The sequence below is a fragment of the Euprymna scolopes genome, chromosome 27 (assembly GCF_053919585.1).
Source record: "Euprymna scolopes isolate OS-2025 chromosome 27, ASM5391958v1, whole genome shotgun sequence".
Taxonomy (NCBI): Eukaryota; Metazoa; Mollusca; class Cephalopoda; order Sepiida; family Sepiolidae; genus Euprymna; species Euprymna scolopes.
The window spans coordinates 23,636,256-23,780,434 of record NC_136508.1 but is presented as its reverse complement, the minus strand read 5'-3'; the positions used below and the strand labels follow the sequence as shown (position 1 = coordinate 23,780,434).

The 144,179-nt window shown below is 39.5% G+C and overlaps 1 long non-coding RNA gene and 1 pseudogene across 1 annotated transcript; one reads left to right on the top strand and one right to left on the bottom strand.

Annotated features, from left to right (window-relative positions):
* Positions 1 to 23,020: 23,020 nt before the first annotated feature.
* LOC145249310 (5S ribosomal RNA) lies at positions 23,021 to 23,139 on the bottom strand (annotated as a pseudogene).
* Positions 23,140 to 27,692: 4,553 nt separating this feature from the next.
* LOC145248792 (uncharacterized) lies at positions 27,693 to 86,874 on the top strand. Its single transcript, XR_013863400.1, has 4 exons — positions 27,693 to 27,834; positions 55,018 to 55,246; positions 81,963 to 82,188; positions 86,082 to 86,874. It is a non-coding gene; the product is annotated as an uncharacterized LOC145248792 (long non-coding RNA).
* Positions 86,875 to 144,179: the final 57,305 nt, after the last annotated feature.

Here is a 144,179-nt window from a genome sequence, read left to right as displayed (position 1 = left end):
AAAAACAACTTCATTTGTTATCTTCGTTAGTAGCGTGTACACAAGAGAAACAGGTTAGGAGAGTTCTGTGTTCGGGCGCGCTTGTATTTATATAGTCCTGAAAAGATTTCCTGATGTGGAGATGAAGATTAGACATAAGTCAGGCCTGTTGTTGGAGGCGCCCCTCCATGGGATTAATGGGCTATCTCATGACGTCACCTCCGCTGGTGACGTCACTTCAGGTAACCTGCATTTGACTCTTCGCCGCCATCTTTGTTCAACATAATGTTTCAATAGTTAACAGCATCGTTAACCCTACCATGCGGGGTTTTTTTTAAATCTTTTTTTTTCCCCACTGTCTGCAGCTCACCCAATGGCACATGGTTGTCCGACCATTTTTTTTATTCAAAGTTTGGATTGCATCTTGCTCTAAAGGTTCCTCTCACACTGACTCGTGCTTCCAAATCCTCTGGTCGCCCACGCAGTTCCTTGATGTCACAAGACACTTTTCCGTCGCTTGCCGCCCATGTGTCCTTTTTTTCTTTCTGCTTTTTTTTTTTGCCTTCTCTTCCTCTGCTGTTACGTCAGCTCGCACACCGGCTTGGTCATTTGCATATGTGCCATGCTGCTGCTGCTGCTGCTGCTGCTAAATACACGTTAGTGGCTCTGTTACATTTGTAGATTGGCAGATTTTCTGTGTGAAATATACAAGTACATGGCTTGATGACCAGGATTGTATCTATGGTGAAGGAATTGAAGTTGAAATCGACAAAAACGTTAATTGCCGATCGGAAGTACAACAAAAACTGGGTACTAAAACAATTTTTCGTTGGCATTGAAAGGACAATCAAATGTTATGCCGATAAAAGAAACAGAGAGACACTTCTTCCTCGCGTGACAAAATATGGTGCTTCTGCACTTACTGACGTGTAATGTCTACAAAGTTGGCTCAAGCTCGCTTGATAGTTGACAGTGTTAACATATTACCCGAGTTATGTGCCCTTGATAGGAACTCAGCTACCTTGGTATTGGGGGCAACTCCCCGGGCAGTGGTAATGAAAACTGTCATGGCGACCTGAATAAAGGCACGTCCTCCCATGTTAAGTTCTTACTGAATGAAATGTCCTGTTATTATTCCCCCGCATAAAATATCCCATATTTTATTTATACAGACAGAAATAACTGGAAAAGGTCGGCTGAACGGTCCTCACTTTGTACCAAACGTGCTGTCTGTTTTTAGCTAATATAAATCTTTGAAGGCTACATGTTTATAATTTGGAAAAAAATTTTTTAATTATTTTAATCGCGTAGGTCTGGGATACGGTTTTTTTCTTTTACATAGACATCACCACATTATCAAAGCCAAGAGGCCACTCAAGGATAAGGGTTAAAGAGTGTACAGTAGAAATTGGACAATATAGTAATCATTAGTAATGAAAATTCGGTAAATTTGATAACTTATATGGAACGGCTCATCAAGAACTTATTTACGTTAGACTTGAAGACAACCATATTGTAGTCAGCCAGAAAGCAGGAAAACGGAAGACAATTCCACAGGCGTGCAGTTCTAAGAAAGAAGCTTTGTTCATGGAATCTACGTTTAGGTTTAGGCACAGATAAAGAGTGGGAGGAATTATTGATAGTGTTTTCAGCTAGACGGGTGTTTCTTGTGAAAGTTAGGCGGGGGGGGGGACCATAGACTGAAGCTCAGTCGAACACTTTCCATGAAAATAACGATACATCAGAGACAAACTCGCAACATCTCTTCTGTGAGATAGAGGTTGCAGAGAAGAGAAAAGGACATCTCCTACGAGGCTACGAAGTCTATTTTGAACTCTATCAAGGCAGGACAAGTCCTTTAAGGTAAGGGTTAGGGTTTAAGGTTAAGATATAAGGTTATGGTTTAAGTTTACGGTTTAAGATTAAGGTTTTAGGTTAGGGCTGAGTTGGATACATGTTTGTAATTTTACTTGTTGTATTTCCATGTTTTTCCTATTCATTATTATAATATTATAATTTTCTCGTAGCAATTTAATGTTTTGCAAATGGCTGCTTCTGGTTATTCCGGTCAGTGGCGAAGCACATCCAAGAAACTTTGTGAAAGCCACGAGTCGGTAAATGTAGAAATACCCCAAATATATTAAGTTGGGATCAATGATAAAAAAGTGATGCTTGACTGGTTTACAAGCGTACTAATATTTTAGTATGAATATTTTAGTATGAATATTTTAGTATGAATATGTTAGTTTAATATGTTAGGCTTACGTTACAAGCATTTTGCAGTTAACCACTCCAAAAATTTTGTGAATGCTGAAATTCACACACAGACTATCAAAAGATATTGGCACGATCCGAAAGAATGGATTAAGCAACCTGGTACAAAGTCAGAAGGTATGCACCTGGAGTACCTGGCGAGATATTCATTAATTTCATTTGTGCCAGATAACACTACACTGGTGCATCATTTTTTTCTTCAGCGGCCAAACCGTATCCTCTTTTGTTCGACTACCTGCATAACATAATCCCACAACCAGTGGAAACTGATGATTCCGACGATGAGGAAGCCCATCCTGTACCTATAACATTTCAATCCAATGAACTCAAAAGTGGAACTTCCTACATTTGAAGAATCCCAGCCTGGACCTGAATTTTCATAAGCAAGAAGCCCAAAGAACCCTGGCTTGTAACAGAATTTTCTGAATCTCTAATGAACAAACATCTTACTTATAAGAGTTCTTTCTAATTTGCTTTTCGTCATTTTATTAGGTTGACAAGAAATTTCTTATAGTTTTTAACTTTTAAATTCAGATGAACATATTTCGGCTCGAACAAAGATTGAAATAAGCACCATTAAAATCAACACACATTTACCAACGCAAAACCAAAAACGTAAAAATCTTGTATTTTGGTGGCGATGAAGTCGCTGAAGGTGTTTTTGAAATTGTTTAGGGTTTTGAAGCATTTCTCACACAGAAAATTGTTGAGATGCTTGAAAAAGTGGTAGTCATTTGGTGAGACGTCTAAAGAGTATGGCGTATAAGACAGAGTTCCAGAGCCCAATTCGTGCAATTTTTGCAGGGCTGGTTTAGCAACGTGCATTCAGGCATTGTCGATGAGGAGAATTGGGCTTTTTCTGTTAACTAATGCTGGGTATTGTTGTTGAAGCTTGTGCTGTATTTCATGACAGTACTTATCCGCCGTAATGGTTTTGCCCGCATTCAAAAAACTGTAATCGATGAGACCGGTCACAGACCACCAAATACATGGCCTTCTTTTAGTGCAACTCTGGCTTCAGGAAGTCTTGTCGAGCTTCGTCAGCATCTAATCATCCAGTTGTCATAAAGAACCCACTTTTCATCGCAAGACACAACCCAGTCGAGCTTGTTGCATAAAAAAAGGGAAGACGACACTTCATAACAGCATTTCTTTTATTTGTTGTTCAATTCGTGAGGTACCCATTCATCAAGTTTTTTTTGTCTTTCTAATCTCTCTCAAGTGGTTGGAAATAATTTTATATGTTACGTCTCTTTCAGAAGCAAGTTCTTGAACAGTTGTGCGTAGATTTGCTTCAACTAAGGCTTTAATTGATCGTTGTCAACATCCAATGGCCGACCACTGCGCTCATCATCTTCAAAACTCTCATCATTGCCACAAAATTTCTTAAGCCACCATTGTGCTATGCGTTCAGTTGTTGATATCGTGAGCTGTTTCAACAGCTGTTTGGCCTAGCTTGAATTGAAATAAGAAAATTGTGCAAATTTGCTTTTTTTCCATCTTGTATTCAACATTCTGAAAAGAAGACAATTCTTTTAAAACGATTGTAATTTAAAAACAATTACATAGAACGAAAAACACTCTTTAAGCTGATATATAAAGTAAAGGTATTATAACAAAAACTTATTTGAAAATAAATCATTTGAAATCAAAATTAAAAATTCTGTAAGAATTTTCTTAGCAACCTAATATTTGAAATTTCTTAAAAATAGAGTTTTAAACATTACCGTAACAAAACAATTATAGCTTACATATATTTACTTAATGTGTAAAAACATGAATTCAATCATCTTCTGAGCTTGACCTTTACTCCTAGTCTTAAATGGAATACGTACATCAAATCTGTTGCCAAGGCCGCTGGAAAAATGGTGGGATCTTTCTATCGATCCAGTAGATTTCTCACTGCTGATGCAATTCTCTATCTATATAAGAGCCAGGTAGGTCCAAGGATGGAGTACTGTTGCCACATTTGGGATGGAGCTGCTAGAGAGGACTTATCCTGCCTTGATAGAGTTCAAAATAAACTTTGTAGCCTTGTGGGAGATGTCCTTTTCTCTTCCCTGCAACATCTTTCTTACAGAAGAGATGTTGCGAGTTTGTCTCTGCTTCATCATTATTTTCATGGCAAGTGCTCGGCTGAGCTCCAATCTATGGTCCCCTCTCGCCTAACTTTCACAAGAAACACCCGTCTAGCAGAAAACACTATCACTAATTTCCCTCACTCTTTATCTGTGCCTAAATCTAAACATAGATTCCATGAACAAAGTTTCTTTCTTAGAACTGCACGCCTGTGGAATTGTCTTCCTTGTCTTGTCTTCTTGTTTTCCTGCTTTCCAGCTGACTACAATATGGTCGTCTTCAAGTTTAACGTAAACAAGTTTTTGATGAGCCGTTCCATATAAGTTAACAAATTTACCGAATTTCTATTACTAACAATTACTATATTGTCCAATTTCTACTGAACACTTTAACCCTTATCCTCGAGTGGCCTATTGGCCTTGATAAGTGGCGATGCCTATGTAAAAAAAAAACAGCAGGAACCTGGAGGAGAATTCCAAAGTGTAGCAGTTCTAGGGAAGAAGCTATTAGAGTAGAAGGCTTTCTTACATCTGGGGATCTCTACTGTGTAGGGGTGGGATTTCGCTGCTTGTCAGGTTTGTTGGGGGTATTTTCATCGAGGGGGGTACAAGAGCTTGTAGTTCGTCAGAGCATCCACCATTAAAATACTTGTAAAACAAGCAGAGGGATGCAACATTTCGTCGATAGGACAGGGGCTGAAGCTTAGATAACAGTTCAGGATCTATCAGGTTAGTGACTTTCTTTTGAACACTGTCCAGGAGCGTGAGACTAATAGCAGATGCACCAACGGATGGTGGCTTTGTAGAGGTACAGGATACTTTCAAGCGTAAGTAACTTTCTAGCCCGGTAGAGAGAGCCCACCTTCTTTGCAGCAGCCTTAACAATGTTCTCAATGTATTTATTCCAACTCATGTTCCCTAAGAACGTTAAGCCGAGGAGTTTTAATGAAGTACTTTCAGGTAATGTACCTTTAGCCATAGCTATTGGTGGTTGATAAAGGTTTCATGTAATTATTAAAGGAAACTAGCTTTGTCTTGGCAACTGTGAACGTTACCATCCATTTCTGACCCCATTACACTACAGACTGAAGATCTTCCTCTAGGGTTTCTGCCATTGCCTTAGATACGTGCTCATTAGTTTTCACACGTGCCTGCTATAGAGCGTGATGTCATCGGCAAATATACCCATGTCAGAGACAATTTATCAGGTAACGATCGATCCCTGAGGTTCACCTGCATTTATATTATATTGTTTGGATGTACGTCCATCGAGGACAACCTGAATTCTTCTCTCATTTAAGAAGGATTTAATTACGTTAAGTATTCGTCCAGTAATACCATAGATTTTATTGTCATGAAAAGACCATCATGCCATACCCTTACATAGGTATATTCGTTCAGAGATTACAGTTAGAATATCTGCAGTAGAACTGGCTTGCCTAAATCCATATTGATGGTCAAACAGAAGTTTAGCAGCTGTAAGGTGATGGACTAGAGCTTGATTAATTAAAGGCTCAAATATTTTGGCGAAAAACGGGAGGAGATTAATTAGGCAATAATTTAATGGGTCAGTTCGTTTGCCAGAGATTTTGTAAACTCGTGCCACAGAAGTAGTATTCCAGCTGTCAGGAATACAAGATTCGTTAAGACATTTCTTAAAGAGTTTAGAGAGAACTGGAGCAACCTCAGCGGAGCATTTTTTTAATAGCACAGCCGGGATGAGATCAAGTTCACATGCTTTTGAGGTGTCTAGTACCACTTCGATGAAAATACCCCCGACAAACATGACAAGCAGTGAAGTCCCACCCCTACACAGTAGAGATCCCCAGATGTAAGAAAGACTTCTACTCTAATAGATTATTCCCCAGGACTGCTAGACTTTAGAATTCTTTTCCAGTTTCCTGCTTCCCAAAATGTACTGACATGCAGTAGTTTAAGTGTAATGTAAACCGACATCTTGCTGCTAAACTCCCTACATAGAACCCCTGAAACTTAGATCCCTGATAGCAGCATCCTACATCATTCGTCCAGTAATACCATAGGTTTTATTTTCATGAGAAGACCATCATGCCATACCCTGTCAAAAGCCTTAGATATATATAGGGTTGCTACCCTCCTCTCCTCTGCCTTATCTAGTGCTGGGTATATACGTTCAGAGATTAGAGTTAGAATATCTGCAGTAGAACTGGCTTGCCTAAATCCATATTGATGGTCAAACAGAAGTTTAGCAGCTGTAAGGTGATGGACTAGAGCTTGATTAATTAAAGGCTCAAATATTTTGGCGAAAAGTGGGAGGAGGCTAATTTATTGGGTTAGTTCTTTTGCCAGAGATTTTGTAAACTGGTACCATAGAAGCAATATTCCAGCTGTCAGGAAAGCAAGTTTTGTTAAGACATTTCTTAAAGAGTTTAGAGAAAACTAGAAACAACCTCAGTGGAGCATTTTTTTAATAACACAGTCGAGAAGAGATCAGGTCCACATGCTTTTGAGGTATCTAGGGTTTTTATGATATCATGTACTTGAGAAGGGGGTGATTTTCAGATCATCTAGTGTGGTTTCTGCCAACGAAGGAAATTCAGGGAGGAAATGGTTTGCTGGATCCAAGGTAAGTTTGAGGGAAAATAATGAGCAAACATGTTAGTTTTCTCAGTTGCTGTGCAAACAACCTCATGATTGTTGGATAGTGAGGGAATTATTGATTGCCCATTATTTACTACACTGTTGTAGATTTTCCAGAAATCATGAGTTCCTAATTTCTGCGCTTCAATGCATTTCCTGGTGGTTTCAGTATATTCACACTTAGCTGTTGCTACTTCTTTCTTACAATTACTTCTAGCTTCTATATACTTTATCTGTTTGTACAGGATTTATGCTGGATAAATCTACGGTATGTATGTTACCTCTGGGCAATGGTAGCTGTACAAGTAGAATAAAGCATTAGGGAGGGTGGGGTTTGCGATAGAACTTCCGTGTAGGAACATGTGTTTCAACTGCTGCTTTGAACCATTCAGTAGTCTCATTTGCACACCATTCTGCAGGAAGAAAAAAGATACTTCCCCATGGGGCGTCTCTGATTTGATCTCTAATGGCATCCCAGTCAGCCTTATTTTAGTACGTTGTCATTTTGAGCAATGGCTCTTCAACTTGGGGTCGAGAGTTTAGAGTGATTCTATCATTATCACAGCATGATCAGCATTCCTAAGTGGGCAATCAGCATTTGTTACACGATCCTCAGGATCTCTTGTCAGAAATAGATCCACAAATGAAGCTTGCTGGTCCTGGCCATCTGGGAAATGGGTCGGGAATGTTTTGTCTGTCTCAAGTAATGGGATATAGCAAAGTTATGGATTATGCTACTAGTTGTGTTAGTGTAGTTAGAGAAGCCAAGAAAATTTCTGTGTTGGGCGTTAGAGTCACTAAATACATGTATTTGGGCGCTAGTGTCAAGGGAGAGTGCTAGATCTATGCTGTCAGAGACATGATTGATTATAGTTAAGTCCTGGGTTGATGGAGAGCAATAAAGAAAATACAGGTAGCTAACGCTATGTTGTAAAGTTAGTTTAAAGCATATGAAGACCTGGTCACCTGATTCTAATTTGGATTCCCTAGACATGGGAAGGGTGTTACAAATATAAACTCCAAGTCCGTTCCTGTTAAAGTCCTTACGACAAAGTGGAAGATAACCAGACATATTAAAGATGTTAGAGGGGATGGAGGCGTGCAAATTAGTTTCACTTAGTGCTAGGATATCTGGGGAGTTTGCTAGAAGAAATGATTCTACATCATCTAAGTTAGTTCTAAGTCCTCGGATATGTGTAAATGCAAGCCTCAAGGGAGAAGGCGAGAGTGTGTGTCTAGTTTGAACATTTTTTGGGATTGAGCTGTCATGTCATTCTATTTCGTAGTTTCAGATCTAGATTGAGGTGCTAGGCAAAACGGATGTGCATAGCCACCATCATGCAACACGAGTAGACCATCAGCTCCTCATCCACAGGAATGTGGCCTTGGGAATGCCCACCAGAGATGAGTACAGGGTGCCTTTCTATGCACGACATGGCACTACAAATATCCTGATATTACACAACTGATGACAGAACAGCCGCTCTAAGCACTATCAAAGAGTTAGGGTTCCTATACTGTCAGTTGGAAACAGCAACCAGCAACTGTCAAACCGGTACCCTCAAACCTGTCCGACAGGAGTGGCTCAGTCCAATCATGTTAGCATATATGGTAAATTAGCACCCCCCCCCCCAAGATGCCCAGTTATAGTAGAAGGGAATAAGGCAAATGTGGGGGGCGGCATTCATTGCCCTAGTCAGGAAACAAGGCTAAGCACTGGGCATCTCTAATGAGTCCTTCTCGCTGCACTTCTGCTCCTGGCTATGGAGTATGGAGTATAGATAGGCAGAGCCTAGCTACTCCTCAAGCAGTTTAGGTTTGCAAACCGGTGATTTCTTCAAGTCACCAGCTCCAGGGAGGTTGTCGTCCAGGAATGAGGGGGCTCCTTTCCCTGTTTGGTGCCAAGACGTATGAGGTCAGTGGCACAGGTTTACAAATCGGAGGTGTCCTTATCCTAGATGGATGACCTAACCAGATCTACTGGTCCATCAGCACTGAGAGGGTTTTCCCTGCACCTGGTTTCAAATCAAGGTATTTCTATGCTCCCGTGTGAATAGTTAGGATTGATAGAGTTAGTATCAAAGAATTAGTATCTGCTTTGAAGTTACACTCCTCAGAATAGGATTAAGATTGGTTACGTTTTTAAAGGGGGTATGTATGAGTATGAGGTGTAGATCAAAGGTGAATATCTACTAGGGTTAAGAAAAGATCAAATATGGTTTGTGGATTAGTGACTAATCGGAAAATTATAGTATAAGGGTTAGGATTTCATAATTTGCTTTAGGTGTTAGTTTTCAAGTAAAGATAATCACCAGTACTTTATTCCATCTAATGAAAGAAAGATATAGTTGCTAGTTAATATAGATCACTTATAATCTGGGCACAACTGTGGCTATTATCTATTTTATATATATTCTATAAAGCATAAATATAGGTTAAGCTAATGCATCCTTTAGCAATAGAAATGTATAGATGTTTAGTATTTATTGATTTTGAAAAGGTCAGCCTACGAAAGTTTAGGACCAGAAGCTAAACCCCCCTCCCAAGGTACGTGCAAAGTATGTGATTTTATATCAGCTTGGGGAGAAGAGCAATTGGTTTTTTGTCCAGTTGAAACAGGAGAGATGATATAACTTATAAGAATACAGCATTAATATACAATATAGATATACAGGGATTTGGGGAGGATTTAAGAGTATAAGGATTTTTAATGTTCATCATGCAAAACAGAAAGAGTCTTGGAGGCAAAGTATTATCACTTTAAAGCAGACATTTAGAAATAACATTTGTGCCGGTTATTTTAGTAACATACATCAGTAACAATATGCATGTGACCTGGATAGGCCTCATATTTAAACATTACACTTAGGCTCATTAAGAATTTGTTTATGTTGGACTTGAATATGATCAAATTGTAGTCAGCTGGAAAGCAGGCAATTCTACAGGCGTGCAGTTCTAAGAACTGAAAGTTTGGCGAGGGGGGGACCAGAGACTGGAGCTCAGACAGGCACCTGCCATGAAAATAGTGATAGAGTAAAGACAGGCCCATAACGTCTTTTCTTTGGGAAAGAGGTTGCAGGGAAGAGAAAAGGGCATCCCCACCAGGCTACGAAGTCTATTTTGAACTTTGTCGAAGCATGATAAGAGTTTTCCAGCAGCTCCTGCCCAGATGTGGCAAGAGTACTCCTTCTGTGGATTAACCTGACTCTTACTTAGGTAGAGAATTGCATCAGCAGTGAGATATCTACATAATTTTGCCAGCCCAGAAGCTTGTCAAGACGAGAGCCATTCATTTCAACTGATGCCAGATAGGAGATCAGAGAGTTGATGATATAAAGATAGAAGCTTGGTTTTAGATGCATTATAATTAACTTGCCACTTCTTTCCCCTATTGCACAGTGTGCTCCAGATCAGAGGAGAGAGAATCAGAGAGGACTTGGTCATTTATGACCTTTGATGTGTTGCCATAGATGGTAATGTCATCAGCATAAATGTCTTCAAATGATCTTAGGATGTGATTTGGAAGATCATTGATGTAGATCAGTAAGAGAGTTGGGCCCAAGATGGACCCCTGAGGGACTCCGGCATTAATGCTGTGAGCTTCTGATTTCTGCCCATAAACCACTACTCTTATGAACCTATCAGATAGAAATGATTTAATAATTGAGAAAAGATTTCCAGCTATATTGTAGCTGGAGATCTTGTGAAGTAGGCCGTTATGCCATACTCTATCAAAGGTCTTTGATATGTCAAGAGCAATTGCCCTAGAAAGGAAGCCTCTGTTAAGAGATTCGCTAATCCTATGAAATATAACCATTACCACATCTGCTGTAGATCTAGTAGAACGAAAACCATATTGTATGTCACTAAGAAGGTTATTTTTGATGAGATGGTTAACTACTTCTCCATTTAACATGGATTTCAGCAACTTACTCATGACGGACAAGAAATTTATTGGTCTGTCCTGAGAGGAAGATGACCGATCGCCTGAATTCTTGAATACAGGGCATACTGGTGAGGTTTTCCAGGGTGTTGGCAAGCAATTCTCTTTAAGACAACGCTTAAACAGCTTTGTAAGTATGGGAACTAGTTCTGGTTGAAGCTTTTTAGCACTATAACTGAAATGCCATCAGGATCAGTTGCTTTATTGAAATCAAGGTTTTTGATTAGCTTGGCAACATCACGCACAGATATTTGAATATCACATAGTGTGTTTTCTGATAAAAGAGGAAATATGAGGGGTTGACGGCCTTAGTCGCATGGGGTATAATTAGTTGCTAATTTCTTGGCAAAGAGTTTGGCTTTGTCTGATGCTTACGAGATTACCTCATTGATGATGGTTGGGATAGAGCACATGATTCTGTTCAGGATCCTGTTAGCTATTTGCCAAAACTGGTGGGAACCAAGCTGCTGCTTAGCTACTTTGAACTTAACCGATTGACCATAAACCTGTCTCTCATTCTTTATTACTCTTTTACAGTGACTGCTGGCAGTCCTAGAATCGGCTTTAGTCTCAGTACAGCTTCATGTTTTTCCTTTGATCCTCTTTCCAGAAAGGCAATATTATCTTTTTAAAAATTTCTTCTCTGTATAATATATGTCTTTACTCCCCTCTTCTGAAGAGAAGAGTTTGGCTTCGAAATGCCATGGCCTAAAGAGGTTTCCCTATCCTGAAATATTGTAGTCCCTTTTGAACTGAAAGTATAATAAAATTTAATTGTAATTTTTTTATCCCTTTCTTATTTTAACTTATTCTATAAATTTCATGTTTTTAAATGTATTCAATAGTGTATTTTAAACCACATTTCCAAACTCCCATTCTTATCTGAATTCACTTTAACTGTCGAGTCTACTCCCCATGTTATACAATAAAATACGATAATGAAATTTTTTAAGATGGACTTGCATTTAAAAAAAGCTTTAAATCTATTTAAAATTTTAACCATCCCTTAATCTGCCTTTAAAATAGATATTACTAAAAAATTAATTTATTTTATTGTATTATTTTATTCCATTTCATTTGGTGTGATTTACCCTCTCGGTGTGATGGACCTGTAGATCTTGTCAAATCATCCATCTAAGAGAAAGAAAACTCTGATAACAAAACTGAGAGAGGGAGGCCTCCTCAGTTATGGTTGACAATCTGGTGACTCGAACAAATTCCCGGCTTGCAAACATAACTTGCTTAAGGAATAGATAAGCTCTTCCTATCGCCAGCTTTCACACTTCTTTGCCTATTAGCCAGGCCAGAGATACAATACACCTTCACCGAGGTGAACGATTTATATGACCTTCACCGAGGTGCGCGACTTGACACACAAAAATAAACCGCCTCTTAATCACCTGCTAACGCATGCGTCACTGTAACGTCCAATGACAACAACAACAACAACAACCTTCTCACTCGACCTGCCTTTATACCACTATCTCAACCCCTTCTCTTGCGCATGCGCCTGTAGATTCCTGACAATCTCGAGACTTCCGCTTATAAAAACCCAAGTTTTGTTGTCGCGCATGCCTATACAAGGCACAAACACGAGGGCGTTTGTTGTGTTGGTAAGTACTACACTCCCCCCTGATATGATGATCACATAGAGTGCACTCCGGGGGTGGCCTCTTAGTTCGTTGGCTTCTGCGAAGGGAGGTATTTACACTCTCGGATTCAGGTTCGGGTTCTGGTTCTGTGTGAGGTTCTGGTTCTGGTTCTGGTTCTGGTTCTGATTCTGTCTGATCAGACGAACTAAAACTACCACTCTCTTGCTCGGTGACCTCACTCATCAGCAGCTCATCATCTGATGATTCGTCGCTCTCTGTAGTTATAGGATGTACTTCACTAGCCGGGCGAAGATCGTGCACATGGCGTGGGGTTCCATCAACAAGGACCGACTGCTGGCTGACCACTCCAGATATTCGTCCTCGCTTGAACTTGGTGGTACACCGGTTTCCAGGGGGTCTAACCCAAACTGGATCACCTACCTTGTATTTGTTATGACTCTCCTCGTCGATTGGTTGGACAGTGTCAATGCCCTTTATCCTAACACGGTATTTGTGTATGGCATTGGCCGGTGCTGTTGTTAGTGTCTTGCCATCCTTTGGTGTGACGTGGCCTCCGTAATGGTGCATTGTTTTCTGGCAGCAATTCTCTTGATGCTGCGATGGCTCCTCTCAGCAATGCCATTCCCTGATGGCACATGGGCACATCGCAGTCGTAGTCGGACACCCCACTCATTCAACAACTGCCGAACTTGGTGGCTACAAAAAGCAGCATCGTTGTCCGTCAATATCTCTTCCGGCGCACCTCGCTCAGAAAAGATAGATGACAGTTGGCGGACAACATTCACTGAGTCCTGCCTGGTCATTTGCCGCCACACCGCAAAACGAGTGGGTCCACAGTCGATAAGGGTTAGAAAGGGCTTACCACTGTAATGGGTAATATCCATCGCTAATCGTTGCCACACATGCTCAACTTCCAATCGCCCCTTCTTCCATTGCTCAGGTGCAGGATCGATAGACTGGCATGCCTCACAGTGCCTGATGATCTGCCTGACATCCGCCCTTGTCACTGCCGGGTCTACACGCCTCGCAAAATACAAAGTTCTTTTGATACCTGGATGTCCACTCTGCACATGAATTCTTTGTATTTGGCATGAGCTAATCGCGCCAACTGCGCAAGATCGAGCAGTGAACTCCACGCCTGTCTTCACAGCTTCATACCATTTGTGAGGCACACGGGTTAGTTGGTCTGCACGATTACAGTGTGATGCCATGAGCGTTACACTCACCGACAGGTCATATTCTGATACCAGACTCTTCAGGGTGTTTAGCCTCCACCGGATTAACATCTCACTGGCTGCCTTAGTACGGACTCTTGTTCGTCCCGAGAGAGTGTCGGACACCCAGTGGTAGACGCAGAGAGAATCCGTGTACAAGTGTAACTTCTTCGACTGCCATTGCAGTGCCAGATTTAAACCCTTCACAACAGCATCCAGTTCCGCCAGGTTGATGTGTTGAGCATCATTCACGGGTCGCAGCCAGCATGCGTCTTCAATTACATTTCCACGTTGCTCCAATAACACTCCCAATGCCAAAGAACTAGCATCAACCCACACATTCACAGTGTCCCCATCGCACACCATTCTCCACGGGCAGGATCCTCCTTGGTAACTCTCTCTAGGGTTTCTGTCGTCATCAGAGTTAGAAGAGCATCATCAGATACATCATCCCAACCTGTAGTTACTAAACTTGCCCTGCGTTTGATGACGCCCACAGCTGCTCGGAGTCAGCCACACGCTGGTAAGTGACCAATAAGTTTCCCACACAAGGAAAAAATAGTCTGCCGCGTAATAACATCAGGGACGGTTGGAATCTCACTGCCACGCCTCCATCGTAAGGTACCGTCTTTCCCGCAAACATCTAATCCTAATACCCGTGCTCCATCCCTCAGACGTTCGGGATCCTTGCACTCCAACCCGAATTGAGCTAACTTTTCTCTGACATGTGACGCAGATTGTACGTCTTCATTGACATACACATCATCAATATAGGCCGATGTTGCGTCCTCAGTAGTCTTTTCCTGGGACAACACTGCATTTACGATGGTCTTCATGATTTGCGGTGCCACATTCAGCCCAAAGCCAAGCCGAGTAAGGCAGTATCTCTGACCCCAGAACCACACTGTCTGGAATGGCCACAATGTCTCATCCACTCGCACCTGCAAATAAGCCTTCCGCAAGTCTACTATAGACACATTGGAGCCCTTCTGGCGCCATTCTCTCAGCTTGCTGGCGCACATGTCAGCATCGGCAGTGTACGTCTCAATGTATCTATTGAGTTCATGATAGTCCAGCACCGGACGAACTTTTGATTTGTTATGCTGGACTACAGCCATTAAGGGAATCAGACCCTTGGGTGGTCCCAGCTTGTTGGGGTAGGGGATCAGCCATCCATCCTGGATCCATGCCTCAAGTTCCTTCTCGTAATCATTACGGGCCTCGTCGGTTATCGAGTACTCTGCAATGCTATTCTTGAGTTCGGTTGGCGCCCTTCCTTCTGTACACTTCCACGATGCAGTCCATGCTTTTTGGTGAGGGTCGTAGTCCACCTTAAAATCAGGCCGATCAATGTGAACTGCAGCACACACTGGGGTTTCCAAAAATCGCACAGTCCCATCTCTTCCGATAACCACTCCCCCCAGTGCCTTAATAGCATCATATCCCAATAGTACATTGAATCCCAGCAAATCCCCTCGCATCACCAGCACATTAATGTTTGCGGCCACACCAGAGTTTGTGTGGACTTTGACAGTTCCAGCTCCACAGCAAGCTTGCGTATTGCCACCTATTGTGGTTACTTTGATGTTCTGCTTTGTCTAGTTTCGACACAGTTTGGCACTCATGATGGTGTGTGAGCACCCGGAGTCGAGAAGAGCTGAACAAAGCACTTGGTCCATGTACACATTTATTGTCGGTTGCGCCTCAATTAAATCTTGTCCGGGGAACAGGGCGGTGCTGACGTCCTGCCCCCTGATGCATTTCCCGCACAATTTTGGGATAAATGTCCATAGCTACCACATTGTCCCCGCCCTTTGTTAGTACAATTTCTTGCGATATGGCCTCGCTGGCCACAGCATAAACATCTCCCATTGGTCGTGGGTCTCAAACTGGGACTCTTTTCAGCATTAGTCTTGGCTGCCTGCGCCATCATTACAACCGGTTCCCTCAGGTCCTCCTCATCTCTGATAATGGCTTGAGCGCGTTCTAACAAATGTTCCATGGGCGTTACAGATATGCTGGTGGAAGCCCTCAACAGTTGCTTAACATGGGTGGGAAGGCCGGCCACAAACGCATACGCCAGTGTTTGCTCTGACACTCCATTGCCAAATAGAACTGCAAGTTTCTTCAGCTCCGCGAAGAAGACGTCCACGGTTTCTCCTGGCATGAGCTTCCTAGTGGCAAATGTTTCGTAGGCCGTACAGGGATCCATAGCAAATGCCTTGTATAAAGCATTTTTTATTCAGGTAATATCAGCCTTCTCCACAGCACTCAGTTGCTGATATACACTTAGGGCGCCTCCAGCCAATCTTAGGGGAATCACGGTATGCACCCCCTTTACTTCACAGAGGTTGCAGGTCAGCTCAACCCTTTCGACCCAGTCGACAATAGAAGTGGATCCGTCGAATTCGGGTATCAGTTTTAAATCAAACTTTACCCCAGCCATAGTTGTCCAGGAAAAGAGACAAAATGAAATAGCCGAAATAGCTTATGACCTTCACCTTCACCGAGGTGAACGATTTATATGACCTTCACCGAGGTGCGCGACTTGACACACAAAAATAAACCGCCTCTTAATCACCTGCTAACGCATGCGTCACTGTAACGTACAATGACAACAACAACAACAACCTTCTCACTCGACCTGCCTTTATACCACTATCTCAATCCCTTCTCTTGTGCATGCGCCTGTAGATTCCTGACAATCTCGAGACTTCCGCTTATAAAAACCCAAGTTTTGTTGTCACGCATGCCTATACAAGGCACAAACACGAGGGCGTTTGTTGTGTTGGTAAGTACTACAAGGGACTCACTAGAGCCACCCTGTGCTTGGCCTTATTTCCTGACTAGGACATTGAACTCCGTTCCCCTATTCCCTATTTTAAATTTCTCTCTTTCTTTCAGAAACTGAGAAAATTTGTTTGGATGCCACTTGTGCTCGCTAGATTTGTTTGGACCGGTCTTGTCTGTGAGGTTGACGGTAACTGATTGACAGTTTGTCTTGCTGCTGTTTCCAACTGACAGTAAAGAAGCCCTAACTCTTTGGTAACGCTTAGACTGGCTGCTCTATCATCAGATGTATAATATCAGGATAGTTGTAGTGGCATGTCGCGCATGGAAAGGGACCCTGCTGCTATATCTGGTTGGCTTTCATGAGACCACACATTCTAGACTAGACTCGACTAATGGACCACTGCATGTGTATAGTTGGCACCAAAACAGGCCCACATTGCTCAACACTCTTCCCCTAACAAAACATTAAACAAAAACATAATTAAATGACAACCCAAGCAAATATCATGATAAAACCAGACAACCACCCAGGTTCGCTTTCACAAACATCCATGGGCTTAGAGGTAATATAGGTGATGTAGAGTCTTACCTTTTAGTAAACTCCCCGGATATCTTAGCATTAAGTGAAACAAACTGACACTCTTCAGCTTCAGCCTCTGTCCCATCAACGAAATGTAGCATCCCTCTGCCTGTTCTACAAGTATTTTAACGATGAATGCTCTGACGAACTGCAAGAATTCATACCCCCTCGACGTAAATACCCCCACACAAACCCGACAAGCAGTGAAATCACACCCCTTCATAGTAGAGATCCCTAGATGTAAGAGAGACTTCTACTCCAGTAGTTTCTTCCTCAAAACCGCTAGACTTTGGAATTTCCTTCCGGGTTCCTGCTTCCTCAACTGTACTGACATGCAGAAGTTCAAGTGTAACGTGAACCGACATTTTGTTGCCCAACTTTCCACAGTACCCCTGTAGATTAAGTGGCAATGTGCATTGTTTGGGGATTTCCCCCCAATTAGAAATTAATTTAAAAAACAAATACTTTAACATTAAAGTATACCTCCCTTAGAGTCTATATTCGTAGCAGCCTCTCTTAAACTAGAGAGAAAAATCTTGAATTGGATGACCAGGCTTTTCTGTGCTTTCGACTAACATTTCATCACTGCGTTAGTTTCTTATATTTTCTCTGCTGTTTTTCTTCGAGTCAGGATGTTACCTTAATCGGTCATGTCTCTGATAGTATATATTCAGCATCTCCTTAGATAGTAATGCCCAAATACATACATCTATAGCCCATTCCCTCACACAGACAGTCATGTTTCCAACTACCCTACCAGATCGTGAACCTCAGCAGGTTTCACTTCTAGACCTATTCCTCACCACACCACCTGAGGATTGTGTGACTAATGCCCACAGTCCACTTGGAAATGCAGACCACCTAGTGGTATCAGTTGACATCACATTTAAATCCCAACCTCAAGGTGAAGAATAAAAACCACAAGCTACTACAACAGGACTTACTGGGAAACCATTAGACAACACATCCGAGATGCCCCATGGACCGATATCTTCTCTATTCCTGCTGAATGAGAAAACTGAATGGTGCAAAGCGGGAATTGAAGCACATGTTCCCACACGGAAGTATTATAGCAAGCCCCACTCACCCCCATGGTTCACTACAGATTGTGCAGCTGCCATGGGAAAAGACAGCATGCATTCCGCCGGTTTGTACGTCATAAGTTTGTACATCATAAGTTTGTACGTCATAAGTTTGTATGTTATAAGTTTGTACGTCATAAGTCAAATACAAATAAGCAAAAATTTGTACGTCATAAGTCAAATATAAATAAGCAAAAATTCATAGATGCTAAAAATCATTGTAAAAGAGAAATAGTGACAGCCAAAAGAAAGCATGCTGAAATAATTAGGGAACGCATTGAATCACAAAAGATAGGAACTCGTGATTTCTGAAAAATCTATACTAGTGTAGTGAATAAAAGACAATCAGTAATTCCTCCACTGAGCAACAACCAGAAGGTTGCATGCACGATAACAGAGAAGACGGAACTGCTGTCCTGGCGATTGCCTCTAACTCCATATCATAAAAAACTTGGACACCTCAAAAGCGTGTGGGCCTGATCTCATCTCTGCTATACTAATTAAGAAATTAGCTAGCCCCCATACTTTCAGAGCTCTACAATAAATGCCTTGCTTTCCTAATAGCTGGAAGATGGCCTCTGTGGTACCAATATACAGGAATCCTGATGAAAGAATAGACCCTCTCAATTATCACCTCATTAATCTCTTCTCCCTCTTCACTAAAATCTTTGAGACCTTATTTAATTAAGCACTAGTTCACCACCTCACAAAAGCAAATCTTCTCTTTGACAAACAGTATGGATTCAGGCAATGTTGTTCTACTGCATATATATTTTAGCATTTATTTGTGAATGCATTTACCATGTACTGGATAAAGCGGGTGGAGCCACAGCTGTAGGCTTGAATACATCCAAAGCATTTGGGCTTGTGCATCTACCACTAGCCTCTCCATCTTGGATAGGTTCAAAAAAGAAAGTTGTCAATCTAATTGGTCCCACTTTATCAACTAAGCTCCAGCTCTTGTCCCATCGTCACAATGTTGCATCTCTGTGAATGTTTTAATGGAATGAGTTCTGATGAACTCGTTGCACTTGTACCCTGTACATATCCCGACAAACCCGTTTAGTAATAAGATCTTACCCCTTCACTGTTGAGTTCTCTAGATGTCAAAAAACTTTCTATTGTAATATTCTCTTCCCTTGAACAACTAGACTTTGGAATTCCCTTCCTGCTACCTGCTTTCCTGGTCGTACTGATATGCAGAAGTTTAAATGTAACATAAACCGACATCTTGCTAATCTTTCCTAGACTTGGTCCCAAAAAGTAGCCTTTTTCGTCCATGTGGTTATATGCCTTGTTAGGACTTAACATTAAATAAATACACCTGCAAACACCCGGCCAACGCCCGGCAGAAATGCCAGTAAATAAATAAATAATTAAAGCTGGTCGAGTGTATATGTGAGTATATTTGTCATACAAGTGAATTTTAAACAGAAAAAATGATATGCATAAAAAGTAATTATAAATGCTGAATAGGTGTGGGAGGCTGGTATATGGATCTGCAGAATTGATTTTCACATAGGGGTCAAGGAGTCGGGAGTCAAAGTTGGAGTCGGAGTCTAAGATATCAAAGGAGTCGGAGTCGGAGTCAGAATTCTAGGTATTCAAGGAGTCAGAGTCGGAATAGGAGTCGGACTTTTGTGATCCGACTCCGTAACCCTGAAATACACACCTCCAAAAATCCGGGCACCCAGACTAGTTTGAAATCAAAATGAAAAATCCCGCAAGAACATTCCTCTCAAACTAATATTTTCTACAAGTATTGGAAATATCACATTAATTCATAAAAATCCTCTGAAAATTGTGCTGATAAGAAAAGTAAAGAATATCGTTTCAAAATGTTTAAATGTTGTTTGGACTTTTTTTATTTTTCAGAAATTCAAGTTCTAAGTATAACTGCCGGCAGCTACTGCTCAGGGGCGAGACACATTCACAAAAATATAATGTGAACGGTAATTCAAACTTTAAGGGGGGGGGGTCCCTTCCTTGAAAAAATATCACTTATTATTTTAGTTGAAACATAGATTAAAGATAAGTTGAACAAACCGTGTTTTAAATTGAATGGCCACGTGACCAACCTGCTTTCTGCGGGATCGGTCTGGGAGGAGAAGGTGCAATTAGTGTTGCCACTAGATCAGGAGATTTCGTTGGCAATCTAGCGAGGAAAATTTTGATCTCGCAGCTAGCGGATTTTTCTAGAAAATCTAGAGATATTTGACACCCACACACCTGCAATTTTAGATTAAAAAATAAAGAAGAGCGTTTGAAAATACTTTAAAACATAAAGTAAACTCATTCATGTAGGTAAAAAAAGTAACATTTATTGCCTTTGGTAACAATTATTTATTGATTATTTGTTTTGTTCTTCACCTATTTTTTTTTTTCGGCTAATCATTCTTAAAACTCGCTATAAAATCCATTTTTCCAAGTACATTTTAAGGCGGAGAGGGCATTCCAACTTCTGTGGTTTAAAATACGATTTAAGCACTCCCTTTAATTTAGAAGCATTTATTCACTTAGTTAAAGTGCAAAAAAGGTTAACCGTCGAAAATTATAAAAAGCAAGAAACAACAGCAAAAAAAAAACAAAAAAAACTTATACCAAACACAGTAGTGTAGGGGACTAGTATATATAAATACCCCAATCCCGTTACAAAAGAATAATGAAACGAATGGGAATTGAAGGAAACAAAGACTCAATTAATGGATAAGATAAACATTGTTTATTTGCTGTTGAAAGAAATGAACGTTTTAGTTATAACATGTCCGCGCGTATGTAACCAATGTTCGTTGCAGGACTGGTGTTGTAGCAAGAAAAGGAAATGTGTTTTCATCTCAAGTTCGGGTCACTATTGTTTGTTCGTGCGTGGGAAGAGAAATAAATGTTGTAGGAAAATTGAGAATGGTAGTCCAGCGTGTAGACAAAGAAGAGGATATTAGAGTTGTCATCAGTTAGTAGTCAGCTACGCGAAGGTGTTCTTAGTGACCAGTAGTAGATGGAGAGAGAAAGAGTGAGAATGTATACATACAGTCATTAGCTCGTGCCCCATACATAGTAGGAAGTGGGTGTGAGGCACGCGTGCGCGCGCGCCGAAACGGCGGCGGCTTGTTAGCCCAACCTCTCTCGTTGAGAGTTGGTCCTAAAGAGGGTTGGAAACAGTTTGTCTCCTTGTTTTATACTCGCTTCCGGAGTGTCTTTTGCGCATGTGTATTTCCTTAGAAAGCGGAAGTGACGTTGTCCATGTGTGTGTTCGTGTTCGCGTGTGTGAGTACATGTGTATACATAAGCGTGTGTGTATATATACATGAATGTGAGTGTATGTATGCGAACGTGAATATGTGTACATGTGTGGACGTGGGCGTGTATGTTTGTGTGCGCGTATGTATATGACAGCTTGAAATATGAATGTGTGCTTTGTGTGAGACTTGAAAAAGGCTCGTACAGTAGAATTTAATTATCTACCAACCTATATACTTTTAACGTGCTAACACAAAGTTATTTTTTCTGTTTTTTTTTTCTTCTAATTTAAAATGTTGTTCAAAGAAGTTTTTACACACTGAATAAAAAAAATAAACAAATAGCTCCTTAGGGGTAAGGAGGCTTAATTTCTCAAAAGTTGTAAACAAATGACTTATCTTCCACTAACCCTAAGTTCGAGTTGCACTCCCAAATTTACAGTTAGTGATAGTCATAGATTTTGTGGTTAGAAGCTAAGAAAAAACAAGTCTTACCGTGGGTGCTCAGTGAGTGAGTACAGGCCGTGAAAAGGAAAAACAAAGATGGCGGCCAGCATTTTATTACATGCATTCTTGCATAATCTTGTGTGCGCGTGAAGCTGGAAACTACACAATGAGCTTCATTTCTCAGTGCTGAGCGATTCCAGATCGGGTAGGAGAGTAGGTGCAACGGGAGTGCTGATACTTTCTGAAATTATAATCCTTTTTTGTGTGTTTGAGGTGCCACCCCCCATTACGGAGGTTCAGATTTTTTATACAATTTTCCAAGAGTGAGGTCCCCAATGGTTAAACGACATGCAACCAGTTAATTGTTGTACAGACAACTAAAATAAAATAAAAATTAAACACAGTTTCAGCACATATAAAAGATACTTGAATTTTACTGCCTTTGGTATCAGATATTTGTTGATTTTTGTTATTGTTCACAATTTCTCGACTGTTAATTATTCTACACTTTAATAAACGACTGTGTTGTTCTTACTTACCCCCCCCCGCCAAGTCATCATTCATGATTTTACTTATTTTTATTAATTTTTTTCAACGTTTATCATTCTATGTAATTGTAAGTGTGAACCAACTTTTTTAAGATGCAGCATATGCTAACACTTCAGCGAAGTTTACTATATTTATTTTTGAGAAAACATTAATGACAGAAACTTTTCGACCTGTGAAAAAAAAAAAAGAAGAAATTCCTACGATGACAAAGGTCGGTTTTTAATGTAGTGAAAACCCTGCTACCCACAAAAAGGAGGCACTTTGGATTGGGGCAAGATCATTTTTTCAATCTTCAATCTTAAAGAATTTCTGCTTCATTGGCCAAGGACAGAAAAGATAAAGTATCGTATCAAAAGAGATATGCTTTAACATTAATTTTATTTGGAAAAGTGTAAAAATAATACAAATAAATTGAAAATCAAAGGATATTGTAAAATTGTGTGTGCAGTCAGCACCAACCCTACTCAGGGTTTAACCAGCTTCCTTTGAAGGAGGAAGTTTCATGGGGGTATGAAATTCACAAGCGGTCCTCAGTCGCATGTATATCCCCGTTAGGGGAGATGACGACGTTAGGTTTTCGCAACTTTTTTGCAGGGAGGTGTCGACGTCCTCCTACATACAGCACCTGGACTTCCCAAATTGGTCACCCAATTTAATATTGACCAGGCTCAACGTTGCTTAACTTCAGTGATCTAACGGGAACCAGTGTGTCAACGTGATTATGCCGTATAATATTTCATTGTAAAATTGGCAAATATTTAAATCATATTTCTTTTTCATTTTTAAAATATTCAGAGGGCAGAGCAGATAAAAATATACTCGATTGTGACTGATGGGCATGAAAAGTGCTGTTCAATTTAATATAAAGTAACATCTTATTTCTAAGGCTTTGTAACGGTTTAGGACTCAAGACTGTTAAGCATTTTTTTATGGGAGATAAATTCTGCATGTTTTACTATTTAAGGATTTTGTGTGATTTTACTACATTACGAGTCAGACTTAGGGTTAGACATATATATATATATATATATATATATTAGTTACCTGTCCCAAAATATAAATTAGTTACCTGTTCCAAAAATATAAATTAGTTACCTGTCCCAAAAAGTTAGAATGTCCTAGAAATGAAGGATCATTTTAATAAACTTATATGAAAAAATGATCCTCACTTTAAATTCTAAAATATTTTTTCGAAATATTCACACATAATCGCCTAAAAAAGCAGAATCTCATTTTTGGGAGTGGGATTGCTAATGGTTCTCAACTGCTTTTAAATATAGATATAATTTATTTTTTAGATTGACAAAGCGGCTTAGTTCCCACCAGTTTTGGCAAATAAACAACAGGATCCTGAGCAGAAGCATGAGTTCTATCCCAACCATCATTAATGAACCTGAGTTCATCTCGTCAGCATCAAACAAGGCCAAACTATTTGCCAAGAACTTTGCAACTAATTCTACTCTATGCGACCAAGGCCATCAACTCCGCATATTTCCTCCTATAACAGACAACACGCTATGCAATATACAAATATCTGTGAATGAGATTGCTAAGCTAATCGAGAACCTTGATTCCAGTAAAGCAACTGGCCCTGACGGCATTCAAATTATAGTGTTGAAAAAGCTTCAACCAGAACTTGCCCCCATACTTACAAAACTGTTTAAGCGTTGCCTTAAGGAGAAGTGCTTCCCAACACCCTGGAAAACTTCATCAGTATGCCCTGTATTTAAGAATTCAGGTGAAAAGTCAGCTCCTTCTCAGTACAGATCAATAAGTTTCCTGTGTGTCATGAGTAAGCTGCTGGAATCCATATTAAATAAAGAAGTAGTCAACCACCTCAGCAGAAATAACCTTCTTAGTGACACGCAATATGGTTTCCGCTCTGCAAGATCTAAAGCAGATGTGCTAACAGTTATCTATATAATTATAAAACTCAAATGATCTTGTAACAATGTATGTAACCCACTTTCTGGTTTACAACATCGGATTGCGCATGTGCGCATGACCTGCGCACTGAAATATTAACATTATTATTTCGAAATTATTATTTAACATGGGAAGAGTGGGGTTTAAAATAACAAACGCAATACAGAAATGAACGATGTAAAAAAAAAAAGCAGATATATCAAAATTTGAATTTTACTATAATAAGTATTATGGTATCTGTTCAGTGCACATTTACCTATAAGTATGGCAAACCACTTATAATTCAGTAATTGTAAAAAATTTTTCAAAAATAATCAATTATAATAAACAGAACACTTCATAGAAATCTATCTATATTCTTTTTTCATTTTAATATACTTTCATAGAAATGTTTCTGTTATGTCAAAAAAAAACTATTTTCTTTACGTTACAGGTGTCACGCTCATACATGAATTCCATAGCTAATATAAGTAGTCTAGTATCTTATAGGATTAGTGAATCTCTCGACAAAGGCTTCCTTTCTAGGGCAATTCCTCTTGACTTATCAAAACCCTTCGATAAGGTATGGCATAAAGGCCTACTTCACAAGATTTCCAGCTACGGTATAACTAGAAATGTTTTCTCAATCATTAAATCATTTCTCTCTGATAGGCTCATAAGAGTAGTGGTTGATGGGCAGAAATAAGAGGCCCACAGTATTAATGGTGGAGTCCCTCAGGGTTCCATCCTGGGCCCAACTCTCTTCCTGGTCTACATCAATGATCTCCCCAAACACATAGTTAAATCATTCGTTGACATCTATGCTGATGACACGATCACACATCAAAGGCCGTAAATGACAAAGTTCACTCTGATTCTCTCTCCTCTTATCTTGAGTGTGTGGTACAGTGGGGGAAGAGGTGGCTGGTTACTTTTGCTGCATCTAAAACCAAGCTCCTATCTTTACATCATCAACACTCTGATCCCCATTTGGCATCAATTGAAATGGATGGCTCTCGTCTAGGAGAGGCTCCATGTTTTGATAATCTTCTGGGCTTGACCTTTACTCCTGACCTGAAATGGAACACGTACATCAAGTCAGTTGTCAAGGTATCTGGAAAAATGGTAAGATGCTTCTACCGCACCAGAAGCTATCTCACTGCTGATGCAGTTCTCTATCTATATAAAAGCCAAGTACGTCCAAGGATGGAGTACTGCTGCCACATCTGGCCAGGAGCTGCTAAAAACAGCATATCCAGCCTTGACTTAAGGGGGCGGTTTGTCAGGAATTTGTTTATGTTGGATTTGAAGACATCCAAGTTGTAGTCAGGTGGGAAACAGGCAAACGGAAGAGAGTTCCACAGTCGTGAACTTCTGAGAAAGAAGCTCTGTTCATGGAATCTACGTTTTGATTTAGGCACAGATAAAGAGTGAGGAAAATTATTTACAGTAGTTTCAGCCAGATGGGTGTTTCTTGTGAAAAATTGGCGAGGGGGAACGAGGGATTAGAGCTCAGATGAGCATTTGCCATGGAAATAACGATAAGACAAAGACAGGCTCACAACGTCTCTTCTGTGGGAGAGAAGCTGAAGGGAAGAGAAAAGGGCATCCCCCACTAAACCACGAAGTCTATTTTGTACTCTGTCAAGGCAGGATATGCTGTTTTTAGCAGCTCCTGGCCAGATGTGGCAGCAGTATTCCATCCTGGGATGTACTTGGCTTTTATATTTTGAGTACAAAATAGACTTCATGGCCTTTTCTCTTCCCTACAACCTCTCTCCCACAGAAGAGATGTTGCGAGCCTGGTTTTGTTTTATCGTTACGTCCATGGAAGGTGCTCGTCTGAGCTCCAATCTCTAGTCCCCCCTCACCAATATTTCATGAAAAACACCCGTCTAGCTGAAACCACTGTCAATAATTTCCCCCATTCTTTATCTGTGCCTAAATCAAAACATAGATTCCATGAAGAAAGCTTCTTTCTTAGAAGTGCACGCCTGTGGAAATCTCTTCCGTTTGCCTGTTTCCCACCTGAATACAACCTGAATGTCTTCAAGTCCAACATAAACAAATTCCTGATGAACCGTCCCCTTAAGTAATACACTTTATCAAATGTCCAATACTAACGATTACTATGACACTGTCCCATTGATTACTGTACACGCCATAATCCTTATCCCCGAGTGGCTCCGGGCCTTGATAAGTGGTGACTACCACGTAAAAAACAAAAAAACTTAATGGCATCCCTTTATATATATTCCCAAAGATTTTCATCTTGTGCTATTTTCCCCTTCATACATTGTCCCATTTTTACATATCCTCCTCAATCTTCCCTTATGAATGGTTAAAAACTCTATCAATTAATTCACATATAAAGTACGCCCAAGAATGGAATACTGCTGCCACATCTGGCCAGGAGCTGCTAAAAACAGCCTATCATGCCTTGACAGAGTACAAAATAGACTTCGTGGCTTAGTGGGAGATGCTCTTTTCTCTTCCCTGCAACCTCTCTCCCATAAAAGAGACGTTGCGAGCCTATCTTTGTTTTATTGTTACGTCCATGGCAAGTGCTCGTCTGAGCTCCAATCTCTAGTCCTCCCTCACAAATCTTTTATGAAAAACACCCGTCTAGCTGAAACCACTGTCAAAAATTTTCCTCACTCTTTATCTGTGCCTAAATCAAAACGTAGATTCCATGAACAAAACTTCTTTCTTAGAAATGCACGCCTGTGGAACTCTCTTCCGTTTGTCTGTTTCCCACCTGACTACAACCTGGATGTCTTCAAGTCCAACGTAAAACAATTCCTGACGAACCGCGCCCTTAAGTAGACATTTTTATTAAAACCCCACACTAACGTACTGTACATGCAATAACCCTTATCCCTGAGTTGCTTCCGGGCCTTGATAAGTAGTGATCACCTTGTAAAAAAAAAAAAAAAAATTGGTGCCTATGTTTTCCCGGATTTTTAAAAAATTTATTTACAAATATTAATTCATTCGATATTTATGGAGAATTTATTCGGCAATATTCAATATTTGGGTGCACCATTATTGTGATGTTTAATTTGCAGTATATTTCAATTTAATTTTTAGTTTAATTTTATGATTTGTTTCTTGCAAAAATATATATACCCTCTCTGAAAAAACAGGTCAAACTAGCTGATAAAATGTGTAAGCCTTCTGGGGAGCTAACCGCTTCAATATAATTGCAGAAATATATAGTGAGAAAACACGGAACATTTTGTATATTGAATATACTATATTCATAATTTTTTAATGGTAGGAAGTAAAATATGTTTTTCTTTTTTGGAGATTTTTTTGTTTTGAATTAGCGGTTTTTGAAAATTTCAGACGCCAAAAGTTAAAAATGTAGCGATTTTCTGGAGATTTCTTTCCTCTGATCTCGCGAGTTTTTAAAATCTCAGTTGGCAACATTGGGTGCAATCCTTAATGGCGGACGGCGACTGGTTGAATGGGAGAAGACCGCGAAGTTTAAATTGTACACGGCCAGGCAGACGAACTAAGGTGAATACCCCCTTTATAATTATTATCAATGAACGATGAAAGAATCGGTTTCTCTCTTAATTTTCCTTGTGTATTGTTCGAGTATCGTTACTTCCTTTCGATCGTTGTCTGATTGTCTCTGCTCTCTTTTGTTACAGTTTTCACGGTGAATTAAGGAAGTTAATTGCGAAATAAAATTCCTTAGCACATCTGTATGAAAGCCTTAAGCCTTGTCCTTTCTTTTACCCACGGCCGGGTACAGTTAGATTAAGATATCATTTGTTTATTTAATTGTTCGATGAAAGTACAGAATAGTTAACAAAACCCCCCTTTCACCACATGGGAAGAGTTATTTATTTTTTTCTGTAAGAGACGTCTCCCCAAACTGCTTTCGCATTTTCTTGCTCACAAACCCCTATTCCGAAGCGGGCCAATATCAGTGCGCCCCCCTTTTTTTTTCTTGTTTAATGTTTAACAAATTTCAAACTGATATAAATTTATGCACAATAAAAATAAATAAATTAAAACAAAAATCATTTTCCTTATTTCGAAGTATTTAATCAAGCAAAAAATTCAATTTTTAATTTGATTACTAAATTTAAAAAGCTATTCTAGTAAATTACCTAATAATTTAATGAGCAAAATTTTAGTAAAAACTGAATTAAACTTGAACATAGTATTAAAAAAAATAGCTTGGTTGAAAAAATGTCCAGATATTCGGAATGTGAGCGAGAAGGAAACAAATGTAGTTCAGGGGAACGTCTCCTACAGGAGAACCATTTTTTTTTTATTTTTTTTTTTTTTTTAACATGTGGCTTCTAATTTCACGTGTTCAAATATCCGCCTTCTCCCATCTGTATTTAAAACCAAAAAAAAAAAAAAAATGTAAAATAAATTGAAATAAACAATTTTTGTTTTGAATGACCTCACCTCCTCCTCAAATGTTTGCAGTGTTTCTATGTGTTGTTAAATGTTTAGTACTCCTGCAGTTTATTGGCCGTTCTATTTTTCAGAAATTCAATTACATTGAATAAATTTTATGCTCTTTCCAAAAAACGAATATAATATCTTAGACAAACTTTCTTTTTTAATTCACGCCCCCCCATTTTGAAATGTCTATTAAAAAGTAAATAATTAATTTACACACCAAAGTTTTATATATCACAAATTGAAGATCAATAAATAATATATTCAAATTTAAAACAAAATACGAAGTGTTTTTTAGAAATTAACCTGTGAAGTCCGAAGTTTAAAACTTTTTTTTTTTAATGAAACCTTGGTCCTTGCTCGTTTAAGGGGGGGGGTGAATTAGGAGCTGAATTACATTTTTCGAGTTGTTATAAGCTTGGAAAGACAGGGGGTGGAATTATTCAATATTTTTTTACGCATTCGTAAGGTCAGTTTCTGACACACCTACTAATTTACATAATTTGATATTCTCTAACAGACTAAATATATTTTTGAAACACATTACTTAATCAAATTAATTAGTCTGAAATATTTTAATAAACTGAATTAATTCAGAAATTATAAAATCATAAAACAATGGCAGTACACAGACATTTTGTGAGTCTTTCTAATGGAGTACTTAATAAAATTCTATTTTTATTATAAAATCTGTGAAATTGTTTAATTTATTCATGATGTAAATTTTGGGTGAAGTCAAACTCTTTGAAGGGACGAAATTTCTCTCGTTTCGGTAAAGTTATCTCCCTTGAGTCGATCGGCAAGAGCGTTTTGAATTATTGGAAACGGCGTGAATTAATGTTTCAACACTAACATAAATATTACCCGCGATTAAAAGAACCCGATTATTAAAATTGTATTAATGAGTTAAATCAGAGTTTAAGTCTGAAAATCTAAAAAAAAAAAAAAAAATATCGATCATTTCAAGAAATCCTTAATAATTTTAATCACATTTCATTTTTTTTTTTTTAAATTGTTCCCCGAATATTTTACAAAAAATAATTTGAAATATTTTAATGCCATTATCGCGACCAAATCTTAACAGTCTTATAAATGTTGTGAAAAATAAAATTATGATTAAAAATCATCTGCTTTTCAGGGGTGTCTGGGAAGCAGCTACACTATAACATTTGGATATGAATTTAACAGCAAAAAAAAAAAAAAAAATCTTTTAGATTTCACTAAGAAATAATCGCCATTTTGATTTGAATAAATATATTTTCATTAAAAAAACACACACACAACAGATTTGTATTTATGTTCAATAAATTATAAAATTAAAACGATTTTTTTAAAATGAAAATCTAATTTTATAAATAATTTTGTTTTTAATTTACGTGATTTTAAGCCATTGTTGAACCAAACATTCTGTTCATAGAAATATCCCAAAAGAAATGTTTTTAAAAAATCACGTTGTCTATGTATTTTATTATTGAATAATTCCAAGGATGGAGTGCTGGGGCCACATCTGGGCTGGAGCTGCTAAAAACAGCCTATCCTGCCTTGACAGAGTGCAAAATAGACTTCGTGGCTTAGTGGGAGGTTCCCTTTTCTCTTCCCTGCAATGACGTTTGTTTTTTAATAAGTTATTTTGTGAAATATTGCAGTTTATGTTAATGGTAAACAAAAACTTTGGTTATGAATTGGTGGCCCTGAAAAGGGCCGTTTGTCATTTATGCAACTAAACTTTTACGAGCTGTCGTCTGTTTCCATCATGAATCAGACGAAGTGACTTTTTCTTTATCTTTCTTCATTTCTTCGTGTTGACTTTTGCTTCTTCGCTTCGACGAGTAAGACATTTTTCTTTATATTCGGCAATTTCTTACAGGCCTCTTTTGCGTTGGAGGACGATTTTTATTCTGTAAGCTTCCATTTGTGGATTCCTTATTAATTTTCTCTTCTGTTTTGGCCCTTTTAAAGGATTTGGGTAGCTTCCAGTTCAAATAGATTCAGAAAGTTTTCTGATTGGCCCAAAATTATTACTTTTTTTTTTTTTTTTTTTTTTTTAGGATAGTGATGCGCAGACGATATGCGCACAAATGCATTTTTTTTCACTTCCATTTTGTACGTCGATGTCTACACATCGACGTACAAATCTCACATCAACAAAATAAAATATTTTATTCGTGAAATTTTGAAATAATAAAATTATGCAAATGGTGTTTTATTTGACGAAAATGCAATATTTCACTAAACAACGTATCTAAAAATTAAAAGCGTTTCTTGTATGTATTATTTATATTATTGAAACTACTACTCCCATCTTGGATGTTATAAAAAATGTTTTAGCATCCGATGGGAACATATAGCCTGAATAATCTATACACTACAAATTATTGATCTACATGGAAACTGATTTAAATTCTTAAAATTTCTCTACACTTTGTAGGGTGAGCTGTTATGTCGATATATTGTGGAAGCGTATTGCAATATTTTATATATAATTTGTCTCGGCTTAAACGTCCTCCATTTTGAATATCTCTTTCCTCAGTATGCTTACCATCCTACGTTTTCAATTAAATTATTTCCACTTATTTCTCGCTCTCCTCCTGTCCCCCCTCTCCTCTCTCTCTCTCTCTCTCCTCTCCTCTCTCTCTCCTCTCCTCTCTCTCTCTCTCCTCTCCTCTCCTCTCTCTCTCTCTGTTTCTAGATAGATAGATTAAGTAGAAATAATTTAATTGAAAAATGTAGATGACTTTTTCAAATTTGAATGCCTACACGTCCAAGTTTGTAGAGGTTGACAAAAGCTCCATTTTTAGATGTGGTAAAAATCCAGCTACTAATGAATGGACCCCTTTAATTTGGAGCAATAAAGAAAATTGTCTCAGTCTAGAAGGATATCACTGTCACTGACATAAAAAAGATAATATGAAGGATGGTATCAGAACAGATTTGCTTATAGGTTAATAATTTCTCTCTGTTACGAAATGCATACGAGATCTCATGCGAATACATCGTTAAACGTTTCAGTGGCGCGTACAGTTGCTACTGTACACCCACGCAATTTTCGCGATCGTAAAAGCTAGAACTCGTCTTGTTTTCGCTGATGTGGTTGGAAGCAAAGGGATGTTGTCTTTTCAGGCAATCACATTGGAAGGAAAGAGAATATAAAAACATTTTCCCTAACTGCTATCGCTGAAGCGAAACGTTGTAAGACAAACATTGAAAATGATGACAGAAATCCTAATATTCTAAATAAGAAATTCGTACATAGTTAATCAAGGGAGATAATTCTGAGGTAAGAAAAAATATAAATTAAGTCCCTTTGTAGGTGTGATTTCACACAAACTTCACGTAATAAATCTATAAACAATCTCACAATTCTTGGCTTTTTGGCCAAGATGAAAGTGTAGTATCTGTTCCGGCAGATGCTGCACTTAAGATAATTTGTACCAGTCAATGGAGGGGAAACCCTCTATACTGGGACAATTATTATTTTTGGTAACCAGAGTGCCCCCTTTTTGCCTACTTTTAGGGGAGCTGGTTTTTACCTCACATTAAAAACGGCCTTGTGCCTAATTTGCTCAGTGGGGGAGCAAATAAATACCATCTCACAAATTATGTTATGAAAATATTTTTAAATGATGATGATGATCATCATCATCATCATCTTGTATGAATCTAAAGATTTTATTGTTGGCATTGGTTTCTCTGATATTTTTTTAATGAGATTTTTTTCTGGAAAAACATCGAGTAGTTATGGGAGAGACCCCGCAAAAAGTTGACAACATCCTAAGTAAAAGTGATATTTGTGCAACGTACTGGATTCGAACTAGGAACACGCAGATCATCAGTCAATAACCACTAAATCCCCATTAACTCCCATGACATCAAATGACCTTATTATTTTCAAGATCTAAAGACAGAGAATCAGTAAAATTTTGATCACCAATGTTTTTTGATGTGTTGCCATAGACGGTTGTGTCGTCTGTATCTTATTAATATAATGGCTGTGTTATACAACAAATTTGGGAGTAATGTAAATTATATGTAATTAAATTTAATTACAGGAGATGAAACCAGACATTTTTCCTAAGCGAAACTGACATGGGCCGACCACTTCCCTAGACGAGTTCATAATTAAAGGATACTCTGACTAAACATCTAAATCTGACCCCCAAAATCGCCATGGGAATGGAATATGTGCCTACATTAAAGATGGCTTTCCGTATGGTAAGGATATCTCCAGTGAAGACCCTAATTTACTTTATATGTGCTTCCGGGTTGCACTTGCTTACACCACCGCATTTATATTTGCCCTCTATCGCCCTCCACAACAGTGGAGTTACTATCTTTAAGAGCATAGCTGAGAAAATTGATCACATCTTGTCTGCTCATCCTTCGGCTAACATCCACATTTGTGGTGACTTCAATGTCCACAATGTGGAATTGCTGACCCACTCAAACAAGACAGATGATGAGGGATGTTCTGTCATGATTTCGCCATTGCCTATGACCTCACCCAGGTTGTTCACGAACCCACCCATGTGTCCGATACTTCCGGTCAGTACGCTTGCCTTCTAGACCTTTTTCACTCAACTTCCCCTGAGCTATGTTCATGTTCCGTTCTGTCTCCTCTGGGATCTTCTGACCACTCGGTTGTATCAGTTAAGATAAAAACGAAATGTAATAAGTCTTCAGATGTACGTCTCCACCGTACTGTATATCAATACTCTATGGCTGACTGGGGTAGCTTCTGTACATTTATATCTGATCTACCCCAGCATCCCGTTTAAAAAGGATGTGTCCTCTATAGTATCAGACCTAACCGAATGGTTAATTGTAGGCATAGATCGATTCATACCATGAAAAAAATTCCAACAAAAACTTAACAGCCAGCCATGGGTTCTCTCCAGAATGTGCTGCTGCCATCGTGCACAAAAATCACTTTTTCCATAGTTACCAACATAATAAATGTACTTAGATTAAAGCTGCTTTCAGGACTGCCAGCAACCACTCTAAAAGAGTAATAAAAATGCAAGAGAGCTATATGCTCAGTCCGTTTAATCCAAAGTAGCTGAGCAGCGGCTTGGTTCCCACCAGTTTTGGCTAATAGCAAACAGGATCCTGAACGGAAACATGCGTTCTATCCCAACCATCATCAATGGACCTGAGCTCATCTCATTAGCGTCAGACAAGGACAAACTATTTTCAAAGAACTTTGCAGCTAATTCTACCCTATGCGACAATGGGTATCAACTCCCCATATTTCCTCCTATAACAGACAACACACTATGCAACTACAAATATCTGTGCATGAGGTCACCAAGCTACTCAAGAACCTTGATTCCAGTAAAGCAACTGCCCTATCTGGCATTCCAATTATAGTGTTGAAAAAACTTCAACCAGAACTTACTTAAAAAACTGTTTAAGCGTTGCCTCAAGGAGAAGTGCTTTCCAACACCCTGGAAAACCTCATCAGTATGCCCTGCATTTAAGAATTTAGCTGATAAGTCCTCTCCCTCTCAATACAGACCAATAAGTTTCCTGTGTGTCATGAGTAAGTTGCTGGAATCCATATAAAATAAAGAAGTCAACCACCTCAGCAGAAATAAATTTCTTAGTGACGTGCAATATGGTTTCCGTTCTGCTAGATTTACAGCAGATGTACTAACGGTTACATCTAATAGGATTAATGAATCTCTCGACAGAGGCTTTGTTTCTAGGGCAATTGCTTTTGACATATCAAAGGCCTCCGACAAGGTATGGCATAAGGGCCTACTTCACAAGATTTCCAGCTACGGTACAACTGAAAATATTTTCTCAATCATTAAATCATTTCTCTCTGATAGGCTCATAAGAGTAGTGGTTGATGGGAAGAAATCAGAGGCCCACAGTATTAATGCTGGAGTCCCTCAACTCTCTTGCTGATATACCAAAATGATCTCCTCAAACACATACTTAAATCATTCGTTGGCATCTATGCTGGTGACACGACCATCTATGGCAACACATCAAAGGCCGTAGATGAAAAAGTTCTCTGATTCTTTCTCCTCTGATCTTGAGCGCGTGATACAGTGGGGGAAGAGGTGGCTGGTTACTTTTAATGCATTTAAAACCAAGCTCCTATCTTTGCATCATCAATGCTCTGACCCCCATCTGGCATCAATTAAAATGGATGGCTAACGGAAGCTCCATGTTTTGATAAACTTCTGGGCTTGACCTTTACTCCTGACCTGAAATGGAACACGTACATCAAGTCAGTTGCTAAGGTCGCTGGAAAAATGGTAGGATCCTTCTACTGCTCCAGGAGATATCTCACTGCTAATGCAATTCTCTATCTATATAAAAGCCAAGTATGTCGTACTGCTGCCATATCTGGTCAGGATCTGCTAAAATAGCCTATCCTGCCATGACAGAGTACAAAATAGGCTTCGTGGCTAAGTGGGTATGCCCTTTTCTCTTCCCTGCAACCTCTCTCCTACAGGAGAGATGTTGCGAGCCTGTCTTTGTTTTATCGTTACTTCCATGGCAAGTGCTCGTCTGAGCTCCAATCTCTGGTCCCTCCTCGCCAATCTTCCATGATAAATACCCGTCTAGCTGAGAGCACTGTCAAAAATTTTCCCCAATCTTTATCTGTGCCTAAATCAAAACGTAGATTCCATGAACAAAGCTTCTTTCTTAGAAGTGCATGCCTGTGGAACTCTCTTCCATTTGTCTGTTTCCCACCTGAATACAACCTGGATGTCTTCAAGTCCAACATAAACAAGTTCCTGATGAACCGCCCCCTTAAGTAAGACACTTTATCAAATCTCCAATACTAACGATTACTACGATACTACTCCATTGATTACTGTACATGCAATAATCCATATCCCCGAGTGGCTCCGGGCCTTGATAAGTGGTGACTACTCTGTAAAAAAAAAACAAATAACTGTTAACTGCCTAAAAAGAATTTTTTTTTTCCAGTTTTTTTATATACTAAAGTAAAGTAAAGTAAGATCTATTCTCACAGTAAACCGGAAAAACAAAATTGGGGGGAAAAAAGATGACAAAAAAAATGTGGGAGAGGGTCTTGCTCGTGCACGTCTATCTTTCATTAAAAACGTATTTTCCAAATGACGCCTAGAAGTCAGACTGTAGACGAATTTCTACATTTCAATGTGTTTTCTGAGTAGTATATGTTGCAATATGTTTGGCTCATAATGTGGCTAAAAATTTATTTTCATAAAATTTTACAATCAAATTTTATAAAAATTTGACACAAGGCCGAAAATGGGGGAATGGAAGGGGTTGGTCTTCACAAACACATCCATCAGCGTATATGTCCCTCATCGGTTACTATAGAAACAACATACGATGAGATCCTACTTAAAACCCATATAGAAAGGAAGGTGGGTAAGGGGAATAAAAATTTTATACACAAAAATAAAAATGGAAAGATATTTACAGTGTTAGTAACAAAAGACCCCCCCCCACAACATAACTGTGGCAGATTTGCCAGTCAAAAAGGTGATGCTGGCCCGAATGCTTTATTAACAACACATCTTAGGAAAATTTCGAAAGGGAACCCACATCTATGGCAAATCACGCAATCAGTCACCTAATTGGGGGAGAGAACTGGGGTTAAAAAAATAAACTGGACAAACTGAAAACGAGGCCTCATGATCACTATCAAACTGGTCCTTACTCTGATTTTAACAGTGATTAAAAAGGTGTCAAAGCTGACGTTCGTTTTTGTTACCCATTATTCTTTAGCCTGGGGCATGTCCAAATATCAATCAATCCTTGCTGTATTCACTCGACAAACACGTGCAACAGACATCCACCTTTCAACAAAGTCAGACGAAGAGAGTCTAACCCTCTCGGCCTTAATACGAACCTTCAAATGATAACGGAAGATTTGTATAAGTCCTCAGATCTGTAGACCACTTTTATACGTGTTTCAAATCACACCTCTCGAGGTGCAGCTAGCAAGGTCAAAAACGTGATAGGAAAATAAATGAAGGCATGACATAAAGTCTCGACCTTGTCGCAGCACCATTTACAAATAGGCAAAATTTCCAAGCAGCTGAGTGAAGTCTTATGCAAATACAGAAGAGTATCTGACAGGATAGGAAGAACTGATAGACAGTAAATGAAGATGGGATCGATGTGTGAATTGCACACCTCCGCTTTCCCCTTTAATGAAAGGTTTCTGCTGATCCATAGACTAGCTGCAGACAGGACCACTTTCAGATCCTCTGACCAATTTTTCTCCAGCTCCAGAACAGAACCAAATGCCAACTATCTTCCAAGGCCAATTGCTCCAGCTAAACAGCTCCTGAAGGGGGCACCCCTCCAGGCACCGATGTGCAAACCTGAAGACTTGTCACAGTTAATTTTGGCCCCTATTACCGTTATATACAATCTGATTTCTAGGCCGACGACACTAATCTCAGCATTGCTTATTACAAACATTGTTACATCGTCAGCATAGTACTTTACCAGGGAAGAGGCACCTGGCAAAGTAATTCTGTGTAGGACTGGATTCACCCTTTGTCTGTGCAGGAAAGGTTCCCTGATGATCGTGATAAGCTGAAGGGCCGTCTGCTGTCAAAACAGCCCCCAAGTAACGATGGATTTGGACTGATCTAAATTAATCACCGCAATCTTAGTGGCAACTTTTTCTATCATCAAACGTATTGTATGCAAGTTATGCTGGATTGCCCTGCTTTTCATGGTACCCTACCATCTTTGCTTTTGTATAACAACTTCACGACACCCATAGTAAAGTATTGAAGATTGAGCCATTCTTAAACCATTAGTTAAATAAAACTGTCGGCAAGGGAACAAAGATGTGTGACAACCTCAAATACACTTCCTAGCATTCTTTTTAACGTAGCCCTAATCACAAAAGCTTGGTGCTCCTTTTTAGGAAGGGAGGTAAGCTGAGCCTTGATTATATTAAAGCTAGCACTATCCCCCTCCTCCACTACCCGATCTAATATAGATTCTTGTGTCACGTTATCTGCCCTAGATTCTAGATTGAGTTATTTGCTAACACTGGCAGAAAAGGACCTAATGGTTTCCTAAATTTTGATTCACAACTTATTCCCCATTATAGCCCCCATCAATTCCTGCTGTAGGGTTAGTAATAGCCCGTCATGGTAGCCCTCTGCATCGAACAATGATATGTTGAGCTTTGAATAACCAACTAATCTAGGCTTAGGTCTATCTAAGTTTATCTGTACATGAAGAACTCTGTGATCTGAATACGCTATATTGTGAAAACTTGGACAATTCAATGCTCCTAGGTCGACTCACTTAACTAGGAACTCAAGAGTTGTACCGCACTGGAGTCGTGCCTACATATACAAGTCCACACTAAGTCATGAGGCTTTTCATTTTGGAATTTGTCAAAAGATCGAACTTATCCATTAACTCACAAAATAAAATTGCATCGCGATCTCTGTTAGTTCCCCTAGAAGGTAACCCAAATCGATTTAAATCGGCATCCAGTGCAGCCAAATGGTCATCTTGAATAAGGTGGGTTTTTTGAACGCAACAAATATCCACTCCAAGATGGTGCAAGTCCAGGCTCAAGCGAAATTTTTGCAAGTTGGCCTTTAGCCTTCGGACATTCAAACTAGCAAGCTTGATATCCATGATGGTGTCTTAGGGTTGGAAACCAAAAACAAACATCGTGGTCATTAGTATGTTGACGGCTCTCGTGATTCAATAGGTGGAGCTGGTGATGATTGTTTTCTGGAGTACCTATGGCTGGGCTTTTCTTTGTAAAGTGGGTGATTGCACTTTTAGTTTTTTCTTCAGATCTTTTAGTTCCAGGAATTATTTGCCTCCAGGGCCTTTTTTTTTTTTTTTTTTTTTTTTTTTTTTTTTTTTTTTTTTTGTGACATTTTTTCACATGCTCCTTCTTTTTAATTTTATCTAGAGCTAGTCTTCCTTTTACAAGTTTATCTAGTCTTCCTGAAGTTTTTTTCCTGGCAATTATTACCCATACACTAAGTCATGAGGCTTTTCATTTTGGAATTTGTCGATAAGATTGAACTTATCCATTAACTCACAAAATAAAATTGCATCGCGATCGCTGTTAGTTCCCCTAGAAGGTAACCCAAATCGATTTTACCCGGCAACTATTACCCACTCATTGTCTTTTCTAGTTGAATTAGCTTGGTTAAGGTTGGGGAATTCTGTTAGGTTGTCTTTTTAGGGGGTCGAAGCTGATGATGATAGTGCTGGTTTTATGGGTATCCCGACCTTAGTGGACCCTTCCATTGTTTTGGGGGTTCACAGTTGGATCTGCAGTCTTTTTTTTTTTATTTCTGTGGGCATTCGTTATTTCCAGGTAATAGGGGATTTCATTAAACGATTGTTTGTCCAGAATGAGTTCAAATGTCCATGTAAAGAGGTGCTCGTCACAGGCTATTTTCGTTATTTCTCCATATTTCATAAGAAAAACAGCAATGTGTTCCCCTTCCAAGTGAAAGGGAAATACAGAGATGGAGATCCTTCATCTCTCCAAATACTCTATTTAGAAGAATGTAATCCGGCATGATAATTTCTTGTAAAGAGAGCTCAATACAGTTCTCTGCTGTCATGAAAATGGTGTTCCATGTGTGGAAGTCTTTACATTTAACAATTCTGGTCAGCCGTATCCCTGTTGTTTCGAGTAATTTTACGATTAATTCACTTGTAGAATTAATGACCTTTTTGGTTTTTTTGTCTAAGACACAAACTTGTAGAGTTTGTTTGGAGATCTTTTCTAATTTAAGTAAGTAAATAAGAAAACCCTTTTGGGTAACAAGATGTTTAAAAGACCTTAATACGAACCTTCAAATGATAACGGAAGATTTGTATAAGGTCGAGATAAGCTGAAGCCTCAGATCTTTTTTTTTTTTTTTACATAGGCATCACCGCTTATCAAGGCCAAGAGGCCACACGAGGATAAGGGTTACAGAGTTTACAATAGAAATTGGACAATATAGTAATCGTTAGTAATGGAAATTCTGTATATTTGTTAACAAGTGGGACGTCTCATCCAGAACTTGTTTACGTTAAACTTGAAGACAACCATATTGTAGTCAGCTGGAAAGCAGGAAAATGGAAGCCAATTCCACAGGCGTGCAGTTCTAAGAAAGAAGCTTTGTTCATGGAATCTACGTTTAGGTTTAGGCACAGATAAAGAGTGGTGGTGGGGTAATTATTGATAGTGTTTTCAGTTAGACGAGTGTTTGTTTTGAATGTTTGGCGAGCGGAGACCATAGATTGGAGCTCAGTCGAACACTTTCCATGAAAATAATGATACAGCAGAGACAAATTCGCAACATCTCTTCTGTGAGATAGAGGTTGCAGGGAAGAGAAAAGGACATCTCCTATGAGGCTACAAATCTATTTTGAACCCTATCAAGGCAGGACAAGTTCTTTCTAGCAGCTCCTGCTCAGATGTGGCAACAGTATTCCATCCTTGGACATACCTAGCTCTTCTATAGATAGAGAATTGCATCAGCAGTGAGATATCTACTGGATCGATAGACAACATTTATACATGTGTTCCAAATCACACTTCTCATCACAGCTAACAAGGTCAAAAACATCTTCATCCATCAGTTGTTGGTGTCCAATTTCTACAGACATTGATAGGAACTAGAGTAAGTTCAGTATGCGGACAGTTAATTATTGTGGCTGTTACCGTTTCATACAATCTGATTTTTATGCTGATGACACTAATCTCAGCATTGCTCATGACAAGCACTGTTACATCATCGGCATAGGCGGAGTACTTAACCACGGAAGAGGTGCCTGGCAAAGTGATTCTGCGTAGGACTGAATTCAGCCTCAGCTTGTGCAGAAAAAGTTCTAACACAAGCACATAGAGCATAGGTGATAAAAGGTAACCCTGACAAATAGATCGTGATACGCTGAAGGGTCTCGATCTTTTTCCATTTACTTCTACCATCAGCGTGGGGTTTGCATAAAGAAGATAAACCGACGAAGGAAATTGCAGGACAAAACAGCCCCCAAGTAACATATTTCCAGTCATAGCCCTATTAAATTCCTGCTGTAGAGTAAGTAATAACCTGTCACGATAGCTCTCCATGGTACCTACATTAGGGTGTGTCACACTCAGCTCCGAAGTCAGCTGGGGAGAGGACGCTGACGTTATGTGCCATGCTCAAGGTGGTCAGGTTTTTCATATCCTGACCTTCTCTCACAATGCCGCCGACATCCAAAGGATAAATTAATTTTATGGCCCTGTAGAGTGACGGATGGACCAACATTGGGACCCGTCCCTTGCATTGTTTTGACAGTTCGTCAAGAGAAGGGTCATTTTTTTCACCTGTTCAATTCCCGGAAACACCCCTTCAGCGGCCAAGTTGGTCTTGTAGGCCTCTGGAGTTCTGACAAAAGTTATTAGGAGTGGGGCGTTTGGGAAATTTGAGGGGATATTTACATCTTTCCCCTCTGTTTATAATCGAGCAGAGGTTTTAAGTTTTTCCTCTGCTGATGGGAAATGTCTGTGGCCACAGGTAGAGGGTGTACATAACATAGTTCCTCAGGGGCAAGGACTTTTAATCTGGGTGGTCTGCTAGAGGCAGAGGAGTCTCTCCCCTCCCTCGGTTCATTCTTTTCCTTTTCTTTTTGGGGTGCCATGTTTGTTGTTGGTGCGGTGTCTGGTGTTGGTGCAGTGTGTGGTTTGGGGGTGAAAGTGGATTTTGTTGTTAGGGGTGGTGTATGTTCACAGGGAGTGGGTGCCACCTTTTCTTCCTTTTTTTCTTCTTTTGTTTTTCTTTTTTATTTTTTCGAATGAACCTGGGAAAGGTGAGGTTGAGTTCCTCTCCCTCTCACTTGTGGATTCATCCTCAAAGGTGCAGTCTTTTCTCCGCTTGATCCCCGTCTCGATTGGTGTGGGGCCGTTGGTTGTGTCTGCTCCTCTAGTTGCTGCTGTAGCTGTTTTTGTTTTCGCTGCTCTTGCTGGTGTCGTTGCTGCTTCTGCTGCACTTGCTGTTGTGGTAGTTGTTGTTGCTGCAGTTGTTTCCGCAGCATTGGCTGCGGTGGCTGTTGTTATTGCTGCATTTGCAGAGGCTGCTGCCTCGATTTTTGGGCTGGTGGTGGGACGGTGGCAGAAGGGATTATGTGCTTCCGTTTTTGTCTCACTACTTTGCTCCATTCTTCCCCCTTGGCCTCCTGGGTGGTTTGGGTTTTCCTTGGTGCTGCAGTTGCAGGGGTTGTTGCCGCCTGTTTTGGCACGGGCGCTGTCTCAGGGGTTGTGACTGCCTTTTGGGTTGTTTGATTAGGGGTTACCCTTTGGGGGCAGCTCCTAGCCATGTGGCCCTGCTTTTGGCAGAACCAGCAGTGTGGACGACGGCCCTCCACTACTACCGTTATGCTGGCGTCTTTGTATGTCAGCAGCGGTGGTATCACTCCAACACCTTCCCTCTTCAGCCTCATTGCTATTGTGTAGCAGCCCAGTTTTTGCACATCACCATACTGGCTGAAGAGGCATCCTAACAGTTCTGCAGGTATTTTGGTTGGCACATTAAATACCTGCATCCGAGTCCTTCTCTTACCCAGGTATTCGGGTATTAGTTTGACTCTCCCATCCTTTATTTCTTGGAGGGAGAGTCTCTCCGCATCGTCCTTGGTGGGTAGGAGGATGTCCCACACGGCGAAGCTCCTCTGGTACAGGTATAGTACCGGGATGTTAAGTTTGTGGAGGAGCCCCGCCATGTCTTCCTTCTTCATCTCCAGGAGGCGGTTTTCCGGTATATCGGAAATGGCAAAGGACAGGACTCTGCCCTCAATCGCCTCCCAGGCACCTGGTATGGATTTTATATCTGCCCCCTCTATGTATTGTCTGTACTTTGTCAGGTACAGGTCTCTATACTCTTGAGGGGACAGTTGTTTTTCTACGGTCTTCCCCCACGCAGACCCTCTTGTTGGTGTTGGTATGGGGTCTTTGGTGGGGTTAGACCGTTTTTGGTCTTTTATGGAGGTCCCCCTGCCTGTTAATTGGCGACGTTTCCTGCCTCCCCAGATTTCTTGGTCTGTCCTTTTGTGGGAGTGTCGCATTTTTTGGGGGCGGCTCCCTTTTTAGTGTCTTTTGGGCCTGATTCTCCTTGGGTAGGGTCTTTTTTGGGAGCAGCTTCCCGTTTTGGGGAGTCGGACTCTTGGGAGTATGATCTTTTTTGTTTGAGGCCATCTACCCCTTCCTCGTTTGTGAAGTCCAGGCAGTATGCCCCCTCATTTTCTTGATCTGCTCCCCTTTTGGGAGAGCAGCCCTCCTGGGAGCGCTGTCCCCTTTATTGTCCTTTTGGTCAGGTACCTCCTCCTTTTTGAGGTCAGAGTGAGATGCTACGACCGATTTTGGTTTTGCTCCCCTTTGGGGGGAAGTCGCCCTCGGGCGGAGCTGTTGTTAAATTTTCCCCCTGCTGGGGAGCGCCTAACGCGGTCATATCCGGGCGGTACGCCCCCGTCAGCGGTTGTTTTTTTTTCTCCTGTTGGGGAGTCGTCCTCTTAGGGACCAGTAGCCCCCTGGCTGGAGGTATCCATATTGGTGGGCCCCTGGCTGAGGGTATCCATATTGGTGGCCACCGGGCTGGGAGTGTCCGTTTTGGTTCCCTCTTTTAAAAAAAAAAATCACTGAAAAAAGTGACGTAGAGTCAGCGTCCGAAGTGGGGAGCCGACTTTGGCACCAAAAAGAAGTGGTGCCAAAAGGCGGCAAGAGGGGAGATAAAACTGAGAGAGGGAGTGGGAAGTTAGTGGAGGAAAGAGAGAAGGTGTTTCCGACCCTCCCTCGAGGGAAGGTCGTAAATTATCAGCTCGGATACCCCCGGGGGGGGGGCAGAGAAAGTGGGGGTGCGGACAGAACTCTACCCAACAAGCTCGTCAGGTGTTCCGGGCATGAGAATGTGTCGCCAGAACAGCACTGCCTCGCGCAGTGTATGTATCAGAACAGATACTACACTTTGATCTGGCAAAAAGAGGCCACAAAAGCTTTTATTTAGTCGTTTCGGCCCCGGCCTTAGTATTATCTACTGCCAAGGCCTTATTTGGGGTCCGAAACCACTTAGGCACCAAGGCCAGTAAGGGAAAGTGGGGAAAAATAGAGGTCTTTGCTAGTCCTAGGCTAGACTTGCATCAGATAGCAAGTACTTTATTATTGCTAGTCCTATCACGCACTATTTGCAACCGCATACATGCTTACCAGGACCTACTTAAAATAACAGCTCCCCAGCTTACGGGATGGCGGGCGACATTCAAGCTGTTTTGAAAAAAAGATAAAAAATAACATATTTACAGAAACAAAAGCAAAAGCATATATACAAACTAAAAGTATTTTTTTTTATTATTATATATGGGGGTGAGATGATGGGGAGGGGGGCAAGTTAGAAAACACCCAAAAAGAAAGAAAAAGTGAACAAATAAACACGATGCCTATGGGGGCAGGTTAGTAAGGGGACCCTCCCTAACAGCCGGTCTGTCGTTTGAAACGCCCACTGTCTTCCGGTCCTCTCCCCCAGGGGGAAGGGGGTGAAAGCAAGCAGGTCGTTCCCTAGAGGGGAGTGGAGGACCTAAGTTATTGTATGCAAAATAACTAGGGGTCGGGATCAACAGGGATGGATGGCGTCTTCCAAGATAAAGTTTGTAATGGGCAACAATAGGCTGGGGACAAAACAAAGCAAGTGGACAGGGCATCTTTGGAAACTCTTCTAGTTCCAATCTATCGAAAAATAAAAGACTACGGGAACAGGATCAACACACATACTACCCTAGTCTAGGCCCTAAATAAAGCACAAGCCATCCACTCTTGGTGGTTACTTAACTACCAAGCCTAGTCCTACCCATTTTATAAGGAGAACCTTATATTACTCGTCATAAGAGGCTGGGTTCCGAGTAAACAAACCTCAGCACCTTAAGACCAATACCACTAGGGTGGAAACACGAACTCGAACCTAGTGCCTCGTCGGATGCAAAAACTAGTGTTGTGTACCATCTGCTTTCAAAGTCTATGCGGTGCAATCTTTTCCAATCACATCTGATCTTTATTTTAAGTTGATGCTTAAAATAAACAACCAGATGCTGATCCGAAACAGATCGCCGCTCATAGACAATGCCCAGACCTGTAACCCACGTCACTAACTACCGCTAGGATCGCCGCCCGTTTCTCCCTGTCAAACGGCGGCTCCACATTGTCAACTACGTATGCTAAATCAAGTGGCACCAACCGCTCGGGGTCAATGCGAGCCGTTACCTCTACAACATACTCCCAGAGACTCCGCACCCTGCTGCAAAGAATGAACGCGTGTTCTCTTGTCTCCTCCTCCTCTTCGTCATTGCAGCGTGGGCATGGGGGATAATACTCTTCACTATCCCGAAAATCCCTGGCTAGTCTGCCAAAAACTGGCAGCTGTCCCGGACTAGCCTCCACGTAATTGAAAACTCTGAGTTGTTAATGTAGCTACTGGAATGCGCCCAATTCCACAGCGAGAGAAATTCCCCCTTCGACAGATGTAGCCGCTCCACCAGCGGGTCTTTAGCTGTCCCCACCACTAACTCCTCATAAAGTTTCCTCCTAGACCGTGCAAGGTCACTGAACCTCGGCATTCCGTCAGGAAACGCCGTTCCCCCACCGGTCTTCTGCGACCTCCAGCGGCAGGGTCGGATATGAGCCGTAGAAGAGCTTGTTCCATGACTGGTACCCAGTGCGTTTCCTCCATCAGTGTCCGACTCAGGAACGCTAATCTTTCTGCGTGCACGTGGCTTTGCAGATCAGGCATCCCCAAGCCTCCCTCGCTAAGCTTCTGTGTACAGACCTGTCTACAGACATACAGGATTCCTCCTATCAATAGAAGTTTGAAAAGGAGGCGCTCTAAAGCATTGCAGCGTTCCTCAGGCAGGGGAAGAACAAATAAACGGTAAAGGATCAAAGGAAATACTTATGTAGCACATGCCTCCGCACGACCCTTTAAGGACAATCTCCTCCGAATCCAAGTCCGAACCGACGACTCAACCTAAGTCTGTACTTCCAACCAATTCTTGTCCAACTGGAGGTCCGGCCCGAACCACACACCGAGGATCTTTACCAGGCCATCAGTCCAGCTGAACGCACCTGGAAGCGAGTTTACCCCGGTCCAGGCACCTAACCGCAGGCCAAGGGACTTGCTGCGATTGATCACGGCCTCTGTGACAACTTAATATCGATACGTCGCACAATGAACATGGTGACGTCATCAGCGTACACGGACACCCTGGCAAATTTGCGCCAGGCAGAGCTATGCTGCGCAGGACTGGTCTCGCCGCCTCGTCCCTTAATTTGCAAAGGAAGGGTTCCAACGCCAGGACATACAAAAGAGGCAACAGCGGGCAACCCTGCCGCACTGACCGGGAGACCCCAAAGGACTCCGACAACCTACCATTTACTTGCACCACTATCGTAGGATCACGATACAGGGTGGAGATCCACTTGAGGAAGTCCGGACCAAAGCCAGCAGGTTCCACACAACCCTCAGGAACCCATGGTCCACCCTGACGAATGCCTTGGACTGATCTAAATTGATCAGTGTGGCTTCAGTGCTGTCTTCTAACCCCTCTAAGATCATGCGAACCAAGTGCAGATTTTTCTGAATTGATCGACCCTTCACAGCATAGTTATGATCCGGTTCGACCATGTCACCGATAATGACCTGCAGTCAGTTCGCAATAACGTGGGACAAAATCTTGATATCTGCGTTAAGCAGAGTAATGGGTCTATAATCGTCAAGTTTCCCCACTCCATGTTGGTCCACCTTCAGAAGCGTGACCACTCCTTTAATTACCTCCCTCGGGATAGTCCTGGGCAAACCAGTGGTTAAACACGCCTGTCAGAAGGGGCACAAACATGAGTGACAGCCTCAAAGACAATTTGTAGGGCAAACCATTGAGCCCTGGAGATTTGTTGCGGCTTACCTGCTTCAACCTAGTAATGACCTCATGCTCCATAACCATCCCCTCGCAGCTCAGGCTACAGTAAGGCGGGGCGAGCCAGCTAAATAGCTGCCAAACTCCTGGCCGCGGAGTCTGTATAGTTGGGTGAAGTGCTCCTCCAAATGTTGCCAAAACCCATTGCAGATCTCCCATGCCAACACGAGAGAGCGCCCTTCCAGGTTTGTCAACTCCCGAATTTACCCATCCGAGCCGCGTCTTAGGGTGGCCTTATGCGCAACACCGTCAACGTTCACGGCTTCGTTGGAGACTCTGTTTAACCTGGCCCTAACTAATTGACCTTCGTATCGCTCGCTAGCCAAGTGATTAAGGTCCTCCTTAACTAGAGCTAGTTCTAGGGAATCCTCCCCTGCCACCGCCCAGGTCAGCCCATCATCCAAGTGCGTTTTGGTCCGAGCCCTAATTAGCGCAAGGCGTTGGCAGTATTGGACGCAAAAGTGCCTAATGGTGACCTTAAGTTTAACCCACCACTACTCCCGCTAACTGCCCCTACTAACTCCCTCTGAATTAGTGACGTTAGCTGCTCCTGAAAGTCGTTCAACTCCAACAAGGAGACGTTCAACTTCCAGTAGCCAGCCAACCTAGGCCTATTACCTAATCTCAAATGGGCCAACACGAGTTTGTGGTCCAAATGACCTAGCCAGTGGAACGTGGGACAAGATAGGAAATCTATATCGTCCCTTCTAATTAACATCCTGTCCAAGTATGTACTTGGACCGGCGGCCGAACTAGATTGCCACGTCCATATCTCCCTCCCTGGGTGATCCAGACGGAACCTGTTGACCAGATCGCACAAGACCATCAGGTTAGACAGGCTGCTGTCACACCGCCCCGACCCACTAGCCCCCCCCCCCCTCCCCACCGTATCTATCATGGGGTCCAGGATGACATTCCAGTCCCCCATTACACTATCCGCTCCGGACCCGAAGAGAGAAACACCTCCACCCGCCGAAAAAAGGAAACCCTCTCACATTGGATGTTGGACGCATAAACTGCCAGGATCCGGAACGCGCCGCTTTTAACGGCAACATCGACCACAACCAGCCTCCCATAAGCGTCTGCATGGACAAGTGTAACCGTCACAGCCAGGGTGTGACTCACTAGCACAGAAACCCCCCGGCTCTGGAAACTGCCATATACTAAGTAAACCTCATAATCGTTTACCAGCACATCGCAATCCCTAGCCCCAACAAAGTGGGTCTCTTGTATGGCAGCTACGTCTACCTCAAGGGCCACGAGATCCCTCAGCACACGAGCAGCCTTGCTTTGAGATCTCATACCCCTTGCATTCAAACTAGCTAGGTTCAAGGCCATGGTTCCCTAACTAGTAGTATTTGTCTACTAGGTGTCTAAAGTCCTCAGGGTTAAGTACGTCAAAGGTCTGACCAACATGGCATTAAATCTCCGAACTGCATACTGCACTGGGATGTTAAGCTCCCCCAGCAGCTCCATCATGCGCTCCTTGGGAACGCCCTTCAATCCTTTGCCCTTCACGTCTAGTGTTTGTAGAGAGACCGACCTCTCCCTTAGTGTTTCAAGGGTTTCCGGTACCACTTGTATGTTGTTTCCCTTTACCAACTCCTTGTATTTGCTTTCAAATAGTTGTTTATAGTATTCCGGGGACTTTGTTGGTCGATGCTTCAGGCCCCAGCTCAGCTGTTCGTCTGCTGCCTTTCCTGCTACTACCGCTGGTATTGGCGGTGTCCTCTGTGCTGCCGGAATTGGGGAATCAGATACTGCGAGGGCTGGCCACTCCTCTTTTTTTGCCGGCTCCAGATTTTTTGATCCCCCCCACCCCGGGGAGCACCCATCAACTACTATCACATCCACCGATCTTGTTCATCTTAGACCCTCGGCTGCTGGCTTCCGGGGGCTGCTCTTAACGGATTGGGACTGCTGCGGTATAGGTATTGATGTTCCTGCTTCCTCCAGCACCCACCAACGCTTCACCGGCCGCCTCCTCTTCTTCTTCCATGGCTCTTCTTCCTCGCCACCACCTGGAGCTTGCTGGACGTATTTACTCTAGGCGTTCACCATCACTTCCTTGGTTGTACCCCTTCCAGTCGCAGGCTTCATACTCTTGGCGTCCACGACGGCGATAGCGATGAAAGCCGCTGCATCATCCGGGCTGGAAATGACTGCACTGAGGTTTCCTATTGGGGTGACAGCCCCCGAACCGACGGCACTGGGGATGGTGACCCCCGGAACCGACCACGAACCGTCACTCGACCCTTCCGAACTGGGGCGGCGATCACCGATACCCTTCTCGACCTGGAGGTGCCTTTCGGGATGGCACTTCATGAACCCTTCACGACACTTCTACACCAGGGGCGTCCACCATGGTGAAGAGGCAAATGCCTGTCTCCCCTAGGTGTTGCCCCAATGCCCTTTCCCAACCCGGAAGCCGGGAAACCTTCCTTTGCTTTGAATTAGTTTCGCTTTTTATACAAAAAAGCCGAATCAACACGTGAGAAGCCAAAATAGCAATAATTTTGTAAAAGTCGACGTAAATAAATCTAGACGCGACGCACTTTCCCAAATCCTAGATACTATTATCTAGAACTTATTTTGCCTTTTCTATATGTAGAACATAAAAGAAGATAGATTAGAGTTAAATGGCACAAGTTTGTTTAGTTTTGACAATCTGAACAAATTTCGGTTATTTCAAGAAAATCGAATGGAGTTTTAATACCACAAAAATGATTTTCTATTCAGTTCTCAAATTAGGTCATTTCAATTCTATTTTCATTCAATCTTTCATAAATTGTATTTAAGTATTTAAACGTAATTATCTACCATCAACCCTTGAAAGTCTTTTGAACAGCATGAAAAAAGAAAACAATTCTTTTACAAATTTCATACGGGTGTTGAGGTAGCAGCTACCAATTAAAGAAATATTTGAGATGTTAACTTTACAAATGTTGGATTTTACTAATTATTATATCAAGAGATTTTAGTCTTCCTATGTATTTTTTTTTTTAATTTTTATCTATCTTTAAATCTTTTTAGAGGATTATTATCTAATGGACCATAATCTTCCAGATTATTAAAAGAAAAAAATGCAAACAAAAAAGAATATTTAAAGATTTGTAAGGGATGATCAGTTTCTAAGACAACATTCTATTAAACGATCCCCCATTTTGGACCCACTCGACTTTTTACTATTTTGACCTTTTTGTTAATTTTTTAAGATTATTATCATCGATTGGACACTAAACTAGCAGATGATAAAAGGATACAAAAAAAAGCAATATTAAACCAAACATGGCGACCAGTGAAAACAGTACAGAATGCATTATAAAAGTTTTACTATCATGAAAACTACTTGTCAGCGATAATTATAAATATTAGATTTCTTAAAAAATAGATCTGAATTTACCTAAAAATCAACATTTTACAGGTAAGTTTTTAGTTGGTAGTCTATCGCACATTGACCATTAATTATTGCACTCAGATTAATAAAAGAAATATACTTTTTATAAGAAAGATGTGTGTGTTCATGTCGAGTGGTTCCAATATTGGGGATAGATTTACTAAAACGTTGTAAAAAAATTTTTATAATCTGTTAGATCATTGTCCAATCAATAATAATCTGCTGAAAATATTGCAAAATGACAAATAATTGCAAAAAAAAAAAAAGAAAACTGCTTAGAAACGACTAAATATACATAGGGTGTTGGGCGAACTTTCATTTAAAATACATTTTCAAAATGGCGCCTAGAAACCAGACTATAAATTAAATTATACATTTCGATGTGTTTTCTGTGTAGTATATTACATAAAACTAATATTAAAAACAAACTGACAGTAGAGCTAGATTTTATGGGTCGTTCTGATGAAATATTTAAATGAATCTCATCTGTATATTTTTTTATTATAAAAACAATGCGGTTATTTATAGATTTACGGTGAGAAGTTTGTGTGAAGTTAAACCCTACAAAGAGACTTGATTTATATTTTCATTTGTAAAATGTTATGCCCTTGATTCTGTCGGTAAAAAATTATATTAAAAATACTTTCGATCACTTATTTTAATAGCGTTTAATCAGTTCGAAACAAACGTTCGTATGAAGTCCATTACTAAACAATTTTCACACGCATTTTAATTATTTAAATTGGAGTTGAATAGCACTAAGTTTGTTCAATTTGAACATCTGAATAAATTTTTAACATTTTCAAAAAATCCACTACCAACCCCTAAAAGTCTTATAAACTCTGTGAAAAAAAAATCAGGCTTACATCCAACGACCATTATCGCCATTTTGGTTTCAAGAAATGTTATTTGTGCCATTTAACAATAAAGGTATAGATATTTTTTAGAAATAATAATAAAGATTGGTTTTTTATCTAATTAGAACATCAGCTATTGTAGAAACAAACATTCTTTTGATAGAAAATCTCAAAGCTGTTTTTAAAACAAAATTACTTTTACAACTTAGTATTATCGACTGATTACAAATAAAATAAATAGAATAAAAACAATTTTTAAATCAATTTTTAACAAATATTTAGATAATGTTATCCTCAAAATATTTATTAAATACTTTTAAGCTATGCGAAAAACTTTTCTGATATAATCCTTCATATTTAACTTTATTTGTCAGTAAATGTGAAATCCTTCTAGACTGAGGCAATTTTCTTTATTGCCCTAAACAAGAGTCTCTTTTATTGACCAGCTAGAATTTTACCAGATCTAAAAATGGAACTTAATCAAATTCTGCACACGAAAAATAAATGCAGAAAATTCCGGATTTAAAATAAAAATCTGGATTGTTAATTTGTAGTATATAGATTTACGTTGGATGCTAAAACATTTTTTATAATCACATCTAAAATGGGTGCAGCAATTGGAATAATATAAATAATACATACAAGAAACACTTTAACGTTTTTGGATCGGTTATGTTAAGATAAATATTGCATTTTATGTTAATGGTAAAAAAAAAAACTTTGGTTATAAATTGGTGGCCCTGAAAAGGGCCGTTCGTTATCTATACAGATAAAACTTTTACGAGCTATCGTCGGTTTCCATTATTTCTGAATCAGACGAAGTGATGACTTTTTCTTCTGTAGCTTTCTTGATTTGTTCGTTTTTACGTTGTTGTTTTTTGGCTTCGACGTGTAAGGCATATTTTTCTTTATATTCGGCAATTTCTTCCAGGCATTTTTTGCGTTGAAGGAAAATTTTCATCCGTAAGGCTTCAAATTGTGGATTCCTCACTAACTTTCTCTTAGTGACAGCTCTCGTCTGGAATTTAAAACCTGATGAAGGTTTTCTGTTGTCTTTAACGTAAACAGAATGCATGTTCGCTGAGATGTATTACCTGCAAATACAAAATCGAGACAAAAATATCGAGATATATCAGAGTCAATACGTTTTTCATTCGGACGCAGCTGGGCATCTGATTTAATGACAGAAAAACTCGCCCTTTTATATTGTCTGGGTAGCTCCCAGAAACCCTCACTTCAAATAAATTCAGAACGTTTTCTGATTGGTCCAAAATTAAGTATTTTTTTTTATTCATCTAGGATAGATGCGCAGACGATATGCGCACAAACGCATGTTTTCACTTTGATTTTGTCCGTCGATGTATAAACATCGTTGCTTGCTAAAAATCTGACATAAAAAAAATAGAATATTTTATTTGTGAATTTTAAAATAATAATATTATGCAAATGGTGTTTTATTTTACAAAAATCGTACTATTTAACGTGTAATTCACCGATTTCTAAAACTAAAATAAAACATAAAATTAAAATAACATAAATTTATATTATTTAAACTACTGTCTGTCTCTCTCTCTCTCTCTCTCTAGATAGATAGATAGATAGATAAGATAGAAATAATTTAATTAAAAAAGTTTGGACAATTTAAAAAAATATAATTGTCTACACCTGCACGAGTGCAGAGTTTAATAAAAGCACGAGTGCAGAGTTTAATAAAAGGTCAATTTTAGATGTTGAAACAATTCAGCTGCTAAAAAGTGCGGCACTACTGTTTGGGCAATAAAAAGAAATTGTCTCGGTGTAGAAGGATTTCATTTTCACTGACCCAGAAAATAAAATATGAAGGATAGTATCACAGCAGATTATATCATAACTTAAAGATCAAGGATGTCGTATTTTTAGTAAGACAGAGTATAACATTTTATTTATATATTTAAAAAATTAAATTTAAAATTAATTTCTTTATTATTTTAATTATTGATAATACTAAGTAAAAAAATTAATCACTATATCTCTACTTATTTCTTCTCCCCTCTCTCTCTCTCTCTCTCTCGTGATAGATAAGTGGAATAAAATAAATATAAACACCATTTGCATAATATTATTATTTTAAAATTTTCACAGATAAAATATTTTATTGTTTTGTTGTTATCAGATTCATAGTGGAAAAAAAAGTTTTGTTGAAAGAAGGAAAAAAATGCCGAAATATTTTTAATCCAAATCGGTTTGAATATAAATATAATTAATTTTCATTTTTTGTCATTTTGTAGCGATTAAATTAACATCGTAGAAATATTAATTTTTAATCACATTACAATTAATATAAAAAAAAATCTGCAAAAATGTCTATCATTTTCAGAAATCGGGATGGAGTTTTTAATTCTATTTTCAATCGATAAAAATTGCGTTTATGTATTTCAACGTCATTATCTGTAGCGGCCGATGTTTACACATCAACGTCAAAAATCAAAATGCGTAAACTCGTTTGTACGCACATCATCTGCGCATACACTATCTTGAATAAAAAGCAAAGCATTATTTTTGGACCAATCAGAGAACTTTCTGAATTTAGTCGAATTGGACTCTCTGGGAGCCGCTTCAATCGCTTATAAAGCCAGATTTTTCTTTAATAAACAAGCTGAGCCATAATCCATGGACAGGCGTCCTCAGCGCACCTTCGTCGGGCTTAGTGCCTACTGGCACATCAGATAACGCATACTCACGCACGCACGCACACACACACGCACGCACGCACATACGCACACACATTTCAACAATTAAAACATCAGCAGTTAATGGAGTCAACAAAAGCCAAACTGAATATCACTAAAGATTCCAACACTTTGCTAATAACAGTTGAATAACAATTGAAATGAATGGCTCTCGTCTTCAGGAGGCCTCAAGTTTTGACAAGCTTCTGGGCTTGACAATTACTCTTCATCTTAAATGGAACACTTACATCAAATCTGTTGCCAAGGCCGCTGGAAAAATGGTGGGATCTTTCTATCGATCCGGTAGATATCTGACTGCTGATGCAATTCTCTATCTATATAAGAGCCAGGTATGTCCAAGGATGGAATACTGTTGCCACATCTGGCAGGAGCTGCTAGAAAGGACTTGTCCTGCCTTGATAGAGTTCAAAATAGACTTTGTAGCCTCGTAGGAGATGTCCTTTTCTCTTCCCTGCAACCTCTATCTCACAGAAGAGATGTTGCGAGTTTGTCTCTGATGTATCGTTATTTTCATGGAAAGTGTTCGACTGAGCTTCAGTCTATGGTCCCCCCCCCCCCGCCTAACTTTCACAAGAAACACTGGTCTAGCTGAAAACACTATCAATAATTCCCCCCACTCTTTATCTGTGCCTAAACCTAAACGTAGATTCCATGAACAAAGCTTCTTTCTTAGAACTACACGCATGTGGAATTGTCTTCCGTTTTCCTGCTTTCCGGCTGACTACAATATGGTTGTGTTCAAGTTTAACGTAAATAAGTTCTTGATGAGCCGTTCCATATAAGTTATCAAATTTACCGAATTTTCATTACTAATGATTACTATATTGTCCAATTTCTACTGTACACTCTTTAACCCTTATTCTTCAGTGGCCTCTTGGCCTTGATAATGTGGTGATGCCTATGTGAAATAAACAAAAAAAAAAAAAAAAACAGACTCATATGATGATACGCATTTGGGTCACCATTTTTCAAAATATGGACAACAGAGGAATCCTTCCAACAAATAATGTAAAAAGGACTGTGACAAACAGTTATTGAATTATAATTTCGAGAGGATAAAAAAAATTAGGAGCACAATATTTTAGAACATGTAAATGAAAAAACAAATGTCAGAACTCGTCACTAATCTGTGCAAACTCCTTTGAACTTAAACCGTAATTCAAGATACCAACTCTCAACGTCTATGCTCTCTATCGGCTGTTAAAAACTCGACTCTCTTTCCTCTCCAATTCGTCTTTCTAAAAGCCACTATTCCCTCCTATGCAAATTACTGCCAATCGTATATAAAGACCCCTTCTACAATATTAAGTTATTATTTTCTTCTTTGTCTTTCCCCGATCTTGTCACCTGACAGGCTAAACAGAGATGCAGACACTTGTGTGAGTAATATCTTCTATTACTGAGCGACAACAAGAATTCAATCAGAACTGGAAGCTCTAGACTGAGCAAAATCAGCAAGGATTCTAGCAACCATGTTTGAAGTGATAATTACAGAATTAAGAGATTGGAAATTTTTTAAAGAAAAATCAGGAAGAACGGCACCAAAACCATCAAGACAAGAATTGTACACAAAACTGATACAGGTCGGTAGAAAAGTTTTTTTTTTTTTTTTTGTTAAGTTATTTTTTGTTTTTACATTACTTGAAAAAATTATGTTGTTAATTATACTACGCCATTTCCAATAATTTTTATCTGTGTAGACATTTTTAAACATAATATATATAAATATATAAAAATGGACATAATTTAATTTAAAAATTATAGGGAATTTTAAAAAATTTAATTTATTTTTATTTGCTATGATATTAGAACACAGCCACAATATTAATAATATACAGGCGACACAACCGTCTATGGCAGCACATCGAAGAGCATTGGTGATATAAATTTTGCTGATTCTCTATCTTTTGATCTTGAAAATAATTAATGGAATATTGATCCTGTTAGGTCATTTGATGTCATGGGAGGTAACGGGGGTTTAGTGGTTATTGGCAATGACTGACGACCTGTGTGTTCCTAGTTCGAATCCAGTACGTTACACAAAATCATTTTTATTTAGGATGTTTTCAACTTTTGATGAATTCTGAAATAATACTTTTAAAAAATTGACAGTATAGGTAAATTTTGGGTGCATTTCAGATGCCGGAATATCCTTAAGCAATAAAACCTGTTTTAAAAAAGGCACTTTTTTTCGGTACTAGTGCATGAGCTGGCTTATCACTCGCTCGGATTTCTCCGTAAAATGACGTCACATGCTGCCATCTAACGGAGAAAATGGACGGGGGGGAGGGGCTTACAGAGAGAGAAAAACGCGGAAACAGCGCCAAATACAAGTTTCCAGAATATTTCAACACGAAACTGCTTGAAAAATTAATTATAGCATTTTCTTTACTATAAAATTAATATAGTGATAAAATTATTTAAAAAAAAAAAAAACAGAAGCCAAATTTAAAGCCAAATTAAAAAAAAAGAAGGCCAAATACAATTTCTTGAAGGCCAAACTATTTCAAAAACGGCCAAATTCACGAAATTAGCCATTAAAAGAATAATAAATGGTAACATTATCAATAAAAGTTACTTTCCAACTTATCTGCATCATTCGTTGGTATTTTTAAGTAGTTTTAAGTGCTTTTTATTTCATATCGAATGTTAGAGCGGTTTAAAATTATACCGTCTCCATTTTTCCCAAACCAGTAAATATCCAGATACGCTACTACAGAACACCGACCACTCTAATTTTTGTTTTTTTTTATAGGTAATTGAGGTCGCTGACAACGAATAACACCGACCACTCTAATTTGTTTTTTTATAGGTAATTGAGGTCGCTGACAACGAATCTGATAGTGAAACTTGGGGCAAATTTACCGTTTGCATGGTATTTACCCCTGAACCCACGAACTACTTTTCACCATTTTGCAGCTTCCGTTTATGCTACGCACATGCACGCTGTAGCATAAACGACGGCTTCACCAAGTAAACTACGTTTGGGGGGGGGGTTCCAGGACATAGGGGGGGGGAATGTGCGCCCCAACATCACATCCCCCCCCTGCTCGCTCGCTATGTCCTGGAACCCCCCCCCCCCCCCAATGTAGTTTACTTGGTGAAGCCGTCGTTTATGCTACAGCGTGCATGCGCGTAGCATAAACGGAAGCTGCAAAATCGTGAAAGTAGTTCGTGGGTTCAGGGGTAAATACCATGCAAACGGTAAATTTGCCCCAAGTTTCACTATCAGATTCGTTGTCAGCGACCTCAATTACCTATAAAAAACAGTGGTCGGTGTTCTGTAGTAGCGTATCTGGATATTTACCATTATTTGTAGAAAGAATCTATAATTTCGAAAAATTTGAAAATTCTTTAATTGATATTCTTCCACGTATATATTGGGGTGTGGGGTTTAATTTGCACCGGAACTTATATTTGTTTATAGCACCAACCCAGCCACCGGTTACACGCGCCAAGGAACATTTGCCAACAACGGAGATAATGTAAGTGTATCATTTTGACATTTTTTATCATTCTGTCTTTTGATTTATGGTTAGGTGTCGACTCCTTGCATGTTAATTATTGGTTACTACATAATGTTAAACTATTCCGACTTATCGCCCCCCCCCCCCCCCAAAAAAAAAAAATAATTTGTCCGCCACTCCGCCACTGAAGAAAAAGAATTGTTTTGAAAAAAAAAAAAAAATGTCTTTCCGAGATTATTAATGCTATTCTAACTTACCCCCCCCCCTCCAAAAAAAAATTTTACCAAAAACTTGTAATGTTTTCAAGGAAAAAAGCTAAACAAATTTGTTTTTTTTTTGTCAAATAAATTAAGTTGAAAAATTTATTTCTTCTTTACAAAATTTAATTTAATTTTTTTCAAATAAAATACTTTTTTGAATGTCTTTTTCAAAAATAATTTAAGCAAAGTTCAACGTTTCTTTTTGTAAAATGAATAAGAACTTTTCATAAGAAATAAGGAATGACCTTTTCACTGTAAGCCCCCCCCCCACCCGCGTCCATTTTTTTCCGCGTTTTTCTCTCTGTAAGCCCCCCCTCTCGTCCATTTTCTCCGTTAGATGGCAGCATGTGATGTCATTTTATGAAGAAATCCGAGCGAGTGATAAGCCACGCCCAGGCCAGCTCATGCACTAGTACCTTTTTTTCTAACAATTGAAATTAAAATCAAAACTACAATTTTTTTTTTTTAAATTCAAATTTTGAAATATATTTTGAAAATGGCGCTTAGAAACCAGACTATAAACTAATTAATACGTTTCGGTGTGTTTTCTTAGAGAAGTATATTTACAAAACAAATTACAAGTAAAACGTAGAATTAGTTTGACACAATTTAGTAATAAGCTTTTTTGATGAATTCAGAAATAATAGTAAAAAATTGAGGTTTGTATTACTGTACACATAGATTCGAAAAAGTTGTCAAAAAACAAATATATAACAAATAAATGTTATCATAGGCAAGATCAGTTACTTTTCTACCAAACTGGACAATTTTTAGTGTTTTTATTTAATGTAGCATGTTTATTCAGCTCGAAGAACATAGTGTCTACCGATGTATTGGAAAATTAAAAATGGCGCCAGACTCTCTCCTTGACATGGTACGTTTGGGAATAGAAGTTAAAAATATAAAACTAGATACAATACTGTTATAAACTCGCTCAATATATGTTACCATGACATAGGCTGACATAGATTCGAAAAAGTTGTCGAATATATGTGTACAGTAATACAAACCCCAAAATTGACTGTACAGATAAATTGTGGGTGTTTAACTGATGAAGTACGTAATAGAATTTTATCAGTATATTTTTATAACATAATCTGTGATATTGTTTATAGATTTATTACGTGAAGTTTTGTGGGAAATAAAAAAAAAAAAAAAAAAAACCTACACAGAGACATAATTTATTTATTTTTTCTTACGTCAGAATTATCTCCCTTGACTTGGTTGATAAAAGGTGATTCAAAACTACTTTAGTTCAATTATTCGGCGCTTGTTTACAATTTGTCATTCTGCAAAGGGAGACAACTCTTGTTTACTAAGAGATTCGTTCATGTTTTTCATCTCATAATTTAGGACGCTCGATGCGACGATATTTCTTTATTAAACCAAAACATAAAAGAAAGCTGCGATGAATATTTTAAATGTAACAAAGTTGATAATATTTATAATACAAAAGGTAGTATTTACGCCACTATAAAGAGAATCTTTCTGTTTTCATATGATAATTTACAACGCTAAAACCAATGATATTTTCATTAGATGAACACATTTACAAAAGTTTATTTTTAAATGTTTTCATTTTTTAATTTAAATGTTTAAATTTTAAATTATTTTTCTTTTCTTAAAAAGTAAATGCTATGGTATGTTTTTTTAAATTAATAATTAATTTAAATTCATTAATTTTAACCTTAAAAAATGTAAACAATGAAACTCTTTAATAAAACAAGAATGAAACTTTTACAGAACTGCAGCGTGATTTTTTTTACTGTAACAAAACTTATAATATTAATAACCTCAACATCTAGTTTTTAGCAATAACAAAATGAAAATATGACAATAGTTGAAGAGAAATTGTAATTTTTATGTTTAAAAAAATCTGCGATTTATTGTTTATGTTAAAATCAAGTTGTTGGTGTTTTTAATATTTATAAGATTTGTTCAGTAAAAAAAAAAAAAAGCCGCAGCCATTTTTTTTCATATTTTCATATGCGGTTCTTTGTTACAGTAAAAAAAAAATATACAAAAAAAAAAAATAGAAAAAGTCGCCTCACCTTTTAAATGTTTAATCCTTGCTTTATTAGAGTTTCATTGTTTGCATTTTTAAGTTTAAAGACCAATTTTTAAAAACCTTATAATAACATTTACTTTTTAATTAAAAATAACGTTCAAAGAGAAAATTACGTTTTCAAATCTAACGATTGAATAATTAAGAATAAAATTTAAAATATGAAAAAATTAGGTTTTCATTTTAATTTTAAAATATATTCATTAAATTTTCTACCTAGTCTATTTACTAAACATACAAAGTTCCTCGAAATTTTGTCCATGAACGAATCTGTATTATTTAGAATATTAGAATTTCACCACTTATTAAGGCCCGTATCATTTTGAGTGTTTTTCTCACAAGATGTCGACCGATGAAACCTCCGACCTTCTTCTAGTGTATCTTGTTGAACATGGAAATCTTTCTGTCAAAAAGCTGAAAAAAGTCAGAAATATATCGGCCGAATAAATACTCAAAAATACTCAACATGGGAACAGTAGTTAGAATAACCCAAATATCAATCCTCATCGAAAAAAGTAATAAACAATATTTTCCTATTATATTTCATTTTGTTTGCCCTCGACAAGATGCGGGGAAATCCTTCTAGACTGAGATAATTTTAATTTTTACTTAAGGCGAGTGTCTCAATTTTCTTCACATTTAAAAATCGACTTTTTCTCAAACTGTACACACGTAGACGTGTATTTAATACAATGAAAAATTAAATTAAAATGTCCAATCATTTTACACATAAACCTATAAAAGTGTGTGCTGTTTCGTATTTTATTTTTTAAATTATACACACACACACACACACATACATCCACACACATACACACACACACACATAAAAACTCAAAAATTAATTTTTTAATTTTTTTTTATTTTTTATTACATTTTCACCCCAAACAAGGCAAATTGCCACTTTGGTGTAGGGGGCTACTATCAGGGGCAACAACTACTGGGGTACTATGTAGGGATTTGGGCAGCAAGGTGTCGGTTCACGTTACACTTGAACTTCTGCACGTCAGTACTGTTGGGGAAGCAGGGACCTGGAATGGAATTCCAGAGTCTTGCGGTTCTGGGGAAGAAACTATTGGAGTAAAAAGATCTTTTACATCTAGGGACCTCTACAGTGTGGGGGAGGGATCTAGTAGCCTGTCGGGTTTGTCGAGGGTGCTCGCGTCGTGGGGGCACAAGTGATTGCAGTTCGTCAGAGCATTCACCACTAAAATACTTGTAGAAAAGGCAGAGGGATACAACATTTCGTCGATGGGACAGAGGCTGAAGCTTAGATGCCAGTTCAGGGCCTATCAGGTTTGCGACTCTCTTTTGAACCTTGTCAAGGAGCGAGAGACTAGTAGCAGATGCACCAGCCCAGATGTGGCAGCAATACTCCATACATGGGCGAATGGTGGCCTTATAGAGGTACAGGATACTTTCGGGTGTTAGTAGTTTTCTAGCACGGTAGAGAGAGCCTACCTTTCTTGCAGTGGCCCTGGCAATGCCTTCAATGTAATTGTTCCAACTCATGTTTCCTGTGAACGTTAGGCCAAGGAGTTTGAAAGATGGACTCTCAGATAAAGAGTCGTTGGCCATTGCCATGGGTGGTAGAGAGGGTTTCTTGTAATTATTGAATGAAACTAGTTTAGTCTTGGCAGCATTGAATGCGACCAACCACTTTTGTCCCCATTCCACTACAGATTGGAGGTCTTCCTCTAGTGTTTCTGCCATTTCTTTAGAAATGTGTTCATTCGTCTTCCTGTCGTGTCTGCCATAGAGTGTAGTGTCATCAGCATATATACCCATCTCAGAGGCAATGTTGTCGGGGAGGTCATTTATGAATATCAGGAACAATAGAGGTCCAAGGATAGAACCCTGGGGCACTCCCGCATTTATATCATATTGTTTAGATGTGCGACCGTCGAGGACTACCTGGATTTTTCTCTTATCTAAGAAGGATTTAATTATGTTAAGTATTCTACCAGTGATACCGTATGATCTGATTTTACTGAAGAGACCCTCATGCCATACCCTGTCAAAAGCCTTAGATATATCTAGAGCTACCGCTCTGCCTTCCCCCGCTTTGTCCAGTGAATGGTATATACGTTCAGAGATCACAGTGAGGATGTCTGCTGTGGAACGGGCTCGTCTAAATCCATATTGTTTGTCAGTCAGTAGTTTAGCATCTGTAAGATGATGGACTAGAGCATGGTTAATTATGGTCTCAAATATTTTGGCAAAAAGTGGGAGGAGGCTAATGGGGCGATAATTTGATGGGTCTGTCCTTTCGCCAGAATTCTTGAATACTGGTACAACAGAAGCAGTTTTCCAACAGCCCGGAAAGCAAGCTTCATTAAGACATTTGTTGTAGAGTTTGGAGAGAACTGGAGCTACTTCGGCTGAGCACTTTTTTAATAGCACAGCTGGGATAAGATCGGGTCCACATGCTTTTGAGGTGTCAAGGTTTTTTATGATAGCGTGCACCTGAGCAAGGGTGGTTTTCAGATCGTCTAGTGTGGCGTCTGTCCGCATAGGAAAGTCAGGTAGGGGGTGGTTGGAAGGGTCCAGTGTGGAGTTTGAGGCAAACCGACTGGCAAGCATGTTAGCCTTGTCGGTTGCTGAGGAGACAACCTCGTGATTGTTGGTTAGTGGGGGAATTGTTGATTGCCCATTATTTACTACACTGTTGTAGATTTTCCAGAAGTCTCGAGTTCCTAGTTTTTGTGCTTCGATGCGCTTTTTAGTGGTTTCCGTAAATTCTCTCTTAGCTGTCGCTATTTCTTTCTTAACGTTATTTCTAGCTTCTATATACTACAGTCTGTGTTAAGTACCTGCCTTTATGTGCATAGGCTGTTAAGTCCCTTACTGGATAGGAATGAGCTGTAATGCATGCCTTAGAGGTAGAAATGTATAGATGTTTAGTGATGGCTATTAAATCAGTTTGCATGTGAGGGATTAGGGGCTGGAAGTTAGCGATTCCACTACAGATGCGGAGCAATGTGGGAGTTTAGTGGCGGATAGGTTGGAAGGAGTAGATTGTTAGCGTTCAAGAGAAGAGGGGTTATTTATTTACAGATGGATTTCCATTAGGATTTTTGAGTTACAGGTAAGGTTTAGTTTGAAGAAGGGAGGAAATTTTTTTTTTTTTTTTTTTTTTTTTTTATGCATGCAGGTAAGACAAACGCAATCGTCTTGGAGGTAAAATGTATAAGATTTCGTAGCTAGCTATTAGGTTTTTCCCTCCCAGTTATAGTAGTAATACACACGGACGAAAAAACGCTTTGGATAATCACAGATTTCAAGGTCGTTCTACTAAAATAGCCATATTTTTTAAACCAAAGCACTTCAAGTCTTCAAATTACTACTGTTTTGTTCGGAAATGAATATACTTTCAAATGAATTAATAAATATGAATGTACATTATATATTTTAAGAGTTTTAAGCAAATAAAGTGATAAAAATGTGAACGTCATAAAATGGCGTTTTCGGTAAGGTTTTGTAATGACCCCCCCTGTTTTCTAAAGGTCCGTACCGTGGTTGTATGAAGAATTTCGTCATGAAATTTGGGAACCAATTAGAAGAGGTGTTAATCTTAATACTGTCAAGTGTCCGAAATATTTTTGACCATTTCTTTTTTTGTCGTGTTAAAAATAAGACTTTAATATGACGAGTATTGAACATTTTGAAAAATAAATTCTTCGGACACCCAGTAGTAAGTAAATCAATCTTTTTACTATCTTTATCAATTAAAAGTATTGTTTTATGTTGAGTAGGACCGCGGTAATTGATAATTTAAAAGGACCTATCCGAAAAAAAAAATTGTTTCTAATTATCGAATTTGGTCAAATGAAGTTTAAGCAGCAGCAGCAGCTCCAGCCTGTAGAATCAGCGATAGCACAGTTGTAAACAAACACGCGTTCTTTAATTTTTATTCAAGAACGAATTAAGAAAAACATGAAAATATGAATATAAATGTTCTTATGTTTAATTAGAGCTATTTTGTTATCAGAATAACATTAGTTTAGAACTATTCGGTTTTCAGAATATATAATAACAACAATCCTAACCAATTCGGCATTATAAATCTGTTGCAATTTCTCACAAATCTCGTCAAATTTAAAAACATGGTTAAAAAAACAAAAACTTTTGTAGATATATAGCTTGCATGCACTTTTATTCTTTAAATTAGTTTTGAACAGCGAATTAAAACAATGTTTTACTGCGAACAGCCACAAATGTTTTTTTTTCAAAATCAAAATAAGTATCAAAATCTCGTTCATACATAGATTCGAAAAAGTTGTCAAAAAACAAATATATAACAAATAAATGTTATCAAAGGCAAGATAAGTTACTTTTCTACCAAACTGGATATATTTTTTGTGTTTTTATTCAATGTAACATGCTTATTCAGCTCGAAAAAAATACAGTGTTTACCGTAGAAAATTAAAAATGGCGCCCGGCCCGACTCTCTTTGACACGGTAAGTTTGAGAAAAGGAGTTAAAAATAAAAAAAAACTATACAAAATACTGTTAAAAACTCACCGAATATATGTCAGCCTATGTCACGGTAACATATATTGAGCGAGTTTCTAGCAGTATTTTGTCTACTTTTTTATTTTTAACTCTTTTCCCCAAACTTACCGTTTCAAGAGAGTCGGGCGCCATTTTAAATTTTCCAAAACATCGGTAAACACTGTTTTCAAGCTGAATAAACATGTTACATTAAATAAAAACACTCAAAAATTATCCAGTTAGGTAGAAAAGTAACTTGCTTTTGATAACATTTATTTGTTATATATTTTTTTTTTTTTTTTTTTTTTTTTTTTTTTTTTTTTACAAAGGCATCACCACATTATCAAGGCCCAGAGGCCACTCAAGGATAAGGGTTAAAGAGTGTACAGTAGAAATAGGACATTATAGTAATCATTAGTAATGAAAATTTGGTAAATTTAATAACTTATATGGAACAGCTCATCAAGAACTTATTTACTTTAGACTTGAACAAAACCATATTGTAGTCAGCCGGAAAGCAGGAAAACGGAAGACAATTCCACAGGCGTGCAGTTCTAAGAAAGAAGCTTTGTTCATGGAATCTACGTTTAGGTTTAGGCACAGATAAAGAGTGGGGGAAATTATTGATAGTGTTTACAGCTAGACGAGTGTTTCTTGTGAAAGTTTGGCGAGGGGGGACCATAGATTGAAGCTCAGTTGAACACTTTCCATGAAAATAACGATACATCAGAGACAAACTCGCAACATCTCTTCTGTGAGATAGAGGTTGCAAGGAGGAGAAAAGGACATCTCCTACGAGGCTACGAAGTCTATTTTGAACTCTATCAAGGCAGGACAAGTTCTTTCTAGCAGCTCCTGCCCAGATGTGGCAACAGTATTCCATCCTTGGACGTACCTGGCTCTTATATAGATAGAGAATAGCATCAGCAGTGAGATATCTACTGGATCGATAGAAAGATCCCACCATTTTTCCAGCGGCCTTGGCAACAGATTTGATATACGTGTTCCATTTAAGATCAGGAGTAATGGTCAAGCCCAGAAGCTTGTCAAAACTTGAGGCCTCCTGAAGACGAGAGCCATTCATTTCAATTGATGACAAATGTGGATTAGAATGTTGATGATGTAAAGAGAGAAGCTTGGTTTTAGATGCATTAAAAGTAACCAGCCACTCCTTTCCCCATTGTACTACGTGCTCAAGATCAGAGGAGAGAGAATTGGAGAGAACTTGCTCGTTTACTGTCTTAGATGTGGTACCATAAATGGTAGTGTCGTCAGCATAAATGTCTACAAATGATGTAAGGATATGATTTGGAAGATCATTAATGTAGATCAGGAAAAGAGTTGGGCCCAGGATGGATCCCTGAGGGACACCGGCATTAATATTGTGAGCTTCTGATTTTTGCCCCTCAACTACTACTCTTATGAATCTATCAGAAAGAAATGATTTAATAATTGAGAAGACTTTTCCAGCTATACCATAGCTAGCGATCTTATGAAGTAAACCTTTATGCCATACCCTATCAAAGGCTTTAGATATGTCAAGAGCAATTGCCCTAGAAAGATTGCCACCGTCGAGAGATTTGCTAATCCTATGCGATATAACTGTAAGGACATCTGCTGTAGATCTAGCAGAACGGAAACCATATTGAGTGTCACTAAGAAGGTTATTTTTGTTGAGATGTTTGATTACTTCTGTATTTAATACAGATTCTAGCAACTTACTCATGACGCACAGGAGACTTATTGGCCTGTACTGAGAGGGGGATGAGCGATCACCTGAATTCTTAAATACAGGGCATACTGATGAGATTTTCCAGGGAGATGGGAAACTATTCTCCTTAAGACAACGTTTAAACAGTTTTGTAAGTATGGGCGCTAGTTCAGGTTGAAGTTTTTTGAGTACTATAATTGGAATACCATCAGGGCCAGTTGCTTTACTGGAATCAAGGTTTTTGATTAGCTTGGCAACATCACGTACAGATATACGTATATCACATAGCGTGTTTTCTGATACAAGAGGAAATATTGGGGGTTGGCGGTCTTGGTCGCAAAGGGTAGAATTAGCTGCAAAGTTCTTGACAAAGAGTTTGGCTTTGTCTGATGCTGACGAGATTACCTCAGATCCATTGATAATAGTTGGGATGGAGCACACGCTTCTGTTCAGGATTCTGTTTGCTATTTGCCAAAACTGGTGGGAACCAAGCCGCTGCTCAGCTACTTTGGACTTAACAGATTGAGCATACAACTCTCTTGCGTTCCTTATTACTTTCTTACAATGGTTGCTGGCAGTCCTGAAAACGGCTTTAGTTTCCATACATCTATTACGTTTGAAGCAGTGGAAAAAGTGATTTCTGTGCGCAATGGCAGCAGCACATTCTGGAGAGAACCATGGCTGGCTGTTAGGTTTTTGCTGAAATTTTTTAGAGGGTATGAAATGGTCAATACCTACAATTAACCATTCAGTTAGGTCTAATACTATAGAGGACACATCCTTTTTAAACATGGAATGCAGAGGTAGATCAGATATAAATGTACGGAAGCTATCCCAGTCAGCCTTAGTGTATCGATATACTGTACGATGAAGAGGTACGTCTGGGGACTTATTACATTTCATTTTTATCTTAATTGATACAACAGAGTGGTCGGAAGATCCAAGAGGCGACAGAACAGAAACTGAACATAGTTCAGGGCAAGTTGTGAGAAAAAGGTCTAGTAGGCTCGCATACAGGCCGTCATTATCGGGCACACGGGTGGGTTCCTGAACAATCTGAGTGAGGTCATAGGCAATGGAGAAATCATGACAGAACCTCCCCTCATCATCGGTCTTGTTTGAGTGGGTCAACCATTCGACGTTGTGAACATTGAAGTCTCCACATACGTGAATGTTAGCTGAAGGATAAGTAGAAAGGACTTGGTCAATTTTCTCAGATATGCTTTGAAAGATAGTAACTCCGCTGTTGTGGGGGCGATAGAGAGTAAATATAAATGCAGTAGTGTGAGCTAAAGCAACCCGGAAGCACATATAAGGTAAGTTAGGATCTTCCCTGGAGATGTCCCTCCCACATGGAAAGCTATCTTTAATATAGGCACATATTCCATGCCCATGGCGATCTTGGGGGTCAGATTTAGAAGTTAAGTTAGAGTATCCTGTAATTGCAAACTCATCAAGGGAAATAGCCTGTCCAATGCCAGTTTCACTTAAAAATAAAAGGTCTGGTTTAGTCTCCTGTAATTGGGTTTCAACCTCTGGAAGGTTAGAACGTAGACCCCTGATGTTGGAGAAGGAGACATGGTAGTAGGGGTCTACGTTGGAAGTTGGAGAACCGGGTTTAATCGTGTATTTTTTCTTGAAACTTGTCATGATGAAATTTTGGAATTTGTGGACTAGGTCGACAGATTTACTTAGAGCAGGATAGAGAGGGGAAACTAAGAGAGAAAAAGAAACGAAGAATTTTTTTTTTTTTTTTTTTTTGTACCACATGATAAGGTAAAGCCGTAACAATTACCCACTAGTATGGCATCGAGAGGCCCCACCAGAAGCTACTGCATGGTCCAGATTCCATTCACCAAATGGCAATACAGCAGCCCCAGTACTTTGCACCTGCTGATAGGACAGCCTCCTTAGTGGTTAATCCAAGGTTCGGGTCCCTGACTATCAGGCGGATAACGTCAGCCCAGACAAAACGTTTACCTCCAGCACCCTTACTAGTGACATGGCTACAAGGATAGACATAGAAACAGAAAATTTCCACCAACTCTGCCAACTGTTCGCGCAAAAATACTGCCAACCTAGAAAACAGCTTTTTCTTCTCCCTTTGTCAGAAAAATCACTCATTTAAAAATGAGGACTGAGGGACAAATAAGAAGAAGCGAGAGTAACAGGAGCTGCCGATAACGCATCCACAATGCGTTTTCTACTCTCCATTAAAAAAAAATTATTAAGTATTGTACTTAATAAAAGTCCAACGGACCTGTTTAAGGGAAAGTATGGTGATAGATTCCCCTCCCACGAACTAAAAATGAGTACAATTAGGTAATCTATTTTGGCAATCAACTCGGTAGATAAATAAACATTTATGGACGAGAAAAAAAAAAAAAAAAAAAAAAAAAAAAAAATTAAAGCTAGCATTTAATACAACAGAAATACATAAATTAAATACTGAAATAAAATGTAGTTATTAATATTTGAATCTTAAAATAAAAAGTGCGAATTAATAGAGAAAATCACTTATCACAACGCATTCCGTCTCCAAACTAGTGAAGAATTTAACTTTTAATAGCGTTCAGAAGATTTTTATTTTAAATTAACCGTTAAGAGAAAGCGTGATTTTATTCTGAACTTTAACTAATCACGTTTTAAGCAACTTATGATATAAAACAAAATCGGATGGGGGGGGGGGTTCTTCCGAAGGTTAGTTGGTGACGTTATAAGTAATTGCGAGATAAGATGGGAGCCAGAAATTAGGAGTGGGGGACTGAAAATGATAATATAATGGATTGATTATACAATATTTAAGATCAACTTGGTAGATAAACATTTATGGACGAGGAAAAAAAAAAAAAAAAAAAAAAAATTAAAGCTAGCATTTAATACAACAGAAATACATAAATTAAATACTGAAATAAAATGTACTTATTAATATTTGAATCTTAAAATAAAAAGTGCGAATTAATAGAGAAAATCACTTATCACAACGCATTCCGTCTCCAAACTAGTGAAGAATTTAACTTTTAATAGCGTTCAGAAGATTTTTATTTTAAATTAACCGTTAAGAGAAAGCGTGATTTTATTCTGAACTTTAACTAATCACGTTTTAAGCAACTTATGATATAAAACAAAATCGGATGGGGGGGGGGGGTTCTTCCGAAGGTTAGTTGGTGACGTTATAAGTAATTGCGAGATAAGATGGGAGCCAGAAATTAGGGGTGGGGGACTGAAAATGATAATATAATGGATTGATTATACAATATTTAAGATCAACTTGGTAGATAAACATTTATGGACGAGAAAAAAAAAAAAAAAAAAAAAAAAAAAAAAAAATTAAAGCTAGCATTTAATACAACAGAAATACATAAATTAAATACTGAAATAAAATGTACTTATTAATATTTGAATCTTAAAATAAAAAGTGCGAATTAATAGAGAAAATCACTTATCACAACAACGCATTCCGTCTCCAAACTAGTGAAGAATTTAACTTTTAATAGCGTTCAGAAGATTTTTTTTTTAAATTAACCGTTAAGAGAAAGCGTGATTTTATTCTGAACTTTAACTAATCACGTTTTAAGCAACTTATGATATAAAACAAAATCGGATGGGGGGGGGGTTCTTCCGAAGGTTAGTTGGTGACGTTATAAGTAATTGCGAGATAAGATGGGAGCCAGAAATTAGGGGTGGGGGACTGAAAATGATAATATAATGGATTGATTATACAATATTTAAGATCAACTTGGTAGATAAACATTTATGGACGAGAAAATAAAAAAAAAAAAAAAAAAAAAAATTAAAGCTAGCATTTAATACAACAGAAATACATAAATTAAATACTGAAATAAAATGTACTTATTAATATTTGAATCTTAAAATAAAAAGTGCGAATTAATAGAGAAAATCACTTATCACAACAACGCATTCCGTCTCCAAACTAGTGAAGAATTTAACTTTTAATAGCGTTCAGAAGATTTTTTTTTTAAATTAACCGTTAAGAGAAAGCGTGATTTTATTCTGAACTTTAACTAATCACGTTTTAAGCAACTTATGATATAAAACAAAATCGGATGGGGGGGGGGGGTTCTTCCGAAGGTTAGTTGGTGACGTTATAAGTAATTGCGAGATAAGATGGGAGCCAGAAATTAGGGGTGGGGGACTGAAAATGATAATATAATGGATTGATTATACAATATTTAAGATCAACTTGGTAGATAAACATTTATGGACGAGAAAAAAAAAAAAAAAAAAAAAAAAAAAAAAAAAAAAAAATTAAAGCTAGCATTTAATACAACAGAAATACATAAATTAAATACTGAAATAAAATGTACTTATTAATATTTGAATCTTAAAATAAAAAGTGCGAATTAATAGAGAAAATCACTTATCACAACGCATTCCGTCTCCAAACTAGTGAAGAATTTAACTTTTAATAGCGTTCAGAAGATTTTTATTTTAAATTAACCGTTTTTGACAACTTTTTTGAATCTATGTGTATAGTAATACAAACCCTCAAAATCTATATCAATATTCTTGAAATTTTAAAAGCAGTTAGAAAACACATGAAACTACAATTAGGAAGCTTTTTATTTCGTTATTTTTTTTTCTACTTATTAAGCGAAAGATATTTTTACAACCTGCTCCAGCGTAGTATAAACGGCCTATGGAATTAACACCTTCAACCTCGAAAATAGAAATCAACAAATTTTTGAACGCTCTTTTTGAAAAAAAGCTCTTAACTTCACCTCTAATACAAATTATGTGTGGCAAGTCTCCTCCTAAAACACTCTTTAACCCTAACAATAACACTAAGTTCGAGTGGCAAGCCCCCCCCCAACAAAATACCTCTGTAAGCCACATACAAGCATCTAAAACAAACAAACAAAAAATAGATCCTTCCTTAAAGAAAAATACACATAAAAATAAATTGGTTAACTGTCCTAAAATGCTAGAACGGCCAGGAAATGATGAATTATTTTACATTAAATTTTTGTGAAACTAACCGCTCCCCCCTCTAATATTGTTTTTGTTAGCTTTGTCTCTGTCAAGTTTTCAGTATGTTCACACATAATTTTTCTTAGCCCTACAATTAATTCAAAGTCCGAATGGCAACCCTCCCCATATTCTCATTGCATAGAAACCCTCTTAAAACTACACATAATCATCTTAAAAAAAAAAAAAAAAAAAAAAGCATGCATATTTTCCCATAGAAAAAAAAACAGTTAACTGCCCTAAAATGCTAGAATGACCTGTAATAGGAAATTATTTTACATTCAATTCTAAAATAATTTGTTTATCTTTCATTAAAGTTTTTCATGGCATTTTATACATAATTTCCTAAAAAGGTAGAATCACATTTTGGAGAGGTGGTCAGAAGGAGTTGAGTGGGGTTAAACAGAAGGTGTTAATCTACAATAATACCAAAGAAATATTGCAATATATTCATTTTTAAATGGTCTTATGTTTAGATTTAAGTTTTTTGTACATAAAGCACATTACAATTCAACTTTGAGTTCTCCAACTTCTTTTCTGTTTATGGATACATGGCATTTTTAAGAAATTGCTGCATATTTATGCACATTTACTGCAGATTATTTGGAAACCATAAACTTTGGGAGATTTTCAGTTGCATATTCTGATTCCTTGTACAAAAATACACTTATATGGTAAATTTCATTTCTTAGTCTTGTGTTTTAACAAAGATATGACATTTTTACTGAAAAAGTAGTGTAAAAAATGTGACGAAACGCATATGGTCTTAAAGAGGGAAAAATATCCAAACGTGTGAGGCACAAAAATAGCCATAACTTCCTTAATTTTAATCAGATTTTAAAAATTTAAAAAGATTCTTTCTTAGCTCATCAAGCTCTTTCTATGCATACCAATATTGAAATATTTCAAGCTATTTCAATTTTTTCATGTGTATTGCTAGTGATAGGGACAGCTAGTTCGTTGGGATTTGGAATTGTAGTCATTAAGGTCAGGCGCAGAGTGTTGCATCTATTCAGAAAATTAGCCCTAGTATCACAGCTGGGATTATGTATATTGCAGTTACAAATATAGTGTCAGTCAGATTATGAGCAACGTGCAGTGGTTTGGTATGGTATGGGTATCATGGAGGACACTTAAATACAAGCAAGCGTACGGTGATTGCATATATTAAGTATACTACTTAAATAAAGTTCTTCTGTCTTCTATAGTAGAAAGAAAGGTGGTCCTAGCTCTTCTATATTCTTGCATAGGCTATTCGTTATCGAGTAGAGTTCTTCTGACCATAAAAACGGCTCGCGTGGGACTAAGTGTTAGAGACCATTTTTACGCATATGTAATTAAAATGCATTAAATAAATACATTTAAAGAGAAGGTATACAGTTGGTAAAAGCAAAAAGAGAAATAAACAAAGTGAATAAATAAATAAAAAATAAAGTAATAGAACAAACGACTCGCATGGAAGCAAAGAGTTAAAGACAATATATGCGCATATAGTTAAAATACATTTGTCAAAATTAAGAAAAGAAAAAAAAAAAAAAAAAAAAAAGCAGTTGCCATTTTGGTAATATTAGGATTTGTTAATTTAACTTAGCTTATATTGTTTGCCCATCTTCAAAATTGTCGCGTCTGTCAGCGAGGCGTAACCCTGTTAGTGTGACGGCTTCATTTGCGTGGGCATTACAGTATTCACCCACCCCAAACCTCTTGGGGTCAAAAGCAAGAGGAATAAAAATGGCCTACGTAGGTGAAAATCACATTTCTCCGTTAAAATTTGGAATTTTGACCAATCAGGGCTCGATAAAAAAAAAAAAAAAAAAACTTATATTTTGCAAGCCTCCAGGAGCCATAATAAAAGGGCCAAAAAGAACTTGTTTCATTCGAGAGTGAACTAGACGGACAGAGACAGACAGCAGACGCTGGTCGAACGATTCAGTTGGTTGAGTCAACGGCTTTTTCACACATTGCTTGACTTTCCCTTTCTCTTACCTCTTCTCTTTTACTCTCAAGTCTTTCCTTTTTCTTCCTCTATTCTTTTTTCATACCGCTTGCCAACTTGGCTGACAAAAAAAAAACTAATTCCTTTTTTTTTTTTTTTTTTTAACGAAAATAAACAAAAGATTATTTAATATTAAAGTGAAAATAAGTTAATTGATAAATTATAGATAATTTATAGAAATTGATTTTATATTTCTTGCCGTATAAGAAATTTTCATAATAATCAAATTATAATAAATTATAAATAAATTTATTTTGCATTATTGTCGTGTTATAATAAACATTTGCAACATTCGATAATGAAGATAAAAATAACAAAGAATAATTCATTTTTTAACAAAATGATTTATTATTTATATATGGATTATTCGAACTATTCTCGCATTAAATGATTTTTTTTAAATAACATCCAATATAGAGACAGTATTTTCAACAATATCAATGATATATTAAAAAAAAATGCTCGTTTTTTAATAAATTATCTTTTGTGAATTATTGCATTTTATGTTAATAGTAAAAAGAAAATTTGGTTATAAATTGGTGGCCCTGAAAAGGGCTGTTTGTTATTCATACAGATAAAACTTTTACGAGAGGTCGCCTGTTTCCATCATTTCTGAAGCAGAAGTGGTGAATTTTGTCTTCTGCATCTTTCATTTCTTTGTGTTGACTTTGTTGTTTCTTCGCTTCGACAAGTAACGCATACTTTCTTTAAAGCCAATTTAGCTTATTCGAACTACTATTCCGATTTGAATTGATATTTTGATATCGTTTTGGCCGATGTAACCTCCAACCTTCTCCATGAACATATTTCTGAACTTGGAAGACTAGATTGAATAACGGAAACTGTGTAATTTTGAAATTAATAAAGTATTCAATTTAATATCGGCGGTAGTGAGGATATAAACTTCAACCCTAACGATTTGTCGCTTAGAACTGAATCAACGCCATTATCCGTTGTGCTACGTAACCAATAATCAAATAATACAAATTATCAATCTGAAATATGTAATATAAAATTGTTTTTCTTTTCACAATCTCACAAAAATTTGTAATTGCTTAAAAATGTACACCGATTTTTTGTGCTTTGTTGTCTAGTTGTTATGGTTTTTATTGTTTTCTCTATATATTTTTAACATTTTATTTCATATTCTATATTTAAATAACAATAATGATACAGAAATATTAAAATATTGCTATTAAGATTGAAAAAAAAGAAAACGAAAAAAAAAAAGATGGAGAAGGTGGTATTGCTCGTACACGTCGATTTTTCATTTCACATATATTTTCAAAATGGCGCCTAGAATTCATACTATAGACATTACACATTTCGATATGTTTTCTGAGTAGTATATTTACTAAACAAAGTAGAATTAGTATGAAAATTTGTTTAAACTGTAGCGAGATTTAAGTGGTTATTATGATGAATATTTAATAGAATTTTATCTGTATATATTTTTTATTACAAAACAATGGGCTTATAGATTTACTTCGAAAAGTTTAAAGTTAACACCTAAGAAGGGAGTTAATTCTTAATTTCATTTGCTAAAAATTACCTCCCTTGATTCGGTCGGTTTAAAAAGTGATAAAAACTGTTTGTTTTTTTTGTTTTTTTTTCAATTATTTTATTAATGGCGTTAAATCAGTTTGAAAAAGTAATAAACAAACATTCCCATGAAGCCCCTTATTAAACAATTTTCACACGCATTTTAATGATTTATATTGGAGTTAAATAACACAAAGTTTGTTCAGTTTGAAAATCTGAATAAATTTCTATCATTTTCAAAAAATCCACTACCAACCACTAAAAGTTTCATACCGTGAGAAATGGGGCTAACAACAAAGGACCATTAGTGCCATTTTTATTTGAAGAAATGTATTTTCGTTCTGCTTAACAAAAAATTTATTGTTTTTAGAAATTGTTATATTAATTTAATTTCGCCAAATTAAGTAAAAATGGTTTTTAGTGTCGTAAAATGAAAGCTTTAATTTCCTAAATTATTTTTTATCGTTATTTATTAAATTAGAACAGCCTTTGCAGAAACAAATATTCTATTGATAGAAAAATGTTAAAACTGTTTTAAAAACAAAATTACTTTTACGACTTGGTATTATCAAATGATTAAAAATAAAAACATATATAAAGAAATTCATTTTTAATTAAATTTTTAAAAATATATTAATAAAATGCTATACACAAAATATTTATTAAAAATACGAAATGCATTTAAGCTATGAGAAAATCTGTTCTGATGTAATCCTTCATATTTTACGTTCTGTGTCAGTAAATGTGAAATCCTTGTCGACTGAAGAACTTTTCTTTATTGTTTTAGACTCGAGTATCCTCTATTTTTAGCAGCTGGAATTTTACCACATCTAAAAATGGACTTTTTACCAAACTATGTATATGTGGACGTGTAGACATTTAATTCATCATAATTCTCTCCACTTTTTCAATATCTATCTATCTATACAGATAAGTGGAAATAATTTAACTGAAAAAGTGTCGAGAATTTTAAAGAATTTAAATCATTTTACATAAATACAAGAAACGCTTTTAATTTTTGAATAGGTTATGTTTAGTGAAATGTTGAATTTTATGTTTATAGTAAAAAAGAACTTTGCTTATAAATTGGTGGCCCTGAAAAGGGCCGTTTGTTATTTATACAACTAAAACTTTTACAAGCCGTCGTCTGTTTCCATCATTTCTGAATCAGACAAAGTGGCTTTTTCTTCTTTATCGTTCTTTTCTTCGTGTTGACGTTGTTGTTTCTTCGCTTCGACGAGTAATACATATATTTTTTTTATATTTGGCAATTTCTTCCAGGCATCTTTAGTGTTGAAGGAGGATTTTCATTCGGAAGGCTTCAAATTGTGGATTCCTCACTAACTTTCTACGTGTGACAGCGCTCGTCTGGAATTTGAAACCTCCTGTTGAAAGTCTCCTGTTGTCTTTAACGTAAACGGAATGCATCCTCACTGAGATGTGTTCTCTTCTCTGCAAATGTGAAATCAGGACAAAATGTATCGCCTTATATATGAGTCAGCACGTGTTTTTGAATTGAATGACTATGAGCAAATTGGTAAAAAATTGAGAAAGTAAGTCACATGATATGCTTTCAACTACGTCCGCGAGAATAAAAGTAGAATTAACCCCACACACACTCACACACACATCCACACACACGTCATCATTGATTTTTCATTGATCCCAAGTGACCGGATACCATACAAATAAATATCTTTTTTTTATTGGATTAACATTAAAAGAGAGATACTTACTTAACAATGATAAATGTTTAACGTTTATTTTTAAAACAAGTCAACACTTACATGCGACTAGATGAGTTTTTAAATGTTTGATTTTTAGCTGCTGCTATTATTATTATTATTACTATTATTATTATTATCAATCGCCTTATTTACATGTTAAATATAGTATTTTTCGTAAAAATATACATTGCACAATACTTTTTCAAATATTTCTTGATAGTATAATTATTATGTTACTTTTTTATTTTATTTTATTAGATTAATAGCGGACACTAAAATTCTGCAGGTATATATAAACAGACCCCGAAATGTCCTTTATCAATAAAACCCGTTTTGAACAAATACAGAATTACTTTCGACTTTTCTGTTATTTTTAAGGACCGAAACTCCAAATAAAAACCACTAATAATTAAATTGTGTCTAGAAACAAGACGATTGAATAATTAACACATTTTAATGTGTTCTAACAGAGTACTAAATTTACAAATTACAATAAAATTTAATATTATACATACGATTTACGAAGGGATTTAGTTTATATTTTCCTTACCTCAGAATTATCTCCCTTGATTCAGTCTATGACATGATATAAAACTACTTGAAAGTCTTTTGAACACCGTGAAAAAAGAAAACAATTCTTTTACAAATTTCATATGCATGTTGAGGTAGCAGCTACCAATTAAAGAAATATTTGGATGTTAACTGTACAAATTTTGGATTTTACTAATTATTATATCAAGAGATTTTAGTAATTATTTTATCAAGAGATTTTAGTAATTATTTTATCAAGAGATTTTAGTAATTATTTTGTCAAGAGATTTTAGTAATGATTTTGTCAAGAGATTTTAGTAATGATTTTGTCAAGAGATTTTAGTAATGATTTTGTCAAGAGATTTTAGTAATGATTTTGTCAAGAGATTTTAGTAATGATTTTGTCAAGAGATTTTAGTAATGATTTTGTCAAGAGATTTTAGTAATGATTTTGTCAAGAGATTTTAGTAATGATTTTGTCAAGAGATTTTAGTAATGATTTTGTCAAGAGATTTTAGTAATGATTTTGTCAAGAGATTTTAGTAATTATTATATCAAGAGATTTTAGTAATTATTATATCAAGAGATTTTAGTAATTATTATATCAAGAGATTTTAGTCTTCCTGTGTATATTGTTTTAATTGTTGTCTATCTTTAAATTTTTTAGAAAAAAAAGAATATTTAAAGATTTGTAAGGGATGATCAGTTTCTAAGACAACATTCTCTTAAACGATCCCCCATTTTGGACCCACTCGACTTTTTACTATTTTGACCTTTTTGTTCATTTTTTTTCAGATTATTATCATCGATTGGACACTACACTAGCATATTATAAAAAAATACAAAAAAAAGCAATATTAAACCAAACATGGCGACTAGTGAAAACAGTACAGAATGCATTATAAAAGTTTTACTATCATGAAAACTACTTGTCAGCGATAATTATAAATATTAGATTTCTTAAAAAATAGATCTGAATGTACCTAAAAATCAACATTTTACAGGTAAGTTTTAGTTGGTAGTCTATCGCACATTGACCATTAATTATTGCACTCAGATTAATAAAAGAAATATACTTTATATAAGAAAAAAGTGTGTGTGAAGTTAAAACCTAAAAAAAGACTTGATTTATATTTTCATTTGTAAAATGTTATGCCCCTTGATTCTGTCGGTAAAAAATATTAAAAATACTTTTGTTCAATTATTTTAATAGCGTTTAATCAGTTCCAAACCAACGTTCGTATGAAGTCCATTACTAAACAATTTTCACACGCATTTAAATTATTTAAATTGGACGTGAACATCTGAATAAATTTCGAACATTTTCAAAAAATTCACTACCAACACCTAAAAGTCTTATAAACATCAAACAACCATTATCGCCATTTTGATTTAAATGTTTTTTGTGCCATTTAACAATAAAAAAGGTATAGATATTTTTTTAGATATTCTCAAATTCATTTTTAAAAATCATTTAATTTCGTCGAATTAAAAATATTTTTTAATTAATTTGATGAAATCAAATCAAACGAATTTTAATTTCTTAAATTATTGTTTAGTTTACAAGATTCGTTTTTTTAATCTAATTAGAACATCAGCTATTGTAGAAACAAACATTCTTTTGATAGAAAATCTCAAAGCTGTTTTTAAAACAAAATTACTTTTACAACTTAGTATTATCGAATGATTACAAATAAAATAAATAGAATAAAAACAAGTTTTAAAAAATATTTAGATAATGTTATCCTCAAAATATTTATTAAATACTTTTAAGCTACGCGAAAAACTTTTCTGATATAATCCTTCATATTTAACTTTCTGTGTCAGTAAATATTAAATCCTTCTAGACTGAGGCAATTTTCTTTATTGCCCTAAACAAGAGTCTCTCTTTTATTGACCAGCTAGACTTTTACCAGATCTAAAAATGGAACTTAATCAAATTCTCCACACAAAAAATAAATGCAGAAAATTCCGGATTTAAAATAAAAATCTGGATTGTTAATTTATAGTATATAGATTTACGTCGGATGCTAAAACATTTTTTATAATCACATCTAAAATGAGAGCAGTAATTTGAATAATATAAATAATACATACAAGAAACGTTTTTGGGTCGGTAATGTTAAGTTAAATATTGCATTTTATGTTAATGATAAAAAATAACTTTGGTTAAAAATTGGTGGCCCTGAAAAGGGCCGTTCGTTATCTATACAGATAAAACTTTTACAAGCTATCGTCGGTTTCCATCATTTCTGAATCAGACGAAGTGACGACCTTTTCTTCTGTAGCTTTCTGGATTTGTTCTTTTTGACGTTGTTTTTTTGCTTCGACGAGTAAGGCATATTTTTCTTTATATTCGGCAATTTCTTCCAGACATTTTTTGCGTTGAAGGAAAATTTTAATCCGGAAGGCTTCAAACTGTGGATTCCTCACTAACTTTCTTTTGGTGACAGCTCTCGTCTGGAATTTAAAACCTGATGAAGGTTTTCTGTTGTCTTTAACGTAAACAGAATACATGTTCGTTGAGATATTTTACCTGCAAATACAAAATCGAGACAAAACCTATCGACATATATCAGAGTCAAGACGTGTTTGATTCGGACGCGAGTGGGCAACTGGTTTAATGAAAGAAAAACTCGCCCTTTTATATTGTCTGGGTGGCTCCACAGGCACTTACTGCAAATATATGCAGAACGTTTTCTGATTGGTCCAAAATTAAGTATTTTTTTTATTCATCTAGGATAGATGCGCAGACGATATGTGCACAAATGCGTTTTTTCACTTTGATTTTGTCCGTCTATGTATAAACATCGTTGCTTGCTACAAATCTGACATCAACAAAATAGGATATTTTATTCGTGAAATTTTGAAATAATAATATTATGCAAATGGTGTTTTATTTTACAAAAATCGTACTATTTAACGTGTAATTCACCGATTTCTAAAACTAAAATAAAATATAAAATTAAAATAACATAAATTTATATTATATAAACTACTGCCTATCTCTCCGTCTCACCGTCTGTTTGTTTCTCTCTCTCTCTCTCTCTCTCTCTCTCTCTCGCTCTCTTGATAGATAGATGGATAGATAGATAAGTGGAATAAAATAAATATAAATACCATTTGCATAATATTATTATTTTAAAATTTTCACAGATTAAATATTTTATTGTTTTCTTATCAGATTTATAGTGGAAAAAACGTTTTGTTGAAAGAAGGAAAAAAATGGCGAAATATTTTTAATCCAAATCGGTTTGAATATAAACATAATTAATTTTCATTTTTTGTCATTTTGTAGCGATTAAATTTTAAAAGCAGTTAGAAAACACATCAAACTACAATTAGGAAGCTTTTTATTTCGTTAATTTTTTTTTCTACTTATTAAGCGAAAGATATTTTTACAACCTGCTCCAGCGTAGTATAAACGGCCTATGGAATTAACACCTTCAACCTCGAAAATAGAAATCAACAAATTTATGGAATTTTCTTTGAAATTTCGCAACGCAGTTTCTTATTAAATTAAAACTAAATATATAATATAAAGCCAATAATTATGAACCGCTAACAGTAAATATGAGTGATGAACGCTCTCTTTGAAAAAAAAGCTCTCTTAACTTTACCTCTAATCCAAATTATGTGTGGCAAGTCTCCTCCTAAAACACTCTTTAACCCTAACAATAACACTAAGTTCGAGTGGTAAGCCCCCCCCCCAACAAAATACCTCTGTAAGCCACATACAAGCATCTAAAACAAACAAACAAAAAATAGATCCTTCCTTAAAGAAAATACACATAAAAATAAATTGGTTAACTGTCCTAAAATGCTAGAATGGCCAGGAAATGGTGAATTATTTTACATTAAATTTTTGTGAAACTAACCGCTCCCCCCTCTAATATTGTTTTTGTTAGCTTTGTCTCTGTCAAGTTTTCAGTATGTTCACACATAATTTTTCTTAGCCCTACAATTAATTCAAAGTCCGAATGGCAACCCTCCACATATTCTCATTGCATAGAAACCCTCTTAAAACTACACATAATCATCTTTAAAAAAAAAAAAAAAAAAGCATGCATATTTTCCCATTGAAAAAAAAAACAGTTAACTGCCCTAAAATGCTAGAATGATCTGTAATAGGAAATTATTTTACATTCAATTCTAAAATAATTTGTTTATCTTTCATTAAAGTTTTTCATGGCATTTTATACATAATTTCCTAAAAAGGTAGAATCACATTTTGGAGGGGTGGTCAGAAGGAGTTGAGTGGGGTTAAACAGAAGGTGTTAATCTACAATAATACCAAAGAAATATTGCAATATATTCATTTTTAAATGGTCTTATGTTTAGATTTAAGTTTTTTGTACATAAAGCACATTACAATTCAACTTTGAGTTCTCCAACTTCTTTTCTGTTTATGGATACATGACATTTTTAAGGAATTGCTGCATATTTATGCACATTTACTGCAGATTATTTGGAAACCATAAACTTTGGGAGATTTTCAGTTGCATATTCTGATTCCTTGTACAAAAATACACTTATACAGTAAATTTCATTTTTTAGTCTTGTGTTTTAACAAAGATATGACATTTTTACTGAAAAAGTAGTGTAAAAAATGTGACGAAACGCATATGGTCTTAAAGAGGGGAAAATATCCAAACGTGTGAGGCACAAAAATAGCCATAACTTCCTTAATTTTAATCAGATTTTAAAAATTTAAAAAGATTCTTTCTTAGCTCATCAAGCTCTTTCTATGCATACCAATATTGAAATATTTCAATTTTTTCATGTGTATTGCTAATTAAATTAACATTGTAGAAATATTAATTTTTAATCACATTACAATTAATATAAAAAAAAAATCTGAAAAAATGTCTAATTTTCAGAAATCCGGATGAAGTTTTAATTCTATTTCCTGACTTTACTTCTTGATTTAAAAAACAGTAGTCCTAAAAAGTGTACAAAAAAAAAACTTCTTTTTCTTAAAAAAATGTTTCATCTAATGAATATATATCGTTGGTTTTAGTGTCGGAAATTATTATATGAAAACAGAAACTATTCGTTTAAATAGCCGCGTAAAGACTACATTTTGTATCATTAGGAGGGGCGTGTAATAAGTAATGCCCCTGATTACATTTTGCATGCTCACACTTATAAGGCGTGCGACACACACAGACATACAAACTTTACTAATAACAGACACTCACGCAATGATACGCATTTGGGTTAGCCAATTAGGAACACAATATTTTAGAACATCTAAATGAAAACAAAAATCTCAGAACTCCTCACTAATCTGTGCAAACTCCTTTGAACTTAAACCGTAATTCACAATACCAACTCTCAACGTCTATGCTCTCTATCGGCTGTTAAAAACTCGACTCTCTTTCCTCTCCAATTCCTCTTTCTAAAAGCCACTATTCCCTCCTATGCAAATTACTGCCAATTGTATATAAAGACCCCTTCTACAATATTAAGTTATTATTTTCTTCTTTGTCTTTCCCGGATCTTGTCACCTGACAGGCTAAACAGAGATGCAGACACTTGTGTGAGTAATATCTTCTATTACTGAGCGACAACAATTCAATCAGAACTGGAAGCTCTAGACTGAGCAAAATCAGCAAGGATTCTAGCAACCATGTTTGAAGTGATAATTACAGAATTAAGAGACTGGAAATTTTTTAAAGAAAAATCAGGAAGAACGGCACCAAAACCGTCAAGACAAGAATTGTACACAAAACTGATACAGGTCGGTAGAAAAGTTTTTTTTTTGTTGTTAACAGTTATTTTTTGTTTTTACATTACTTGAAAAAATTATGTTGTTAATTATACTACGCCATTTCCAATAATTTTTTTTATCTTTGTAGACATTTTTAAACATAAAATTTAATTTATTTTTATTTGCTATGATATTAGAACCCAGCCACAATATTAATAATATACAGGCGACACAAACGTCTATGGCAGCATAGTTTTTGTATCTTTGAAATTTTCTTGCAAAATCTTGTGGTTTTCATAAAATTGAATATATTGTCTCCATCAACTATAATCTTTTATATTGCTAATATTTGATAGATGGGAACAGTAGTTAGAATAACCCAAATATCAATCCTCATCAAAAAAGTAATAAACAATATTTTCCTATTATATTTCATTTTGTTTGCCCTCGGCAAGATGCGGGGAAATCCTTCTAGACTGAGATAATTTTAATTTTTACTCAAGGCTAGGGTCTCAATTGTCTTCACATTTAAAAATCGACTTTTTCTCAAACTGTACACACGTAGACGTGTATTTAATACAATGAAAAATTAAATTAAAATGTTCAATCATTTTACACAAATCTATAAAAGTGTGTGCTGTTTCGTATTTTATTTTGTAAGTTACACACACACACATACACACACACACACACACACACACACACACACACACATAAAAACTCAAAAATTAATTTGCGTGGGCATTACAGTATTCACCCACCCCAAACCTCTTGGGGTCAAAAGCAAGAGGAATAAAAATGGCCTACGTAGGTGAAATCACATTTCTCCGTTAAAATTTGGAATTTTTGACCAATCAGGGCTCGATAAAAAAAAAAACTTATATTTTGCAAGCCTCCAGGAGCCGGCTTAAAACATATAAAAGGGCCAAAAAAAACTTGTTTCGTTAGAGAGTGAACTAGACGGACAGAGAGAGAGAGACAGACAGCAGACGCTGGTCGAACGATTCAGTTGGTTGAGTCAACGGCCTTTTCACACATTGCTTGACTTTTCCTTTCTCTTACCTCTTCTTCTCTTTCTCTCTCAAGTCTTTCCTTTCTCCTCTCTTCTTTTTTCATACCGCTTGCCAAATGGCTGACAAAAAAAACTAATTCTTTTTTTTTTTTTTTTTTTTTTTTTTTTTTAACGAAAATAAACAAAAGTTTACTTAATATTAAAGTGAAAATAATTTAATTGATAAATCATAGATAATTGATAGGAATTTATTTTATATTTTTTGCCGTATAAGAAACTTTCATAATAATCAAATTATAATAAATTAAATTATAAATAAATTTATTTTGCATTATTGTTGTGTTATAATAAACATTTGCAACATTCGATAATGAAGATAAAAATAACGAAGAATAATTCATTTTTTAAAAAATGATTGATTATTTATATTATATGGATTATTCGAACTATTCTCACATTAAATGATTTTTTTTAAATAACATCCAATATAGAGACAGTATTTTCAACAATATGAATGATATATTAAAAAAAAAAGATGCTCGTTTTTTTAATAAATTATCTTTTGTGAATTATTGCATTTTGTGTTAATAGTAAGAAGAAAATTTGGTTATAAATTGGTGGCCCTGAAAAGGGCTGTTTGTTATTCATACAGATAAAACTTTTACGAGAGGTCGCCTGTTTCCATAATTTCTGAAGCAGAAGTGGTGAATTTTGTCTTCTGCATCTTTCATTTCTTTGTGTTGACTTTGTTGTTTCTTCGCTTCGACAAGTAACGCATACTTTCTTTAAAGCCAATTTAGCTTATTCGAACTACTATTCCGATTTGAATTGATATTTTGATATCGTTTCGGCCGATGTAACCTCCAACCTTCTCCATGAACATATTTCTGAACTTGGAAGACTAGATTGAATAACGGAAACTGTGTAATTTTGAAATTAATAAAGTATTCAATTTAATATCGGCGGTAGTGAGGATATAAACTTCAACCCTAACGATTTGTCGCTTAGAACTGAATCAACGCCATTATCCGTTGTGCTACGTAACCAATAATCAAATAATACAAATTATCAATCTGAAATATGTAATATAAAATTGCTTTTCTTTTCACAATCTCACAAAAATTTGTAACTGCTTAAAAATGTACACCGATTTTCTGTGCTTTGTTGTCTAGTTTTTATGGTTTTTATTGTTTTCTCTCTATATTTTTAACATATTTTATTTTATATTCTATATTTAATTAACAATTATAACAATGATACAGAAATATTAAAATATTGCTATTAAGATTGAAAAAAAAAGAAAACGAAAAAGAAAAGATGGAGGAGGTGGTATTGCTCGTACACGTCAATTTTTCATTTCACATATATTTTCAAAATGGCGCCTAGAATTCATACTATAGACATTACACATTTCGATATGTTTTCTGAGTAGTATATTTACTAAACAAAGTAGAATTAGTATGAAAATTTGTTTAAACTGTAGCGAGATTTCAGTGGTCATTCTGATGAATATTTAATAGAATTTTATCTGTATATATTTTTTATTACAAAACAATGGGATTATAGATTTACTTTGAAAAGTTTAAAGTTAACACCTAAGAAAGGACTTAATTCTTAATTTCATTTGCTAAAAATTACCTCCCTTGATTCGGTCGTTTAAAAAGTGATAAAAACTGTTTTGTTTTTTTTCAATTATTTTATTAATGGCGTTAAATCAGTTTGAAAAAGTAATAAACAAACATTCCCATGAAGCCCATTATTGAACAATTTTCACACGTATTTTAATGATTTATATTTGAGTTAAATAACACAAAGTTTGTTCAGTTTGAAAATCTAAATAAATTTCTATCATTTTCAAAAAATCCACTACCAACCACTAAAAGTTTCATACCGTGAGAAATGGGGCTAACAACAAAGGACCATTAGTGCCATTTTTATTTGAAGAAATGTATTTTCGTTCTGCTTAACAACAAAAAATTTATTGTTTTTAGACATTTTTATATTAATTTAATTTCGCCAAATTAAGTAAAAATGGTTTTGTGTTTTTCAAATGAAAGCTTTAATTTCCTAAATTATTGTTTTTATCGTTATTTATTAAATTAGAACAGCCTTTGCAGAAACAAATATTCTATTGATAGAAAAATGTTAAAACTGTTTTAAAAACAAAATTACTTTTACGACTTGTTATTATCGAATGATTAAAAATAAAAACATATATAAAGAAATTCATTTTTAATTAAATTTTTAAAAATATATTAATAAAATGCTATACACAAAATATTTATTAAAAATACGAAATGCATTTAAGCTATAAGAAAATCTGTTCTGATGTAATCCTTCATATTTTACGTTCTGTGTCAGTAAATGTGAAATCCTTGTCGACTGAAGAACTTTTCTTTATTGTTTTAGACTCGAGTATCCTCTATTTTTAGCAGCTGGAATTTTACCACATCTAAAAATGGACTTTTTACCAAACTATGTACATGTGGACGTGTAGACATTTAATTCATCATAATTCTCTCCACTTTTTCAATATCTATCCATCTATCTATCTATACAGATAAGTGGAAATAATTTAACTGAAAAAGTGTTGGGAATTTTACAGAATTTAAATCATTTTACATAAATACAAGAAACGCTTTAATTTTTGAATAGGTTATGTTTAGTGAAATATTGCATTTTATGTTTATAGTAAAAAAGAACTTTGCTTATAAATTGGTGGCCCTGAAAAGGGCCGTTTGTTATTTATGCAACTAAAACTTTTACAAGCCGTCGTCTGTTTCCATCATTTCTGAATCAGACAAAGTGGCTTTTTCTTCTTTATCGTTCTTCTTTTCTTCGTGTTGACGTTGTTGTTTCTTCGCTTCGACGAGTAATACATATTTTTTTTATATTTGGCAATTTCTTCCAGGCATCTTTTACGTTGAAGGAGGATTTTCATTTGGAAGGCTTCAAATTGTGGATTCCTCACTAACTTTCTACGTGTGACAGCTCTCCTCTGGAATTTAAAACCTGCTGTTGAAAGTCTCCTGTTGTCTTTAACGTAAACGGAATGCATGCTCACTGACATGTGTTCTCTGCAAATGTAAAATCAAGACAAAATGAATCGCCTTATATGAGTCAGCACGTGTTTTTGAATTGAAGGACTGTGAGAAAAGTCGCTGCTGATTGGTAAAAAATTTAAAAAGTAAGTCACGTGATATGCTTTCAACTACGTCCGCGAGAATAACAGTAGAATCAACCTCCCCACACACACACACACACACATACACACACACGTTATCATTGATTTTTCATTGATCCCAAGTGACCGGATACCATACAAAGAAATATCTTTTTTTTATTGGATTAACATTAAAAGAGAGATACAGACTTAACAATGATAAATGTTTAACGTTTATTTTTAAAACAAGTCAACACTTACATGCGACTAGATGAATTTTTAAATGTTTGATTTTTAGCTGCTGTTATGATTATTATTATTTTTTATTTATTTTTTTTTATTACATTTTCACCCCAAACAAGGCAAATTGCCACTTTGGTGTAGGGGGCTACTATCAGGGGCAACAACTACTGGGGTACTATGTAGGGATTTGGGCAGTAAGATGTCGGTTCACGTTACACTTGAACTTCTGCACGTCAGTACTGTTGGGGAAGCAGGGACCTGGAATGGAATTCCTGAGTCTAGCGGTTCTGGGGAAGAAACTATTGGAGTAAAAAGGTCTTTTACATCTAGGGATCTCTACAGTGTGTGGGTGGGATTTAGCAACCTGTCGGGTTTGTCGAGGGTGCTCACGTCATGGGGGCACACATGATTGTAGTTCGTCAGAACATTCACCACTAAATACTTGTAGAAAAGGCAGAGGGATACAACATTTCGTCGATGGGACAGAGGCTGAAGCTTAGATGCCAGTTCAGGGCCTATTGCGACTCTCTTTTGAACCTTGTCAAGGAGTGAGAGACTAGTAGCAGATGCACCAGCCCAGATGTGACAGCAATACTCCATACATGGGCGAATGGTGGCCTTATAGAGGTACAGGATTCTTTCGGGTGTTAGTAGTTGTCTAGCACGGTAGAGAGAGCCCACCTTTCTTGCAGCGGCCCTGGCAATGCCTTCAATGTAATTGTTCCAACTCATGTTTCCTGTGAACGTTAGGCCAAGGAGTTTGAAAGATGTACTCTCAGCTAAAGAGTCGTTGGCCATTGCTATAGGTGGTAGAGAGGGTTTCTTGTAATTATTGAATGAAACTAGTTTAGTCTTGGCAGCATTGAATGCGACCAACCACTTTTGTCCCCATTCCACCACAGATTGGAGGTCTTCCTCTAGTGTTTCTGCCATTTCTTTAGAAATGTATTCATTCGTCTTCCTGTCGTGCCTACCATAGAGTGTAGTGTCATCAGCATATATACCCATCTCAGAGGCAATTTTGTCGGGGAGGTCATTTATGAATATCAGGAACAATAGAGGTCCAAGGATAGAACCCTGGAGCACCTCCGCATTTATATCATATTGTTTAGATGTACGACCGTCGAGGACAACCTAGATTTTTCTCTTATCTAAGAAGGATTTAATTATGCTAAGTATTCTACCAGTGATACTGTATGATCTAATTTTCCTGAAGAGACCCTCATGCCATACCCCATCAAAAGCCTTAGATATATCTGGAGTTACCGCTCTGCCCTCCCCTGTTTTGTCCAGTGAATGGTATATACGTTCAGAGATTACAGTGAGGATGTCTGCTGTGGAACGGGCTTGTCTAAATCCATATTGTTTGTCAGTCAGAAGTTTAGCATCTGTAAGGTGATGGACTAGAGCACGGTTAATTAAGGTCTCAAATATTTTGGCAAAAAGTGGGAGGAGGCTAATGGGGCGATAATTTGATGGGTCAGTCCTTTCGCCAGAATTCTTGAATACTGGTACAACAGAAGCAGTTTTCCAACAGCCCGGAAAGCAAGCTTCATTAAGGCATTTGTTGTAGAGTTTGGAGAGAACTGGAGCTACTTCGGCTGAGCACTTTTTTAATAGCACAGCTGGGATGAGGTCGGGTCCACATGCTTTTGAAGTGTCAAGGTTTTTTACGATAGCATGCACCTGAGCAGGGGTGGTTTTCAGATCGTCTAGCGTGGCGTCTGTCCGCATAGGAAAGTCAGGTAGGGGGTGGTTGGAAGGGTCCAGTGTGGAGTTTGAGGCAAACCGACTGGCAAGCATGTTAGCCTTGTCGGTTTCTGAGGAGACAACCTCGTGATTGTTGGTTAGTGGGGGAATTGTTGATTGCCCATTATTTACTACACTGTTGTAGATTTTCCAGAAGTCTCAAGTTCCTAGTTTTTGTGCTTCGATGCGCTTTTTAGTGGTTTCCGTAAATTCTCTCTTAGCTGTCGCTATTTCTTACTTAACACTATTTCTAGCTTCTATATACTTCAGTCTGTTTAAACCTACGGTATGCATGCTGCTTTTGAGCAATGGTAGTTGCGCAAGTCGACGTAAACCATTGGGGAGAGTTGGGCTTACTATAAAATTTCCGCATGGGAACATGCGCTTCGATTGCAGTTTTGAACCAGTCAGTGGTCTCATTTGCACACTGTTCAACAGGGAGAGAAAAAATATTTCTCTATGGGGCATCTCTGATTAGTTCCCTGATGGCTTCCCAGTCAGCCTTTTTATAATATCTCGTTGTTTTGAGCACTGACTCTTCAGTTTTGGCTCTAGAGTTTAGGGCGATTTCAACCATTATCACTGCATGATCAGCGTTCCTGAGTGGGCTGTGGGCCTTCATTATGCAGTCATCAAGAACTGTGGTCAAAAACAGATCTAGAAGTGATGCGTGTTGTTCTTCCTGGTCAGGGAAACGGGTTGGAAACGTAACAATTTGTGATAGGGAATGAGATATAGTGAAGCTATGAGTTGTGCTGCCCGCTGCATCTGTGTAAGTAGAGAATCCAAGCAAGTTTTTGTGGTGGACATTAAAGTCACCAAATACATGTATTTGTGCACTAGTGTCGAGGGACAGTGCCGTGTCTATGCTGTTAGAGACTTTGTTTATTATGGGGCAGTCCTGAGTCGAGGGAGAGCGGTAGAGAAAATAATAGTAGCTAATATTGTGTTGCATGTTTAGTCTAAAGCACATAAAGGCTTGATCATCTGTTTCTTGGTTTGTTTTTCTAGTCAGGAGAGGGTATTACGAATGTAAACTCCAAGTCCATGCATGTGTCTGTCAGAGTCCTTACGGCAGAGTGGGAGATATCTAGGCATGTTAAAGTCGTGAGAGGGGATGGAGGAGTGTAGGTTAGTCTCACTTAGTGCTAAGATATCCGGGTTATTTGTTAAGAGAAATTCTTCAACATCAGCTAAATTAGTTCTAAACCCACGGATATTTGTGAATGCAAGCCTCAAAGTATTATTATTATTATCAATTGCATAATTTAGATGTTAAATATAGTATTTTTCGTAAAAATTTCGGGCGGTGGGTAATCAAAGATCAAAACAAAAAACACAAAAAAAAAATAACGTAAGGCAAACGAACGATGTTAAATGTAAAAATCGGAAAAACAATAATGAAAACAGAAAAACGAACGTTAAAACTAACCCCCCGCCAAATAAAACACGTGAAAAATGGCTTAAATAAGCCTGTTTCGATATTAAAATTCAAAAAATCGGTAGGTACCCGGGTGTTTTTCGGTGTGTGTGGTCAGTCAGGGGTGGTGGTGATGAAAACTTAAGAATAAGCGAAGTAAAAAAAAAAAAAAAACAGAAAAACGAACGTTACGTGAAAAATGGCTTAAATAAATCTGCTTCAATATTTAAATTTAAAAAATCAAAAAAAAAAAGACATCTCACACCACGATTCGAACCCAAAACGTTTATATAATGACCTAACACGACATGCATAAAATTTAGTCAGTTCTTCAACTATTTAAACTAAATCAGGTCATGACGTCATCTGACGCATGCGTAGAACCGATCTCATCATGAGAGGACGGTTTTTGTTGACCCCTGCCTGTAGAAAATGGCTGATTTCAGGGTGAAAAAATTAACGTTTTCGGCCAATTTTTCGATATTTTTTGGGCGAAGGGTGCAGCTTGAAATTGATTCCTTATTTGTCAATTTTTGTTCTGTCGAAAGTTTTTAGCGGATACACAAGCACACATACATACATACACACATTTTCGCTTTTATATATATAGACTAGCGGGGACGTACCCGGCGATGCCCGGGTGTTTTGAAGCAAATCAAACCTCCGGGGGGGGGGGGGGGGTTAAATAGTAATAAAAAAAATGTTTTGGGAGGTAAGTATGAGAATCGACCCCGTACCCTTGTTGGAAATTAATGTGTGAAAAAAAAAAAAGACGGAGGACATTACCCATTAGGCCACCGCGACATACAACATACACAGCTTTGAATTTATTTATTGAACTATAAAAACAGGCGTGCGCAATAAAAGTTAACTCGTCTGCTTCCATTTGACCTAATTAAGAAGGTCAAATAGAAGTCACGCAGTTGTTTACCCAAATTTGACTGTTTTTTTTCCCCAACAGATGTTGGGGAGAGGGAAACGAGCTCCCAATTGTCCAGATTGAATAGCAATTGTCTGATGTACAACATTGATCAAAGCTGATTGCTTCTGGACATTTCCCAGCGCAATGCCGAGGACTGTTTATTTAGTGCTTGGCCCCGGGCCTGGCATTATCTACTGCCAGGCCCTCATTTGGGGTTCAAGACACTTAGGCATGAAGCCAGTAGGGGGAAGCGGGGGTCGGGGGTCATTCTAATCTAGTTCCTAGGTCTTTGAAAGACTTTATTAGCTTCCCTACACTAAGACACTATCACCATAATACCTCATTCTTACCATGGAGTTTATCTACTTAAAGTCTCCCCAGCATATGCGTCGGCTTTATTCTGAAAAAAAAATGATATTAACAACAAAACAAAATCCTATGTACAAACAAAAAGGATTAATTTTTTATTTATTTTTTTATATTATTATTAAAATAGGACTAAATGAGGGATGAGATGATGGGGAGGGGGGCAAACTAAGATACACCCAAAAAGAAAGAAAAAGAACACAACTAAACAAAATGCCTATGGGGACGGGTTAGTAAAGGATCCTCCCAACCTACTTCTAAATATGGAGCGCCCACTGTCTTCCGGTCCCGAAGGCTGAGAGCAAGCAGGTCGTTCCCTAGTGGGGAATGGGGAACCTAGGGACGATATTTGAAAAACAAATTAGATAGGGATGGGTAACATAGGGAATGGATGGCGTCTTCAAAGATAACTGTACATATAGGGGCAACGGACCGGGGACAAAACAAAGGGTGGACTGGGCATCTTTGGAAGCTCTCCTAGTGCTGAATGAAAAATATAATCGGGTGACGGAATCAACTATCATACTTGCCCTAGTCTAGCACCTAATAAAGAATTTTCCACTCATGGTGGTTAAGACCTAACTATCCCTACTCTATAACTTTGTTCAGGGCTGGGTTCCATAGAACCTTAGCACCGCCTGACAAATACCACTAGGGTGGGAAAACAAACTTAAACCTAGCGCCTCGTCAGATGCACAAACTAATGTTGTGCACTCATCTCCTATCAAAATCTATGTGGTGCAATCTTTTCCAATCGCATCTGATCTTTACTTTAATCTGATGCTTAAAGCAAGCGACCAGATCCCGATCAGAAACAGATTGCTCCTCATAGACAATGTTAAGACGTGAAACCCACGTCACTAACCTAGCTACAGCTAGGATCGCGAGAAACACCAACCATTTCTCCCCAGTGAACGGCGGATCCATGTTATTGACGACGTACGCCAAATCAAGTGGCACCAACCGCTCGGAGTCTATGCGAGCCGTTACCTCTCTGATGTACTCCCAGAGCCTCCAAACTCTGCTGCAGAGAAAAAAGGCATGATCCTTTGTTTCATCCTCGTCCTCCTTGCAGCGGGGGCAAAAGGGAACGTATTCATCCTTTCTGCAGTCCCTGGCAAGCACGCCAAAAAGTGGCAGCACATTCCGGACAAGCTTCCATGTTATGGAAAACTCTGAATCATTTAGAAAGCTTCTGGCTGGCGCCCAATTCCACTGAGAGAGGACCTCCTCCCTTGACATGTGCAGCCGTTCAACCAGCGGATTTTTTGCGGTCCCCACACCCCTAAATCCCGATATAGCCTATATATAATATAAGGGCGGCTCGGCATTCGGAGAAGAATTGCCATTCCCCTACCTTCAGCGGTTGGGAGGATATGAGCTGTGGAAAAGCTAGCTCCACAGCTGGTACCCAGTGCAATTCCTCAAGCAGTGTCCGACTCAGGAACGCCAATCTCTCGGCGTACTTATGACTTAACAAGTCAGGCATTTCTAAGCCTCCCTCGCTGAGTTTCTGTGTACAGACCTGTCTACGGACATATAGCTTTCCCCCTTTCCAAAGAAATTTGAAAAGGAGTTGCTCCAACGACTTACAGCAGTCCGCAGGCAGAGGAAGTACTGACAAGTGGTAAAGGATCAATGGAAAGTCGTGAGTTTGACATGCCTCCGCATGACCCTTCAAGGACAAACCCCCGCGAATCCAATCTTACTGACGATTCGACCTTCGTCTGTACTTCCGAGCAATTTTTGTCAAGCTGGAGTCCAGGCCCGAACCAGATTCCAAGAATCTTTATCGGCCATCAGTCCAGCCGAACCCACCTGGAAGCGAGTTTACCCCGGTCCAGGTGCCCAACCACAGGCCAACGGACTTGCTGCGATTGACTATGGCCCCTGTAACACTTTCATACTCATCGACAGCATCCATCACCGCTTTAATATCGATCCTTCACCCTACAAAAACGGTGACATCATCAGCGTACGCGGACACCCTGGCGAATTTGCCGCACAGGACTGGTCTTGTCGCCTCGTCCCTTAATTTACGAAGGAAGGGCTCCAACACCAGGACATACAACAGAGGTGATAGAGGACAATCCTGGCGCACCGACGGAGAGACCTCAAAGGACTCCGACAACCTACCATTTACTTGCACCACTACCATGGGATCACGATACAGGGCGGAGATCTACTTACGGAAGTCCGGACCAAAGCTGACAGTTTCCACAACAGCCATCAGGAACACATGGTCCACCCTGTCGTATGCCTTGGACTGATCTAAATTGATCAGCACGTCTTCAGTGTCGTCTTCTAACCCCTCTAAGATCGTGTGAACCAAGTGCAGATTGTTCTGAATTGATCGACCCTTCACAGCATAGTTCTGATCCGGTTTGACCAAATCCGCGATATTGTCCTGCAGTCGGTTTGCAAGAACGCGGGACAAAATCTTGAAATCTGCGTTAAGCAGAGTAATGGGTCTATAATCGTCTACATTCCCCCCGCCATGTTGGTCCCCCTTCAGAAGCGTGACCACTCCTTTAATTACCTGCCTCGGGATTGAGTCCTGGGCAAACCAGTGGTTAAACACACCCGTCAGAAGGGGCACAAACATAGGTGACAGCCTCAAGAACAATTCGTAGGGCAAACCATCAAGCCCCGCAGATTTGTTGCGGCCAACCTGCTTCAACGCCGTAATGACCTCACACTGTGTAACCATTCCCTCGCAGCTAGCCGCTCGGGCCACAGTAAGGCGGGTGAGCCAGCTAAATAGTTGCCAAACTCCTGGCCGCGGAGTGTGGGTAGTTGGGTGAAGTGCTCTTCCAAATGTTGCCAAAACCCATTGCAGATCTCCCGTGTCGACAAGAGAGAGCGCCCTTCCAGGTTTGTCAACTCCCGACTGTACCCATCCAAGCTGCGTCTTAGGGCCGCCTTACGCTCAACAGCATCAACGTTCACGGCTTCATTGGAGACTCTGTTTAACCTAGCCCTGACTACTTGACCTTCGTATCGCTCGCTAGCCAAGTGATAAAGGTCCCCCTTAACTAGAGATAGATCTAGGGAATCCTCCCCTGCCACTGACCGGGTCAGCTTATCATCTAAGTGCCTTTTGGTCCGAGCCCTAATTAGCGCGAGGCGTTTGCTGTATTGGACACAAACGTGCCTAATGCTGACCTTAAGTTAAACCCACCAGCTACTTCCGGTAACCGCATCCACTTACTCCCTCTGAATTAGTGTTGTTGGCTGCTCCCGAAAGTCGTTTGACTCCAACAAGGAGACGTTCAACTTCCAGTAGCCAGCCAACCTAGGCCTATTACCTAATCTCAAATGGGCCAACACGAGTTTGTGGTCCGAATGACCTAGCCAGTGGAACGTGGGACAAGAAAGGAAATCTATATCGCCCCTTCTAATTAACATCCTGTCCAAGTATGTACTGGGACTGGCGGCCGAACTAGATTGCCACGTCCATATCTCCCTCCCTGGGTGATCCAGACAGAACCTGTTGACCAGATCACACAAGACCATCAGGATAGGCAGGCTGTTGTCACACCGCCCTGACTCACTAGGCCCCCGACCTTATGTATCATGGGGTCCAGTCCCCCATTAACACTACCCGCTCCGGATCCGAAGAGAGAAACACCTCCAACCGCCGAAAAAAGGAAACCCTCTCACATTGGAGGTTGGACGCATAAACTGCCATGATCCGGAACACGCTGCTTTTAACAGCAACATCAACCACGACCAGCCTCCCATGAGCGTCTGCATGAACAAGTGTAACCGTCGGAGCTATGGTGCGACTCACCAGCACTGAAACCCCCCCGGCTCTGGAAACTGCCATATGCTGAGTAAACATCAAAATTGTTTACCAGCACATTGCAGTCCCCAGCCCCAACAAAGTAGGTCTCTTGTATGGCAGGTACGTCTACCTCAATAGCCACAAGATCCCTCAGCACGCGAGCAGCCTTGCTTCGAGATCTCATGCCCCTTGCATTCAAACTAGCTAAGTCTCTCTTTTATTGCCCAGCTAGAATTTTACCAGATCTAAAAATGGAACTTAATCAAATTCTCCACACGAAAAATAAATGCAGAAAATTCCGGATTTAAAATAAAAATCTGGATTGTTAATTTGTAGTATATAGATTTACGTCGGATGCTAAAACATTTTTTATAATCACATCTAAAATGGGAGCAGTAATTTGAATAATATAAATAATACATACAAGAAACGCTTTAACGTTTTTGGATCGGTTATGTTAAGTTAAATATTGCATTTTATGTTAATGGTAAAAAAAAACTTTGGTTATAAATTGGTGGCCCTGAAAAGGGCCGTTCATTATCTATACAGATAAAACTTTTACGAGCTATTGTCTGTTTCCATCATTTCTGAATCAGACGAAGTGTTGACTTTTTCTTTCGTAGCTTTCTTGATTTGTTCGTTTTTACGTTGTTCTTTCTTGGCTTCGACGAGTAATGCATATTTTTCTTTATATTCGGCAATTTCTTCTAGGCTTTTTTTGCGTTGAAAGAAAATTTTCATCCGTAAGGCTTCAAATTGTGGATTCCTCACTAACTTTCTCTTGGTGACGGCTCTCGTCTGGAATTTAAAACCTGATGAAGGTTTTCTGTTGTCTTTAACGTAAACAGAATGCATATTCGCTGAGATGTATTACCTGCAAATACAAAATCAAGACAAAACTTATCGACATATATCAGAGTCAATACGTTTTTCATTATAATATTTGTGAATTTTGAAATAATAATATTATGCAAATGGTGTTTTATTTTACAAAAATCGTACTATTTAACGTGTAATTATAACGATTTCTAAAACTAAAATAAAACATAAAAGTAAAATAACATAAATTTATATTGTTTAAACTACTGCCTGTTTGTCCGTCTGTCTGTCTGTCTCTAGATAGATAGATAGATAAGATAGAAATAATTTAATTAAAAAAGTTTGGACAATTTTAAAAAATATAATTGTCTACACCTGCACGAGTGCAGAGTTTAATAAAAGGTCAATTTTAGTTGTGGAAACAATTCCGCTGCTAAAAAGTGCGGCACTACTGTTTGCCCCTCATAGACAATGCCCAGACGTGTAACCCACGTCACTAACCGCGGTACCGCTAGGATCGCTAAAAACACCGCCCGTTTCTTCCTGTCAAATGGCGGCTGCACACTGTCAACTACATATGCTAAATTAAGTGGCACCAACCGCTCGGGGTCAGTGCGAGCCAATACATCTACAACATACTCTCAGAGATTCCGCACCCTGCTGTAAAGAATGAACGCGTGTTCTCTCGTCTCCTCCTCCTCTTCGTCATTGCAGCGTGGTCATGGGGGATAATACTCTTCACTATCCCGAAAATCCCTGGCTAGTCTGCCAAAAAGTGGTAGCTGTCCCGGACTAGCCTCCACGTAATTGAAACCTCCGAGTTGTTAATGTAGCTACTGGCATGCGCCCAATTCCACAGCGAGAGAAATTCCCCCCTCGACAGATGTAGTCCCCACCACTAACTCCTTATATAGTCTCCTCCTAGGCCGTGCAAGGTCACTGAACCCCAACAATGCCCTAAGGGCAGCTCGGCATTCGGTCAGGAAATGCCGTTCCCCCACCGGTCTTCTGCGCCCTCCAGTGGCAGGGTCAGATATGAGCCGATGAAAAGCTTGTTCCACGACTGGTACCCAGTGCGTTTCCTCCATCAGTTTCTGACTCAGGAACCACAATCTTTCTGCGTGCACGTGGCTTTGCAGATCGGACATACAGCTTTCCTCCCATCCATAGAAATTTTAAAAGGAGGCGCTCTAAAGCCTTACAGCATTCTGTAGGCAGGGGAAGAACAGATAAACGGTAAAGGATTAAAGGAAACACGTTCGTAGCACATGCCTCCACGCGACCCTTTAAAGACAATCTCCTCCGAATCCAAGTCCTAACCGACGACTCGACCTAAGTCTGTACTTCCAACCAATTCTTGTCCAACTAGATGTCCGGCCCGAACCACACACCGAGGATCTTTACCAGGCCATCAGTCCAGCTGAACTGCCGGCCAATGGACTTGCTGCGAGTGATCACGGCCCCTGTGACAACTTCATACTCAGCGATCGCCTCTATCACACCTTTAATATTGATATGTCGCGCAACGAACACGGTGACGTCATTAGCGTATGCGGACACCGTGGCAAATTTCCGCCAGACAGAGCTATGCTACGCAAGACTGGTCTCGCCGCCTCGTCCCTTAATTTGCTAAGGAAGGTTTCCAACGCCAGGACATACAAAAGAGGTGACATAGGACAACCCTGCCGCACTGACCGGGAGACCCCAAAGAACTCCGACAACCTACCATTTACTTGCACCACTATCGTAAGATCACGATACAGGGCGGAGATCCACTTGCGGAAGTCCGGACCAAAGCCAGCGGTTTCCGCAACAGCACTCAGGAACCCATGGTTCACCTTGTGGAATGCCTTGGATTTATCTAAATTGATGAACGAGGCTTCAGTGTCGTCTTCTAACCCCTCTAAGATCATGCAAACCAAGTGCAGATTGTTCTGAATTGATCGACTCTTCACAGCATAGTTCTGATCTGGTTCGACCAAGTTAGCAATAATGACCTGCAGTCGGTTCACAATAACGCGGGACAAAATCTTGAAATCTGCGTTAAGCAGAGTAATGGGTCTATGCATAGGCCCTTAACGTCGAGGACGACGATTGGCAAGGCGCTTCAGTCTTCTACAGTTCAGGAAGTCTGTGTATTGCTGGCAGGATCTTTTGGCACCAGATCTTATAGCAGCTTGCCACTTTGCTCGGTTGCCGGCAGAGGTTTCCCAAGTGTTGTGAGGGATGCCGAAGACCTGGAGGTCACGTTTCAGGACATCCTTGTAGCGGAGGCGTGGCCTGCCAGCACAGCGAGGGGCATCAGCTATCTCTCCAAAGAGAAGTGCTTTTGGTAGCCGGCTGTCGTCCATGCGGCAGGTGTGGCCAGCCCAACGTAAGCGACGGATGCGCAGCACTGTGTACATGTCAGTACTCTTGGTCGTGGAGAGGATAGCTGTGTTTGGTACATGATCCTTCCATGTGAATCCAAGAATTGTGCGCAGGCATCGGAAGTGGAAGGCGTTCAGACGGTGTTCGTGTCGGCGGTAGGTGCACCAAGTCTCACTGCCATACAGGAGAGTGCTGAGGATGCAGGCCTCGTAAACCTTGATCTTTAGGTGTAGCGAGAGGGACTTGTTCTTCCAGACTCTCTCACTAAGCCTGCCGAAAGTTGTTGATGCCTTTCCAATGCGGGAGTCCAGTTCACAATCAAGACTGTTGGTGTTATCAACTGTAGAACCCAAGTAAGTGAACTTGGTGACGTTTGACAGTACATGATTGTTTACGGTTATTATGGGTGAAAGCCCAGCAGGCTGGGCAAAGACCACCGTCTTGCCTAGGCTGATTTTGAGACCAAACTCCTCGCAGGCAGAAGCAAAGGAGGAGCACATTGCCTGAAGCTCAACCTCCGAGTTGGCGATGAAGGCAGCATCATCAGCGTACAGGAGTTCACGGATCTGTACGCGGTTAACCATAGTTTTTGAGCGTAGCCTGGCCAGGTTGAATAGGCCTCCAGTACTGCGAGTGTGAAGGAGCACTCCAGTTGGGTTTGGGAAGGCTCGGCGCAGAACAGCTGAGAAATATATTCCGAACAGAGTAGGAGCTAACACGCAGCCTTGCTTGACACCACAAGAGATGGGGAACTCTTTAGAACGAGAGCCCTCAAACTGTACTGTAGCCTTCATCTGATCGTGAAATTCTTGTATGGTTTTCAGGAGTTTGGGAGGGCAGCCCAGTAGACGGAGGACTAGAAATAGCCCTGATCTGCTAACATAATCAAAGGCCTTCGTCAAGTCAACGAAAACTGCATAGAGAGGACGGCCTTGCTCAATGCATTTCTCCTGGATCTGACGAACAGAAAAGATCATGTCAGTGGTAGAGCGGCCAGGTCGAAAGCCACATTGACTCTCAGGAAGAATTCTGTTGGCAATAATCTGGAGACGTGGCAGGACTAAGCGGGCATAGATCTTTCCAGGCTGGGAAAGTAGAGATATGCCACGGTAGTTGTTGCAGTCGCAGCGAAACCCTTTGTTCTTATACAGGGTAACTATGTTGGCGTTACGAAGTTCATCGGGAATAGTACCTTCATTCCAGCAGATTGAGAAGAGATGATGGAGTTCCTCAGTTAGTGAGTCACCACCGCATCTGAAGATTTCTGAAGGTAGCCCATCCACGCCGGGGGCTTTGTTGTTCCTCAGTAGCTTGATGGTCTTGTGTACTTCATCGATGGTGATGTCGTAATCTAGCTCATGGAGGACTGGTAGTTGGGGAACAGCAGCTATTATAGCAGCCTCACTAGCTGCTACAGGTTGAGCATACAGTGAGCTGTAGTGCTCCACCCAACGGTCAAGCTGATCATCAGGATTGGTGAGTAGTTCTCCGGTCAGAGATCGCAAAGGAGATGATTTCTTCACAGGAGGACCTAGAGCCTCTTTCAGAGCTTGGTACATGCCACCGGTGTTGCCGGTGGCAGAGCAGTCTTCAGCACGCTTGGAGATGTCACTCCAATAGTTGTGTTTAGCCTCTCGAGTTAGGCGCTGCACTTTTGAGCGGCTCTGCTTCCAGAGGCTAGTAGCTTGAGGAGAGGGGTCCTGCATCACAGCCAGTCTTGCCGCTCGCTTTTCTGCTAGTGCTTGATGGAGTGTGTCCGCGTGGTGTCTGAACCAGTCCGGCTGCTTTACTGTACGTCTACCAAAACTGGAGAGTGCGCAAACTCCAACAGTGTCACGAATCCGCAGCCAGGCAGAGGCAGCATCCTGAGGGGGTGCAGACTGGACAAAGGTGGATTGTATTGAAGCTTGAAAATGTTGGCATTTCTCCTTGGACTTAGTAGCAAGAACATTGAGCGTTGAAAGTGGTTTTGAGCAAGACAGGTGGATTTTCTTTGGCTTTAGTTTAAGCTTACAGCGCACAAGTGAGTGGTCTGTGTCACAGTCCGCAGAGTGCATTGTCCTGCAGTGGATGATATCCTGGAGGTGCTTCTTTTGAGTGATCACATGGTCCAGCTGGTGCCAGCGCTTAGAGCGTGGGTGTTGCCATGTCATCTTCGACCACGGTGAGCCCTTAAAGAAGGTTGATGGGATGCACAGCCTGTGTGTAGCACAGAGTTCCAGAAGACGCTGTCCATTTTCATTCATAGAGCCCACTCCGTGAGGACCCAGGACATCAGGCCAGGCATTGGTGTTACTGCCTACTCGAGCGTTGAGATCACCCAGGATGATTATGCGGTGACCGCGGTCGATTTTGGAGAGGGTCTCACTCAGCTGGAGATAGAAAGCATCTTTCTGGTCATCCGGCGAGGTGAGGGTTGGGGCGTAGGCAGACAATAGGGACACTGGACCAGAGGTGGTGTGTAGCTGTAGTGACATTAATCTGGGAGAGATGGCGACGGGAGTTTCGACAAAGCTGAGCAGCTTGTTGCAGATGGCAAAACCCACTCCATGTTTTGGTCTCTCCAAGTCAGGGTAGCCAGTCCAGTAAAATGTGAAGTTAGCTTCACGTATGGAGCCATTTCCAGTGAGCCATGTCTCGCCTAGTGCTGAGACATCCACCCCCAACCGGAGTAATTCCAGGTCGATAACAGCAGACTTCCGAGGATGAAAACTGTCAAGAGAGGAAGTCACCCCAAGGGAGCGGACATTCCAGCAGGCCAGGTGTAGTGGGGAGGCAGTAGCAGGATGTCGACCGGGGCGCGCCTGCCTAGAACGCGGGCCCTGCCGAGCAACGACAGCACCCCCGACTGCAGGGGGCTCCCGAATTGCCAGTCGCTGAGAATTTATTCTTGACATATCCATAGTAGTTGCCTGAAACGTCAAGCGCCGGGGCAGGGAAGTAGTGGATGAGTGCATGCCCAGAACAGAACATCCACCTCTGGACCCAACATTGCGGACCCCAGCGGAGCACAGGAGTGCGACAGCTGGAGCAGTGGTAGGTTGCCCCGCAGTACCCACTAACTGGGTGTTGATCCCTGACCGTTGATCGTTCTTGATTCATCCGCTCAGTGATCCGCCATGGGAGACCGGTGGTTGAAAAATATATCAGCTGCGCTCATACCATGACTGCCAACTCCTGCTGCCGAGATGACATTTTGCTATTTGACCACATAGCTGGGGTCTGGATTGGTGTAAGCCAGGGCGTGTCCTCACGCCGGAGGGCCATGCACTCAACACCTCTGGGGCTCCAGACTACTCCGAGATCCCACATACACTTAGCCTGGGGCCGCAAGGTACCCAGTTAAACCGTGATGTACCACGAGGAGGTGGCATGCGAGTCTTGACCAGTGAGACGCTCTAACCACCAGTGGGCAGGGCTTACTAAACTGCCTCCCCTTCACTCTTGCGAGTATAGGTGGCGGTTACAGCTGGAAGCAAGAGGAGCAAAGCACCTGAAAGCCAAGCAGCTAAGCACTCTACACATTCACTAAGCTACAACACTACACGCTCAAAGGCCCTGTGTGCAACACACCACATCACAATGGGTCTATAATCGTCTAGATTCCCCCCTCCATGTTGATCCCCCTTCAAAAGTGTGACCACTCCTTTAATTACCTGCCTCGGGATCGAGTCCTGGGCAAACCAGTGGTTAAACACGCCTGTCAGAAGGGGCACAATCATGGGCGACAGCCTCAAGAACAATTCGTAGGGCAAACCATCGAGCCCCGGAGATTTGTTGCGGCTAACCTGCTTCAACCTAGTAATGACCTCATGCTCCATAACCATCCCCTCGCAGCTCAGGCTACAGTAAGGCGGGGCGAGCCAGCTAAATAGCTGCCAAACTCCTGGCCGCAGAGTCTGGATAGTTGGGTGAAGCACTCCTTCAAATGTTGCCGAAACCCATTGCAGATCTCCCATGCCGACACGAGCGAGCACCCTTCCAGGTTTGTCAACTCCCGACTGTACCCATCCAAGCCGCATCTTAGGGCGGCCTTATGCGCAACACTGTCAATGTTCACGGCTTCATTGGAGACTCTTTTTAACCTGGTACTAACTAATTGACCTTCGTATCGCTCGCTAGCCAAGCGATTAAGGTCCCCCTTAACTAGAGCTAGTTCTAGGGATTTCCCCCTGCCACCGCCCAGATCAGCCTATCATCCAAGTGCCTTTTGGTCCGAGCCCTAATTAGCGCGAGGCTATGGCAGTATTGGACGCAAAAGTTTCTAATGCTGACCTTAAGTTTAACCCACCACTACTCCCAGTAACCGCCCCTACTAACTCCCTCTGAATTAATGATGTCAGCTGCTTCCGAAAGTCGTTCGACTCCAACAAGGAGACGTTAAACTTCCAGTAGCCAGCCAACCTAGGCCTATTACCTAATCTCAAATGGGCCAACACGAGTTTGTGGTTCGAATGACCTAGCCAGTGGAACATGGGACAAGATAGGAAATCTATATCGCCCCTTCTAATTAACATCCTGTCCAAGTATGTACTGGGCATGGCGGCCGAACTAGATTGCCACGTCCACATCTCACTCCCTGGGTGATCCAGACAGAACCTGTTGACCAGATCACACAAGACCATCAGGTTAGGCAGGCTGTTGTCACACCGCCCCGACCCACTAGACCCCCCACCCCCCACCCGACCTTATCTATCGTGGGGTCCAGCATGGCATTCCAGTCCCCCATTAGCACTACCCGCTCCGGACCCGAAGAGAGAAAATCCTCCGCCCACCGACAAAAGGAAACCCTCTCGCATTGGATGTTGGACGCATTAACTGCCACGATCCGGAACGCGCCGCTTTTAACGGCAACATCGACCACGACCAGCCTCCCATGAGCGTCCGCGTGGACAAGTGTAACTGTCGCAGCCAGGGTGCGACTCACTAGCACAGAAACCCCCCGGCTCTGGAAACTGCCATATGCTGAGTAAACATCAAAATCGTTTACCAGTACATCGCAATCCCCAGCCCCAACAAAGTGGGTCTCTGGTATGGAAGCTACGTCTACCTGAAGGGCCACGAGATCTCATGCCCCTTGCATTCGAACTAGCTAGGTTCAAGGGCATGTTTCCTTTACAAGTAGTGTTCTTCTACTAGGGGTTTAAAATCCTCGGGGGTAAGTACATCAAAGGTCTGACCAAGACTGCCCGAGAGCAGCTCGGGCGTAACCCGCCCGTTTTTGGCCAGACCTCCCACGTCTCTATAGAAGGAGGGGTGAACATAAAATGCGACCCTTCACTCATACTGGTTGGCAATCTTGGTAAGTGATGAGTGCTCCCCATCAACTATTTTTAATCCTGGGAAGGCGGATTTGCCCGCCTTCAGCATGCGCCATAGCGCTTTTGCTCTACCTCCCTATTCACCCAAACGAAAGTGATCGAAGACGGAGCCTCATGGAAATGTCTTGGCTGAGGTAGGCGTTACAAATTTTTTCCCCCAGCCAAAAAGTTAATTTTTTTGATCTCTCTTCTCTCGGGGCCGCCGACTTTTCCTGTTCCTCCTGTTTCTTGTTTATTTCTGCTTTTTCATTATCCACTGGATTTTCCACTGTGGTTTCGAACTCTGCTGGAGCTTCTGTTTGCTCCATCTCGGTAGTCGGAATGGTGAATGGGGGGGGGGGTTGAGGTTCTGGAAGTTCAGCATCCTGGTAGTAATCCTCTTTCTTCTCACGCTTTTCACTTTGATTTTCCTCGCCAGCATCGCTCTTGGAACCAAATAAGCTGCCCCTGGATTTCCTTTTTATATCTGTTGCCGCACCTCTAGTTGTGGGCTGTGGAGCCGGCTCTGTCTTCTTTCCCTTTCTCGTTACAACCTTACGCCATTTACTCAACAATTACAACCATTGACCAGCCATCGCAGGTCAGCTGAGCGGGGATTTCATAGAACTCTTTCCAATTAAGCCTCATCCTGAGTCTGTATTCCCCGGTCATTATTTTTCTGGAACCCTTTACTGCCTCACAGGCTTCGAGCTCCCCATACTGGGACATTATGGCCCCCAGCTTCTCTTCAATTAGGATTTCAAAAAATCCACTACCAACCCCTTAAAGTTTTATAAACACCGTGAAAAAAAAATCAGGCTTACATCAAACGACCATTATCGCCATTTTGGTTTCAAGAAATGTTATTTTTTATGCCATTTAACAATAAAGATTCGTTTTTTTTTTCATGTAATTAGAACATCAGCTATTGTAGAAACAAACATTCTTTTGATAGAAAATCTCAAAGCTGTTTTTAAAACAAAATTACTTTTACAACTTAGTATTATCGAATGATTACAAATAAAATAAATAGAATAAAAACAATTTTTAAATCAATTTTTAAAAATATTTAGATAATGTTATCCTCAAAATATTTATCAAATACTTTTAAGCTATGCGAAAAACTTTTCTGATATAATCCTTCATATTTAACTTTCTGGGTCAGTAAATGTGAAATCCTTCTAGACTGAGGCAATTTTCTTTATTGCCCTAAACAAGAGTCTCTCTTTTATTGACCAGCTAGAATTTTACCAGATCTAAAAATGGAACTTAATCAAATTCTGCACACGAAAAATAAATGCAGAAAATTCCGGATTTAAAAAAAAAATCTGGATTGTTAATTTGTAGTGTATAGATTTACGTCGGATGCTAAAACATTTTTTATAATCACATCTAAAATGGGAGCAGTAATTTGAATAATATAAATAATACATAAAAGAAACGCTTTAACGTTTTTGGATCGGTTATGTTAAGTTTAATATTGCATTTTATGTTAATGGTAAAAAAAAACTTTGGTTATGAATTAGTGGCCCTGAAAAAAGCCCTTCATTATCTATACAGATAAAACTTTTACGAGCTATCGTCTGTTTCCATCATTTCTGAATCAGACGAAGTGATGACTTTTTCTTCTGTAGCTTTCTTGATTTGTTCGTTTTTACGTTGTTGTTTTTTTGCTTCGACGAGTAAGGCATATTTTTCATTATATTTGGCAATTTCTTCCAGGCTTGTTTTGCATTGAAGGAAAATTTTCATCCGTAAGGCTTCAAATCGTGGATTTCCTCACTGGAATTTAAATGCTGATGAAGGTTTTCTGTTGTCTTTAACGTAAACAGAATACATGTTCGCTGAGATATTTTACCTGCAAATACAAAATCGAGACAAAACTTATCGACATATATCAGAGTCAAGACGTTTTTGTGAAAGAAAAACCCGCCCTTTTATATTGTCTGGGTGGCTCCCAGAAACACATTTCACATATATTCAGAACTTTTACGAGCTATCGTCTGTTTCCATCATTTCTGAATCAGACGAAGTGATGACTTTTTCGTCTGTAGCTTTGTATATTTGTTCGTTTTGACGTTGCTGTTTCTTGGCTTCGACGAGTAATGCATGTTTTTCTTTATATTCGGCAATTTCTTGCAGACATTTTTTGCGTTGAAGGAAAGTTTTTATCCGTAAGGCTTCAAATTGTGGATTCCTCACTAACTTTCTCTTGGTGAAAGCTCTCGTCTGGAATTTAAAACCTGATGAAGGTTTTCTGTTGTCTTTAACGTAAACAGAATACATGTTCGCTGAGATATTTTACCTGCAAATATAAAATCGAGACAAAACTTATCGACATATATCAGAGTCAAGACGTTTTTGAATCGGATCCAACTGGGCATTTGATTTAATGAAAGAAAAACTCGCCCTTTTATATTGTCTGGGTTGCTCTCAGAAACAATCACTTCAAATAAATTCAGAACGTTCTCTGATTGGTCCAAAATTAATTTTTTTTTATTATTCATTTAGGATAGATGCGCAGACGATATGCGCACAAACGCGTTTTTCACTTTGATTTTGTCCGTCGATGTATAAACATCGTTGCTTGCTACAAATCTGACATCAACAAAATAGAATATTTTATTTGTGAAAGTTGAAATAATAATATTATGCAATTGGTGTTTTATTTTACAAAAATCGTACTATTTAACGTGTAATTATAACGATTTCTAAAACTAAAATAAAACATAAAATTAAAATAACATAAATTTATATTATTTAAACTACTGCCTGTCTGTCCGTCTGTCTGTCCGTCTGTCTCTCTCTAGATAGATAGATAGATAAGATAGAAATAATTTAATTAAAAAAGTTTTGACAATTTAAAAAAATATAATTGTCTACACGTTCACGAGTGCAGAGTTTAATAAAAGGTCAATTTTAGTCGTGGAAACAATTCCGCTGCTAAAAAGTGCGGCACTACTGTTTGCCCCTCATAGACAATGCCCAGACGTGTAACCCACATCACTAACCGCGCTACCGCTAGGATCACTAGAAACACCGCCCATTTCTCCCTGTAAAACGGCGGCTGCACACTGTCAACTACATATGCTAAATTAAGTGGCACCAACCGCTCGGGGTCAGTGCAAGCCGTTACCTCTACAACATACTCCTAGAGACGCCGCACCCTGCTGCAAAGAATGAACGGGTGTTCTCTCGTCTCCTCCTCCTCTTCGTCATTGCAGCGTGGTCATGGGGGATAATACTCTTCACTATCCCGAAAATCCCTGACTAGTCTGCCAAAAAGTGGTAGCTGTCCCGGACTAGCCTCCACGTAATTGAAAACTCTGAGTTGTTAATGTAGCTACTGGCATGCGCTCAATTCCACAGCGAGAGAAATTCCCCCCTCGACAGATGTAGGCCCCATTATTAACTCCTTATATAGTCTCCTCCTAGGCCGTGCAAGGTCACTGAACCCCAACAATGCCCTAAGGGCAGCTCGGCATTCGGTCAGGAAATGCCGTTCCCCCTCCGGTCTTCTGTGCCCTCCAGCGGCAGGGTCAGATATTAGCCGATGAAAAGCTTGTTCCACAACTGGTACCCAGTGCGTTTCCTCCATCAATGTCTGACTCAGGAACGCCAATTTTTCTGCGTGCACGTGGCTTTGAAGATCAGGCATCCCCAAGTCTCCCTCACTAAGCTTCTGCGTACAGACCTGTCTACGGACATACAGCTTTCCTCCCATCCATAGAAATTTCAAAAAGAGGCGCTCTAAAGCCTTACAGCATTCCGTATACAGGGGAAGATCAGATAAACGGTAAAGGATCAAGGGAAACACGTACGTAGCACATGCCTCCGCACAACCCTTTTAGGACAATCTCCTCCGAATCCAAGTCCCAACCGACGACTCGACCTAAGTCTGTACTTCCGACCAATTCTTGTCCAACTGGAGGTCCGGCCCGAACCACACACCGAGGATCTTTACCAGGCCATCAGTCCAGCTGAACTGCAGGCCAATGGACTTGCTGCGAGTGATCACGGCCCCTGTGACAACTTCATACTCAGCGATCGCCTCTATTACCGCTTTAATATCGATATGTCGCGCAACGAACACGGTGACGTCATCAGCGTATGCGGACACCGTGGCAAATTTCCGCAAGACAGAGCTATGCCGCGCAAGACTGGTTTCGCCGCCTCGTCCTTAATTTGTCCAACGCCAGGACATACAAAAGAGGCGACAGTGGGCAACCCTGCCGCACTGACCGGGAGACCCCAAAGGACTCCGACAACCTACCATTTACTTGCTCCACGATACAGGGCGGAGATCCACTTGCGGAAGTTCGGACCAAAGCCAGCGGTTTCCACAACAGCACTCAGGAACCCATGGTTCACCCTGTGGAATGCCTTGGATTTATCTAAATTGATGAACGAGGCTTCAGTGTCGTCTTCTAACCCCTCTAAGATCATGCGAACCAAGTGCAGATTGTTCTGAATTGATCGACTCTTCACAGCATAGTTCTGATCTGGTTCGACCAAGTCAGCAATAATGACCTGCAGTCGGTTCACAATAACGCGGGACAAAATCTTGAAATCTGCGTTAAGCAAAGTAATGGGTCTATAATCGTCTAGATTCCCCCCGCCATGTTGGTCCCCCTTCAGAAGTGTGACCACTCCTTTAATTACCTGCCTCAGAATCGAGTCCTGGGCAAACCAGTGGTTAAACACGCCTGTCAGAAGGGGCACAAACATGGATGACAGCCTCGAGAACAATTCGTAGGGCAAACCATCGAGCCCCGGAGATTTGTTGCGGCTAACCTGCTTCAACCTAGTAATGACCTCATGCTCCATAACCATCCCCTCGCAGCTCAGGCTACAGTAAGGCGGGGCGAGCCAGCTAAATAGCTGCCAAACTCCTGGCCGCAGAGTCTGGATAGTTGGGTGAAGCGCTCCTCCAAATGTTGCCGAAACCCATTGCAGATCTCCCATGCCAACACGAGCGAGCGCCCTCCCAGGTTTGTCAACTCCCGAATGTACCCATCCAAGCCGCATCTTAGGGCGGCCTTATGCGCAACACTGTCAACGTTCACGGCTTCATTGGAGACTCTGTTTAACCTGGCACTAACTAATTGACCTTCGTATCGCTCGCTAGCCAAGCGATTAAGGTCCTCCTTAACTAGAGCTAGTTCTAGGGATTTTCCCCTGCCACCGCCCAGATCAGCCTATCATCCAAGTGCCTTTTGGTCCGAGCCCTAATTAGCGCGAGGCTTTGGCAGTATTGGACGCAAAAGTCCCTAATGCTGACCGTAAGTTTAACCCACCACTACTCCCAGTAACCGCCCCTACTAATACAGACAATTACCCTACTAACTCCCTCTGAATTAATGATGTCAGCTGCTCCCGAAAGTCGTTCGACTCCAACAAGGAGACGTTAAACTTCCAATAGCCAGCCAACCTAGGCCTATTACCTAATCTCAAATGGGCCAACACGAGTTTGTGGTTCGAATGACCTAGCCAGTGGAACATGGGACAAGATAGGAAATCTATATCGCCCCTTCTAATAAACATCCTGTCCAAGTATGTACTGGGACTGGCGGCCGAACTAGATTGCCACGTCCAAATCTCCCTCCCTAGGTGATCCAGACAGAACCTGTTGACCAGATCACACAAGACCATCAGGTTAGGCAGGTTGTTGTCACACCGACCCGACCCATTAGACCCCCCCCCCCCCGACCTTATCTATCGTGGGGTCCAGCATGGCATTCTAGTCCCCCATTAGCACTACCCGCTCCGGACCCGAAGAGAGAAAATCCTCCGCCCGCCAACAAAAGGAAACCCTCTCGCATTGGATGTTGGACGCATAAACTGCCACAATCCGGAACGCGCCGCTTTTAATGGCAACATAGACCACGACCAGCCTCCCATGAGCGTCCGCGTGGACAAGTGTAACTGTCGCAGCCAGGGTGCGACTCACTAGCACAGAAACCCCCCGGCTCTGGAAACTGCCATATGCTGAGTAAACATAAAAATCGTTTTCCAGTACATCGCAATCCCCAGCCCCAACAAAGTGAGTCTCTGGTATGGCAGCTACATCTACATGAAGGGCCACGAGATCCCTCAGCACGCGAGCAGCCTTGCTTCGAGATCTCATGCCCCTTGCATTCAAACTAGCTAGGTTCAAGGCCATGTTTCCTTTACAAGTAGTATTCGTCTACTAGGGGTCTAAAGTCCTCAGGTGTAAGTATGTAAAAGGTCTGACCAAGACTGCCCGAGAGCAGGTCGGGCATAACCCGCCCGTTTTTGGCCAGGCCACCCACGTCCAAGGGAAACGTTATCATTAGTGCTCTATAGAAGGAGGGGTGAACATAAAGTGGGACCCTTCCCTCACACTGGTTGGCAATCTTGGTAAGTGATGAGTGCTCCCCATCAACTATTTTTAATCCTGGGAAGGCGGATTTGCCCGCCTTCAGCATGTGCCATAGCGCTTTTGCTCTACCTCCCTATTCACCCAAACGAAAGTGATCGAAGACGGAGCCTCAATGAAATTTCTTGGCTCAGGTAGGCGTTACAAATTTTTTCCCCCAGCCCAAAAGTGAATTTTTTTGATCTCTCTTCTCTCGGGGCCGCCGACTTTTCCTGTTCCTCCTGTTTCTTGTTTATTTCTGCTTTTTCATTATCCACTGGATTTTCCACTGTGGTTTCGAACTCTGCTGGAGCTTCTGTTAGTTCCATCTCAGTAGTCGGATAGTAGTGATCGTCTTTCTTCTCACGCTTTTCACTTTGATTTTCCTCGCCAGCATCGCTCTCGGAGCCAAATGAGCTGCCCCTAGATTTCCTTTTTATATCTGTTGCCGCACCTCTAGTTGTGGCCTGTGGAGCCGGCTCTGTCTTCTTTCCCTTTCTCGTTACAACCTTACTCCATTTACTCAACAATTACAACCATTGACCAGCCATCGCAGGTCAGCTAAGTGGAGATTTCATAGAACTCTTTCCGATTAAGCCTCATCCTGAGTCTGTATTCCCCGGTCATTATTTTTCTGGAACCCTTTACTGCCTCTACTGCTTCGAGCTTCCCATACTGGGACATTATGGCCCCCAGCTGCTCTTGAATTAGGATTTCAAAAAATCTACTACCAACCCCTTTAAGTTTTATAAACACCGTGAAAAAAAAATCAGGCTTACATCAAACGACCATTATCGCCATTTTGGTTTCAAGAAATGTTATTTTTTTTGCCATTTAACGATAAAGATTCGTTTTTTTTTTCATGTAATTAGAACATCAGCTATTGTAGAAACAAACATTCTTTTGATAGAAAATCTCAAAGCTGTTTTTAAAACAAAATTACTTTTACAACTTAGTATTATCGAATGATTACAAATAAAATAAATAGAATAAAAACAATTTTTTAAATCAATTTAAAAAAAATATTTAGATAATGTTATCCTCAAAATATTTATTAAATACTTTTAAGCTATGCGAAAAACTTTTCTGATATAATCCTTCATATTCAACTTTCTGGGTCAGTAAATGTGAAATCCTTCTAGACTGAGGCAATTTTCTTTATTGCCCTAAACAAGAGTCTCTGTTTTATTGACCAGCTAGAATTTTACCAGATCTAAAAATTAAACTAAATCAAATTCTGCACACTAAAAATAAATGCAGAAAATTCCAGATTTAAAATAAAAATCTGGATTGTTAATTTGTAATATATAGATTTACGTCGGATGCTAAAACATTTTTTATAATCACATCTAAAATGGGAGCAGTAATTTGAATAATATGAATAATACATACAAGAAACACTTTAACGTTTTTGGATCGGTTATGTTAAGTTAAATATTGCATTTTATGTTAATGGTAAAAAAAAAGTTTGGTTATGAATTGGTGGCCCTGAAACGGGCCGTTCATTATCTATACAGATAAAACTTTTACGAGCTATCGTCTGTTTCCATCATTTCTGAATCAGATGAAGTGATGACTTTTTCTTCTGTAGCTTTCTTGATTTGTTCGTTTTTACGTTGTTGTTTTTTTGCTTCGACGAGTAAGGCATATTTTTCGTTATATTTGGCAATTTCTTCCAGGCTTTTTTTGCGTTGAAGGAAAATTTTCATCCGTAAGGCTTCAAATTGTGGATTCCTCACTAACTTTCTCTTGGTGACAGCTCTCGTCTGGAATTTAAAACCTGATGAAGGTTTTCTGTTATCTTTAACGTAAACAGAATACATGTTCGTTGAGATATTTTACCTGCAAATACAAAATCGAGACAAAACTTATCGACATATATCAGAGTCAAGACGTGTTTGAATCGGATGCAACTGGGCATCTGATTTAATGAAAGAAAAACTCGCCCTTTTCTATTGTCTGGGTTGCTCTCAGAAAAAATTACGTCAAATAAATTCAGAACGTTCTCTGATTGGTCCAAAATTCATTTTTTTTTATTCATTTAGGATAGATGCGCAGACGATATGCGCACAAACGGGTTTTTTTACTTTGATTTTGTCCGTCTATGTATAAACATCGTTGCTTGCTACAAATCTGACATCAACAAAATAGAATATTTTATTTGTGAATTTTGAAATAATAATATTATGCAAATGGTGTTTTATTTTACAAAAATCGTACTATTTAACGTGTAATTCACCGATTTCTAAAACTAAAATAAAACATAAAATTAAAATAACATAAATTTATATTATTTAAACTACTGCCTGTCTCTCCGTCTGTCCGTCTGTCTCTCTCTAGATAGATAGATAGATAAGATAGAAATAATTTAATTAAAAAAGTTTGGACAATTTAAAAAAATATAATTGTCTACACCTGCACGAGTGCAGAGTTTAATAAAAGGTCAATTTTAGTTGTGGAAACAATTCCGCTGCTAAAAAGTGCGGCACTACTGTTTGCCCCTCATAGACAATGCCCAGACGTGTAACTCACGTCACTAACCGCGCTACCGATAGGATCGCTAGAAACACCGCCCATTTCTCTCTGTCAAACGGCGGCTGCACACTGTCAACTACATATGCTAAATTAAGTGGCACCAACCGCTCAGGGTCAGTGCGAGCCGTTACCTCTACAACATACTCCTAGAGACTCCGCACCCTGCTGCAAAGAATGAACGCGTGTTCTCTCGTCTCCTCCTCCTCTTCATCATTGCAGCGTGGTCATGGGAGATAATACTCTTCACTATCCCGAAAATCCCTGGCTAGTCTGCCAAAAAGTGGTAGCTGTCCCGGACTAACCTCCACATAATTGAAAACTCTGAGTTGTTAATGTAGCTACTGGCATGCGCCCAATTCCACAGCGAGAGAAATTCCCCCCTCGACAGATGTAGTCCCCACCACTAACTCCTTATATAGTCTCCTCCTAGGCCGTGCAAGGTCACTGAACCCCAACAATGCCCTAAGGGCAGCTCGGCATTCATTCAGGAAATGCCGTTCCCCCACCGGTCTTCTGCGCCCTCCAGTGGCAGGGTCAGATATGAGCCGATGAAAAGCTTGTTCCACGATTGGTACCCAGTGCGTTTCCTCCATCAGTGTCTGACTCAGGAACGCCGATCTTTCTGCGTGCACGTGGCTTTGCAGATCGGACATACAGCTTTCCTCCCATCCATAGAAATTTTAAAAGGAGGCGCTCTAAAGCCTTACAGCATTTTGTAGGCAGGGGAAGAACAGATAAACGGTAAAGGATTAAAGGAAACACGTACGTAGCACATGCCTCCACGCGACCCTTTAAAGACAATCTCCTCCGAATCCAAGTCCTAACCGACGACTCGACCTAAGTCTGTACTTCCAACCAATTCTTGTCCAACTGGAGGTCCGGCCCGAACCACACACCGAGGATCATTACCAGGCCATCAGTCCAGCTGAACTGCAGGCCAATGGACTTGCTGCGAGTGATCACGGCCCCTGTGACAACTTCATACTCGGTGATCGCCTCTATCACACCTTTAATATTGATATGTCGCGCAACGAACACGGTGACGTCATTAGCGTATGCGGACACCGTGGCAAATTTCCGCCAGACAGAGCTATGCTACGCAAGACTGGTCTCGCCGCCTCGTCCCTTAATTTGCTAAGGAAGGGTTCCAACGCCAGGACATAGAAAAGAGGTGACATAGGACAACCCTGCTGCACTGACCGGGAGACCCCAAAGGACTCCGACAACCAACCATTTACTTGCACCACTATCGTAAGATCACGATACAGGGCGGAGATCCTCTTGCGGGAGTCTGGACCAAAGCCAGCGGTTTCCACAACAGCACTCAGGAACCCATGGTTCACCTTGTGGAATGCCTTGGATTTATCTAAATTGATGAACGAGGCTTCAGTGTCGTCTTCTAACCCCTCTAAGATCATGCGAACCAAGTGCAGATTGTTCTGAATTGATCGACTCTTCACAGCATAGTTCTGATCTGGTTCGACCAGCAATAATGACCTGCAGTCGGTTCACAATAACGCGGGACAAAATCTTGAAATCTGCGTTAAGCAAAGTAATGGGTCTATAATCGTGTTCTCTCGTCTCCTCCTCCTCTTCGTCATTGCAGCGATGGCATGGGGGATAATACTCTTCACTATCCCGAAAATCCCTGGCTAGTCTGCCAAAAAGTGGTAGCTGTCCCGGACTAGCCTCCACGTAATTAAAAACTCTGAGTTGTTAATGTAGCTACTGGCATGCGCCCAATTCCACAGCGAGAAAAATTCCCCCCTCGACAGATGTAGTCCCCACCATTAACTCCTTATATAGTCTCCTCCTAGGCTGTGCAAGGTCACTGAACCCCAACAATGCCCTAAGGGCAGCTCGGCATTCGGTCAGGAAATGCCGTTCCCCATCCGGTCCTCTGCGCCCTCCAGCGGCAGGGTCAGATATTAGCCAATGAAAAGCTTGTTCCATGACTGGTACCCAGTGCGTTTCCTCCATCAGTGTCTGACTCAGGAACGCTAATTTTTCTGCGTGCACGTGGCTTTGCAGATCAGGCATCCCCAAGTCTCCCTCACTAAGCTTCTGCGTACAGACCTGTCTACGGACATACAGCTTTCCTCCCATCTATAGAAATTGTAAAAGGAGGCGCTCTAAAGCCTTACAGCATTCCGTATGCAGGGGAAGAACAGATAAACGGTAAAGGATCAAGGGAAACACGTACGTAGCACATGCCTCCGCGCAACCCTTTAAGGACAATCTCCTCCGAATCCAAGTCCCAACCGACGACTCGACCTAAGTCTGTACTTCCAACCAATTCTTGTCCAACTGGAGGTCCGGCCCGAACCACACACCGAGGATCTTTACCAGGCCATCAGTCCAGCTGAACTGCAGGCCAATGGACTTGCTGCGAGTGATCACGGCCCCTGTGACAACTTCATACTCAGCGATCGCCTCTATCACCGCTTTAATTAGATATCCCAAACCAAAATTTTATTTTTATCATATCTAAAAAAAAGTAATGTGGGCATGTAGATTTTTGTAAACCATTTACAAAAATACCAAATTTATTTTGGTTGGTCAATTAGTCATCAAGTTATGATCATTCAAAGTTTGTCGGAAAGTTGAAATTTGCTATCGTGGCCGAGAAGCCAAATTTCATAGTCTATAACTAAAAATGTAAGCTACTAACAAGTGAAAAATCCTTATAAATGTAATGTCATCTTGTAGTAGATGAAAATTAATACAAATTTAGGCAATAAATATTAGATGAAACCAACTTAAACACTAGGCAAAATCGCTCTATCAACGCGAAAACAGTGAAAATACGACACGGAAAGGCAACTTTAACTGTTCATATCAATTTCATTTTAATAGCTAATGTATTGAATCTTCTTAGTATGATTCAAAACACATTAGAGATCAAGATAATTCTTTATTTTAATTATAAATTGATAAAACCACTCAATTGTGGACCATGTAAAGCAGTCAAACAGGCAATTTTGTAAAAAGGGCAAAAAAAGGTAAAACAAAATGAGTCAAAAGTATATGTTACTGAAATTGCTGTAAAAATGTAACCATTGAAGTTAGAAGCTTGAAACTTTGCAACTTTACTAATTTTGGGGTGAGGAATTCAAAACAATGGTTGCCTTGTTTCTAATAACAAAACTTTTTGCCACAGAAATACTTTTACTTTGGGAAATTTAAACTCGCCAAAAAAGCACCGACGACAATAATATTTAGAAATTTTTTATACAAAAAAAAGGCACAAATCATTTTTTTTAAACATTGAAAAACTTTCGACTTAAAAAACAAGTAAGAAAGATATTTTACGTCTTACTACAATTCCTTTCTTATCGATCTTCTCTCAGAATTCTTTCATAGGCTTCTGCTATGGTAGATATCTCAGGAACCCTCCAAATCCTACCATCACTTGAAACTGGCATTACCTCAAAATCCCATCTGTAGACAAATGCTGACTCTACTTGTGCAATGTCATCTGATAAAGGCCATCGAAAATAATCTTTTCTACTTTTTGTTTGCATTAAAAATTTTACTACAGTGCTGGATGCAGATATAATATCAATGACTTGGCCAATGTAAAAGCTGGTGTCATAGTAGACAGCTACCCATTGTCCTTGATGTTCATAACTGAAGATATCCTGAGATGGATCTTCATCACAACTGCAGGAGTTATCTGAATGTTCAGCAATTGACTTAGGGAAGACATTTTTTGTTGTTTTGGTGGAGGTGGAGATGAATCAATTGGATTTCTTTTCAAGTAGTCAGAGAGAGCAGCTTCCAGTTGAACTTTATTTCCACTGGTGTTGATTTTGACACCTAAAACAACCTTGAGGTATCTCAATTGGTCTTTGAGTGCTTCCAAACCACTTTCTGAAATTTTTTTTATCTGTTTATCAGACTTCACTGGACCACCATGCTTAATAACAGAGTTAATAATTCTCTCTTTCTCAGCAGCAGCTTGACGTTCTTTTTCCTTCTTTAATCTTTCATTTTGTGCAATTTTTTCTTGGACACGAAGTTTCACAAGGGCTTCTTGTTGTGCATGTTTTTGTCGCAAATGTTTTGCATGTTTTCTGGAGATGCTCAGAATGGATTGCCTCTTTGTTGATGGTATTACTTCCAACCAAGCTGTTGTCCGATTGCGCTTAAGCATATTTGAAGATGATCGATTATGTAATGATGCATGTCGTTTTGTTTGCATGCTAAAATCTAAATCTCCAAAGGCATGCTCACCTGACATATTTGTTAAAGGGCAGCTCTTCAAGGCATCTCTCGTCTCCTAATCTACATCTTTTCCAAAAGCACCTCCTTCTAAAAAGTCATGCAACTGGTGCTTAGTGACAATGAGGAACTGAGTATCTTGCGCAAACATTCTAAAACAAGTTCAGGGGCCGTGAGACTAATACAGACAGACACATTGCCTTCCTCAAAGAATTCCCCATTAAATACACCTTTACAGTCAGATTTTAATAACAACTGGGGATTGTTGATCCAGCATTCTAAACTTAGAGCCATTTTCTTGATATAGTGATGGAAGTCAACATACTGAACAGTGCTGTTAACAAGTTTCCAGAAAGGTTTGGTCAAATTAATGTTCAGCAAACCAACTGCAGCAAGTGGGGAATGTAGTCTCTCATCAGAAATGTCAGCCAAAACACTCTGTAATTTCATATTGCAAGATGTTGCAAACACATATAAAAATAATTTTATGTGCTCTTTATGGTGATATATTGCCAGGGCATTTTCAAACAGAGAATTAAACCTATTTGCCCGATAACTTGTGATTTGAGATTGGTACCCTTCTTTGCTGCAGAATGCCAGCCATTCTGTCCTGCAACCACTTTTATTGTTTATGAGTGTATGTACGGGTGACGACAAAAAAAAATTAATATGCGTTCTGTCATAATTTCTGTTAATGCTGACATAAAAAGTTTTTATGTAATTATTTTCAAATTTTAGGACAAAATAATTTAATATATTTGCTAATATATAGCCTTGGAACTGAGTTTTTATATTTAGTCAGTTTTTTTCTACAAAGCGTAAATGTTGACATGTTTTACGAATCCAAAACAAAGAAACAAAAAATAATAAATAAATAATGCTTATTTGAAGTAATTTATTTTAAATAATTTTTTTTTAATTCTCTTTTTTTTTTTTTCATAATTAAAAAAACTTATGTTTCTGAACAATAACAAAAACATATACTTTATCGTCATAAGTCACTCACTAGCCGAACGTTTTGTTTATGGAATTTAATTAAAATAATTTAACAATGCTAAAGTTTATCCAACCGAAAAGAATAAAAGTTTCCGTCACGGTTTTATTAATTAATTTAATTAAAATAATTTAACAATGCTGAAGTTTATCCAACCGTAACCGAAGGAGAAAGCGATGAAAGAACATATGAAAGTTTGAAAAAAGCTATAGAAAATAAACTGGCATTATTTTTTAAATTGTAAATTTTCATTTTTTTTAATGACGTTCTAAAAATATTAATTAAAAAAATATCTTTCTATAACTTTTAAATAATAAAGAAAAAACAAACTCACCTAAGAACTTTGATAAGTCCATAGTGAAACGAGTTGTTTGTTTATGTTTTTCCGTTCAGTCAGTCAGTATGTTGTGCTGCTGCTGTGTGGCTACTGGCTAGCTGACAGTTGATAATTGGTCTCTCTGGCATTAAGTTGAAAATCTCTGTAGGTACCCTAACTTTTATTAGTGTGCGCTCCTTGATTTATGGGGCCATAAACATGACACCAACAGATTATTAAATAGGAGATATTCCTCTACAAAACGATGCCTTTTTTGGAATTCTTACTATAAAATTTCTTTCATGTTTCTTTCATTGAAGTTTTCAAGTTGGATTTTTTTTTTAGAAAAACCACTTATAACCTTTTAATAACCTCACCATGTTATTAAGTGACCTTTTTTCTTTAAAATGATACCATTTTTATATACCTAGAGACTCACAATATGAAGCGCAACAAATTTGAAAAACATCAACATTTTTTTTGTGTAAAAAATAAAGCGACATTTACCAAAATTAGAGGCATAACTTGAAAAATCCTGAAAGAAAAACTATTAAAGACACAAGAAAAAGAATTATATATCTATAAAGACAAAAGATTAAATTTTATTTAAATCAAAACCATATCAAAATAACCCAAAAAACAAACGAGATATCGCAAGTTGAAGTTAAGGGAAATTTTACTTTATTTACTAGTTTTCGAACCTAAACTAGGGCAGTTTGGGATACCTACTTTAATATCGATACGTCGCGCAACGAACACGGTGACGTCATCAGCGTATGCGGACACCGTGGCAAATTTCCGCAAGACAGAGCTATGCCGCGCAAGACTGGTCTCGCCGCCTCATCCCTTAATATGCTAAGAAGGGTGCCAACGCCAGGACATACAAAAGAGGCGACAGTGGGCAACCCTGCCACACTGACCGGGAGACCCCAAAGGACTCCGACAACCTACCATTTACTTGCACCAACATCGTAAGATCACGATACAGGGCGGAGATCCACTTGCGGAAGTCCGGACCAAAGCCAGCGGTTTCCACAACAGCACTCAGGAACCCATGGTTCACCCTGTGGAATTCCTTGGATTTATCTAAATTGATGAACGAGGCTTCAGTGTCGTCTTCTAACCCCTCTAAGATCATGCGAACCAAGTGCAGATTGTTCTGAATTGATCGACTCTTCACAGCATAGTTCTGATCTGGTTCGACCAAGTCAGCAATAATGACCTGCAGTCGGTTCACAATAACGCGGGACAAAATCTTGAAATCTGCGTTAAGCAAAGTAATGGGTCTATAATCGTCTAGAGTCCCCCCTCCATGTTGGTCCCCCTTCAGAAGTGTGACCACTTCTTTAATTAGCTGCCTCGGGATCGAGTCCTGGGCAAACCAGTGGTTAAACACGCCTGTCAGAAGGGCCACAAACATGGGCGACAGCCTCGAGAACAATTCGTAGGGAAACCATCGAGCCCCGGAGATTTGTTTCGGCTAACCTGCTTCAACCTAGTAATGACCTCATGCTCCATAACCATCCCCTCGCAGCTCAGGCTACAGTAAGGCGGGGCGAGCCAGCTAAATAGCTGCCAAACTCCTGGCCGCAGAGTCTGGATAGTTGGGTGTAGCACTCCTCCAAATGTGGCCGAAACCTATTGCAGATCTCCCATGCCGACACGAGCGAGCGCCCTTCCAGGTTTGTCAACTCCCGAATGTACCCATCCAAGCCGCATCTTAGGGCGGCCTTATGCGCAACACTGTCAACGTTCACGGCTTCATTGGAGACTCTGTTTAACCTGGCACTAACTAATTGACCTTCGTATCGCTCGCTAGCCAAGCGATTAAGGTCCCCCTTAACTAGAGCTAGTTCTAGGGATTTCCCCCTGCCACCGCCCAGATCAGCCTATCATCCAAGTGCCTTTTGGTCCTAGCCCTAATTAGCGCGAGGCTTTGGCAGTATTGGACGCAAAAGTGCCTAATGCTGACCTTTAATTTAACCCACCACGACTCCCAGTAACCGCCCCTACTAATACAGACAATTACCCTACTAACTCCCTCTGAATTAATGATGTCAGCTGCTCCCGAAAGTCGTTCGACTCCAACAAGGAGACGTTAAACTTCCAGTAGCCAGCCAACCGAGGCCTATTACCTAATCTCAAATGGGCCAACACGAGTTTGTGGTTCGAATGACCTAGCCAGTGGAACATGGGACAAGATAGGAAATCTATATCGCCCCTTCTAATAAACATCCTGTCCAAGTATGTACTGGGACTGGCGGCCGAACCAGATTGCCACGTCCAAATCTCCCTCCCTGGGTGATCCAGACAGAACCTGTTGACCAGATCACACAAGACCATCAGGTTAGGCAGGCTGTTGTCACACCGATTTACCCATTAGCCCCCCCCCCCCGACCTTATCTATCGTGGGGTCCAGCATGGCATTCCAGTCCCCCATTAGCACTACCCGCTCCGGACCCGAAGAGAGAAAATCCTCCGCCCACCGACAAAAGGAAACCCTCTCGCATTGGATGTTGGACGCATAAACTGCCACAATCCGGAATGCGCCGCTTTTAATGGCAACATAGACCACGACCAGCCTCCCATGAGCGTCCGCGTCGACAAGTGTAACTGTCGCAGCCAGGGTGCGACTCACTAGCACAGAACCCCCCCCCCCCCCGGCTCTGGAAACTGCCATATGCTGAGTAAACATCAAAATCGTTTACCAGTACATCGCAATCCCCAGCCCCAACAAAGTGAGTCTCTGGTATGGCAGCTACATCTACATGAAGGGCCACGAGATCCCTCAGCACACGAGCAGCCCTGCTTCGAGATCTCATGCCCCTTGCATTCAAACTAGCTAGGTTCAAGGCCATGTTTCCTTTACAAGTAGTATTCGTCTACTAGGGGTCTAAAGTCCTCAGGGGTAAATATGTAAAAGGTTTGACCAAGACTGCCCGAGAGCAGGTCGGGCGTAACCCGCCCGTTTTTGGCCAGGCCACCCACGTCCAAGGAAAACGTTATCATTAGTGCTCTATAGAAGGAGGGGTGAACATAAAGTGGGACCCTTCCCTCACACTGGTTGGCAATCTTGGTAAGTGATGAGTGCTCCCCATCAACTATGTTTAATCCTGGGAAGGCGGATTTGCCCGCCTTCAGCATACGCCATAGCGCTTTTGCTCTACCTCCCCTATTCACCCAAACGAAAGTGATCGAAGACGGAGCCTCATGGAAAATTCTTGGCTGAGGTTGGCGTTACAGATTTTTTCCCCCAGCCAAAAAGTGATTTTTTTGGATCTCTATTCTCTCGGGGCCGCCGACTTTTCCTGTTCCTCCTGTTTCTTGTTTATTTCTGCTTTTTCATTATCCACTGGATCTTCCAGTGTGGTTTCGATCTCTGCTGGAGCTTTTGTTTGCTCCATCTCAGTAGTCGGAGTGGTGAATAGAGGAGTGTAAGCTGAACTTCCTCTTGGGGCGGGGTGAGGTTCGGGAAGTTCAGGATCCTGGTAGTGATCCTCTTTCATCTCACGCTTTTATCTTTGATTTTCCTCGCCAGCATCGCTCTCGGAGCCAAATGAGCTGCCCCTGGATTTCCTTTTTATATCTGTTGCCGCACCTCTAGTTGTGGCCTGTTGAGCTGGCTCTGTCTTCTTTCCCTTTCTCGTTACAACCTTACTCCATTTACTCAACAATTACAACCATTGACCAGCCATCGCAGGTCAGCTAAGCGGAGATTTCATAGAACTCTTTCCGATTTAGCCTCATCCTGAATCGGTATTCCCCGGTCATTATTTTTTTGGAACCCTTTACTGCCTCAATTGCTTCAAGCTTCCCATACTGGGACATTATGGCCCCCAGCTGCTCCTCAATTAGGATTTCAAAAAATCCACTACCAACCCCTTAAAGTTTTATAAACACCGTGAAAAAAAAATCAGGCTTACATCAAACGACCATTATCGCAATTTTGGTTTCAAGAAATGTTATTTTTTTATGCCATTTAACAATAAAGATTCGTTTTTTTTTTCATGTAATTAGAACATCAGCTATTGTAGAAACAAACATTCTTTTGATAAGAAAATCTCAAAGCTGTTTTTAAAACAAAATTACTTTTACAACTTAGTATTATCGAATGATTACAAATAAAATAAATAGAATAAAAACAATTTTTAAAAAATATTTAGATAATGTTATCCTCAAAATATTTATTAAATACTTTTAAGCTATGGAAAAACTTTTCTGATACAATCCTTCATATTTATCTTTCTGTGTCAGTAAATGTGAAATCCTTCTAGACTGAGGAAATTGTCTTTATTGCCCTAAATAAGAGTCTCTTTTTTATTGACCAGCTAGACTTTTACCAGATCTAAAAATGGAACTTAATCAGATTCTGCACACGAAAAGTAAATGCACAAAATTCCGGATTTTAAAAAAAAAATCTGGATTGTTAATTTGTAGTATATAGATTTACGTCGGATGCTAAAACATTTTTTATAATCACATCTAAAATGGGAGCAGTAATTTCAATAATATAATTAATACATACAAGAAACGCTTTAACGTTTTTGGATCGGTTATGTTAAGTTAAATATTGCATTTTATGTTAATGGTAAAAAAAAACTTTGGTTATGAATTGGTGGCCCTGAAAAGGGTCGTTCATTATGTATACAGATAAAACTTTTACGAGCTATCGTCTGTTTCCATCATTTCTGACTCAGACGAAATGATGACCTTTTCTTCTGTAGCTTTGTTGATTTGTTCGTTTTTACGTTGTTGTTTTTTTGCTTCGACGAGTAAGGCATATTTTTCTTTATATTCGGCAATTTCTTCCAGGTTTTTTTTGCGTTGAAGGAAAATTTTAATCCGTAAGGCTTCAAATTGTGGATTCCTCACTAACTTTCTCTTGGTGACAGCTCTCGTCTGGAATTTAAAACCTGATGAAGGTTTTCTGTTATCTTTAACGTAAACAGAATACATGTTCGCTGAGGTATTTTACCTGCAAATATAAAATCGAGACAAAACTTCTCGACATATATCAGTCAAGACATGTTTGAATCGGACGCAACTGGGCATCTGATTTAATGAAAGAAAAACTCGCCCTTTTATATTGTCTGGGTTGCTCTCAGAAAAAATCACTTCAAATAAATTCAGAACGTTCTCTGATTGGTCCAAAATTCATTTTTTTTTTTATTCATTTAGGATAGATGCGCAGACGATATGCGCACAAACGCGTTTTTTTACTTTGATTTTGTCCGTCGATTTATAAACATCGTTGCTTACTACAAATCTGACATAAAAAAAATAGGATATTTTATTTGTGAATGTTGAAATAATATGCAATTGGTGTTTTATTTTACAAAAATCGTACTATTTAACGTGTAATTCACCGATTTCTAAAACTAAAATAAAATATAAAATTAAAATAACATAAATTTATATTATATAAACTACTGCCTGTCTGTCCGTCTGTCTCTCTCTAGATAGATGGATAGATAGATAAGACAGAAATAATTTAATTAAAAAAGTTTGGACAATTTAAAAAAATATAATTGTCTACACCTTCACGAGTGCAGAGTTTAATAAAAGGTCAATTTTAGTTGTGGAAACAATTCCGCTGCTAAAAAGTGCGGCACTACTGTTTGCCCCTCATAGACAATGCCCAGACGTGTAACTCACGTCACTAACCGCGCTACCGATAGAATCGCTAGAAACACCGCCCATTTCTCCCTGTCAAACGGCGGCTGCACACTGTCAACTACATATGCTAAATTAAGTGGCACCAACCGCTCGGGGTCAGTGCGAGCCGTTACCTCTACAACATACTCCTAGAGACTCCGCACCCTGCTGCAAAGAATGAACGGGTGTTCTCTCGTCTCCTCCTCCTCTTCATCATTGCAGCGTGGTCATGGGGGATAATACTCTTAACTATCCCGAAAATCCCTGGCTAGTCTGCCAAAAAGTGGTAGCTGTTCCGGACTAGCCTCCACGTAATTGAAAACTCTGAGTTGTTAATGTAGCTACTGGCATGCGCCCAATTCCACAGCGAGAGAAATTCCCCCCTCGACAGATGTAGTCCCCATTATTAACTCCTTATATAGTCTCCTCCTAGGCCGTGCAAGGTCACTGAACCCCAACAATGCCCTAAGGGTAGCTCGGCATTCGGTCAGGAAATGCTGTTCCCCCACCGGTCTTCTGCGCCCTCCAGTGGCAGAGTCAGATATTAGCCGATGAAAAGCTTGTTCCACGACTGGTACCCAGTGCGTTTCCTCCATCAGTGTCTGACTCAGGAACGCCAATCTTTCTGCGTGCACGTGGCTTTGCAGATCGGACATACAGCTTTCCTCCCATCCATAGAAATTTTAAAAGGAGGCGCTCTAAAGCCTTACAGCATTCCGTAGGCAGGGGAAGAACAGATAAACGGTAAAGGATTAAAGGAAACACGTACGTAGCACATGCCTCCACGCGACCCTTTTAAGACAATCTCCTCCGAATCCAAGTCCTAACCGACGACTCGACCTAAGTCTGTACTTCCAACCAATTCTTGTCCAACTGGAGGTCCGGCCCGAACCACACACCAAGGATCTTTACCAGGCCATCAGTCCAGCTGAACTGCAGGCCAATGGACTTGCTGCGAGTGATCACGGCCCCTGTGACAACTTCATACTCAGCGATCGCCTCTATCACACCTTTAATATTGATATGTCGCGCAACGAACACGGTTATGTCATTAGCGTATGCGGACACCGTGGCAGATTTCCGCCAGACAGAGCTATGCTACGCAAGACTGGTCTCGCCGCCTCGTCCCTTAATTTGCTAAGGAAGGGTTCCAACGCCAGGACATACAAAAGAGGTGACATAAGACAACCCTGCCGCACTGACCAGGAGACCCCAAAGGACTCCGCCAACCTACCATTTACTTGCACCACTATCGTAAGATCACGATACAGGGCGGAAATCCACTTGCGGAAGTCCGGACCAAAGCCAGCGGTTTCCACAACAGCACTCAGGAACCCATGGTTCACCTTGTGGAATGCCTTGGATTTATCTAAATTGATGAACGAGGCTTCAGTGTCGTCTTCTAACCCCTCTAAGATCATGCAAACCAAGTGCAGATTGTTCTGAATTGATCGACTCTTCACAGCATAGTTCTGATCTGGTTCGACCAAGTTAGCAATAATGACCTGCAGTCGGTTCACAATAACGCGGGACAAAATCTTGAAATCTGCGTTAAGCAGAGTAATGGGTCTATAATCGTCTAGAGTCCCCCCTCCATGTTGATCCCCCTTCAAAAGTGTGACCACTTCTTTAATTACCTGCCTCGGGATCGAGTCCTGGGCAAACCAGTGGTTAAACACGCCTGTCAGAATGGGCACAAACATGGGCGACAGCCTCAAGAACAATTCGTAGGGCAAACCATCGAGCCCCGGAGATTTGTTTCGGCTAACCTGCTTCAACCTAGTTATGACCTCATGCTCCATAACTATCCCCTCGCAGCTCAGGCTACAGTAAGGCGGGGCGAGCCAGCTAAATAGCTGCCAAACTCCTGGCCGCAGAGTCTGGATAGTTGGGTGAAGCACTCCTCCAAATGTTGCCGAAACCCATTGCAGATCCCCCATGCCGACACGAGCGAGCGCCCTTCCAGGTTTGTCAACTCCCGACTGTACCCATCCAAGCCGCGGCCTTATGCGCAACACTGTCACTGTTCACGGCTTCATTGGAGACTCTTTTTAACCTGGTACTAACTAATTGACCTTCGTATCGCTCGCTAGCCAAGCGATTAAGGTCCCCCTTAACTAGAGCTAGTTCTAGGGATTTCCCCCTGCCACCGCCCACATCAGCCTATCATCCAAGTGCCTTTTGGTCCGAGCCCTAATTAGCGCGAGGCTATGGCAGTATTGGACGCAAAAGTGTCTAATGCTGACCTTAAGTTTAACCCACCACTACTCCCAGTAACCCCCCTACTAACTCCCTCTGAATTAATGATGTCAGCTGCTTCCGAAAGTCGTTCGACTCCAACAAGGAGACGTTAAACTTCCAGTAGCCAGCCAACCTAGGACTATTACCTAATCTCAAATGGGCCAACACGAGTTTGTGGTTCGAATGACCTAGCCAGTGGAACATGGGACAACATAGGAAATCTATATCGCCCCTTCTAATTAACATCCTGTCCAAGTATGTACTCGGCATGGCGGCCGAACTAGATTGCCACGTCCACATCTCACTCCCTGGGTGATCCAGACAGAACCTGTTGACCAGATCACACAAGACCATCAGGTTAGGCAGGCTGTTGTCACACCGCCCCGACCCACTAGACCCCCCACCCCCCACCCGACCTTATCTATCGTGGGGTCCAGCATGGCATTCTAGTCCCCCATTAACACTACCCGCTCCGGACCCGAAGAGAGAAAATCCTCCGCCCGCCGAAAAAAGGAAACCCTCTCGCATTGGATGTTGGACGCATTAACTGCCACGATCCGGAACGCACCGCTTTTAATGGCAACATAGACCACGACCAGTCTCCCATGAGCGTCCGCGTGGACAAGTGTAACTGTCGCAGCCAGGGTGCGACTCACTAGCACAGAAACCCCCCCCGGCTCTGGAAACTGCCATATGCTGAGTAAACATAAAAATCGTTTACCAGTACATCGCAATCCCCAGCCCCAACAAAGTGGGTCTCTGGTATGGAAGCTACGTCTACATGAAGGGCCACGAGATCTCATGCCCCTTGCATTCGAACTAGCTAGGTTCAAGGGCATGTTTCCTTTACAAGTAGTATTCGTCTACTAGGGGTTTAAAATCCTCGGGGGTAAGTACATCAAATGTCTGACCAAGACTGCCCGAGAGCAGGTCGGGCGTAACCCGCCCGTTTTTAGCCAGACCTCCCACGTCTCTATAGAAGGAGGGGTGAACATAAAATGCGACCCTTCACTCTTACTGGTTGGCAATCTTGGTAAGTGATGAGTGCTCCCCATCAACTATTTTATATCCTGGGAAGGCGGATTTGCCCGCCTTCAGCATGCGCCATAGCGCTTTTGCTCTACCTCCCTATTCACCCAAACGAAAGTGATCGAAGACGGATCCTCATGGAAATTTCTTGGCTGAGGTAGGCGTTACAAATTTTTTCCCCCAGCGAAAAAGTGAATTTTTTTGATCTCTTCTCTCGGGGCCGCCGACTTTTCCTGTTCCTCCTGTTTCTTGTTTATTTCTGCTTTTTCATTATCCACTGGATTTTCCACTGTGGTTTCGAACTCTGCTGGAGCTTCTGTTTGCTCCATCTCAGTAGTCGGAGTGGTGAATAGGGGAGGGGTAAGCTGAAGTTCATCTTGGGGGGGGGGTTGAGGTTCTGGAAGTTCAGCCAAATAAGCTGCCCCTGGATTTCCTTTTTATATCTGTTGCCGCACCTCTAGTTGTGGCCTGTTGAGCCGGCTCTGTCTTCTTTCCCTTTCTCGTTACAACCTTACTCCATTTACTCAACAATTACAACCATTGACCAGCCATCGCTGGTCAGCTAAGTGGGGATTTCATAGAATTCTTTCCGATTAAGCCTCATCCTGAGTCTGTATTCCCCGGTCATTATTTTTCTGGAACCCTTTACTGCCTCACAGGCTTCGAGCTCCCCATACTGGGACATTATGGCCCCCAGATTCTCTTCAATTAGGATTTCAAAAAATCCACTACCAACCCCTTAAAGTTTTATAAACACCGTGAAAAAAGAATCAGGCTTACATCAAACGACCATTATCGCCATTTTGGTTTCAAGAAACGTTATTTTTTATGCCATTTAACAATAAAGATTCGGTTTTTTTTTTTTCATGTAATTAGAACATCAGCTATTGTAGAAACAAACATTCTTTTGATAGAAAATCTCAAAGCTGTTTTTAAAACAAAATTACTTTTACAACTTAGTATTATCGAATGATTACAAATAAAATAAATAGAATAAAAACAATTTTTAAATCAATTTTTAAAAATATTTAGATAATGTTATCCTCAAAATATTTATCAAATACTTTTAAGCTATGCGAAAAACTTTTCTGATATAATCCTTCATATTTAACTTTCTGGGTCAGTAAATGTGAAATCCTTCTAGACTGAGGCAATTTTCTTTATTGCCCTAAACAAGAGTCTCTCTTTTATTGACCAGCTAGAATTTTACCAGATCTAAAAATGGAACTTAATCAAATTCTGCACACTAAAAATAAATGCAGAAAATTCCGGATTTAAAATAAAAATCTGGATTGTTAATTTGTAGTATATAGATTTACGTCGGATGCTAAAACATTTTTTATAATCACATCTAAAATGGGAGCAGTAATTTGAATAATATAAATAATACATACAAGAAACGCTTTAACGTTTTTGGATCGGTTATGTTAAGTTAAATATTGCATTTTATGTTAATGGTAAAAAAAAACTTTGGTTATGAATTAGTGGCCCTGAAAAAAGCCCTTCATTATCTATACAGATAAAACTTTTACGAGCTATCGTCTGTTTCCATCATTTCTGAATCAGACGAAGTGATGACTTTTTCTTCTGTAGCTTTCTTGATTTGTTCGTTTTTACGTTGTTGTTTTTTTGCTTCGACGAGTAAGGCATATTTTTCGTTATATTCAGCAATTTCTTCCAGGCTTTCTTTGCATTGAAGGAAAATTTTCATCCGTAAGGCTTCAAATTGTGGATTCCTCACTAACTTTCTCTTGGTGACAGCTCTCGTCTGGAATTTAAAACCTGATGAAGGTTTTCTGTTGTCTTTAACGTAAACAGAATACATGTTCGCTGAGATATTTTACCTGCAAATATAAAATCGAGACAAAACTTATCGACATATATCAGAGTCAAGACGTGTTTGAATCGGATCCAACTGGGCATCTGATTTAATGAAAGAAAAACTCGCCCTTTTATATTGTCTGGGTTGCTCTCAGAAACAATCACTTCAAATAAATTCAGAACGTTCTCTGATTGGTCCAAAATTAATTTTTTTAATAATTCATTTAGGATAGATGCGCAGACGATATGCGCACAATAATAATTATAACGATTTCTAAAACTAAAATAAAACATAAAATTAAAATAACATAAATTTATATTATTTAAACTACTGCCTGTCTGTCCGTCAGTCTCTCTCTCTCTAGATAGATAGATAGATAAGATAGAAATAATTTAATTAAAAAAGTTTGGACAATTGTAAAAAATATAATTGTCTACACCTGCACGAGTGCAGAGTTTAATAAAAGGTCAATTTTAGTCGTGGAAACATTTCCGCTGCTAAAATGTGCGGCACTACTGTTTGCCCCTCATAGACAATGCCCAGACGTGTAACCCACGTAACTAACCGCGCTACCGCTAGGATCGCTAGAAACACCGCCCATTTCTCCCTGTCAAACGGCGGCTGCACACTGTCAACTACATATGCTAAATTAAGTGGCACCAACCGCTCGGGGTCAGTGCGAGCCGTTACCTCTACAACATACTCCTAGAGACGCCGCACCCTGCTGCAAAGAAAGAACGGGTGTTCTCTCGTCTCCTCCTCCTCTTCGTCATTGCAGCGTGGTCATGGGGGATAATACTCTTCACTATCCCGAAAATCCCTGGCTAGTCTGCCAAAAAGTGGTAGCTGTCCCGGACTAGCCTCCACGAAATTGAAAACTCTGAGTTGTTAATGTAGCTACTGGCATGCGCCCAATTCCACAGCGAGAGAAATTCCCCCCTCGACAGATGTAGTCCCCATTATTAACTCCTTATATAGTCTCCTCCTAGGCCGTGCAAGGTCACTGAACCCCAACAATGCCCTAAGGGCAGCTCGGCATTCGGTCAGGAAATGCCGTTCCTCCTCCGGTCTTCTGTGCCCTCCAGCGGCAGGGTCAGATATTAGCCGATGAAAAGCTTGTTCCACAACTGGTACCCAGTGCGTTTTCTCCATCAGTGTCTGACTCAGGAACGCCAATTTTTCTGCGTGCACGTGGTTTTGAAGATCAGGCATCATCAAGTCTCCCTCACTAAGCTTCTGCGTACAGACCTGTCTACGGACATACAGCTTTCCTCCCATCCATAGAAATTTCAAAAAGAGGCGCTCTAAAGCCTTACAGCATTCCGTATGCAGGGGAAGAACAGATAAACGGTAAAGGATCAAGGGAAACACGTACGTAGCACATGCCTCCGCGCAACCCTTTAAGGACAATCTCCTCCGAATCCAAGTCCCAACCGACGACTCGACCTAAGTCTGTACTTCCAACCAATTCTTGTCCAACTGGAGGTCCGGCCCGAACCACACACCGAGGATCTTTACCAGGCCATCAGTCCAGCTGAACTGCAGACCAATGGACTTGCTGCGAGTGATCACGGCCCCTGTGACAACTTCATACTCAGCGATCGCCTCTATTACCGCTTTAATATCGATACGTCGCGCATCGAACACTGTGACGTCATCAGCGTATGCGGACACCGTGGCAAATTTCGGCCAGACAGAGCTATGCTGCGCAAGACTGGTCTCGCCGCCTCGTCCTTAATTTTTCCAACGCCAGGACATACAAAAGAGGCGACAGTGGGCAACCCTGCCGCACTGACCGGGAGACCCCAAAGGACTCGGACAACCTACCATTTACTTGCACCACTATCGTAAGATCACGATACAGGGCGGAGATCCACTTGCGGAAGTCTGGACCAAAGCCAGCGGTTTCCACAACAGCACTCAGGAACCCATGGTTCACCCTGTGGAATGCCTTGGATTTATCTAAATTGATGAACGAGGCTTCAGTGTTGTCTTCTAACCCCTCTAAGATCATGCGAACCAAGTGCAGATTTTTCTGAATTGATCGACTCTTCACAGCATAGTTCTGATCTGGTTCGACCAAGTCAGCAATAATGACCTGCAGTCGGTTCACAATAACGCGGGACAAAATCTTGAAATCTGCGTTAAGCAAAGTAATGGGTCTATAATCGTCTAGATTCGCCCCTCCATGTTGGTCCCCCTTCAGAAGTGTGACCACTCCTTTAATTAGCTGCCTCAGGATCGAGTCCTGGGCAAACCAGTGGTTAAACACGCCTGTCAGAAGGGGCACAAACATGGACGACAGCCTCGAGAACAATTCGTTGGGGAAACCATCGAGCCCCGGAGATTTGTTTCGGCTAACCTGCTTCAACCTAGTTATGACCTCATGCTCCATAAATATCCCCTCGCAGCTCAGGCTACAGTAAGGCAGGGCGAGCCAGCTAAATAGCTGCCAAACTCCTGGCCGCAGAGTCTGGATAGTTGGGTGAAGCGCTCCTCCAAATGTTGCCGAAACCCATTGCAGATCTCCCATGCCGACACGAGCGAGCGCCCTTCCAGGTTTGTCAACTCCCGAATGTACCCATCCAAGCCGCATCTTAGGGCGGCCTTATGCGCAACACTGTCAACGTTCACGGCTTCATTGAAGACTCTTTTTAACCTGGTACTAACTAATTGACCTTCGTATCGCTCGCTAGCCAAGCGATTAAGGTCCCCCTTAACTAGAGCTAGTTCTAGGTATTTCCCCCTGCCACCGCCCAGATCAGCCTATCATCCAAGTGCCTTTTGGTCCGAGCCCTAATTAGCGCGAGGCTTTGGCAGTATTGGACGCAAAAGTCCCTAATGCTGACCGTAAGTTTAACCCACCACTACTCCCAGTAACCGCCCCTACTAATACAGACAATTACCCTACTAACTCCCTCTGACTTAATGATGTCAGCTGCTCCCGAAAGTCGTTCGACTCCAACAAGGAGACGTTAAACTTCCAGTAGCCAGCCAACCTAGGCCTATTACCTAATCTCAAATAGGCCAACACGAGTTTGTGGTTCGAATGACCTAGCCAGTGGAACATGGGACAACATAGGAAATCTATATCGCCCCTTCTAATTAACATCCTGTCCAAGTATGTACTGGGACTAGCGGCCGAACTAGATTGCCACGTCCAAATCTCCCTCCCTAGGTGATCCAGACAGAACCTGTTGACCAGATCACACAAGACCATCAGGTTAGGCAGGCTGTTGTCACACCGACCCGACCCATTAGCCCCCCCCCCCCCCCGACCTTATCTATCGTGGGGTCCAGCATGGCATTCTAGTCCCCCATTAGCACTACCCGCTCCGGACCCGAAGAGAGAAAATCCTCCGCCCGCCAACAAAAGGAAACCCTCTCGCATTGGATGTTGGACGCATAAACTGCCACAATCCGGAACGCGCCGCTTTTAATGGCAACATAGACCACGACCAGCCTCCCATGAGCGTCCGCGTGGACAAGTGTAACTGTCGCAGCATGGGTGCGACTCACTAGCACAGAAACCCCTCGGCTCTGGAAACTGCCATATGCTGAGTAAACATAAAAATCGTTTTCCAGTACATCGCAATCCCCAGCCCCAACAAAGTGAGTCTCTGTTATGGCAGCTACATCTACATGAAGGGCCACGAGATCCCTCAGCACGCGAGCAGCCTTGCTTCGACATCTCATGCCCCTTCAAACTAGCTAGGTTCAAGGCCATGTTTCCTTTACAAGTAGTATTTGTCTACTAGGGGTCTAAAGTCCTCAGGTGTAAGTATGTAAAAGGTCTGACCAAGACTGCCCGAGAGCAGGTCGGGCGTAACCCGCCCGTTTTTGGCCAGGCCATCCACGTCCAAGGGAAACGTTATCATTAGTGCTCTATAGAAGGAGGGGTGAACATAAAGTGGGACCCTTCCCTCACACTGGTTGGCAATCTTGGTAAGTGATGAGTGCTCCCAGTCAACTATTTTTAATCCTGGGAAGGCGGATTTGCCCGCCTTCAGCATGCGCCATAGCGCTTTTGCTCTACCTCCCCTATTCACCCATACGAAAGTGATCGAAGACGGAGCCTCATGGAAATTTCTTGGCTGAGGTAGGCGTTACAGATTTTTTCCCCCAGCCAAAAAGTGAATTTTTTTTATCTCTCTTCTCTCGGGGCCGCCGACTTTTCCTGTTCCTCCTGTTTCTTGTTTATTTCTGCTTTTTCATTATCCACTGGATTTTCCACTGTGGTTTCGATCTCTGCTGGAGCTTCTGTTTGTTCCATCTCAGTAGTCGGATAGTAGTGATCGTCTTTCTTCTCACGTTTTTCACTTTGATTTTCCTCGCCAGCATCCCTCTCGGAGCCAAATGAGCTGCCCCTAGATTTCCTTTTTATATCTGTTGCCGCACCTCTAGTTGTGACCTGTGGAGCCGGCTCTGTCTTCTTTCCCTATCTCGTTACAACCTTACTCCATTTACTCAACAATTACAACCATTGACCAGCCATCGCAGGTCAGCTAAACGGGGATTTCATAGAACTCTTTCCGATTAAGCCTCATCCTGAGTCTGTATTCCCCGGTCATTATTTTTCTGGAACCCTTTACTGCCTCTACTGCTTCGAGCTTCCCATACTGGGACATTATGGCCCTCAGCTGCTCTTCAATTAGGATTTCAAAAAATCTACTACCAACCCCTTAAAGTTTTATAAACACCGTGAAAAAAAAAAATCAGGCTTACATCAAACGACCATTATCGCCATTTTGGTTTCAAGAAATGTTATTTTTTTTTGCCATTTAACGATAACGATTCGTTTTTTTTTTCATGTAATTAGAACATCAGCTATTGTAGAAAAAAACATTCTTTTGATAGAAAATGTCAAAGCTGTTTTTAAAACAAAATTACTTTTACAACTTAGTATTATCGAATGATTACAAATAAAATAAATAGAATAAAAACAATTTTTAAATCAATTTAAAAAAAATATTTAGATAATGTTATCCTCAAAATATTTATTAAATACTTTTAAGCTATGCGAAAAACTTTTCTGATATAATCCTTCATATTCAACTTTCTGGGTCAGTAAATGTGAAATCCTTCTAGACTGAGGCAATTTTCTTTATTGCCCTAAACAAGAGTCTCTCTTTTATTGACCAGCTAGAATTTTACCAGATCTAAAAATGGAACTTAATCAAATTCTGCACACGAAAAATAAATGCAGAAAATTCCGGATTTAAAAAAAAAAATCTGGATTGTTAATTTGTAGTATATAGATTTACGTCGGATGCTAAAACATTTTTTATAATCACATCTAAAATGGAAGCAGTAATTTGAATAATATAAATAATACATACAAGAAACGCTTTAACGTTTGTGGATCGGTTATGTTAAGTTAAATATTGCATTTTATGTGAATGGTAAAAAAAAACTTTGGTTATGAATTGGTGGCCCTGAAAAGGGCCGTTCATTATCTATACAGATAAAACTTTTACGAGCTATCGTCTGTTTCCATCATTTCTGAATCAGACGAAGTGATGACTTTTTCTTCTGTAGCTTTCTTGATTTGTTCGTTTTTACGTTGTTGTTTTTTTGCTTCGACGAGTAAGGCATATTTTTCTTTATATTCTGCAATTTCTTCCAGGCTTTTTTTGCGTTGAAGGAAAATTTTCATCCGTAAGGCTTCAAATTGTGGATTCCTCACTCACTTTCTCTTGGTGACAGCTCTCGTCTGGAATTTAAAACCTGATGAAGGTTTTCTGTTATCTTTAACGTAAACAGAATACATGTTTGTTGAGATATTTTACCTGCAAATACAAAATCGAGACAAAACTTATCGACATATATCAGAGTCAAGACGTGTTTGAATCGGACGCAACTGGGCATCTGATTTAATGAAAGAAAAAGTCGCCGTTTTATATTGTCTGGGTTGCTCCCAGAAACAATCACTTCAAATAAATTCAGAACGTTCTCTGATTGGTCCAAAATTAAGTATTTTTTTTTTATTCATTTAGGATAGATGCGCAGACGATATGCGCACAAACGCGTTTTTTTACTTTGATTTTGTCCGTCGATTTATAAACATCGTTGCTTGCTACAAATCTGACATGAAAAAACTAGAATATTTTATTTGTGAATTTTGAAATAATATTATGCAAATTGTGTTTTATTTTACAAAAATCGTACTATTTAACGTGTAATTATATTTCTAAAACTAAAATAAAACATAAAATTAAAATAACATAAATTTATATTATTTAAACTACTGCCTGTCTCTCCGTCTGTCTGTCTCTCTCTAGATAGATAGATAGATAAGATAGAAATAATTTAATTAAAAAAGTTGTGACAATTTTAAAAAATATAATTGTCTACACCTAGTCCCCACCATTAACTCCTTATATAGTCTCCTTCTAGGCTGTGCAAGGTCACTGAACCCCAACCATGCCCTAAGGGCAGCTCGGCATTCGGTCAGGAAATGCCGTTCCCCATCCGGTCCTCTGCGCCCTCCAGCGGCAGGGTCAGATATTAGCCGATGAAAAGCTTGTTCCATGACTGGTACCCAGTGCGTTTCCTCCATCAGTGTCTGACTCAGGAACGCTAATTTTTCTGCGTGCACGTGGCTTTGCAAATCAGGCATCCCCAAGTCTCCCTCACTAAGCTTCTGCGTACAGACCTGTCTACGGACATACAGCTTTCCTCCCATCTATAGAAATTTTAAAAGGAGGCGCTCTAAAGCCTTACAGCATTCCGTATGCAGGGGAATAACAGATAAACGGTAAAGGATCAAGGGAAACACGTACGTAGCACATTCTTCCGCGCAACCCTTTAAGGACAATCTCCTCCGAATCCAAGTCCCAACCGACGACTCGACCTAAGTCTGTACTTCCAACCAATTCTTGTCCAACTGGAGGTCCGGCCCGAACCACACACCGAAGATCTTTACCAGGCCATCAGTCCAGCTGAACTGCAGGCCAATGGACTTGCTGCAAGTGATCACGGCCCCTGTGACAACTTCATACTCAGCGATCGCCTCTATCACCGCTTTAATTAGGTATCCCAAACCAAAATTTTATTTTTATCATATCTAAAAAAAAAGTAATTTGGGCATGTAGATTTTTGTAAACCATTTACAAAAATACCAAATGTATTTTTGTAGGTCAATTAGCCATCAAGTTATGATCATTCAAAGTTTGTCGGAAAGTTGAAATTTGCTATCGTGGCCGAGAAGCCAAATTTCATAGTCTATAACTAAAAATGTAAGCTACTAACAAGTGAAAAATCCTTATAAATGTAATGTCATCTTGTAGTAGATGAAAATTAATACAAATTTAGGCAATAAATATTAGATGAAACCAACTTAAACACTAGGCAAAATCGCTCTATCAACGCGAAAACAGTGAAAATACGACACGGAAAGGCAACTTTAACTGTTCATATCAATTTCATTTTAATAGCTAATGTATTGAATCTTCTTAGTATGATTCAAAACACATTAGAGATCAAGATATTTCTTTATTTTAATTATAAATTGATAAAACCACTCAATTGTGGACCATGTAAAAGCAGTCAAACAGGCAATTTTGTAAAAAGGGCAAAAAAGGTAAAAAAATCAGTCAAAAGTATACGTTACTGAAATTGCTGTAAAAATGTAACCATTGAAGTTAGAAGCTTGAAACTTTGCAACTTTACTAATTTTGGGGTGAGGAATTCAAAACAATGGTTGCCTTGTTTCTAATAACAAAACTTTTTGCCACAGAAATACTTTTACTTTGGGAAATTTAAACTCGCCAAAAAAGCACCGACGACAATAATATTTAGAAATTTTTTATACAAAAAAAAGGCACAAATCATTTTTTTTAAACATTGAAAAACTTTCGACTTAAAAAACAAGTAAGAAAGATATTTTACGTCTTACTACAATTCCTTTCTTATCGATCTTCTCTCAGAATTCTTTCATAGGCTTCTGCTATGGTAGATATCTCAGGAACCCTCCAAATCCTACCATCACTTGAAACTGGCATTACCTCAAAATCCCATCTGTAGACAAATGCTGACTCTACTTGGTCAATGTCATCTGATAAAGGCCATCGAAAATAATCTTTTCTACTTTTTGTTTGCATTAAAAATTTTACTACAGTGCTGGATGCAGATATAATATCAATGACTTGGCCAATGTAAAAGCTGGTGTCATAGTAGACAGCTACCCATTGTCCTTGATGTTCATAACTGAAGATATCCTGAGATGGATCTTCATCACAACTGCAGGAGTTATCTGAATGTTCAGCAATTGACTTAGGGAAGACATTTTTTGTTGTTTTGGTGGAGGTGGAGATGAATCAATTGGATTTCTTTTCAAGTAGTCAGAGAGAGCAGCTTCCAGTTGAACTTTATTTCCACTGGTGTTGATTTTGACACCTAAAACAACCTTGAGGTATCTCAATTGGTCTTTGAGTGCTTCCAAACCACTTTCTGAAATTTTTTTTATCTGTTTATCAGACTTTACTGGACCACCATGCTTAATAACAGAGTTAATAATTCTCTCTTTCTCAGCAGCAGCTTGACGTTCTTTTTCCTTCTTTAATCTTTCATTTTGTGCAATTTTTTCTTGGACACGAAGTTTCACAAGGGCTTCTTGTTGTGCATGTTTTTGTCGCAAATGTTTTGCATGTTTTCTGGAGATGCTCAGAATGGATTGCCTCTTTGTTGATGGTATTACTTCCAACCAAGCTGTTGTCCGATTGCGCTTAAGCATATTTGAAGATGATCGATTATGTAGTGATGCATGTCGTTTTGTTTGCATGCTAAAATCTAAATCTCCAAAGGCATGCTCACCTGACATATTTGTTAAAGGGCAGCTCTTCAAGGCATCTCTCGTCTCCTGATCTACATCTTTTCCAAAAGCACCTCCTTCTAAAAAGTCATGCAACTGGTGCTTAGTGACAATGAGGAACTGAGTATCTTGCGCAAACATTCTAAAACAAGTTCAGGGGCCGTGAGACTAATACAGACAGACACATTGCCTTCCTCAAAGAATTCCCCATTAAATACACCTTTACAGTCAGATTTTAATAACAACTGGGGATTGTTGATCCAGCATTCTAAACTTAGAGCCATTTTCTTGATATAGTGATGGAAGTCAACATACTGAACAGTGCTGTTAACAAGTTTCCAGAAAGGTTTGGTCAAATTAATGTTCAGCAAACCAACTGCAGCAAGTGGGGAATGTAGTCTCTCATCAGAAATGTCAGCCAAAACACTCTGTAATTTCATATTGCAAGATGTTGCAAACACATATAAAAATAATTTTATGTGCTCTTTATGGTGATATATTGCCAGGGCATTTTCAAACAGAGAATTAAACCTATTTGCCCGATAACTTGTGATTTGAGATTGGTACCCTTCTTTGCTGCAGAATGCCAGCCATTCTGTCCTGCAACCACTTTTATTGTTTATGAGTGTATGTACGGGTGACGACAAAAAAAAATTAATATGCGTTCTGTCATAATTTCTGTTAATGCTGACATAAAAAGTTTTTATGTAATTATTTTCAAATTTTAGGACAAAATAATTTAATATATTTGCTAATATATAGCCTTGGAACTGAGTTTTTATATTTAGTCAGTTTTTTTCTACAAAGCTTAAATGTTGACATGTTTTACGAATCCAAAACAAAGAAACAAAAAATAATAAATAAATAATGCTTATTTGAAGTAATTTATTTTAAATAATTTTTTTTTAATTCTCTTTTTTTTTTTTTTTATTCATAATTAAAAAAACTTATGTTTCTGAACAATAACAAAAACATATACTTTATCGTCATAAGTCACTCACTAGCCGAACGTTTTGTTTATGGAATTTAATTAAAATAATTTAACAATGCTAAAGTTTATCCAACCGAAAAGAATAAAAGTTTCCGTCAGTTTTGTACACGGTTTTATTAATTAATTTAATTAAAATAATTTAACAATGCTGAAGTTTATCCAACCGTAACCGAAGGAGAAAGCGATGAAAGAACATATGAAAGTTTGAAAAAGCTATAGAAAATAAACTGGCATTATTTTTTAAATTGTAAATTTTCATTTTTTTTAATGACGTTCTAAAAATATTAATTAAAAAAATATCTTTCTATAACTTTTAAATAATAAAGAAAAAACAAACTCACCTAAGAACTTTGATAAGTCCATAGTGAAACGAGTTGTTTGTTTATGTTTTTCCGTTCAGTCAGTCAGTATGTTGTGCTGCTGCTGTGTGGCTACTGGCTAGCTGACAGTTGATAATTGGTCTCTCTGGCATTAAGTTGAAAATCTCTGTAGGTACCCTAACTTTTATTAGTGTGCGCTCCTTGATTTATGGGGCCATAAACATGACACCAACAGATTATTAAATAGGAGATATTCCTCTACAAAACGATGCCTTTTTTGGAATTCTTACTATAAAATTTCTTTCATGTTTCTTTCATTGAAGTTTTCAAGTTGGATTTTTTTTTTAGAAAAACCACTTATAACCTTTTAATAACCTCACCATGTTATTAAGTGACCTTTTTTCTTTAAAATGATACCATTTTTATATACCTAGAGACTCACAATATGAAGCGCAACAAATTTGAAAAACATCAACATTTTTTTTGTGTAAAAAATAAAGCGACATTTACCAAAATTAGAGGCATAACTTGAAAAATCCTGAAAGAAAAACTATTAAAGACACAAGAAAAAGAATTATATATCTATAAAGACAAAAGATTAAATTTTATTTAAATCAAAACCATATCAAAATAACCCAAAAAACAAACGAGATATCGCAAGTTGAAGTTAAGGGAAATTTTACTTTATTTACTAGTTTTCGCACCTAAACTAGGGCAGTTTGGGATACCTACTTTAATATCGATACGTCGCGCAACGAACACGGTGACGTCATCAGCATATGCGGACACCGTGGCAAATTTCCGCAAGACAGAGCTATGCCGCGCAAGACTGGTCTCGCCGCTTCATCCCTTAATTTGCTAAGGAAGGGTTCCAAGGCCAGGACATACAAAAGAGGCGACAGAGGACAACCCTGCCGCACTGACCGGGAGACCCCAAAGGACTCCGACAACCTACCATTTTTTTTTGCACCACTATTGTAAGATCACGACACAGGGCGGAAATCCACTTGCGGAAGTCCGGACCAGAGCCACTGGTTTCCACAACACCACTCAGGAACCCATGGTTCACCCTGTGGAATGCCTTGGATTTATCTAAATTGATGAACGAGGCTTCAGTATCGTCTTCTAACCCCTCTAAGATCATGCGAACCAAGTGCAGATTGTTCTGAATTGATCGACTCTTCACAGCATAGTTCTGATCTGGTTCGACCAAGTCAGCAATAATGACCTGCAGTCGGTTCACAATAACGCGGGACAAAATCTTGAAATCTGCGTTAAGCAGAGTAATGGGTCTATAATCGTCTAGATTCCCCCCTCCATGTTGGTCCCCCTTCAGAAGTGTGACCACTCCTTTAATTAGCTGCCTCGGGATCGAGTCCTGGGCAAACCAGTGGTTAAACACGCCTGTCAGAATGGGCACAAACATGGGCGACAGCCTCGAGAACAATTCGTAGGGCAAACCATCGAGCCCCGGAGATTTGTTTCGGCTAACCTGCTTCAACCTAGTAATGACCTCATGCTCCATAACCATCCCCTCGCAGCTCAGGCTACAGTAAGGCGGGGCGAGCCAGCTAAATAGCTGCCAAACTCCTGGCCGCAGAGTCTGGATAGTTGGGTGTAGCACTCCTCTAAATGTGGCCGAAACCCATTGCAGATCTCCCATGCCGACACGAGCGAGCGCCCTTCCAGATTTGTCAACTCCCGAATGTACCCATCCAAGCCGCATCTTAGGGCGGCCTTATGCGCAACACTGTCAACGTTCACGGCTTCATTGGAGACTCTTTTTAACCTGGTACTAACTAATTGACCTTCGTATCGCTCGCTAGCCAAGCGATTAAGGTCCCCCTTAACTAGAGCTAGTTCTAGGGATTTCCCCCTGCCACCGCCCAGATCAGCCTATCATCCAAGTGCCTTTTGGTCCGAGCCCTAATTAGCGCGAGGCTATGGCAGTATTGGACGCAAAAGTTTCTAATGCTGACCTTAAGTTTAACCCACCACTACTCCCAGTAACCGCCCCTACTAACTCCCTCTGAATTAATGATGTCAGCTGCTTCCGAAAGTCGTTCGACTCCAACAAGGAGACGTTAAACTTCCAGTAGCCAGCCAACCGAGGCCTATTACCTAATCTCAAATGGGCCAACACGAGTTTGTGGTCCGAATGACCTAGCCAGTGGAACGTGGGACAAGATAGGAAATCTATATCGCCCCTTCTAATTAACATCCTGTCCAAGTATGTACTGGGACTGGCGGACGAACTAGATTGCCATATCCACATCTCCCTCCCTGGGTGATCCAGACAGAACCTGTTGACCAGATCACACAAGACCATCAGGTTAGGCAGGCTGTTGTCACACCGCCCCGACCTTATCTATCGTGGGGTCCAGCATGGCATTCCAGTCCCCCATTAGCACTACCTACTCCGGACCCAAAGAGAGAAAATCCTCCGCCTGCCGACAAAAGGAAACCCTCTCGCATTGGATGTTGGACGCATGAACTGCCACGATCTGGAACGCGCCGCTTTTAACGGCAACATCGACCACGACCAGCCTCCCATGAGCATCCGCGTGGACAAGTGTAACTGTCGCAGCCAGGGTGCGACTAACTAGCACAGAAACCCCCCGGCTCTGGAAACTGCCATATGCTGAGTAAACATCAAAATCGTTTACCAGTACATCGCAATCCCCAGCCCCAACAAAGTGGATCTCTGGTATGGCAGCGCGCAAGCAGCTTTGCTTCGAGATCTCATGCCCCTTGCATTCAAACTAGCTAGGTTCAAGGCCATGTTTCCTTTACAATTAGTATTCGTCTACTAGGGGTTTAAAGTCCTCGGGGGTAAGTACGTCAAAGGTCTGACCAAGACTGCCCGAGAGCAGGTTGGGCATAACCCGCCCGTTTTTGGCCAGACCTCCCATGTCCAAGGGGAATGTTATCATTAGTGCTCTATAGAAGGAGGGGTGAACATAAAGTGGGACCCTTCCCTCACACTGGTTGGCAATCTTGGTAAGTGATGAGTGCTCCCAGTCAACTATTTTTAATCCTGGGAAGGCGGATTTGCCCGACTTCAGCATGCACCATAGCGCTTTTGCTCTACCTCCCCTATTCACCCATACGAAAGTGATCGAAGACGGAACCTCATGGAAATTTCTTGGCTGAGGTTGGCGTTACAGATTTTTTCCCCCAGCCAAAAAGTGAATTTTTTTGATCTCTCTTCTCTCGGGGCCGCCGACTTTTCCTGTTCCTCCTGTTTCTTGCTTATTTCTGCTTTTTCATTATCCACTGGATTTTCCACTGTGGTTTCGATCTCTGCTGGAGCTTCTGTTTGCTCCATCTCAGTAGTCGGAGTGGTGAATAGGGGAGGGATAAGCTGAAGTTCATCTTGGGGGGTGGGGTGAGATTCTGGAAGTTCAGGATCCTGGTAGTGACCCTCTTTCTTCTCACGCTTTTCACTTTGATTTTCCTCGCCAGCATCGCTCTCGGAGCCAAATGAGCTGCCCCTGGATTTCCTTTTTATATCTGTTGCCGCACCTCTAGTTGTGGGCTGTGGAGCCGGCTCTGTCTTCTTTCCCTTTCTCGTTACAACCTTACGCCATTTACTCAACAATTACAACCATTGACCAGCCATCGCAGGTCAGCTAAGTGGAGATTTCATAGAACTCTTTCCGATTTAGCCTCATCCTGAGTCCGTATTCCCCGGTCATTATTTTTCTGGAACCCTTTACTGCCTCTATTGCTTCGAGCTTCCCATACTGGGACATTATGGCCCCCAGCTTCTCTTCAATTAGTATTTCAAAAAATCTACTACCAACCCCTTTAAGTTTTATAAACACCGTGAAAAAAAAATCAGGCTTACATCAAACGACCATTATCACAATTTTGGTTTCAAGAAATGTTATTTTTTATGCCATTTAACAATAAAGATTCGTTTTTTTTTCATGTAATTAGAACATCAGCTATTGTAGAAACAAACATTCTTTTGATAGAAAATCTCAAAGCTGTTTTTAAAACAAAATTACTTTTACAACTTAGTATTATCGAATGATTACAAATAAAATAAATAGAATAAAAACAATTTTTACATCAATTTTTAAAAAATATTTAGATAATGTTATCCTCAAAATATTTATTAAATACTTTTAAGCTATGCGAGAAACTTTTCTGATATAATCCTTCATATTTAACTTTCTGTGTCGGTAAATGTGAAATCCTTCTAGACTGAGGCAATTCCGGATTTAAAAAAAAAAAAAATCTGGATTGTTAATTTGTAGTATATAGATTTACGTCGGATGCTAAAACATTTTTTATAATCACATCTAAAATGGGAGCAGTAATTTGAATAATATAAATAATACATAAAAGAAACGCTTTAACGTTTTTGGATCGGTTATGTTAAGTTAAACATTGCATTTTATGTTAATGGTAAAAAAAAACTTTGGTTATGAATTGGTGGCCCTGAAAAGGGCCGTTCATTATCTATACAGATAAAACTTTTACGAGCTATCGTCTGTTTCCATCATTTCTGAATCAGACGAAGTGATGACTTTTTCTTCTGCAGCTTTCTTGATTTGTTCGTTTTGACGTTGCTGTTTCTTGGCTTCGACGAGTAAGGCATATTTTTCTTTATATTCGGCAATTTCTTCCAGGCTTTTTTTGCGTTGAAGGAAAATTTTCATCCGTAAGGCTTCAAATTGTGGATTCCTCACTAACTTTCTCTTAGTGACAGCTCTCGTCTGCAATTTAAAACCTGATGAAGGTTTTCTGTTGTCTTTAACGTAAACAGAATACATGTTCACTGAGATATTTTACCTGCAAATACAAAATCGAGACAAAACTTATCGACATATATCAGAGTCAAGACCAGTGGCGCCTCGTGCCTGGAGCTGTAGAACTGCAGCACCCTTAAGTCATTTCTGCTCATTATTATCGATACACGTTAAAAAGAATACATTTATTTTTTTTTCTTTCTATGTGATAATATATCATATTAATTATATATATATATATATATATATATATAATCCTGAAGATTAATGTCGATAATTGTCCCCATAGTCATATAAACATAAAAGCAGAACTTTGCTTGGAGCTGCGAAATTTACAGTTACACATTCTTAATGAAGTTTGCTTCTGCGCATGCCCGATCTAGAATGGCCGCTATGAGCCAAATTTGAACTGTAGTTTTCGCAGTTCCAAACGCGGTGTTTGCGCGTTTTTGCTTTTTTTTTTTTTAAGAGGCTTGTTTACAAATGTTATCTTTTTATTATTATTTAAAAGTGTAACGTGTTCTTGTAAATAAAATCTCCACCTTAAAAAAAAAATTCCCACACTTTAATGCGATTCAAGCAGACAAAAATATATACAATAGGCCAAACTTTTTTTTAAATTAAAAGTGTTTGGGCTTTTAGCCTTGAAGCTACCAACACGACTAATGGTTTTTATTTATTTTTTTTTACCTTTATGGCTTATTTTAAGTATTTTTAAATCTATTTATTTTGTAGTAGTTAAACTTTACAGAATAAAAAATATTTACATTTTTTTTTATAGAAAAGCAAAGA